Source organism: Hypomesus transpacificus, chromosome 17 (genome assembly GCF_021917145.1).
Source record: "Hypomesus transpacificus isolate Combined female chromosome 17, fHypTra1, whole genome shotgun sequence".
NCBI lineage: Eukaryota > Metazoa > Chordata > Actinopteri > Osmeriformes > Osmeridae > Hypomesus > Hypomesus transpacificus.
The window spans coordinates 3,143,420-3,269,270 of NC_061076.1; the positions used below are offsets into that span (position 1 = coordinate 3,143,420).

Consider the following 125,851-nt stretch of genomic DNA (forward strand, 5'->3'; position numbering starts at 1 on the left):
CTGAATGACGAAAACCTTCATCTCTCACACAAAGTATTTATGAAGCATTTGCTGAAGCACACTTGTGTATTACAGATACACAATTTATAGAACAGGGGAATTGTTTACTCCTAGTTCTAGTATATGTATACTCCTGTGGGATCATTACAGCAGCCTCAGCGATTCTATATTCACACTGGGTTATTGGGAGTTTTACAGCCAAATAGGACATGACGAATTGGCAGTGGGAGACCAGAGATCAGGTCAGATATAAGGAGAAGACATGTCTTCATCTTACACGACGGGGTGCCTGCCAGCTTCCTGTTACCTCAGCCATCCTGCGTGGGGCGTTGGTTGGACTGACAGACATTGCAGTGTTTATGAGGCCCATCTGCAGATCTGCCCCCTCAGGTCTCATTGCTTTATTTAGCATAAAGAATAACTATGTTGAACCGTCGTGTGGAAAAGGTCAGTATCCAGCGTCTGTTGTCGAGCCCTCAGCAGAATCCCTCTACAGTGCTGGGAAACTCCTCATGGAGGAAGATGTGTAAGAATAAGTGTTCTTACTGGCAGGGTCATCTCAGAGGGAGTGCCCATCAAGCCTGTCCTGCCAACTTTACTTTACTACTTGCTTGACCTGAGTTGACTCCCTGCATGTCCACAGCAACTAACATGAATAATCCTATAAACATTTAAAGAATTGGTCAACATTTTAAATAAAGATTTGTCAGTTGCAAATTTGTTGAGTTGAAAAAAGATACCACAAGACCTCAATTGTCCAACACACCCTAATCATTGACAATTTAAAGGTCCTCAAAGGTGCTCAAACACCCGACAGAAAAGGCACTAACATCTCGCCGCTTCATAGTACGCACACGTCAGGGTCAGCTCATGCCCCAATGTGAGGAGATTCTCCACTCTAGTGAGAGGATGTTAAAAGGCCGCTGTGACGCTATGATAGCATTTTGGCTGCATTTCACACTACCTCACAACTTTCCCTTGCAACGTGGGGAATGCACCAATCCCAGTGATGTGTCTTAGACGTTCAGCGCTGGATAATTGGTCACATCAAATGCTTCAGTATGAAGCCTTCCTTAGTTTGCATGTTTACCAGTCAACAGACAGTATCGATCATTGAAACATCCATGTACACATCATTCTCCCAGTGAACCTCCCCTGTTTCCCCCCTCCTCACCTGGTAGATGAGCACTTTGAAGTTGCGTCTCTTCAGGAGCTCGTTCTCGTTGCTCTCCAGCTTCTTGATCTGACCCGCCTGCTTCTCCAGGTTGTTCCTGACCGTCTTCACGTTGACGCTGACCTTGCGCACCTTGTCCAGCATCTTGTTGACGGTGTTGGCTGTGCCCGTGTGGCTTTTGGACAGCTTGGCCAGCTCGCCCTGGATGCCCGCCACCGACTTCTCCATGTCCTGCTGCCTCGCCTCCAGACCGTTCTGGGTCTGTTGGATCTGGTCCACCACACCGATGATCTTGTCCAGCAGGGTCAGGACCATGACTCCATTCACCTGGGCTTCTGTCTTGCTGCCGGACCCTTTCCCCAGCACCAGATCCACCTCCTCTGAGGGGTCGTCGTCCGTGTCTGGCTCTACGGCTGCGGCCACCAGGGACACCTCTTCGTCATCATCAGACACCTCAGTCAAAGCTACCTGCTCCATCTTCACGCCTAAATGCGCCATGGCTGCTCAATTCACACAAGCCGCTTGCACACTCACCCAGGACAAGAATACACTGCTGCAACACAGCCTGGCGTGCCCGCGCTGTCCAGAAGACAGGACTTGTTCCCTACTTTGACAAATGTCTCCTCTGCTTCTACACCACAGTTCCCTCAACACTTTCTACTCTACTTTCTGTCTCTCCCCTTCTTTCTCTCGCTCTCAGGTCACCTCTCTCTTCCTCTCTCTTTCTCTCTCTTTCTCTCTTTTCCTCTCTCGTTCTCTCTCGTTCTCTCTCGTTCTCTCTCGTTCTCTCTCTTTTCTCTCTGCGTTTGTCCTGGGATGTTGGCTAGCTAACGGAACGGAGTCTCTCACAGCTGAGGCATGTGTGCCCTGACTCAAATGCCTCGACTCCCTGTGAAACCACCTAGTCAAACTTTTCCTTTCCTACACCCTGGTCCCCGCCCCCCCCCCCCCCCCCCCCCCCCCGGCTTCCCTTGCCACCGGAGCTCCACCTCTTTCCATGCCCAGGCTGAGTCTATAAAAACCCCTCAAGTGCCAGTCTCCACCCCTGGTGACAGGAGAGACTCTGTCAGGATATGGCAGGGAGGGGGCGTTAGAGAGATCCAGAAAGGCACACACTGGTACTGGTAATGGGGAATGAGATTGGCTGTATTGTTTGTCAAGATCAAAGCATGTGTTGTACATTCATTACCTATTTTGTTAGAGATATACTGATTTCAGGGATCAACAGAAATGGGGACCCAATGAAAGTAAAAAGAGTGGATCACAAATAAGTCTGATTGAATCAATGCAGAAAGGTATCATAGATGACCGGTCAGGTGTTTGGACAGAGGGGCAAAAAGGGGTGTGGTAGGCTGTGGTTTTATATTTCTCCAGCAGATGGCATAGTGATCAATTCTGCCTCTAAGCAACATGCCAAGCACAGAACAATAGCCAATATCTTGAGAGGGTCACTCCTTGTTTTTCAATTACCGTGTCGTGTCCGTGACAGATTTTGAGCGTCCCATGCAGGTATTTCAACTTCGCATTCAATAAACAGTTTCTGAAAAATCCACACGTTTCGCCATCTTCATTTAATAGTAGGCCTATTAGTTTATTTGTAAATAGAGACACATACATTGATACTATGAACTGTTAAAATAAAGTACTTTTTAAATATGACAGTATTTTACATGTCAATGAGTATGCAGTTTACTGGTGCATGCAAAACCCAAACCAGATAATGTTATTTTTTTTAATGTTTTTACAAAATATTAAGTTACAAGTAAACCATAAGAAAAGTAATTTGTCATATCTTAATATATCCTATTAGAAAGCGAAGGAGTCAAAATATTTAATTTTTAACTAGATTGCGTCGGGTCCTGAAGCCTCCTCCTAGATCCAAGGAAGTTCTGTCTGAAGCCGATCAGCTGATTTCCTCGGTTACGCACAATACGCAGCTTTCTACCAAGTGACGATTATTGGGATTGTTCATTCTCATCGGAGACCAACAAGCTATTACAGTAAGACCCGAGTTTATTAGACAGCTGTCACGATTTGTTTTGCTTAATATTAAACTAAATGAGCATAGCCAGCTGTAGACAATATATACTACAGTAGTATGTCTTTATTAAAGTTTTAGTCCTAGCTCGGATTCTAGCGGTGGTATTACCAACCTGTGGTAATAGCTAGCCTATAGCTGGTTTAACTTAAACCTGAACGGGTATTTTCTGCTAAGGTCCTGTGTTGGTGACATTTAGTAAGCTAACTAGCCTAATGTAATGTAGCTATCTGAACTAGACTAGATAACTACACACAATTTAGCTACGTTAAGAATAGCTAACGCTAACGCTGTTGTTTGGTTAGCAGTGTACGTATAGCCATCTTGCTTAGCATTATGTGTGTGATTTAAGATGGGGCTGATGAACGAGGTACAGACAGGTAGCACTAGGTAAACAAAACAATTTATTTCGGCTTAGTCTACACTAGTCCCTAGAAACAGTGGATTGTATTCAATCGGTTCTGTAAATCTCCCGTATTTAGGTAACTTTAGCTCACTGTAGGTGCTCCTGACACTTCCACATGTATTTATTTTCTAATTTATCAAATATATTGAAAAACGATATTCATGTGTCATAGGTAGCAAGACTAGCCTAGACCTATCTGATTTATAGCTACTATTTTACAGCAGCATTTAAACTGTGAAAATCAATTCAACCTGTTTGACTACAAGTCACATGGACAAGATTAATCCTTAAGCTTGTTGGGGCGTTAAGCCAGGCATTTGCATTCTGCACTTTAAAACTGTCGAACTACCCACCTGAAAACATCTAATTTAGCATTCACATGAGCGTCTGAATGGCGTAGATAACAATCAACGGTGTTGCGTGCACACGATCAGCGTTCTTGAACTAGCTACCTAGCTTACATTCTTTCAGAAATTATTTTGTTTAACCAAATAACTAGAACGATCACGGGATCCGAATAAGATGACACATTTTTAGGTCAGTCACATGGTAGCATCTCAAGGTTGTGTAAACTATCACACCACCGATACAACCATCTTCATTACTGTGGTGTAATTAGGCTTCCTGTCTTCACCAGGTTAGAGGAATGTACGCCCACACCGTTATGACAGTGGCAAAACTGCCAGTGTCAACGGGTCACACCACAAGAGCTTATAAGAGAAAACCCCCCTTCATGTTCTGCAACAGCTTTAGGTGTTGTTTTTTTCTTGAGCTTAACCGATTCTGTTTCATTGCTCCTTTTCCAGGAGACTGATATTTGCAGGCGTGCTGAGCAGGCCCACCGTACCAAGCCACCATGGGGGAGCTTTTCCGAAGCGAGGAGATGACCCTGGCTCAGCTTTTCCTCCAGTCCGAGGCTGCCTACTGCTGTGTCAGCGAGCTGGGCGAGATCGGATTGGTGCAGTTTCGTGACGTGAGTCCCATGTGACGTGATGCACTCCGAGTGGCAAACGGTATCTGTAACCTCCTAACAGAGGATGCGGTATAGTGGCTTGTTGGTTGAGATAGGGCACACTGCCTGCTGTGCCGTTCTCGTCATGTGCTCCCAGCTGACCCCAGCAGACAGCCTGGGAAGCTGTTCTCACGACGGCCTCTTTGACAGCCCCATGGCGCAGAGAGGCATCTATAGACTGAGCCGAAACAAAGGACAACTCTTATTTCACTGCGTGACTTCTTTCTCTCGTAATATTCCCACAGTCACGGGGTCATTTTTTAAATGCCATTCTTGAATGTAGTATCAGGTCTGTATTCATGTAGATTGTAAAGTGTGACAACCGAATATAAATACTTTTGATGTTTTGTTTGCGTCACAGTTGAATCCAGATGTGAACGTGTTCCAACGCAAGTTCGTCAATGAAGTGCGTCGATGTGAGGAGATGGATCGCAAGCTGAGTAAGTGAGCTGTGGAGTGTAGGCTCGCTTCCCCTCTACCTTCTCAAAACGCTTCTCAATTCTCTGGCTCTCTGGCTCTCTGGCTCTCTGGCTCTCTGGCTCTCTGGCTCTCTGGCTCTCTCTCTCTGGCTCTCTCTCTCTCTCTCTCTCGCTCTCTCTCTCTCTCACATTCTCACTCTCTCACACACACACTCACGCACACTCTCTTTTGACTCTCTTCTCTGTGTCTTCATTGGTCAGGGTTTGTGGAGAAAGAGATCAAGAAAGCCAACCTCCCCATCGTGGACACGGGAGAGAACCCCGAGGTTCCTTTCCCCCGAGACATGATAGACCTGGAGGTGACCGTGCCCACCGCACACGCTCCCCTCACGCTCCCCTCCACTCCCATGGTCGAGTCTGACCACCGAAACCACCCAACAACTCTGGCCAGTACCCTCCAACTAACAGCCTGTCTACCCCGGTCTCCCTTAGGCCACCTTTGAAAAGCTGGAAAACGAACTGAAAGAGATCAACACCAACCAGGAAGCCCTTAAAAAGAACTTCCTGGAGCTGACTGAGCTGAAACACATCCTACGGCGTACCCAGCAGTTCTTTGATGAGGTCAGGTTTACCTTCCTTTCAGTCCTGCGTCCACCACAGCCCACCCCATAAACCATCACTTGGTCAGTGGCACAACAAAACGCCTATTTTTCCACTGACACACGGCCATGTTTCAGCTGTAGTAGTTGTGTAATGCGGTCTCATGACATAGTAATAGCGCTCATAGTAGTGACCTTTGATGTGAAAAGGATATTCCACTGTGCTGCATCCACAAGCAAAGCTGGGTTTACTTGGACTGCTATGACCTCTTTTACAAGTCTTTATGAGGTTGTATGGGAGTAAATCAGTCAGTTAAAAGTGTCTCTTCTGCAAATCATTTACACGTCACATGGGTTTTGTTAATCTGTAATCGGACGCGTATGTGTCATAAGTGTGTTGTCGTTACCTGGGTCCATTTCCTGACTTGCTGTCGTGACGCCCCACTTCTGGCAGATGGAGGACCCCAATCTGCTGGAGGAGTCGTCGACCCTGCTGGAACCCAACGAGGCAGGCAGGGCCGCTCCCCTGAGACTGGGGTGAGACCTCCCCCCATCCCCCCTGCCTCCTCCCCTCCCCCCATCCCCCCTGCCTCCTCCCCTCCCCCCATCCCCCCTGCCTCCTCCCCTCCCCCCATCCCCCCTGCCCCCTCCCCTCCCCCCATCCCCCCTGCCTCCTCCCCCTCCCCCCATCCCCCCTGCCTCCTCCCCCTCCCTCCATCCCCCCTGCCTCCTCCCCTCCCCCCATCCCCCCTGCCTCCTCCCCCTCCCTCCATCCCCCCTGCCTCCTCCCCCTCCCTCCATCCCCCCTGCCTCCTCCCCCTCCCTCCATCCCCCCTGCCTCCTCCCCCTCCCTCCATCCCCCCTGCCTCCTCCCCTCCCCCCATCCCCCCTGCCCCCTCCCCCCATCCCCCCTGCCTCCTCCCCCTCCCTCCATCCCCCCTGCCTCCTCCCCTCCCCCCATCCCCCCTGCCTCCTCCCCCTCCCTCCATCCCCCCTGCCTCCTCCCCTCCCCCCATCCCCCCTGCCTCCTCCCCTCCCCCCATCCCCCCTGCCTCCTCCCCTCCCCCCATCCCCCCTGCCTCCTCCCCTCCCCCCATCCCCCCTGCCTCCTCCCCCTCCCCCCATCCCCCCTGCCTCCTCCCCTCCCCCCATCCCCCCTGCCTCCTCCCCTCCCTCCATCCCCCCTGCCTCCTCCCCTCTGGGTCTGAACAGCGGAGCGTTACATAGAAGCTCAGTTAGTAGTAGCTTGGATAGTGTTCTGTTGGTCATCGAGGGGAGGACCATGTAGTCCAGGGTAGGGGCCAGTCATCTGCCCACTGTGATGCATGCTCTAGGTACATTCGATGTTTTTGGGTAGTGATCTCACGGCTGGCGTACAGACAAGTGAATCCACCGATGCTGTCGAACACCCGGACTAGGATACCTCTCATTTAGATCGTCTCCTGTCCCCAACCTGTTTCATGTTCAAACACTGTGAGACTGTGACCTGATGGAGATCTCCTTGTACAGCAGGGCTTGCTGCCGTGGGGGCTGCCAGCCAGCTTCCCCAGCTGGTTAACTGGAGCCAGTGTTTGTTTGCTCTGTTGTCCTGGCACAGGTTTGTTGCCGGGGTGATCAGCAGGGAGCGCATCCCCACCTTTGAGAGGATGCTGTGGAGGGTTTGCCGTGGCAACGTGTTCCTAAAGCAGGCGGATATTGAAGAGCCCCTGGAGGACCCAGCCTCGGTCAGTACTGACTGACTGACTCGCGGCTCATTCAGACCTGGCTCTGTGGACCTCTCCTCACTCCTCAATCTCCTTCTTGTGTTTGGCCTTCACAGGGCGACCAGGTCTACAAGTCTGTGTTCATCATATTCTTCCAGGGAGACCAGTTAAAGATTCGCGTCAGGAAGATCTGTGAGGGGTAAGGTCTCAATTGGGAGGCAAAACCAAAAGCCAATGATCCCTCTGTGGCAAGCATGTCTGTCCTCCAGTCTCTTCTCTCATACACAACTATGTGTGTGTGTGTCCCTCTGTGTGTCTCTCTGTGTGTGTGTGTATGTCTCACTGTGTGTGTCCCTCTGTGTGTGTGTCTCTCTCTGTGTGTGTGTGTTCAGATTCCGTGCGTCCCTGTACCCGTGTCCAGAGACCCCTCAGGAGAGGAAGGAGATGGCTGCAGGGGTCAACACTCGCATCGATGACCTCCAGATGGTACGCACCCACCTGCTTCTGACATCACACCTCGCCTGGATCCCGGGCCTGACCCGTGGACGCGGTTTGGACTCCCGACTTCTGTTCTTTCAATCCCGTTTCCCTCGGAAATGTCACTCCTTTCGGTCGGTAGCCCACAGCCCTCGGATAGAAAGAGCAGGAGGAACTAGCCAAATATATTAGATTAGATAAACCCTCAGTGCCGAGAGAGCTGCTGTAATGAATGGAGTTGATCTTTCCAATAAGATCTCAATGCCCTTAGATCAGATTAGGGGGGGGTTCTCAAATTGAGTTATCTTCTTGTTGCTTCCCTGCTTCTGATTATGCTGAGAGGGGGAGCTGACCGATGACCACAGCAGGCTGGGCGGGAGGCAGTCTGGACCAGACAGACTCTGCCAGCGTGGGCCAGGCCCCGGTGATGTCGGCCTCTACCTGCAGCCATCACACTGTGCAGGCAGGGCCGGTGGAGAAGGCCCCCTGCTCTGCTCCTGGAGACAACTCTGGGCTCTGTGACTCACCGGAGGTCAACAAGAGGCCCCGAGAAAGAAGAGAGAGATGTCCCGAACGCTCACACACGCACACATGCACTCGCCGTTCACCAACCGCTTGGCTCTCTCTCTTGTACATCAGATAATCCTTCCCCCTGACACCCTCGATGGTGCCAGGCACCATGCGAGGGACAGTGCCAGTGTCGCTGGCCACTGCAGCCTGTTGAGCCAGCAGGCCTGCAGTCTGGCTATGACTTGTTATGAAGCCACTCGCTCAGCATAAACAATCTCTAATGAGCCCCCCCCCCCCCCCCCCCCCAGGGTACTGCCTGAGGCCCAGGGCCATTTCTAAGGTGTGGGGATCCATTGGAGCGCTGCTTCCCTGATGGCACAGCTGAGAGGCATCCTCTCCTTCTTTGGCTGGGGAAACAGGAACCTTCAGCCATCTCTCATCACGGGAGCCAGCTGAATGGAAGGGGTGTTCTAAAGTGCGTTGCGTTACACATACGCATCCAGACCACCCACCTATACTCGCCCCCACAAATAAATACTGGGGTGAACGCGCCACACTCACTACTCTGGAATGAGCTTAGCTCAAATCCTCGGGGAGGGGAGTCACATGCCCCTTGAGCCAGTCATGTGTGTGCGAGCGTGCGCTTGTGTATTTGTGCAGCTTGTGTGTCTCAGGATTGGATACAGTTACATACCCTGTCTGGGCGGAGATGGAGAGAGAGGGGGTAGAGAGACATTGTCGGCCTTATGCCCGAGGCCCCCTGTCCACCAGAGACTCACGCCTGCAAGGGTTCCGGAATGCTCCGCTTGGCCATAGCGACGGGCATACTGTTATGCTTGTTGCTACGTGGGCAGCAGGGCTAGGGATAGTAGAGGAGGGTGGAGCACGGGGCCAGGCCTGCCCGTTTGGGAGGCAACAGATATGAGAGTGTGTGTGAGGGTCTGGGCCGGGTGGGTGTAGAGCAGACATAAAGTCCCTGTCATCCACTGATCATGAGACGTGCTCTTCTTGGGAGTCATTCTAGTACATTCCTGGGAATGTCCCCAGCGTAACTTACGGTAAACCGCCCAGCTCCCGTCCCAGCATGCACCAGGATCTGCCTCGGGTACGCATAGCTCCCAGTAAACACCCCTGTTTGTATGAAGCCCTCAGACACCACGGAAAATGTGATTCACGGTGTCTGCAGTTTTTTTGTGGCAAAAGGCCACTCTAATCCAATTCAGTCACTAGTCAACATCTCATGTTCCTGGGTGTTCCCGGGTGTATTGACCCCTGATCTATCTGCCCCGACCCCCCCCCCCCTCCCAGGTGCTGAACCAGACGGAGGACCACAGACAGAGAGTCCTGCAGGCCGCCGCCAAGACGGTGCGGGTGTGGTTCATCAAGGTGAGGAAGATGAAGGCCATCTACCACACCCTCAACCTGTGCAACATCGACGTCACCCAGAAGTGCCTGATCGCAGAGGTCTGGGGCCCCGTGTCCGACCTGGACTCCATCCAGTTCGCCCTGCGTAGGGGCACGGTGAGTGTCCCCCCCGTGCCCTCTCTCCCCCCGCTCTCCTCCCCCCCCCCCTGACCTGCTGGGGAGGGATGAGACCCCCACCCCACTCTCACACATTCCACCGTGTCTCCAGATCACGCGTCGGGTTCGGGATCTGAGCTCGGAGAACTGATCGTCCCTCCAGCTTTAGAGCAGTGGTTATCCACCCTGGTCCTCAAGTACCCCCTGTCCTGCACGTTTTAGATGTTCCCCTGCTCCGACACACCTGATTCAAATCAATGGTCGTTAGCAGGCTTCTGCATAACTAGATAACGACCCATTTGTTTGAATCAGGTGTGTTGGAGCAGGGAAACATCTAAAACGTGCAGGACAGGGGTGCCCTGAGGACCAGGGTTTAGAACCAGTGCTTTAGACCATCCAGTCTGAGTAGCCAGACGTTCCAGTGCTCCCTCAGTGACAGTGCTAACGGGGCGTGACACAGCGTTGCGTGACACGTGGACATGGTCATGGTTTTGCACCTATCAGGAGGCCAGGGGCCAGGCTGAGAAGAGTATGGTGGGAATCTCGTTCAGGAGGAGTTCGTGCGAGGTCTGGTGACCTGGTGTTCTGGTGAGGTCGGGTACAGCCAGAGTGTAACTATCACATGAATCTGCTGAGAGATTCCTATCAGCTTATCTCTCAACCCTGCTCCTGCCTCTCTCTCTCTGCCCCTGTCTCTCTCTCCTCTCCTGTCTCTCTCTTCTCTCCTGTCTCTCTGCTCCTGCCTCTCTCTCTCTGCCCCTGTCTCTCTCTCCTCTCCTGTCTCTCTGCTCCTGTCTCTCTCTCTCTGCGCTTGTCTCTCTGCTCCCAGTCATGGGAGAGCAGCTATACCCTATGTGAACACCCAGCCCAGAGCTAGCTCAGTAAGCCTGTTCTGTTCATGTCAGCCAAGGCTTAGTCCTCTCACGCACCACGCTCTCTCTCCCAAGCTGCTGAATATATCCCAGGGCTATTTTTAGCCCCCCTCCCCATGTCCTGTAGAGGAACACAAGGCCATGGTAGACCCCCCCCCCCCCCGCCCCTATTAATACACCCAAGATCCTACCTGGATCTGCCTGCTTCTATCTCCCTGTACCACAGCAGGGAAGGATGGGGTTCATTCAGGAAGCCCTGTCTCATTCAGACCATCTGTGCGGTAGATATTTGCTCAGCATGAATCACAGCAGCCAGTGACCCCGGCGTGATGACCTGTGAACGGCAGACAGCCCCACAGACAGACTAATGAGGAAAGCAGCAGAATTCCTCTCATTCCTCGACGTTGAGGAGAGTGCAGCTGACTAGCAGGACCTGCACATGATCCCATTGTGAGGGAGATTACTGCCACATTGAACTGATTTCCCCCCCCCCCCTTATTTCTCTTCCACTTTTTCTTTTTTGTCTTTTTTTGTCTTTTTTTATAACCCGAAGACTTTAGAGAGCTGTTTTTGCCAATAGCCTCGCTAAATACCGAACAGTAAAAGTGCGTTGTTGTATGATGTGGTCACAGTAGTTTGACCGTGGTCCTGCTCTGGTCGTCCTCAGGAGAAGAGTGGTTCGTCTGTCCCCTCCATCCTCAACAGGATGCAGACCAAGCAGACTCCGCCCACATTCAACAAGACCAACAAGTTCACCTCCGGCTTCCAGAACATTGTGGATGCGTACGGCATCGGCAACTACCGTGAGATCAACCCAGGTAAGCTTCCTCCTCCTCCTCCCCATTAGTCACGGCCCTCTTTCTCCATGCTGTCGTATTCCCTCTCTCATTTGGCCTTTCAGAATGCAAACAGCGTCTGTTGACCCAGCTGTGTGTGTGTGTATAATGTGTACGTTCTTCAGTAATGGTCCGCTTCATCCATGTGGTTGCATCCTGGGACGCAAACCTCTTTTGATATGGGTTTTTCCATATAACAAACAGCATCTATTTACCCAGATGCGTGCGTGCTTGTAAACCATAGGTGTGGACCGGCATATCCCTGTGTCACCACATCACTGTCGATCACACGGCATTGTGTGTATGTGTGCTGGTGCACTGTGTGTGTTGGTGCACTGTGTGTGTGCTGGTGCACTGTGTGAGTGTGCGTGTCACTGCCATCTGCTCATATTCTCCCCCCCCCCCCCCCTGCCTGCTTGTGGACCTTCCAGCTCCATACACCATCATCACCTTCCCCTTCCTGTTTGCCGTCATGTTTGGTGACGTGGGCCACGGCGTGCTCATGACCTGTGCCGCCCTCTACCTGGTCCTGAGAGAGAGCCGGCTGCTGGCGCAGAAGAACGACAACGAGGTACTGGGACCCCCCTCCCTCCCCCCCTCGCTCCCACAGTCATCCTCATCCTGGTCGACCCTGAGACCAACACCTTAGAACAGGGGTTCCCAACCCTGGTCCTCAGGGAACCCCTGTCCTGCATGTTTAAGATGTTTCCCTGCCCCAATACACCCGATTCTAATGAACGGGTCGTTATCCAGCTCTGCAGAAGCCTGCTTATGACCATTTAGTTGAATCGGGTGTGTTGGAGCAGGGAAACATCTAAAACATGCAGGACAGGGGTGCCCTGAGGACCAGGGTTGGGAACCCCTGTCTTAAATCACCATAGATAGACTTTTTGTACATCCACATATCCACTTTTGACAGTCTGACTGTGTCATCGGTATGTGTTAATCTGAACCCGAGACCAGGACCTGGTCACAGCTCTGGCTGTGTATAGCTCCCAAACCCCCCCCCCCCCCCCCCCCCCCCCCCCCCCCCCGGAGGTCAGGCAGTAACAGTGAGGCCTGTCTGCTCTGTCCACCCCCCCCCCCCCTCGTCGCTGTTGTAGATGTTCAGCATGGTGTTTGCGGGCCGCTACATCATCCTGCTGATGGGCATCTTCTCCATCTACACGGGCATCATCTACAACGACTGCTTCTCCAAGTCCCTCAACCTGTTTGGCTCGGGCTGGAGTGTCCGGCCCATGTTCGACTCCAAAGTAGGAGGGAACTGGACGTGAGTCTGCTCTTGCATGTGATGTGTGTGTGTGTGTGTGCTCTGTGCTGTGCCTCTTCAGGCAGTGTGTGCTATAAAAGGATGTCCAATGCCTTTCCAGTTTTACAGATGTGGAGAATAACAGAGTTTTGCAGTTGGATCCAGCTATAAGCGGAGTATTCAAAGGACCATACCCGATTGGCATCGACCCAGTGAGTACCCCCCCCCCCCCCCCCCGAAAGTCGCTTTGAGACATCAAGCTTCCTGACGTCTATGTCCGGTTTGACCTCACCGATCTGTCCGATGTGATCCGCAGATCTGGAATATCGCCGTCAACAAGCTGACGTTTCTCAACTCCTTCAAGATGAAGATGTCCATCATCCTCGGCGTCATCCACATGCTGTTTGGAGTCTCCCTGAGCCTGTTCAACCACCTGTATGTCTCTCTCTCTCTCTCTTTCTCTCTTTCTCTCTTTCTCTCTCTCTCTCTCTCTCTCTCTCTCTCTCTCTCTCCCCCCCCCTGTAGTCAGGTTTGGTATCTCCATGGAGGTTTCACGTCCCTGTGTTTCTCTCTCTCCAGATACTTCAAGAAACCCCTCAACATTTACCTGGGCTTCATCCCAGAGATTGTGTTCATGGCCAGCCTCTTTGGCTACCTGGCCCTGCTGGTCTTCTACAAGTGGCTGGCGTACGACGCCCGCACCTCCAGGGCCGCGCCCAGCCTGCTCATCGCCTTCATCAACATGTTCCTCTTCAACTACAGCGACCCCACTAACCAGCCCCTCTACAGGGGACAGGTGAGCCGCGGTCAGCTGTCCTGCTGTCCCATGAGAGTGCCGTATGAGGCATGTCGGACAAGCTCCTCTCTGGCCTCTCTCTCTCTCCCCAGATGGGATTGCAGTGTTTGCTGGTGGTGGTGGCGCTGGCCTGTGTTCCCTGTATGTTGATTGTGAAAACCCTGGTCCTTCGCCGACAGCACATCTGGAAGCAGAATCTGGTACAGTCTGCCTACCCCTCCACACGCTCACACGTTTCAATCAGTTGTGGATCCAGTTCAAATAAGAGCCCAAATAAAACCGCTGCACAAAGTTCTCACTTAACAGGTACATTTGAAAGGTCAGAGCAGCAAGGCAGGTTTGCAGGTCGTGGCGGTGACCCCAGTTTGACCCCAGTTTGACCCCGTCCTCTGTTGTGCTTCCCAGGGCACGCAGAGCTTTGGAGGGATCCGGGTGGGGAACGGACCCACGGAGGACGAGGCTGAGATCATCCAACACGACCAGCTGTCCCAGCACTCTGAGGAGGAGCCTGAGGTGAGGGACCCCCCCGGGACCCCCCCACCTCCCTGTCTCACTCTCCCCAGTCCTCCTCCTCCCTGTCTCACTCTCCCCAGTCCTCCTCCTCCCTGTCTCACTCTCCCCAGTCCTCCTCCTCCCTGTTTCACTCTCCCCAGTCCTCTACCCCACCTCCCTGTCTCACTCTCCCCAGTCCTCCACCTCCCTGTCTCACTCTCCCCAGTCCTCTACCCCTCCTCCCTGTCTCACTCTCCCCAGTCCTCCTCCTCCCTGTCTCACTCTCCCCAGTCCTCCACCTCCCTGTCTCACTCTCCCCAGTCCTCCACCTTCCTGTCTCACTCTCCCCAGTCCTCTTCCTCATTGTTTAACTCTCCCCTGTCCTCCTGCTCCCATTGCTATCCTGGGCTGCCCCTGCTTCCTGACCACAGCAGTCTCTCCACAGTAGGGAGGGGGAACAAAGCAAGGCCAGGCCAGGATACAATAACCCTGAATAATTGAAGACACCAGCCACACTGGAAACCTTGTTGAGAGCTCCCATTTCATTTCCACTGGCTCAGGAAGGCACAGAACAACATCCATATTGTAGGTGGAGGCTGTCTGGATATGTCACTCCAACATGGTTTGGAAACAGGAAGTCACGTTTCTTCAGGCCACCGTTCAACTGTTTTTCGATGGTTTCAGTCCTGTTTTAGCCTGTTCCCGTCTTCGACCGTCTTTTAAGGAACCTATAAAATGACACAGTGGCTTTTTCTGTCTGTGGTGACATTCAGCCCAGATCAGTGTAGTGTTGTCTCACCAGAGCCAGGTCGATCGTTTGAACAGGCTCCTCTGACAGCTGCGTAGACACAAAGGGCCTCAGATCCTCTTCAGGTCTCTGTTCTTCCTGGGTGACCTTCGAAAGTGAAGAGAAGTTTAATTTGATCAAACATTTATAAACATGTTAATGGCTAAACAAAGCCAGTGCCCTTTTAAACAGGCTGCCCATGAGACTCCTCTGTCGTGCTTCAGCTAACACTTGGACGTTAATGCTGTCAATATTAGTAGGCTATTCCCAGGCGCCTGTGTGTTACTCTGTCTCAAGTTAATAACCTGCTCTGCAGGTTTGGTCGTTGAATAGGCCTGCATGTGGCTGCATTTACAACAATGTCACATTTGAGTCTATTGCGTTTAGTTACTTGTGCACTGGCTAAACGGGGACCATGCTGGGTGTGAAAGGGTCCGTGTGGGTCGTCCCTCCTGGCGAGGCAGGTCGTGTTTGGTGCCCAGTCAGTAAACATGCCTCCTGAGCTTTAATAGAGAAGCTGGTGTTTTAACAGGCACCTCGTGCTCAACCCCTGTGCCTTTTTAAACCCCTACTAGTCAGCTGCTCACGTATTGCAAGTATGTCCATTGTTGCTGACCCCAGCCACGTTTATGAAGTAGGGTATTTGATTCAACAGAATACAGCCTAATAACTGGAACTTGACCCGACGGGGCTGGGGGATGTGATCCTAGCCCTCGCTGGCCTGGCCCACCTGTTGTGCCAGGCTAAGTGGGTCAGTGCATATCCAGCTCTTTTGCCTCTCACCGTCGCTGTATCCAACGGCAACCGGAGACACACACCATAACAGCATTCACAAGATGGCAAAGACCTGAGAATGCCCTTGTAGAATGTTGTCACTGAACACTGAACAGACCCGCTTCATAGCACCGACAGGTGAACCACTGCCGTGACAGGGCGTCACAAAGGCTAGCCAGAGAAGTTGAGGATGATGCTACGTAAACACCTCCAGTACATTACAATGTGTGTTTATTTCCCGTTTTTTTGGGTGTGTGTTGTGTTTTTTTCTCTCCCCCTCATGTCATTCCTGTCATCACTAACCCACCGTGTGTGTGTGTGTGTGTCACTAACTGGGACCTGACCTTTTGTCACCTCCTTTCAAGGCTACCGAGGAGGAAGTGGTAAGACAGGAGCTCCCCCTAGTGCATGTTTTACTAGTCTGTCTGTCTCCCCGTCTCTATCTGTCTGTCTCCCCGTCTCTATCTGTCTGTCTCCCCGTCTCTGTCTGTCTTTCTCCCTGTCTCTGTCTGTCTGTCCTAGTTACCTGCTTCTGTTTGTGTGTTGGTGTTCCTGATAGTCCTGTTGGCTGTGTGTCTCTGTGTTGTGTGTGTGTGTTTCTTGGTGGCTCTCTGGGTGATGGAGGGTGTAACAGACTCCGGGGCCCCAGGGCTGGGCAGCATCAGTAGAGTAGTGCTTCCTGTCGGGCCCTAATCAGGTGGCGGTGCAGGGCCCTGGCTGTGGGGTTCCTGGCTGTGGGGCTCCTGGCTGTGGGGCTCCTGGCTGTGGGGCTCCTGGCTGTGGGGTTCCAGGCTGTGGGGCTCCTGGCTGTGGGGCTCCTGGCTGTGGGGCTCCTGGCTGTGGGGCTCTTGGGGCCCCTGGCTGTGCAGGGCTCCTTATGGAGCAGAGGGGGCTTCATTGCAGCTTGGGATCTGACTCCACTCTGCTGGGGAGGCTGGGTTGGTAGCAGCTGTTAGGGTGGGCTCTTCTGAATGGCTTGCTGGATTGATACCTCCTGCATCTATGTGAACCTGCAGCACTGAGTCCTGCTCCCCCAGTCAGGTTATAGCCCAGGAGCTGGGGGATGTTGACGCCTGTATGTTTGCTCTCTCTCTTTCTTTCTCTCTCTCTCTCTCTCTCTCTCTCTCTCTCTCTCTCTCTCTCTCTCTCTCTCTCTCTCTGTCTCTCTCTTTCACTGTCTCTCTCTCCCTGTCTCGCTCTCCCTGTTTCTCTCTCTCTCCTCCACAGTTTAACTTTGGGGACATGGCAGTGCACCAGGCTATCCACACCATAGAGTACTGTCTGGGCTGCATCTCCAACACAGCCTCCTACCTACGACTGTGGGCCCTTAGTCTGGCACACGCACGTGAGTCTCTGCGCACACGCACACACACACACACACACAGACATACAGACAGGAGTCACCTGCTCACACCCACGGATACACACACACACACACACAGCCACTTCTCTCTCTCTGGGTAGTTTTGCCCTTAACCCTGTGTGTGTGTGTGTGTGTGTGTGTGTGTGTGTTGCCCAGAGTTGTCGGAGGTGCTGTGGACCATGGTGATGCACATCGGCCTGTCATCTCGAAGCTTCGCCGGCTGCCTGCTGCTGAGCATCATCTTTGGCGCCTTCGCCGTCCTCACCGTGTGCATCCTGCTCATTATGGAGGGCCTGTCGGCCTTCCTGCACGCGCTCAGACTGCACTGGTGAGGGTTTCACTTCCTCCCTCCTCGCTGGGGAGTCATTTGTTTTCTGTTGTTTCTCTCCCCCCCCCCCCCCCCCCCCCCCTCACACGTTACTGTCACCCTCCATGTCTTCTCTCGTCAGCAGTTTGCTGTGGGTGAGTGGTTTTGCGGCGGTTTGCAGCGTCTGTCCACTCTGGGGACTGTTCAGCAGGCTAGCTATGTCTGGCTCAGTTTGTTATTAAAGTCTGTGTTGAATCCCTGGAGAGGATCACCTGACTCTGACAAACTACAGCTGGCCAGATCCATCTTATTATAGCCACTCTCCGAGCCAAATAGATGTATTCTAGTTAAATCTTCTTTATCCCAATTATTTGGGATAAAGGGTGGACTATGAGACAGAATAATTGTAGCCAGTATAGCTAATAGTGTTTATTTTGTGTCTTTTTAATTGTTTTTATTATTATGGAAGAAAGGTCAATTCATTTGTCACTGTTGTCGTGGACAGTGGTCTGCAGCGCCCCCTGCTGGTGGCAGCAGATCTTATCTCAGTCAGGCTTCAGCTGACCGGTGATCCATGCGAGACCGAAGCGTGCCTCTCTGGCATGTGGTTTATGCTTTTAGAAGCTGATGTTCTCCCACACCTACTGTTTCCTGGCTTGGAGCCTCCAGTATGTTCAGAGCCAGCCAGGCAGCGTATAGTACATGTCGAATGCTAGGCCGGCCATCTGGCTCTGTCTCATGTTAAGGCGGTGCGTCATCCAGACTGCTGGGTTCTGTAGTTCTTCCAGGGCTCCCAGGAGGCTTTGCTGTCCATTTATCAGCCATGTGATGTGGCGTGGGCACGGGTCACAGCCTACAGGAATGGGCCTTGATAAGCCACTGGTGCAGTCACAGAGCAGGTGACTGACACCAGTGATCAGGGCTTCGTGTACCCATCCCAGGAATGCAGACGAACCAGCAGCCTGCAGCACTCCCTGTGAAGGGCCCTCGGGGACAAACGGGAGGCTCCGTGCTGGAGATCACCCGACCGAAAGCCCGCCTGGGCAGATCTGGTTTGATCAGGCCTCTGTTTTGGATGCCTATCAGCTGTGTTTGTGGTGCCCCCCCGCCCCCCCCTCCTCCAGATGGCCTCTGGAATGAGGGTGTGCGTGTGGGTGTATAAATAGCCCCGGGGGAGGGGGGGTTGGGTTCCAGGCTCCGGTGGTTGGGTTTCAGGGTGGAGGTGGGCTCTGTTACGAGCTGGTTTACAGAGAGAGACACTGGTATGGGGAGCAGGGTTCACCTCGCACCCCACCCCGATACTGGATTGCCTTTTACGTTTGGACCTTTGCAACTGACTTGGTGCTGGACTGTTACTGTACACCACTCCTGTTACCTCATTAATATCCTTGATTGGCAGGCTAACTGACAACCAAGCACCTTCGTTTATACCGTTCACTTCAATTTATATTGTTGTTTTTTTTTTTCCCAGGGTGGAATTCCAGAACAAGTTCTACACTGGGCAGGGCTTCAAGTTCCTTCCGTTCACCTTTGAAAGCATTCTGGACGGGAAGTTGGAAGATTGAAGAGGTCATTCCTCCTCCTCCTCCCGCCTCCTCCTCCTCCTCTCACACGCCTCACTGCACTCTTCTTCACTGGGGCGTTCAGGAGGGATTCTGATGTCGGCTAGACTCCACCCCCTGGTTGTTGCTTCAGGAACTATGCTATTGAATGACACTCCCTCAACCCCCCCCCCCCTCCCCCCAACTGTCAAAAACTGACAAAGATTTAGAGACAGATCAATCTGTTATATTTATCCGTAATCCCCATCTCTGTTAAACCATGCTACATATTAAACATGTTTCAAGCTCAGTGCTTTAGTTTCTCTGCCAGATCACCTTTTTCTGAAGATCCGTGACCTCATCGTAATTTGGGATTGGTTTCGATTATTTGATCAACTATTTATTCTCTGAAGGTCTTGTGGTAACATGTCCAGGTGAAGCCCTGTGTTTATCCGTCTACTGAAGACAGGAAATGCTTTTGGTTCAGTAGTTCCGTTCTGCAGATGTGTTGATTGACTCCGACCGGGTTCTGTCGGAGGTGAAGGATGACTGTCATCTGACTCACTCTGAGCTGCACCCATCGCCTGCCTCACCACCTTTAGGAAACTCCCAACAGCTCTAGCGTGTGTTCCATTGTTAAGTCAATCCCTCATCCACCCTCTTTATAGCTGCTCAGTGAGAATACACACACGCACACACACACACACACACACAATCTCAGGTTACACACACATAGCTCTACTGTGAGGCTCTAAGGGAATAACGCGTGACTACTTATTCGGATGATCATAGCATTGTCCTCAATATGCAGATGGGTTGATGTATTGTGTGTGTGTGTGTTGACTGTTCTGTTTCAGACATATCTGAATGCAGTGGACTGAGGGGAATCTGTCGTGTGTAGTCCCGTTAGCCAGAGATTATTTAACTGGTCTAAAATGTAGCCAGACTTTCAGTGATGATCCATGACAATTCGATTATCGGTCATTGTGTGTGTAATTGTCGTTCTTGTTGTTGTGCTTGTTTTTCCAGATGTGTTAACGTATTGATTTTCTGTGAATGTTTACAATCTGACTAGGGAATTTAGAGGACGGTGGGGAGAACAGAAGGATTTTGACAGACATCCGAACATTAAATGTTGTCCAGACCGAATAGGACGGGAGTAGCATTAAGTATCTGTGTATATGTTTGTCAATAAAGACAAAGAAAGGGGTTTCATGAGAATTGTGTTTTTTTTTCTAAGATGTGTGCCCACTCCCTACCCCCACCCTCCTTACTAGCATGGAGTGTTTATGAACGGGGATCGAAATCTTCTATTCTGAAGCCGCATCATGGATCAAGTGTGCCATCTGGTGGCTATAGAGTGTAATGCGGATACAGCGCTTCACATACTCTGAACAAAGTTATAAACGCAACACTTCACTGCAATATTTATGCTGTCTAATCGGTATCTTGATATGTCACAACTGTGAGGTGGATGGATTTTCTCGGCCAAAGAGAAGTGCTCACTAACACAGATTTTAATTGATTTGTGAACAATATGTGAGAGAAATAAGCCTTTTGTGTATGTAGAAAAAGTCTTAGATCTTTGAGTTCAGCTCAGGAAAAATGGGGGCAAAAACAAAAGTGTTACGTTTATGATTGTGTTCAGTGTAGTTCCTCAGGCCTCCTCATGGTGGCAGTGTTGCACTGGGATGAATGAAGCTCTTCTGGAGCAGTAGCTAATGTTCTCCTGGGTGTTGGTGCGTGAGGAGGGGAGGATCAAGGGAAGCTTGGCCAGGCTTTTGAGAGGTACTTTGGATGTCTCTCCAGACTGCTGTCACGGATGAATGCTCCTTCCTAAGTAAGTACAATATGAAATGACTAAAAATGTAAAAAATGTAAATGTAAATGAAATGTGTTCTTCAAAATGATTGGCTGTCACAACAGGAAACTAAAAGTACATTTAGTTAAGTTTACATGGAACATTTTCCTGGAAGTTCATTAAGACATATTCCTACCATGGTATCCTCATTGTCTTCAGGACAGATAAAGTGGGGTGACTTACCTGCATTAGAAGTGAATTTGAGAATGAAAGGTGATATCAGAGGCCTGTTCCAGCACAAATAAAACAGAATACTTTGCCACTTCACATACTGATATACAGTTATATGTTCTACACTATGGAATTTTTTCATAAGCACTTAATAGTCTGACGTTACAGTGACTGATCATGGCAAGGTACTATATGATACAACCACTCCAAACATGATTAAGTAGGCAGTTATTTCTGTTCCTGCACAGCGAGAGGTCACTCTGGCCTTTCTGAGGCGGTCAGAGTCAGCATGAAAATGGGAGGCCTTCCTTTCTCTCCCGTATTAAACCTGTTCTGGTTATCAAATGAAAGGATGACTATTCAGGGAGAGGGATGGAGGAGGGCTCGCTACCGTTGTGCAGGCTATTAGTGGTTGTTGGTTTGTGTCTGGGTTCAGCCTTTTTGATTGGTGTTCAGTCCTGGGACCGTTGCTAGGCGACCTCCATGAAAGACCTCAGGAGGAGAACTCGATGTTCTCCCCTAGGAGAATGTACATTCTATTAACAGTCCCTATCGGACACAACATCCTACGTAGTGACAATAGAAAGAGAATAGAGATTATATTTCCTAGGAGTCCCTCCAAAGCAGAAAAGTTCAATTCGTTTTCAGGTTGTTATTCTGCTGCCTGATTCAAGAGTATTGAAACTGAGTGGAAATGATTGATTTTCGGAAAGTTATGCCTTTTGAAGATAGTTCAGGAGAGAGGTGACAGTCATCTTAAATTGCAGCAGCCCTGGTGCTATGAACCAGAGGGTCCTGTTGCAGAGAGATGAGGACAAACACGATAGGTGACACCTGTTAAACGTGGCAGACTGGCCCAGCTCTGTGGTAGGTAACAAGATTAAAACCTCACCATGTATCCCACGTTTCATAAGACGTTTTGAAACTCAACCTATATTATAAGTTGAATAACAACATTTGGTTGGTGGTTGAGTGTGATAGATTTTCTATAGGCAGGTGGTATCCTTTTGAACAGGCTGTTCTTGCTTTGCTAAACTCGTTAGTCTGATTGGAATGCTGCTGCCATGTCTGTTCATCTCCCGGTCCCTTTTTTTCTTTCCGCATTCTGAGCCTCGGAATGTCACTGATCCTTTCCCTTTGGTCAGGAGACTTGGCAGTGGACATTGAATGTGACATTCCCTGTGACCAGGCCCGAAAGGTCATTCATCAGAATCAGAATCAGCATTATTGGAAGGAATTTTGACTCCATTCTATTGTTAGCGTCCTGAAAAAAGTCACTCGAGAGCATAGCTCTCTCTTTGGATCAGAAAACACAGAATGATTAATGACAGTGGGAACATGACGTAGCTATGTTCCCTCCTGCTCAAAGTATGACTGACATTCATGTTGATCTTTTTTTTCTTCCAAGGACCATGACATTTTATTCTGTCTTTAGCCAATCAACATGGATTTGACACTGCAAATGAATACACTGTTGACTTAAATGGTTAAAGACATATTTTGCTCATGTTTCTTGAGAATGCAAACTTCAGAGTTTAGAGAAGAAAATAAAGTCGTAGTTGAGTTACAGGACTTCCTCAGTACATTTCTTTGAAAGTTCTAGTCCTCTTTCCTCCCAGCATTGTGAGCAGCCTGTGGAACACAAAGCCATGTCATGCCTGAGAGTAAAAGTAATAGTCTAGAAACTGTCAGACAGATTGAAGGATTATCGAGAGTGCTTGAGGGTTCCTTGATTGACGAGTCCATTAGGTGTGTGGGGCATCCAGGTGAGGGGGGGTCATCGAAAGCTTCTCTTTACTCTGTGGGTTGGGCCTTTTCCTCACTGGCGTGTTATTACTGCCAGGTCTTCAGATAACATTGTTAGTGAAACAGTGTTTCAAGACCTGTCTGGCCTCGCCATTGTTTTCGGATTTCTTTTTCTTTTTTTTTTGCTCACTGATTTGGCCGATTACATCAGGAAACTTCACACAATATAAAAATCTGACACTAATGACGACATTACACACAGGCTTTCCCAAACACACACACACACCTCCGTGGGAGACAGTTACATAACAAAAAGAAGAAGGAGGTGGAGGAGGAGGAACGAAGTACCACGAGTGGTAGACACATAAAAGAAGGAATGGCTGCTTATTTCAGTCAATTAAAGTGTCCTGGACTCATGGCAACCTTGAAAGAATTCCTGATTTGTGGAAGCACCCAGAGTTCTTTTGCCTCAAGAGAAACCACAAGGTTTAAAGAAAGACTATCGCTGGACAGAACCAGTAAAGCCGGTCCATCATAGTACAGAGTACATCTCTGTCATCGATCTGCTTCCCACACCAACACAATGAGTGTAATGTCACCCGACCAGTATCTAATCTCTGATGAAACTATTTTGGCAACAACAACATAAAAACAGTTTATTTTTAGCTTTGATAACTGTATTGTCGGTCCCCATACTGCAGGTACATCGGATACAAGCTGTCTTCCCAAAGAGACACAGGCCATGTGTCCACATGAGAAAACATCTACAACAGTGGTTCTCAACCCTGGTCCTCAAGTACCCCCTGTCCTGCATGTTTTAGATGTTTCCCTGCTCCAACACACCTGATTCAAATGAATGGGTCGTTATCTAGTTATGCAGCAGCCTACTAACGACCATTCATTTGAATCAGGTGTGTTGGAGCAGGGAAATATCTAAAACGTGCAGGACAGGGGGTACTTGAGGACCAGGGTGGATAACCACTGATTTAGAAAGCCTGCAGAGACTGAAACTGAAGAAGGAGAGGAGGGAAAAACCTCCAGAGAGCCAAAAGTTTGCGGTGCCCCCTCTCTCTGAGCCCTGGGGTTGTGTGTTTGTGTGTGTGTGTGTGTGTGTGCTTGTGGGTTGTGGGGGGGTGGAGGTTGTCCGTTCCATAACCCCAGAGTTAGGGTAGAGGCAAGGCACTGTTTGTGTTGTGATTGGTTGGAAAGTTAAAGTTGAAGTCAGAGAACTCCCAAACCACCAGGATCTGCAGTTCCTCCCCATCCTGAAACACAGAGGTTCTTCCAGAATGTGTGTCTGCTGGTGAGTGAGATCTGTAGTCAAAACCTGAACCTGCAGTATTTTTGTTTCTGTTTGTGAGCTTACCCACACAGAAAAGCCAACGCTGTAAAGATTGAGTTAGCAGTGCCTGTTGTTTTGGTTGGGGCCTGTTCTAAAGTGTTGCCTCTCCCTGAGCTGAGTCTTAGAGGTGTTGTTTCCAGGGACAAAAAAAACTAAACAGCTGTGTCTAACCAAAGGCATTCAACTCTGAGCTAAGAAATGAGAAACACATTACCAGTGGTTAGGGCTGCTTTGCCCTCTTTGAAAACGTTTTTCTTTTGCTCTTCAAAGCGTGACCGGGACACGTGAAAGCAATGATTGAAAAATGTCTTCTTGATATGCACCTATTGGGGGGCAAATGATGGCATTGTTCAGTCTTTGAAGAGCCATGTTAGCTATTTGAAAGGAGTCAGGTGGCTGAGCGGTTAGGGAATCGGGCTAGTAATCCGAAGGTTGCCAGTTCGATTCCCGGCTGTGCCAAATTAGGGTTGTGTCCTTGGGCAAGGCACTTCACCCTACTTGCCTCCGGAGAATGTCCCTGTACTTAGTGTGAGTCACTCTGGATAAGAGCGTCTGCTAAATGTCATGTATATGAAACAAGACTGGGATGGGACTCAGGTTAAGGCTGAGACCGAGGATGAAGGGCTCTGTGAGGACTCCCTCTGATGACCTCCACTCCACTGGACTATCCCTTGACAGGTTTCCTCCCAAGCATTCATCACAATAAACTGCCTTTGTAGATAAGAGCATTTTTGTAGGGGGGAGGGCATTAACTTTCTGCATCCGGAGGTTTTACGTGATGCAGTGTGCACCTTGTAACTTGTTGCTAGAGGTCAAAGCTGGAATGTGACACTAGTTAACTAATTTGGCAAATCCTCCAAGGAGGCACATACCAGAAACACTCCAAGAATCACTCCAAGAAAAGTTCTGAGCTTTCCACATTTCACATTCCGCTAATGAAAAAAAAGAAAAAAGAATGGTAAACATACACTTGGAAATGACATAAGTTCTCAAAAGTGGAGATGGTCCTGAGAGGGGGAGAAGGTGGGTCGTGTGGAACCAGCGAAGCCTCCCGGCTCCCCAAAGATAAACTGCTTTCTAGATCCTTCTCTTGACTGCTCTGACATGACCGTGGCAGCAGAATAATGAGGCCATAACCAGGAACATAAGCCTTAAGGAATGTCCCCATTATGTAAGGTGTGTGGGAGCAGCTTCTATGAACACTGACAGACAAGGGAGATCTAGAGATAGGGAGATTGAAAGAGACAGAGCAGGGGAACAACACAGACGGGAGAAGGACAAACAGAGGAAAGTGAGGCAGGAAGACGAAGATGGAGGGAGAGGTATGGGTACAGTCATGTGTGGAACATTGTATTCCAGTCAAATCCAGGTGATACCAGGTTGAGTGTGCAAAGGAGGTGTGTCTTTCACGCAGACACTGCTAAAGATAAAACAGCCCTGATGATGTCATGTGCTCTTGTATCTGTCCTTCATTTGCACAGTTCCCAGAATACAAGGCCATGTATTATTCATGATTATAGACATGACACAGTAAACACCATCATTTCCCTAGTGTTTGCCCTATTCAAATCAGATAACCACCTTCAAGCCTTCCAGCCAGTTGACCAACACAATCTACCTTCCATTACGCAACATAAAGATAACCAGTAGGAACACTGGGAGAACCAGAGACTCCGTTGCCCCAACATGAGGTTATGATTCTCTGTTCTGGGTCTCCCGAAAGCTGCAGGGGTCAACGTCGGTAGGCTCCAGGTGCCGAGAGCCATGTCTCAGGTTTAGGATACCTGATTACTTTGGGATGAAACACTTGCTGGCTGATTTCAGCAGCCATCATTTACAGTCCTGGTGGTGTTGACATCTTCCACACGTGTTAGTGGCCAGCTGTTTTGTATCCCTTCTAGATACAAGAGATAATGCAAAGCCCTGGGATCTTTCCTAAATCCTTATATAATGAATACCTTTAACATCAAAAGTTACGTAAAGTTATCCAGAAGAATTGTTTCAAGGAAATGCTCATTAAATCACCCAGAGTTCATGCTAAGTCTCGAGTTAAGACTTATTGTTCATGGCATTCATGTGCTTGTGTGTATATGTTTGTATGACTGCCTGGGCCTGCATGTGGTGTTGGCCTAGAAGAAAATGGTGCGAGTCGCCAACCGCCCTGACAGTTCACCACCGTGCGACATAACACCACCTCCCTTTTCAGAGGACAAATGACACGAGGATGAGGAGGAAAGGGGGAAAAAAGGAAGGGAATGTAGAAACAAAATCTTTTGAAAAAATGTTTGATGTTCCTTTGTTTCAAAACAGCAGCATATCCCTGCTTGAGAGGAGCTGGATAGCGGGGGGCTCTGTAGCAGCTAGGCCCTGCAGGAGAGGAGCTGGATAGCGGGGGGCTCTGTAGCAGCTAGGCCCTGCAGGGTGCACCTTCTCTCCCCCCTCCCTGGAAGGAGCTGGACAGGGCCCGGTCCAGCCAGAGGAAGAGCACATTAAAGCAAGAATTCAAAACATGGCCAGGCCATTGTTCAGTTTTATTACTGAAGTAAATAAGAGAAAGGATGTGTGTGTGTGTGTGTGTGTGTGTGTGTGTAGGAGAGAGAGAGTTGTGTGTTTACTGAGGAGGAAAGTGTGTCTTCATGGGACACTGTCTGGACATTTCTGGATACTAGCTGGTTAGATGTGTTTTCCTCTTATTTTGAGAATCCATGGTTCCTCAAAACAAACTTCTTAGAAAAGATAGACAACACTTCTCTGAATGTGTATATACAAAATTAATCTACTGCAATCAAAAGTCAAAGGAAAGTCAATGAGTTTGATACAAAATGTATATTTATTCTCTCATTCAATACATTTTTCTAGGCATGCCAACAATATTTATTAATTTTAATGTAGTCCAAATGGACACAAGTGCAAACCTACCTGAAGTTCATTAGTAGAAAACAGGAATGGAAGACAAATAATTACAAAGACCATGTAAAAAAAAGAAATATACAGTACAATCTTTGTTTAACAGTTACGCTTCTTAAAAGAATAGAAAAAATATTTTAGAGATTAATCTTTAACACAACATACATTTCAGTACTTTTTAAAACAAGAATTTCTCAAAAAAAATTATCTTGTTTCTCTCCTACGTGGCGTTTTACAAAAAGCTGTCGGGCCTTACTAAGCTGGACCTCTGCAGGACAGAAAATAATTTAAGCCACCAATCAAGTCAAACATCAAACTGAACCGCTTGTGAAATCACCAGACTCCTCTCTTATGAACGCATCACTATGTTAAGCAGAAGGATATCCATGGCGATATATCGAATGGCAAATGAATGACAGTATACAGAAGGACAATTTGTGCAACAATAGCAAAATATTCTTACAAAAGTACAGGAAAACCATAAACAAATCACAATAGAGGCTACTGTGAGGCACGTGGTGGAGGAGTGATGCAACATGGAGTGGACTGAAACTATGTACATTTGTGTCATTTGTGAATGGAGTCAAAGTCACTTAACTCAACTGTGCTTTACATCTTATCAAGACTTTGGTTTCTTACCATATGTGAAGATCAACGACAGAAATTGTACAGAAAGTGCTCGAGATTGTCTTTTAAACTACAACATTGTGGGCATCCTGGTGACTTTGTATATTTGGGAGCCAAAAGTGGTCACACAAAAACACACATACATAAAACACGCATTTGACACTTGTGATTGGGTTCCGTGAGGTCACTTCCCTGACCTGGTGCTCTTTTGCTTTCTAAGCAGGGTCAGTCATCGTCCCCTCTGGATCCTTCATCCTGTAAATAACTGTCATCCAGGAAGGCACAGAGGAGGTCATCCTGGGAAGGAATCAAACTGGTCCTGCCACCAGTTCACAAGGACTGAAGTCATAGGAAAGATCAGAGCCCTGGTTCAAACAACAAGGGCTAACGCCCATGGCAACCTGGCGATGCCTACCCCCACCATGTCAGGAAGTCATTTGTCCCTCTGTCCAGCCACACAGGTCAGCGGCTGGGCTGCACATGCAGAGAGTGCACTTGTGTCACTTCAGACAAGCAGCTACCAGCATAGGGTACACACACACACACACACACACACTCGGGCATGAGTTTAAAGATGTCAAGAGACATCACACACCTACCGCAGCAGCAGCAGCATGCATGCATACAGTCACACAGACAGAGCAATAGCAGGGCCCAGTATCGGACCACACAGGCTCTCACTGTCCATCTCTTCAGTCAGTGGACGAGGCAGGAGTGGTCCACACCTCAGCATATGAGCTCCTGCTGGATCTCTGGCCGTGTGGGAAAGTGTGTCTCAGTGAAGGAGAAGGTGTCCCTGCCTGCCTTCAGCTCCCCCTGGCCCGGGCACGTCAGGTACGAGCCTCTGGTGTCCAGGTCTGGGCAGGGGGCGGGGCTCTCTGGCTCAGACTCTGATTGGCTCATTTCAGGCTCATCCAATGAGGACACGGGGCTGGGGAGGTGGTGGAGGTGGTTGTGGGAGGGGCCGTTTAGCCAGGGGTGACTGAGGCAGTCCATTGCAGTGGCTCTCTTCCTGTGGACAGAAACACGTCATTGATGAGTGGAGGTTCTTAAGACCAACAGTCTGGAGGGGGACATGTGGAACAGTACAAGGGGAGACTTCATCTCGCCATTCCTCCTCATTCCCCCTCCCCGTTCCCCCCAAAGCGCTCTCTTTCCAGCATTCATTTAGAGAAACCACAAAAGGGGATTGCTCTTCCAAAGATTTCCGCCTAAGGGATTACTCACACAGGAATTTTTCCACTTTTTTACGCCACTGATAATCTGCAGCAATCAAAGATGGAGATCATGGAGCCAAACAGAGAGGCTACTGCAAGGCCTTCTGTGCAGCAGCACTTTGTCACAAAGTGACAGGAATGACGTAAACAGCCAAGATGACAGATGTATTCCTTCTCCTTTTGCCAAAGAACGTCACTTATAACAAATGTGATGTGTAAATAAACCTTATTTTACAAGACTCTCTGTTTTCTCAGTCTATAAAGGATCGTTGCCACACACATGGGGCAAATATAGGAAAGAGGATGTGCAGGAAGTCTGGGTGCAATTCACTTCCTCTGTCACATTCCTCACATAAAAAACAAGCCCTGAGCATTGGGCCTGTAACCCGAGACTGAGATTTTGAGGTCCAAACACAAATCATCACAAATCCAACAGCTCTGGGACATTCTATTCCTTTTTTTTATTTTTATTTTTCAACCTTGGTCCAAAGCTCGGGTCCATATGTGTTTACGGTGCTGCAGAGAACATCAGTGAGAAAGATGAAACCAGTCCTCACCTGGGGTTCTTAATGAGGAGGGACTTGATGAATTCGATTGCCAGAGGGGAGACCCCCTCGAAGGTGTCCTGGGAGTAGTCCACGTTGACCTGGGAGACGTTCAGGAAGGTCTCCTGCTTGGTGTCTCCCAGAAAGGGAGACTCCCCCGTCAGCATGACGTACGTCAACACCCCGATACTCCTGAGAGGAGAGAGGGGCGGAGGAGAGACAAGAGGAGAGGAGGGAGGGGAGACGCAAAAGTTAAGACGACAGACTTCAACCCATATATTTATCGTTAAGCTAATTCTGAGAATGAAATGGCAGTTTGGTTTTGTCGTTTTTCCAAATAAACTCATGTGGAAGTCGGTAACACATGCACGTGGTCGTTTTCAGGTTGTTCCATTGTCCTAGATTCCATCTCTGCTCACACAGAAGTCATAAAAACACCAGAAGAACCACTGTGGGCTCAGTAAGGTGGTGGACCTTGTCCTCTTAGCTCAAACTCACCACATGTCTGTTGCTGTGCTGATGGGTTCATAGCTCAGGATCTCTGGAGCTGTAAAGGACAAACAAAACCCTTCATTAGTCAAGATGAACCACGGAGTGGTAATGTCAGACGAGGGGTCATCCTAGGCTCATGCCTGCCCTCCAGGGTCGTAGGGTAAACTCACCAACATACTCCGGGGTGCCCAGGATCTCCCTGACCTCTGTCACACTGTCCATGCGTCTGGACAGGCCAAAGTCCACGATGCGGATATCCCCCAGAGGCCTGGCGCTGGTCAGCAGGATATTCTGGGGCTGAAAGAGAACATGGAGAGATAAGACTGAATCCTACACAACTCATACAGCAGCAACATTTCTGCTTACGTGGTCAGTGTTGACTATCCGTTGGGATAAGACTTGAACTTTATACCCAAGGTAAACTCATTCAGCTCCAGACTAACAGCGAGGATTAGGTTTGGTGACGTCAATCCCATCGCTGGTCTTTCTCCTGAGCTCGACCCGTGCCCTCAACCTATAAGATCAGTCTGATTAAAGTTGGGACGCCTCTGATGAACAATTAGACGGGCCCCTGTAATAGGTCAGATGCTTCTAGTGGCTTAACCCAGGGTTGTGGCGGCTTCCTGCCTGACGGCTCTCACAGGGATGCATGATCTGCTGGCTGGGGGAGCGTGGCTAGGTCATCACATCCTGGGATATTTTTCAAACTACTGAAGGACAGTGAGGAAAGGGAGGAAGTCACCTACACGGTCCTCTTCCTCCCCTCTGAATGCCGTTTAAACTATCTAGATGAGGAACATCCCTTTGGAACATAAAACAGCATTTTATACCGATGCCTGACATACTCCAAAACTGTGTTTTCCTCCTAAACATCACTGATAAAGGCTGAGGGCTTTGATGTCTGTACGTCGACAGGCAGACCTATAGGACTGCAGTGTGCCGCTTTTGTTCCGTTTAAATCACGGAACACTCTGGAAACCAGACAGTGACAAGATTATTTTGTTAGAGTTCAGGGCTCCCACCAAGGTAAAATGCTTTCAGGACACGTAAAAGCCAACAGTTCCTAACAAGGCCTTCTTTATTGGCCAGAAATGTCACATCTATTAGAGTGGACAGTTATTGGTCTGCTACACTCCACTGAAGGGGTCTGCTTGCGTAAGAGGAGACATGTACTGCAGAAAGTCGACTCGTCCAGGAAGTCCTACAGGCATGTTCTACTGACCTTCAAGTCCAGGTGCACCACGTTGTTGCAGTGCAGAAAAGCCACACCATCCAAGATCTGCCTCGCCAGTCTGATGACGTCATTCTCTGTGAAGGCCTCGTCGTTGTCGGCAACACACTGGTTGAAGATCTCCCCGCCCGCAGCACTGAGGAGAGAGAGAAATTTGAGCATGACACTCCCAATTCCAAATGGTTTGATCGGTCATGATGAAGCACAATAAACTGTTCAGTACGTCCTGTCACAATAAATATGATATGTGCGGTAAGGAAGCAACCCAAAACAAGCTTCACTCTGACCCTAGTAACCCCACTGTATCACACTACACAGGTGAGTTCCTGCTCCTCTTCCAGTTGCCTAAGGAACCTCTCCTCATTACTGTACTCTGTGCTTGGGAACAGAGTCCATCCACATCCACAGCACGGCTCTTGTCCTGCTCATAAATCTGTATTAGGATCACCACCTCTCCCACTGGCCCCTGACCTGGGTTTTACAGCTGCAGTTATGAGGGCCCATACTGGCCTGTTCCAAGCCCAGATAAGACACATTCCATATCAGATAACTAGAAACAGGGGGAAGTCACAGGGCAGTATCTACAACCTATCCATTAAGCAAGATACTACTGTCCTAGGAGCTACTCTCCCGATAGGAATAGAACAGCAATTTACAAAGAAAAACCCAAGCTCTGATGCTTCGTAAGTGTAGATGGCATTTTAAACGTGGGCATTGACTTCTGAATACTTAAGGATAAAAGGGGATTACTGTATGGGGGTTTATGGAACACACAGAAGTGGAAAAGCCAATGATGAAATAAAAAAAAAGGTGGCTTGTTGTTTCATAGAGGAGAAATGATTGGATCCGTGGCTCGTCAGTCCTGTCATGCATGTGTAAGAATGCTTACATGCAGGAACATGTCGGATTTGTGTTAGGTGCCCCTCTGTCAGATGAAAGGCCCAAAGTGGACAGTCGCTTGCCCCCAAACCAAAGCCATGTGTGGGGGGGGATTTAGTCTGTACACACATGCTTTTTATCTTTCCAAGAGATCTGTGACCAGGCCCTAGGCATGTCTGTTGCATAACTACCCAACCTCCCCCCCCCCCCCCCCCCCCACACTCAACCAGTTGGCCCCCCCTCAGCTTCGCACTCTTTACTGTCCTCAGCTGTGAAAATAGGAACTGTGTTTTTCTGGATGTCACTAGCCCATATCATCTTCTACGCCTGGGGCGGCAAATACTTGAAGATGAACCTCCCTGCACCCCATAAACGATCCCGCCGCAAACCATGTCCACAGAGGTGCACGAGTGTGCTTCGAGGGACAGGTTGTCAAGAGTCTTATGCATGTTGAAAACGGATTTAATATATACACACACGTGTCTATTGCCCCTTTTAATTGACCCTATGAACTCAAATGTATCAATAAGTCCAATCTTCCCATCCACAATCTTTCCTGTTTGAGCAATTAAAGGGGGGGGGGGGGGGGGTGAAATAAAGAAGATGTCTTCATAATCCTTTATTTGAACTCAAATGAAACGGGAAGCGATTCAAAGCTTTTACATTTAATAAAAGCCATCTTGTGTAAACGCAGTGAAACCATTTGGACAGAGCTTAGGTAAGATGAGATACAGTACTTCACTCTTGTGTTTATTTGCTTTCCTCTCTCCTCTGTCGTGGTGGATTAGTGCATACTATATAAGCAGACGGACTGAGTGAAATGGAATGTTTCCGTTGCACTTCAGACAAAAAAAAATGAAAAGCAAAGAGAAGAGAAGGCTGCAAGCTGCTTGGAGGAGCTAAAGACAGATGGGCTAACGCTTCTAAATAAGTGGACTTTAGCAGTGTGTGTTTGTTTGTGTAGCCTGTAGCATCAGTTTAGCTCTCTAAGAACAGCAATGAGACTGTGGGCAGTTCTTGTTGGCAGACTCCCAAACTGGACGTCTACTGACGTCAAACCGAAGCCAATTACTGATCAACCCCTAGCCCTTACAGTAAGGCCCAGTCTCCTGGCAACCTCCAGTTTGAAAACGAACTTCCCTCTTACATTTTACTGTGCTGTGATAACAAGCCCTTCAATAAATGTATCAACCATAAACCAGGCATACAGGACAGACACCAAAAGATAAATCGAAATGGATCGGACGTGGGGGTTTTAATAGGTTACGAAAGATGTCAGAACTCCTCTGTCAAGAAGTCAGGAACAACGCCCAGAGGACGAACGCAAACAAAAGGAAAGGAATCACAGTTCGTTCTGTTCAATTAGAAAGAGCTGAGAAAAAACAAACTGGGACTCCAGCAGCGTTTTAACAGAGTTAACCTCAGGAATGATTCCGTCAGCATCGAAAGATCTAAACTAGTGAGAGTTCCACTAATCCACTTCCACAAGCTCCGAGGTTGCTCTGTGGTTTCGTTTGGCTGGACCGTCCAATGGTTTGGCTGTGATTCGGAAGCGGGCCGGAGAGCCTCTTATCTGAGGTTTCTGCAGAGTTTAGCCCAGGGTCATTGGTTCAGTGCAGTTCTAAGATGAATTTACATGGGGTTTTTAACACGTCGACTTAGTCCAGTCAGACAACTTGTACTCACTGGTTGCACGTATATCGAGGCACACAACCACAAAAAAAAAGGTGACCTCCAATTAATTTGATGTCCAGGTTATTCAAAATGGGTTGAGATGATGATTGTTTATTTCTCAATAAAGTGGCTGGTCTTGTAGACGGGTCATTATGTGTGGGTGATGACATGGTCTTGCGCTTCAACAGTCTAGATGGGAACTTTCAGAGATGGTGAGAATTCAACGTTTCTCTGCCGTTTCACAAACATGATAAAGGATGTGGTTTTGGCGGCGAGCAGTGTGTGTATGTGTGTGAGACTGGCTTGCAGCATACATGTGAACAGGCAGGAAATGGAAAACTGGTTAGCTGCGTAGCGAGTATCCACCCACGCTGAGGTCGATGCGCTGGCAGATCCAGCTCTTTGACAGCTCAAACGGCACCCTTTCAAACAGGTAGAAGGATTTTGAACTTAGCCGCTTCGAGACTTATTTTCATGCATAAGGTCATTGCTTTAAAAGAGCTCTTCAAGCTAACATTTGAAGCTCAGCTAAATCATGAACTGCGTTTACATTTCATCATCAACCTCAGCGCTCAGTGTCGCCCATGGCCCTGACCAGAGCGGTCTGACGGCCAGAGCGGAGCTGGGAAACGGTGTCTGACACGCTGACCTCCTGCTGTGCTTTCTCTGCAGGCATGCCGGGTTCAACTGCTGGTCCTGCATCCTCTTTCACACTTCAATCAGAGGTCAAATCCAGAACCCCCCTCCTCGTCACAGACCCCTTTGTTCTGTAGGAGCATTCCATGTCTGGGACAGGAACGGGTGTGGAAGGGGGTGTGGAGCTGGTTTATGACCAGGGTCAAAGGAGGACATGGTCTTGGAGTAATTGCCTCGTGTTGTCTGTCTGCGGGGGCAGAGGGGTGATTAGGACGCTAAAGACTTCCTCCAGGTCCTAATGAGAACACTCCTCATGCGAGGGGTCATGAGGGCATATAATGTCTGATGCGAGGCACATGACTACCTTGATATGACTGTCACCCTGTCTACCCAGTCTCAGCATGTAATAGTTGTCATAGTTGACTGATGCATCTGTGTATTGAAATATCATGGATAAATATTTAACTTGTCGTTCAATGTTCTCTTCACATCCGTTGAAGTGATGGCACAAAAATGAGCCCGTCAACAAACCACCCAGAGAGAACTTCCATATAAGGTTGTCAAGTTCATGCAGACATACATTACAGTAAGTGTGTGTGTGTGTGTGTACACATCTGCAACTGGTGTTGAGGTGAGAACGTCTGGGCTGGCACACTGCTGCGTACACAGCAGAAAGTGTACATCACAGAAGCCCAAAGTGAGCACATCAACCAGGAAGATGCTGGTATTCTAGAGAACTCGAATCTGACATTCGTCAGTCAACATCCTGTCTACGCAAGAACACAAAATGTTTTTTTGTTTCTCCCAAGAACCCCTTAGGTCTTTAACACACAACAGGGACAATCATATACTGAGTAAAGCAGTTCTGAGCCAGGTCTTTGCACCGGTTTAAAAGCTGAAAGTATGCAGAAAAAGACCTGCAGAGATGGAAAGATTTCTCAACCCCCTCCTCCCTCATTAAGAGTCTTATCATTTCATCCCACTTTCCTGGCAGCTCTGCATTGTGGCGGAGCATAAACACACCAGCAGAGTTACCAAGGTCCCCGAGATAACCATCACCCCATCCACCCTCTCTCCCCCCCAATCTCTGACGTGAAGGGGGGAGGAGGAGCACACGTGTGAAGGCCTTCTCTCTTCCTGTTGGGGTTTGGGGCTAGCCAGAGACTTACCACTCGAGGACGAGGATGATCTCCGAGCTGGTCTCGTACACCTCGTGCAGAGCCACCACGTAGCGGTTGGCCTTGGCTGACTCCAGGACAGCGATCTCGTTGATGATGTCCATGCGGCAGTCTCCGCCCTTCCGCCGCTTCCTCAGGAACTTGGCGGCGTGTTCCTTCCCCGTCGCCTTCTCAATGCACTTCTTCACCACGGCAAACTTTCCCCTGGGAAAGGAACAGAGGGTGGGGGGAGAGCGTGTTAACACGTTGAACTACATTTAGCACTGTTTACGATATCAATTAGTTACCAGAATTCAAAGCAAAAATGCAACCATGCTAAGTGGCACAGTAAACCATGTAGCACAAGGGGATCATGAAAAGCAAAGCTCGACAGATCACAGCATATGGGGTGGGCAGAGGAGACTACTAGGAGACCACAGAGGAACTTTGTAGGTGTGTTAAATACTTCGAAGACATAGTAAAGATGTGGGTGGCATCATTTGAATGAGGGAAACAGCTGGGTCTACTGTTGTCATGCTTCACCAGATAAACAAACTCTCCCCATGTCACTTGACAGTCGAGAAAGATATCTCCCTCCTGCACTGAGGAGAGCCCAACAGGCAGTAGATAAGACTGGCCTGAATGGCCAGGGGTGTGTGTGTGTGTGTGTGTGGCGGTGGTGGTGACGGGGGGGTGATAAGACTGATGGGACTCTAAAGGTCAACAAGACCTACAGTCTGAGGTCTGAATACATCAGTTGGGACGGTTTCTTTTCCATACAGACACCATGCCTTCAAATTAGGGAAGAAAAATTGTAGCACAACTAGCGTTCCAGAGGACCATGTGAGAATTCCAGCAGGTCTCCATTTGCTGCTGTACTTGATGGATTCAGGAGAGGTGTGGAGGGTCAGGCACGGGTGTGGGCAGGAAATCCGATGTGCAGAATCGCCCCTCTGTGTCCGACCCTCTACAAACACCAGCTGGCCCTCCCAGGGCGATAAAGGAGCCTTGTCCACTTTCCATTCTTACAGTTGACAGCAGCATGGACAAATGGCATTCTCCAACGCCTCCACCCAGACCTTTGGCAGGACCTTGTCTCTCCCCAGACAGCCACACAAAGGCCTGCACAGGCTGACCAGCAAACAGGGCAGGACCCTGGGCCAGGACCACCCACTTCACCAGGCCCAGAGAGGCTGAGCAGGGGGTCAGGTCATGGAGACTAACAGCCAGGATGGAGCCCTCGTAGCCCCTGAGAAACGTAAAGAAACGAAACCACAGGGTCACCCTGTTTACCAATGTCAACCTCCTTTCCAAGTGACAACAATCACTGGCACGCTATTGAACACAATGCCCTGACACTGCTTTAGAAGACAGACCCCAACAGCTAGTCAGGGCCGGCGGAAGTCAAGTATTGGGGCAGGCAGCGCAGGTAGACACACAATAGCCTCCCCATGGCTCCAGTGTTAAAAGCAGGGTCTGTACAGGGCAGAGTCTGAATGAAACAGCTAGCACACAGAACACATCAGCTTGGGGCCACACATTTTCCCACACAGCTTTACTCTCCTGCTCTGTGGACCAAAGCTCGCTTCTGCTCTGGGATCGGGAGGCTGGCACAGACAGAACACCCACCCCCCCCAGCAAGACTGGTCTTTCCTTGGGTCTACTTTCACAGGGTCCCAGTCCCGCTAAGGATTGTTCCAGCACATTATGCCAAGTGAAAAAGCAAGGCCGGTCAAAGTAAATGCTTTCTTTCATTAGCCATTTGTCGTTCAGAGCAGCGAGTTCAGTGCCCCTAGGTAATGTGGAGGATGAAGGAACAGCTCCAGGCAGAGGTGACAAGCAACAGGTGGTCTTTCAACACTGACAGGAGTTCAGAGCTCACTAGACGTGCTCCTGACCTGCTACCTTACCATCCAGTCTGGTTTGAATACCAGCATAGCAGACAATGAAGAGAGGATGTTTGCAGCTTCTCTCAAGAGCAAACTGGATCTGGGAGAACAGTTTAAACCAAAGTCTGTCAGACTCTAAAAAAGATGGAGGACATCTTGTGCAAGTCCCATATGACAAAACATCTATGCAGATCTCATTAACACCTCCTTTGAAGTGTGAGCATTTTCAGTATTGCATGTCATCATAAAACTTCAAACCCAGAAGAAAGCAGAACTGGAATTTTTCAGAATGAAGTGAACCAGTCACATACAGGCCCTGACAGAAAATTATGGCGATGATTTAATTCAGCTATTGGTTTTCCTGTGGGGTCTGTAGTCTGTCATTCTCAAAGCATTGAGTCATGTCTGAACAGCAAAGACAGCTGACTTCCATCAGCTGCTTCTCTCCCTCGCCCCCCCCCCCCTCCCCCTCCGCCCGCATCTCTTTCTGAACAGCCCAATCATGCCAAATCTTAATCTCTGAAATAGTTCCAGTGAAGAGTGATTTAACATATCAAACTTCTTGATCATGGTATGGCTTGTGCGGGGGTGCGTTTGTGTGTTGTTGGAGGAGGAGGAGGGGGGGGGGGGGTCAGGTTCCGTATTCATACTTGTTATTGAGGAAATGGGGGAACAGAAGGAGGGACCAGGAAGTGTGTGTGTGTGTGCGCGCGCGTGTGCATACTGACTTTCTAATCTTTACTATCTTGACTATTGGCATCAAGCTCAACTCACATTCCTGCTTCTAATGGGATTTATGAGGTCTGATCTAAAGATGGGCAAGGTAATGGTAGGTGGGGGCTTAGAGGAGCTGTCCACACACACAGCCCCTGACTCCCAGGTTTTTCAACAATACAGTATGCCAGTGGCCTGTTGTTTACATCTGTGGAAACAGAAACATTAGCAAAGCTGGCTTTTCAATCGAAATGTAACAACTGTGTGAATTGTACTGAAGATTCAACAGCCCTGGACTGTACAATAGTGCCTGAGTTCAACTGCATTGTGATGTGGGAACCCACTAGGAGCTGAAGGGAGGGGTTACAAATGTTAATTGGCACATTACTATTGCCTACCACCCTCACCCCCCAGGACAAAAGAGGCTGATTGGCAGGAATGTAACCTGCTGTACCAAATCCAAACAAACACCCCTGATGTGATTTTGCTCTGTAGACAGATTCTGGCTCTTGGACCACAGATTTAAAATAACAAGCCTTTGCTATGTTAACTTATCTTCCGGCCAAAGATTCTGTGATTTCATGTATGTAGGTGAAAGGAAGGAGGAGAGAGCATATTTCAAAACAGTGCAAGTCTTAACTACAGTTGTAGCAAATGCGTCGAACAAGTTAAGTCAGTCTCAGGAGATGCTGTGTCACTTTCTGGAAGACAAATCTCTTATCGTACTGGGCAATGAATACTGTGCCACACAGAGGAACAATCAGATAAGGACCCACTGCTTGAGGCAGTGATGGATTCCACAGAGAGGAACTGCAGGGCCATTAGAGCACAAAAAAAGAAAAACAGCCCGTGCGAATTTACCGAAAGTCTTTCGAGCCAAGACCAGCAGCGTTTCACCAATAAAGCACCAAAAACGTCTTCATATATCAACTCGTGTCTGCAGGCACTGTTAAATCCCAAACCTGTAAGGACGCACAGGTGCGGAACAACTAGAAGCTGTATGCAACATTTGGATCTTGATTCAATCAATTTACAAAGACCTGAGAAGTTACGTAGGACTCAGACTTAAGCGAAATAAATCACTCAAATATTCTAACAAATAAACAAACCTGCCAAAATATTCACACTGTATAAAGACCAATAGAACGCGATCTCGAGTTTCCCCAGTGGATTCCGATGGCAGTGCCAGCCCCGCTCATCCGATAATGTTCAATTAATACCCTTTCGCACGTGCAGTAATTTTCACTAATAAAGACAGATTTTGTCTAAATTGCCATTACATGCATGACATGCAGCAAGCGTATATGAACAGCAATGGCAATAGGTTCTCGGTTTCTTTATCCTTACCTGCCCAATTCTTTGCCAAGAAGCTCATAATTGCTTGTGAAAGATTCGGTCCTTATTCTGGTGTGGATTTTTGTCACCATGCCGTTCTTGTTCATCATGTTTCAATTTGGCAACGCAATCCGCTTGAAAATGATTTATTTCTAGTTATAGACGTTCAAGTCGATCTTATTTAAGATATCCAAGTCAATTGCATGATAATAGTACAGAGGAACCCTAAACTGGCACAGATCTTAGGACTTCCAAGTTATTCCTCAGAACTCTAAGCTCTCGCTATATCCAAACAATAATATCACAGAGGGTAGAAGCTCTCGGAAAAGAACAAGCGGCTGCTCAGACACATGAGGTGAATGTTTGTGCGATTTCAGACATTCCTGACAATAAACTACTCTATAGGCCAGCCCACTGACGCTGGGTCTGAAAGCCAATGGTAATTGAGACGCTGGGTATAAAAGCCAATGATAATTAAGTGTAGCTAAAAGAGGAGGGTTTAAAGAAGTGCTGAAGTTAACGTACAGTGTTCTTGATACTTTCCTCTCTTCTCCAAGAGCTACTGTCACAGACTTGTATGTTTGACCCACTGTACTTAGCCAAGGACTCCCTTGCACCCCCCCCCCCCCCCCCCTCTCTCTCTCTCTCTCTCTCTCTCTCTCTCTCTCTCTCTCTCTCTCTCTCTCTCTCTCTCTCTCTCTCTCTCTCTGTCTCTCTCTCTCTCTCACACGGCCTTTCACTCTCTTCCTCTACACACACAAAACCACTGAGGGCAAACGGTGGGGGTCAGCATCTAAATCAACCAGATTTAGATGCTCCCAATGGGTTGTCCAGAGCTATTCACGCTGGTGGCTGTTCCAACTGCTGTGGACAGTCCACATCAGAGGATGTCTATCCCACACATGGAGGGCAGCAGCACCTTCATCTGTGACATCGGACACGTGAACAGTAACATGTAAGACACACGTCCTGAGACATCACGGAATGAGACGGTGACGTCACGGACCTGCAGTACTAAGCACAACAACAACAAGCGAGGACAAAAATGGTCCGTGGTGATCGGACTTCCCTCTTAGCCTTTGTTCTTTTTAATAAGATAATGATGTGAATGATCTAAAATAAGAAAGCAGGAGCCAGCCAGGACAGCCACAGAGGCACAAATAAAGATGGCAAACTGGGGAGCCGTATCCTTGGCAGGAATCCAGGCATGCTCATTAAGTAATTGGTGTTTACGGCCTTCAGAGTTGGCCGGTGCACAGGCTTGGGCTCCCTGGGAAATGTGTCACCTAGGCACCAGTGACCTGCTGAAATCGTGGCTGTGTCTGGTGGAGGCGGGGGGGGGGGGGGGGGGCAAGGCCCTGGATGGTCCCAGGGAGGCAGAACTGCTCGTTCTTTTTGTCAGCAGCTCCCTTGCACAGCTGAGAGGCATGTCTGACAGCCAGGGTCTGGGGGCTGGGGGCCGGACACATGGGTCCTGACCTCAGTTCACACGCAGTAGAGAGTGGAAACGTCATGTGGGCAATGTGAGACACCTTGATGACATACCTTCCTGCGCCAGTCGACACCCGGATGTAACACAATGCAGTAAACGAAGCACTGCCGCTATCAATCAGTCTGATTATAATTGTAGGAAGCATTCATCTTTTGAGCAAGGGTGAGGTTTTGTTTTTGGACGTGGTGAGCCAACCGTGGTTCTCTGTGTGTATTGTCTGGGTGAGGTGGGGTACTAAAACCGTTCAGCAGGAAGGAACAAGAATGGATAAAGAATGTAGACAAATGAAATAACAAATACCCTGACAGAAAAAGCAGCCATCTATTTCTGGTGGTCATAAGGCAATCTGTGAACAGTAACAGGACTTCGTACTTTGCCTGCGGTGCCCAAGCCTGGCATGCATCATATGGACAAACGAGATTTGTCTAACAGTATTGCTAATTTATGTTTACACAACATAAACTGTCGAAAAAGAATCCTGTTGGGAGTAGACATTCCGTAGGCCTGGCAAAGACATTAGGGGTCCGGCGACTAGGTTACATAACCTTGTTATGCCTTTTCAAATTGTTACCTTCGGTCTGGGCGCGTTCCAGAGCCTTGACCCCCATCTCTGCCAGGTCTAGTAAAGAGAGAGGTCGGAGGTCACACAGGCCACATTAGCGAGGAGGCTCAACTCAGCCCCTGGGACCTAATGAAAACACATACCAGAGAATTAGCCTGCCAGCCTGCAGTTCAGCTCACATAAATATGAGAACTTCAACCGTGACCTGGTGGCTGTGAACACCTCCACCAGGACTGGAACCCACAGACCCAGTCCTCTGTTGGTCTAAAACACAACTCTCTGTTTCCAGTATTCACGTTGGGTGTACACTTTGGATCCTCGTCCGAGACACCCATGTAACGAAGTTCTGTTGGAATTGTAATAGATTTAGATATCTTGCAGAAAAAATCGAATTTACCCTGAGGAATGTTAACTCGTTAGAATGCCCTCGTCGTAGGACGAGGAGCATAACATTCTGCACGATTTTTTCTGCTCTTTGTGAGAGAAGACCGTGGTGTGTCGCCTATTGGAACAGTGTGTCGCTGTTACGGACCAGAACAAGTGTGACATCAAATGACACTCATGAGAGAGCAGTCTGAAGCAGTCCTTCCAGGGTAGGAGCACGTCAAGTCCGTTCTTCTTCAATAGTCTCACATCAAACTCCACCAACATTTTCACTTTCGCAGAGCAAGACAGGGGCAAGTGTGTGAGTGAGTGTGTTTATGTATGTGCGTGTGAAGAGTAGGGGGTAGACAGAATGACCATGGGGAATGTACACTGCTAAGCCATTAAGACTCCCTTAAGTCAATGAGTTTGTGAAAGAGTACTGTTTACTGTATCAAAGAATGTCCTCTCTTCTTTGTGGGCCAGGGGTTCATACATGGGCCTTGTTGTTTTCTGAGTGTTTTTCTTCAGAGACCCTGTGACATGCTTGGACAGGGGGGGGGGGGGGTCTGGTGTTATTCCTGAGGTGCAGTGAGGGGTCTAAGCTAGCTGGCGTTATTAAGAACTGACCTGCTACGATAACTTCCCTCCATGTTCTCTCAACACAGTCCCACGTGTTGTTTTGCTCTGCCGTGTTCTTTTTGGAGGGGGAGCGCTGAGTGACGTGGCGTGTCATGGGCTCTGGGCAGCGCACCAGCGAGCAGGCTGGAGGCCTGCCTGTCCTTATGGGGAGGGCGTGCCATCCGTGTGCACGCCAACCCTGTGTTATGAGGATGAGTAGACTCCGATTTCAAAGACGTTCCTGACTCACATTCTGCTCATGTCTGGATCTGGCAGCGTGATGAGGGCTCCGTGCCTCCTTGTGTATGTGTACACAAATTCTTTTTTGACATTTTTTTTTTTTACTCCTATACTGCTGACTTAACTGGAATTTCATGATGAAGTGGTTGAAACAAGTAAACATTTAGGCAGCCATATTTAGAAAGCATAAAGAGTGTTAGTTTAAATTTGCCTCTTAATGAGGGGTATACATTACAGTTGTGAAACTGCTAAAAGTTCAATCCCTCTACAGGATGATTGCCAGTTGTCTGCCTGTTGTGTTGACACTTAGATAGAAACCATTGTTTATGGAGTTTGGGATCTGGGTAATGAACAGGTTCATCTCAGACAGGCTTCTGGGTAATCTCAGTTCCATCCATCTTCCATTAGAGTTGTCTGCCTGTGTTTGTTTGGTTTGGCTTGTCTAGAGGTCATGTCTGAGATACAGTGTACATTGCACTAATGACTTGCTGCCAAGGTTTGACTAAAACATGGTAATACTGTCTTAATATTGGACATATCTTAACCTTTGGTGGCTCACAAACAAAAACATAGCTAAATGCTATGGGTCCAGTTGCATTACATTTAGTCATTTAGCAGACACTCTTATCCAGAGCGACTTACAGTAAGTTCAGGGACATTCCCCCCGAGGCAAGTAGGGTGAAGTGCCTTGCCCAAGGACACAACGTAATTTCGCACAGCCGGGAATCGAACCTGCAACCTTCGGATTACTAGCCCAATTCCCTAACCGCTCAGCCACCTGACTCCCCAGTTGACAGTGGGCCTTGGTAGATTCTGTCATGGTAGGTCTTGATGAGGGCCCGGGATGTCTCCAGTGCTGTGTGTCACTGTCGTAGTGATGTCATGATGCACCGGCCGGGTCACACAGCCATGTCATCATCCTGCAAGCGTTTGCTCTGACCTCAGTGTTAGAAGGTCCCACAGCGAGCAGAGAGGACTCACACCTCATAAAACCACACAGGCCAACGCTTCTGGTTGATTTAGATGCTGACCCCCACCGCCCACGACCCTCCCAAGCTTCTCGGTCATTGGTGGTGTTTGTGGTACAACCATTGTGGCAAACAAAAGGGGGACAAATATCCCCTCAGTCACCCTAAACGAGCGCTCTGAGCTGATTGCTGGCAAACTGCACAATGGCCCTGGGCGTCATTCCCCTGCACAGAGCTGAATGTGTCACACAGAGGTGACGGTCGGTAACAAGACAGACCCTCTAATCCAACTGGCAGCACACCACAGTGGGCAACAAACACATTCTCATGCTGAATGAGCACGTGATCTCACTCCCACCTGGGTCATCTGGGAAGCAAAGAGTGATTAGGCCTAGAAGGGATGGGGTTGTATTGTGTGATGCTGTTGGAAGACGCTCTGGATAAGAGCGTCTGCTAAATGACTAAATGTAAGTGTTCTGTCAAAGATAAACACTAATCACGAGCATTGACTAGATCATTTAAAATCATCTCATCAAGGATCTAGGATTGGTGATCTTGAGGTGTGGTTGAATGGTATACAATTAATCAAGGATAGGATTACTTTGCTTGATCACCTGTGTGATAAAACAAATTATAGTATTTATAACTAATAAATATTGAAAACACCACCAGTCACTGTGATAACCAGGCCAATGACCTCGATCTACTGTTTGATGTCTGTATTGAGGAAAGATGAAAAGCTCAACTGACAAAAGGATTGGAAAATGAAGTTGGTCCTACATTTGGAACCCATTAAAAACATTCATTTTACCCTTCTCAAACACACAGGCTACATGTAAATATACACAGCCAGTCCTTTTGGGGCCCAAACCAGCCCTAGCCCGAGGGAGCTCTCCATGTTTTGCTATTAAGTAAAGTAAGATCTTTCGACTGTTTTATGAATTGAATGCCAAATGGCTTTTCCAAGGTTTTCAAATGTAGTAAACTTTTCCAGGGTGACCTAAATGGGGCACCCGTTCTGCTATCAAAGTGGGCTACTGTTTCACCAATATCACTCTGAACCCCACACCCCCTGTGTTTAACTGGGGTGAACATATTTATTTTCTTCCACCCAGCCCAAATAGGACCTCATTTGTCAAGTCTCTCCCCCAGGCGTATATATACCTCTAATTGCTAGCATTGCTCTCCACTTGAAACCCAGCCAAAACTCACAGCCAACATTTGCCAGCCTGGACTCTTCATCCATAAAAGTGAGTAATGTTAGTCATTTCTCTGTGCCTTTACTTGTTATACCGAAGGGGAGACGCACATTTAAATCAAACTTGAACTGCTTGGTCAGAGTCTAATATGGGAATTGAATCCTACAGCCCGACAACCTTTAAATCTGAGAACTCTCCCTGAAGACAGACGCCGGAGTGAAAGACTATGAAGAAGCACACAGAGCAGCAGGAGTTCTGCTGCCTCCCTCTCACACTGCCTCTCTTTCACACTGCCTCTCTCTCACACTGCCTCTCTCTCACACTGCCTCTCTCACACTGCCTCCCTTTCACACTACCTCTCTCTCACTCTGCCTCTCTCTCACACTGCCTCTCTTTCACACTGTCTCTCTCTCACACTGCCTCCCTCTCACACTGCCTCCCTTTCACACTGCCTCCCTCTCACACTGCCTCACACTGCCTCCCTCTCACACTGCCTCACACTGCCTTCCTCTCACACGTCCCTGTACTTACTTCAAGTCGCTCTGGATAAGAGCGTCTGCTAAATGACTAAATGTGTTGTGGCGCTACAAAGCTCAGATATATTCATGAACAAGACAGTAGCGTTGTGGAAGGACAGTAGAGTAAATAAATAATAGCAGCCAACAGAGCTGAAATTAAATCTCTAAACTTAAGATCTACTCACACTTCTTTTTTTATAAAGGAGGCAGGAAGAGGTTTTCTTCACAAGTTCAAGCTGTGTGGGTTGATGCAAAGCAGACTGCAGCACAGGAAGAGAAGGGAGAAGAGACCGAGAAAAAGATTGAGCAAGAGAGAAGATGAAAGGTGTTTTCAGGTGAAGCACAGCCACATCCTGCCCCGTTCCCTCGTTCTGTCTGACCTCCCTGACAGGAAGAAGTCAGAACAAGAGAGCTGCTGCATGTCCCAGACACAGGCCTGCCTGGTGCCAAGATGCTCTGACTGCACAATCTCAATACAGATAGTCAGTATGTATATATACAATACATTTACATACAATACATTTACATACATACACTATGCACCCACACACAAGGCTCACATACATATATATATATATTTCTTGCCAATCTGTAGAGGAACTTATTTTGAACTATGAGGAAGACATTTGATCCACCCTGTTTTCATTGGTAAAGATCACAGCCACAACAGTCTGGACAAAAGAAATGGACACAAAGGGCAGTGTGCTACCAGGTATATCAACTTCACCAGGCTTTCTGAAAGACAGTTAAACACTTCTCTGCATCAGTCTGAGTTGTCTCCTTATGTGACACTGGCAACCCAATCAGCCAGCCAGCTAGTCAGACAGACAGACAGACAGACAGCTTTCTCAGCTGTTCCTGTGGGTTGCCAGTATCTCCATCCCCCATGACAACCACTGTATTGTCTTCCTTGATCCAAAACAGGCAACAGGGGACCTATCAAACCTGAAAGATCCTCTGCACATTCCTTACAGAGATTACATTAGATTTACTCTAAAGAGGACTCTAGCAAGGCCTCTCGTGTTCAAACGGTATGAAAAGTTGCCCAGACAAAAGGGTGTTATTGGGCAACAGCAATGTTGCACTATTGGTCATCCATCAGAAGCATGCCTGTGTCAGGTTTGGTTGGAAACAAAACAAGCCATTGCCATTGTCTGTATGTCTGGACGTCGAATGGCATGGAAAAACAAAGTCATCGCGTACAAGCAAAGACAGATGAGCTCCCGGAAGGAACGGCCAAGTCTTGGAACAAACTGTTTTCTCGTCAACAGAACATCTCTGTACATCACATAAGAGAAAGGTTTACTGTCACAGTAACAAACTGTGAGGCCTCTCGCGATATTCATGAAATATGTGTGAAAACAGCCTTACTGAAATGGCTCAACAAAGCGTAGACGGGAAAATAAAATGAGAACAGAATTGAGAGAGAACCCGAGGAGAGGAAGGTAACACACATTTACAAGGAGACGGAGGCCAGCTGAGATGCCTGACTCACGGTACACAAATGGCAATGTGTATTTGTATTGGCTACTGAGCAGTTAAGATTTAGCCAGGGGGTGAGGAGGTGTGCGTGTGTGTGTGTGTGTGGGGGGGGGGGGGGGGGGGATGTGGGGGGCGGGGGGCAGGGGGAGGGGGAGGGGGTAGTGACTGGTCTGGCAGCCGGAAATACCAAGGTCAGGAGAGAGAAAGGGAGTGAGGGAGCGATGGAGCGAGGGAGAAGGAGGGAGGGAGAGGGAGAGGGAGGGAGAGAATGAGAGAGAGCAGCTGTAGACAGAAAGCCAACGCCACTCATATCCCCCCCTTTAACTCAAACGGCACGCACACCCGCACTTGTTTCCCCAGACCTCCGTCTAAACAACAACGCAGTGTCAAGAATGAGTCGTCCTTTACCGGATGTTTACTGCGGTGTCCCCCCACCATGGGGTGTTTAAGAGGGGCACAACACCTCAGAGAGAAGCTCCTCTTCGCCACAGCTGTCAGGAATGCACAGCTGGCTCGTGCTGCGACACGTGGCAAACACTGACCCAACTGAAAGATTGCAGGGAGACAACGCTGTTGTCCATGCCATGGAGAAGCATTGACACAACAGGGGTGAAACCGCCATGTCCCCTGATGCGGAAACAGAAACGGGAATGGTCAACAAAGAGATGATAGAGGTCACTGACTTTAGTGACACCCTTCCTGAAAGGTGATTCGTGCGTGCATCGGTACTGACAGCAGGTGGACAGGCCCCGCTTCCATGTGTGTGTGTTGAGTCACAGTAGAGGTCAGAGGTCGGACCTCTCCCCTAATGATACATATGCACCAGACTCCTCCTCTCCTCCTCCCACTTTGTTTACGTAGTCCTGGAGACCAACTGAATGTTCAATTAGTGTACTCCACCCACCATCCAACCCCAGTGACTGTGTCACTCCCCCCCTCCCCTGCCACGCCTCCCAGCCTGGCCTCACCCAGTCCACCCTTAAACCAGCAACACCCAAATCCTCTCCAAGACTCTGCGTCCACAATGGAAGGGCATTCGTAAGAAAACAGCTGTCATTATCAGCTCTGGATGATCTTAACATCTACCCCGGGACACAGGTAAACAGTACTTAACATGAAACAACTGTTCAGGCAATGGGCAGTACACAAGACACACACAACTAGATTGTAGGATCACCACCAAGGAACGCTCCTACAACAGTCAGATTGCTTTCTAAATCAAATGAGGATTTTAAGAAGCCTTTTCTTCCCCAGATTATAAATGAGTTTGGGAGAGAAAGGTTTGCTTTTATCATCAGCAAAGGAGATCTTTCAGTGGCTGCCATGGGCGCTGTATCCATCCTACCACAGAAGCCAGCTGGGAGAGGTTTGTGGTCTGGGTAGGGGAGAATCTCTCAACTTCAAATGAAGTCAAAGTAGAAAAAAAATAGACTAATAGACTCATGAAATGAACAATAGTAAAACTTTGTGAGGCGTAGACCAACGTACAGCACCACAGGTCCAGTGAGTCAATCGCAAAACACCGACTTGATGAATGTCTCATTGCTGAAATATCGTACAGTACGTCTCATTTGCTTTCCCAACATGGGCTCTCATGTCGGAGTGTGTCAGAGTGTGTCTGCACTTGTCTGCGCCTGTGCTTAGGTTTCCATGCAATTAGCCTCTCTGGGTGCAGGAGGGAGGGGCGAGTCTTTCACCATGTGGCTCTTTGTGACTTTTGAGGGGGGGGTGGGGTGGAGGGTGAGGGTCACAGGTCAGTGGAGCTGGATAATCTTTCTCTTTTTCTCTACAACTGTCCCAAGAAGCATCCTTTTCTTCCTCTCTGTGGGGACAGGTGGCTCAATTCTCCGTGCCTCCAAGTTCTGTCTCTACTGCTCGATGTGGAAATACCCTGTGCTTCAGATGTATCTGTCTGCAGTGTTCAGTGTTTATAACATCTCATGGAAGCATCCAAGCTTCACTGACGCACCTCGTCCAGTTGAGTGCTCTCAACTGGTGTGATGACAGGGAGAGGCTTGACATGAGTGGGGTCAGAGGAAGAATGTCCTGTACAAATTAGAGCTTACTTTATTGTTTCCTATTGACACTTGTAACGCAACAAACCCTTGACACTCATCTGAAACTCAACTAAAAACGTTCCCATGATGATTGCCTTTTTTGGTTACCCTCTAACAGGATAAAGATGTGCCACTGATATATATATATATATATATATTTTGATGCTTGTGGTTGTGGTCAGCTTTTGTGTAGCCAGGGTTAGGGTTAGGAAAAAAAGAATCCAGCAAAAAAAATCTAACAAAAATGGTTGGATTTTTCTGTACATTCTGTTACAAATGTTCCTGATAGTGGGCTGTCTCAGACTCAAAAACAACAACAGACTCACTACAACAGACTCAGGGTGACAACCAGAGCACCTCCCCCTTCCCACCCCCCCACTGCAGGAACAAGCCTCAGAGTTCGACAGACTCGACATGACCACAATGTTTCCCAACCCGAACCCCCCCAGTGGAACAGTGGACTGGACCGCAGTTCCGATCGGAATTTCCTGGATTTCCTGGAGGTGCCTCAGGGTGGCTGGATGAAAAGGGGTCTTTGGACCGTGTCCAGCCCCTCTTGGCTCCTCAGCTTGGGGTTCCTGAGGGTGAGAGGGGAGGGGGGAAGGGGGGTGTTGGATGGAGCTACTGGGTGCTCCAAGCCTCTTAGGGGAGGCAACACTAGCACTCCATCACAACGACCAGAGAGGGAGCGCGGAGGGGGAGGAGAGAGAGGGGCACGACTCAATTCAATTCGACTCTCTCCGCGCTCCTCTTCAGTGATACAGCATGAGTTTGCAAGACTCCTCGTGTGGGGAAGTCATTAAGGCTTGTTCTACACAGTGTTCTACACTGGCACGGGCCCAGTGGCTTGCTTCTGCTTCCTGTGTTTTTGTCCACAGCCAAACACACAACCCCCCCGCCCGTAAATCCTCTGCCCAGAGGGAGCTCCAGGAACCCCCCAACGAGGGTGAGACGCTCCATTCACTCCCCAAATCCCACACTCTCGCTCTGTTGTGTTTTGGTCCCCTTGCCTGCAGAAGGACCCCCCATGGCGACAGCACGGCCAGAGAGGGTGTCAGTGTTTCCTCCGTAGCTCTGAGTTGTAGCACGTTAGCAGTCAGTCATTCGTGTGTCTCTCTGTGAGAAAGCTGCCTTCCTTAAGGCTGTCTTCCGCCGTAAACAGACCAGACTAATCCCACTTCTCATCCCCCCCTGCAGCTCCCCCCCCCCCCACTACCACCACCACCATCAACCAGACTTTCCACAACACACCAACGCCAACTTTCAGATGACCTTCTTTTTCACAAGAAGAATTTACACAAGCTGCCTTTCACAGAAGCTTGCTGCATTTTACAGTACTTCTGAGGTTTAAACAGAGGTATAAAGTTAACGTTGATGGTGAAAGATGAAGCTGAAGTGAAATATGGTCCCCCCCATAATAGTGTATGAACTCACAGTGTGTCAGATTTTTTATTGGTCTGGTTTCTCCCCCTTGCTAGAGCCTTTCTCTGTGGGACAATCCCAGGACTGTGAGGCCTTTAACCACCCTGGCAATGAGTCAACGCTCACTGCTCCCCTCTCTCTATGTTCCTGTCTCTCTCTCCATCCCCCTCTATATATCCCTGTCTCTCTTTCTCTCTCTCTCTCTCTCTCTCCATCCCCCTTTCTTTATCCCTGTCTGTCTCTCTCCATCCCCCCTCTGTATATCCCTGTCTCTCTCTCTCTCTCTCTATCTCTCTCTCTCTCTCTCCATCCCCCTCTCTTTATCCCTGTCTGTCTCTCTCTCTCTCTCCATCCCCCTCTCTGTATCCCTGTCTGTCTCTCTCTCTCTCTCCATCCCCCCTCTGTATATCCCTGTCTCTCTCTCCATCCCCCCTCTCGATATCCCTGTTTCTCTCTCTCTCTCTCTCTCTCTCCATCCCCCCTCTCTATATCCCTGTCTCTCTCTCTCTCCATCCCCCCTCTCTATGTTCCTGTCTCTCTCTCTCTCCCTGCCCCCCTCTTTCTGTGCATGTGTCCCTCCCTCTGTCCCCTACTCTCTACCCCTCCTCTCTGTTCCAGCACAGTCAGAGGGAGTGCCATCTCTTTGATGAGGGTCCCACCCCAGACAAGCCTCTCTTTGCCGGAGGGAGGAGAGACACACCTCCGTCCCAAAACTCCAACAAAAGGGGTGAGAGGTCAAAAGCCATCTGCTGTCGTTGCCACAATCCGACTCTCCATAATCAATACCTGGGATCAGGGTGACTGTGATGAGTGTAACGTTTTGTGGAGGGCGGGGTTGGGCTGGTGGATGGTCTCCTGATGCATTTCCACCCCCAAATAAAATCCACGTCCTGACGCTGTGTGTTTTGACGTTCAGATTCTTATACATTTAGCCATTTATCAGACGCTCTTATCCAGAGCGACTTGCAGTTAGTACAGGGACATTCCCCCGAGGCAAGTAGGGTGAAGCGCCTTGCCCAAGGACACAACGTCATTGGCACAGCCGGGAATCGAACCGGTAACCTTCTGATTACCAGCCCAAATCCCTAAGCGCTCAGCCACCTGACTCCCTACTCATCAGATGTCCTCTCTCATCCCACACAGCCCAGCATCACGTCAATGGGCTCTGGTGCTTGGAGACGTTGAATCACACCATTGTCCCGTTTCCTCCGTCAGAGGAGGGGTGTCTGGGGCTCGGAGGGGACGGGAGGGATGGGGGACAGCTGATGAAGAGGCAGCACTCTCTCTGTGGGCTGCCGTTATTTGGTTGTGTGCCAACCCCTCGCCTCCAGCCCATAACTCTGACCTCAGCGTGCGTTTTTCTCACACCCCCCTCCTCTCAGCTGTGGAAGAGGGTCCGCCCGGGTCTCTGGATGCGGCAGTCTGACAATTTGCAACGCGTGGGGACGGGGAGGAATGCGGCACACAGACGGAAGGCCTGGAGGAATCCCCCCCCCCCCGACTGACGCAAAGCCCAGCCCCAGGAATCTGCTGCCCCAGCCCCGCTGGAGCTGATGCAGACCTCAGGCTGGACGGCCAGGCCTGGACCCAGACACAGCAACCCAGATTCTCACGTCGAGGAACGCGAGGGTCACAAAACACATGCTGTTCCAATCTGTGCAGTATGCATGAGCCCAATCTCCATCTCCTACTCTGCGGTGGAAAACAATGCTTCGATCTTTGAAGTCTTCAAATCAAAGCCTGCCTGTCACCCCAAAGAGAGGACCAATCAAAGCACAGATCACAGGGATGAGTCGAGTCAAACCAAGACGATCATCCCTTTGATGCTGCCCCCTCTCTTGATCGGAGGATAGGACCATCTGCCCTGTGTGGAGTGCCATACAAGCCGCTGATCAAAGGACCAGGGACAGAGCAGTTGTGTGATCTTAATAGGCCACCCTGGGTTAAATGTGAATATCCAAGACCATTCCGGAGAAATCAAGTCCAGACAAGTGTCTCTGGGCTGCTTTAACACAATGTTCTTTTAAGCCTGGGGTTGGGAGTGTTGATGAGAACCTTTCACAAGAAGACAGGAAACGGGTTCAGCTATTTAAGAGGCATTAGTCAGAGACTGGTGACATTTGTGAAAATCCAACATTTCACATTAATATTACAACATTGGCTCATTTCTTGTAATTATGCACACAAACATGAACGAAGGTTCCTGAGATAAGGATGTCAGTTGAGAGGGTGAGGGCCGAAATGTGTTGACAGGGTGAAGCTGACATCCTAATGAGCAGATGTGAACTTATTAAACTTCGATCCATCACTCAGCCTGGTCCAGTATCGGGGTGAAGGTGGCATTCCTAAGATTTCTCTAAGGAAAGTTCACCCCAGCTCTGCTCAGGGTCTAGGAATGGGACTAGGGTTGGGATGAGTTCATCAGAGGAGGACATGCCATCACTATAACCTGCCTCTGATACATAATCATCATACATAATCATCTCACTCATCTTACACAACCATGACAGCTTCAAGTATACTCACAACGATTCTTATGTTATCAGAGTGTTCAAGTATGACAAATCACTGACAAAAGCTTACAGATTATCGTCGAGTGTAATTGAAAAAGCGCTCTTGCCAGAAACTTTCCCAAGTGGTGGAAGATATGCAACAGAACACGTTCACCAGAGACAGACATTGACCTTTGCCACGTTATCTCAGATCCACACAAGATAGAGCCTTCCCACAACAAGTTTCCCCGTCCATTTATGAATATGTGATCCACAACCTCACATAACTATTATCTGTCTGCAATTGCCTCCATCCCTACACCTGCAACACAACAAAGCCCATAGTCACAACGCACAACAAACAGTTCCACCGATTAACATGTTTGTCGGAAAATAGGTTAGGATGTGCAGTACGCACGTACAACCTTTTGAAAACACTTAGACCATGCAAAAGTTGACTTCCCTCCCCCCCCCCTCCCCCCCCCCCCCCCCCCCCCCCCATTTTGTGTGGAGGAAGTGATGCTGAGGCACGATAAGACCCAGATGTGCTTTTGGAATGTCCCTGAATGTGCATCCTCACACAGCGGGATGGAGGGGGACATGGTGCAGAACAAATGAATGCACTTAATTCCTGGGATGGTTGGAAAGAGGCCACCAAGTCATAACTCAGTGGCAGTTATTTGCTCTCAGCATGCTTGTGAAGGAGCCAACAATATGTCTTGGGAAGACTTTGAGAGGTATGCTACTCTAATCCTGCTTTGTCCTTTTTAGAAGTGTTGATTTGAATCTATGCTTTATGGGACGTAAATGTACTTTCGACTCATGGACATTGGAGATTAATGTCTATGGACAACTAAGAGAGGAAAACCTTTCTAATGTTTCTCCCCCCCTTCTCTCTCTCTCTCTCTCAATTCCCTTTTTCCATTTTAAAGTGAATATTATGTGATTTAAGCTATGACATACCAGAATGACACACCAGAATAATATGCAGACTTCAATGGCGTCCCACACAGAGAGAGAGCCTGTGTAGGTGGTGCCTCACCAGTGGAAACAAAAACAGCCCTAGAGCCCTGAATACAAGTCACAACCATGGGTCTGTCTTTCACATGACCTCATGCTGCACAGTTTAAGAAGATGAATTAATTTAGACATTAAGCAGTCTACTGTGCCACTACCAGAAGAGAAGATGCATTGGTCCACCTGCAACCCCGTGTTTTGGTCATCTGAGATCTGGGAGTCTAATGCAGAAGTAGCTCCTCCCTTCCTATTTAGGCTAAAATGCTGGCCTGCAGACACAGCACCTTCAGCTCTCACCATTGAGGGAACATTCAGACACCAGTTAAAGTCAAAACAATGACCAACCTCAATTGGCATCTTAAGAACGAAGACAAGCGACATTCTGCACCATTCAGCTCATGGAACAGTTTATGTAATAACATGGATTAGCTGTTAGAGGTGGGAACACAGCAGTACAGGGACAAGGTGACAATGCCTTTTCTGGATGTGGAATCCTCTTTAAGAACCAGTTAGAGAAAGCGAAAGAACACGCTTTCAGATGACGTCCATTGTCCATACCTGGGGTGTAAAATTGTCAAGACTGTGAACTGTGAGTTCAAAGTCACGATGGTATCTGGGGAATTAGTTGACAGATACTACAGAACAAAATGACTCAACTGACGAAACCTGTTTATGTACAGTACATGTTAGGTTGCTCAGGTAACAACACTTAACCACCCACAATTAGTGTATGTCACTTTCCCACAACAAGCTAATAGCTGTAGGCGGGGCTTCTAGAAAAACACCTGAACATGCCACGTAATGCCAATCGTGGCAAACCCATTTAAAAATGTCAACCCTTTGTTCAATAAAAGCATTGTGAACTGGTGAGCTGTTGTTTTCAGTTCTTTGTGTGCTGTGTAGATGTCAATGTCTGTGACCATGGTGTTTTCACTCACTGAGAAACACAGCAAAAAGTCATTCCAAGGCAGAGACACGTGTCCCTACAAAAACGTGCTAAACGAACAGGGTGGGTGTGTTTGCACCAATATAAAAGGATAATTTATAGCTCTCAAAACTCTCCATACACCTTCACACTGTTTGAGTCACCCACTCCAACACCACCACCATCCCCACCGCTTCACCCACGCTGTCCTTTAGAGACAGCTGTACAAAGACAGAGAGGGACGGGGGGGGGGGAGATGAGGGAGAGAACTCACCCGCCCTCAGAACAGCCCCTCAGTCATATGACAGAGCACAAGCTCTCAACCACCAGCTGTACTTTGACACCGATGCTGTGGATGGAGGCATGAGCAGATAAGAGAAGGCGGGATGAATAACCCATTTGAGGCAGGGACGAGTAGATGTGTACGATCATAGACACGACCACAGAGAATGGTCGGAGAGTGTTTAAGGGGAAAGGGGAACTGAACGATACAGAAGAAGGGGGGGAGGGGAGCTGCACCTTAAGTCACGGAGCGTGAGAATGTCTGTGAGTGCAGTCAAGTGGAAATGTCTCCGCTTCGACTGGGGGAGAATTGTCAGACGAGCCACATACCAGTGGTGTTGAATCACCTGCCATGCATTCCCTCGCCCTGTCACATCATCCAACCACTTCCCAGGTGGGCAAGCCCCTGCCTTGCATCTTTGCTCTGCCTCGCCTCTCTGCCCACACCTCAGGCAAGGCACCTGAGACAAGGAGGGAGAAGTGGAATTTACCCTGATGCCAAATATGTTGGCAAATATTTTCATTTAGCTTTGCATGTGAAGCAAGGATTATCTGCCTTTATGGAAGCTCTTTTCCATAACTGATATCACAGATGACATAAATAATTCCATGGTGATCATATAAGAGCATGCATGCGAGCTTGAAGCTGCCAAATATTGCGGTGGACATATTATTTCACCTTGCAATAATTGAATTTGATGCAGGGGATGATGATTTATATTCTGTATGTCAGAATCCTTTACATAAAACGCAATTTTCATAGAAAATTTTATTTATTATGCCGTTCAAATTGACTCATGAGAAAAGCCCACAATGTTGCAGCTGCAAAGACGGGTCACACATCTCCACAAGCCCTGCCAGACCAAGACCTTGGTCCCCCCCAGTCCTCCCAAGGCTCTACAGTAGTTCAGCACTGAAAGACAGAGAAGAAACAGGATGTCCCCAGTATTTCAGGGTAAAGAATGCGTGGCCAAGCGGTCATCTATTCAAGGGTAAGGAAGGGACATTTCCCACGACACAAACTCCAGCATTTCCTGGAATGCTGGGACTTTTGTACACAAACTGGACCTGAGGAATGTCAAACTGCCGAGTCCAGTGAGTTCTGGCTGACGCAGATTCTGTCCTCCTGCAGAGACTGGACCCTGAGTCCCAGGCAGCATCCATACATCATCCTGCCTGCCTGCACCATGGCTCTCTGGGAAAATCTACATTCATGAAATATCAGCATTGACAGAGGCTGGGCGACCTATGACTTTACCCCGAGGTGGATGTTTCACCACCAGTCTTCCTCTCTGGGGTCTCCCGCCAAGTTTTTCAAACTGACTGTTGAATATGTTTGAACCCTATAGGCTTGCTGCTGTACACATTTTTCGTTGTGTTTGAAATCACACAGCAATGAGATGACTTGAATTCTACACTGAAAACTAGTCTAGAAATGTGCTGATTGAGCTTCAGTGAGAGTCTGTTAAAAACAGACCATTCTTTCCACACTCCTTCTTCTGTTTCGGTCTTGATGACTTTACCAGGCAGGAGTGAAAGCTGCTCCTTCAGTGTCAGTTTGGCAAAAATGCAACCTGCATTTCTCAACCATCTCTCTCTGTGTCATCTCCTCCCAGTGTTGCCAGAACGGAACTGTTTCTCCTCTCATCTGCGTGTGGTTTCATAAGCAGATAAGGAAAGTTATGAACCGTTTGTTTCAGGTTTTTACCAGTCTAGATTCAATTCTCGAGAAGGGGGAATTCTTTCAGTCTCTCACCCCAGTCCCAGTCATCCTGTATGGCTGATTGGTTTTACAGAACAGGGAAATTCCTTCTATTTTTACCTCACATCCCTCTACCATTGACTCCAAAAACCTCCCTGCATCAGATGGATAGACATGTCTTCATATACTTAATACTCGCGATCAGTCTTGTAGTTGCGATAATTGTATAGCTGTACTGTTTAAGGAGTACAAGTTCTCTTTCATAAAAGACAGAACCAGCCACAAAGCCTGACTACATAAAGTAAAATTCCGAAAGAAAATCCGGATGGAACCCAGACAGACACAGAATTTAATCAGCCAGGAGGGAGACAGAAAAAGGTCACAGATACTGGGGCAGCAACTCAATCCCCCATGCCCCCACAGAGCTAGACGCTACGTCTGAGAGATCGGATTCACCAGGTCCACACCAGAACACAGGAGCAGGGCTCCAACACAGGCAACCCAAACCAGGACGAGGAGAAAAAGAGGAATCTACGGATCACAGCTGTGAAGCTTGAGAGGAATGTTGAAGTCATACACATGTCATCTCACTTGCTTGCCTATTACTAAAGCACATGGTTACTTTGAGACTCTCATGGGTCTTCTAATAGTGCGATGACACAGGTGACGGAAGCAGGGTTCTGATGGTTACAAGTCCTCTCGAACCAAAAGTAGTAACTGGCGATGGTCTAAAAATACTCTCTATTCATCCTGACCCTGTATTTGATCTTGAACTTGTGGTGTGGTACTGCCAGCATCTCCATTGTTTAGGAAAGATTGGGTTCCAGATAGAATCACATGCATGCATGTGATCCACCAGAGTTAACAGAGCCCTTATTTGAAAGGAGAAGCCCTCACCAAACAAGCCCCCATCTCCTTCCTCCTTCCCAGGCCTCAAGGGCAAACACAAACAAACAAACAAACAGCTACCTCCTTTCACCCTTTCACAATGACATGAACCATAAATGGTCACTTAGTCACCATCTGAGTGGGTGTGAAGACTATGTCTTCCATCTATCGAATTCTATCAAACAGTGTTGTTGAAAGGGTTTGCTTGGGGTTACTTTTGGTGCCGCTGGAAGTAGTTTAAATCTTGTCATCTAAGATGTCCAGACTGCACATGCACTACACACATCATGTATTTGAAAGGTCTTGCTACGTAATCTTCTTCGAATCTGGACCAGCTTTGAGCCTGTGAATGTCTTTTCTGAAGCTTTGCAGTGTCCTCACATGCTCCTTCACAGAATGCGACAACAAAAAGCTCTGCGTGCGAACTCATGGCCGCACCAGGTACATTGTGCCATTTCAGTTTCACCACATTAACCAGCACACGCTTGCAGCCGTTTCATTTCTGCTCATCACTCTCACATAGGACATCCTGCTGTGCTTCTGCAAGGTTACTGACTAGAACCAGTCAGTGACTCATTTTGAATGCAGTGCATTCAGGCAGTCAGATACTGGCAGTGAGACCACAGTGTCAGATGTTCTGACCATACTATTCTGGTTTTTCAAGGAAGTTGTGCATTTTTCAATGACATCCCCCTATGACTTAACCAAACCCCTATGACTTAACCAAAACCTAAACTGCCCAAAAGCTTACCTAGAAGCTCACATACGTAACAGACACCTGCTCCATATTTGGTCCCGGCAGCATCCGACTGCTCCTGCTCTTTTTAAGGTGTGCTCAGAACACAGCGTGACTCCTCAGAAGCTTCAACAGGACACAAGGCCTGCCTGTTGTCTCTGAAGCATCCAGGAACATTTCTGGTGCTGCAGGTCTCACACACAAGTAGGACTCCATCCCTCATCTCTTTCTCTCTCCCTCTTTCTCGCCCTCTCTTTCTCTCCACGTATTTGGCTTTGAAAGGATCCGTTTTTTTATGGTATGTGTCATGCCTCCCCCCCATCTTTCTCCTCCACCTCTACGCTACAATATTGGGGCCTGTGCAGACCTGGTCCTGTGTGGACCTGGTCCTGTGTGGACCTGGTCCTGTGTAGACCTGGTCCTGTGTGGACCTGGTCCTGTGTTGACCTGGTCCTGTGTAGACCTGGTCCTGTGTGGACCTGAGCCTGTGTAGACCTGGTCCTGTGTAGACCTGGGCCTGTGTAAACCTGGGCCTGTGTTGACCTGGGCCTGTGTAGACCTGGTCCTGTGTAGACCTGGGCCTGTGTAAACCTGGGCCTGTGTTGACCTGGGCCTGTGCAGACCTGGTCCTGTGTGGACCTGGTCCTGTGTGGACCTGAGCCTGTGTAGACCTGGTCCTGTGTAGACCTGGGCCTGTGTAAACCTGGGCCTGTGTTGACCTGGGCCTGTGCAGACCTGGTCCTGTGTGGACCTGGTCCTGTGTGGACCTGAGCCTGTGTAGACCTGGTCCTGTGTAGACCTGGGCCTGTGTTGACCTGGGCCTGTGTAGACCTGGTCCTGTGTTGACCTGGTCCTGTGTGGACCTGAGCCTGTGTAGACCTGGTCCTGTGTAGACCTGGGCCTGTGTTGACCTGGTCCTGTGTAGACCTGGTCCTGTGTAGACCTGGGCCTGTGTTGACCTGGGCCTGTGTTGACCTGGTCCTGTGTTGACCTGGGCCTGTGTAGACCTGGGCCTGTGTAGACCTGGTCCTGTGTAGACCTGGGCCTGTATAGACCTGGGCCTGTGTTGACCTGGTCCTGTGTAGACCTGGTCCTGTGTAGACCTGGGCCTGTGTAAACCTGGGCCTGTGTCGACCTGGGCCTGTGTAGACCTGGTCCTGTGTTGACCTGGTCCTGTGTTGACCTGGTCCTGTGTAGACCTGGGCCTGTGTAGACCTGGGCCTGTGTTGACCTGGGCCTGTGTTGACCTGGTCCTGTGTTGACCTGGGCCTGTGTAGACCTGGGCCTGTGTAAACCTGGTCCTGTGTAGACCTGGGCCTGTGTAGACCTGGTCCTGTGTAGACCTGGTTCACTGGTGTTTGGTGTGAAGGAGAAAACACATACATCTCAGGAGATGTGATGAGTGTACCAGATGAACACCAGCTAACTACATGCACACATCCTCTCATGTTTACACAACCAGTACACACAGTACATAGACAGGCACTCAGTCATGATAAACCTCAACACATACATACATTCACCTGATCATGCAACACATCCGAATATTTTATACTCATGACCACTATCTGCAAAAAGATACATCCTCATTCGAATAGTCTGTGGTCTAAGAGTTAGTTAGTTACTGATTGTGATAATTATGTGGACATTCTGCACAACAGTTGTTGAACCTGGCGGTAGTACAGTTGTGGTCCATTATAGAGCTGCTGAAGGACTGCTCTTATCTGTCCCATGGAGCTGCAGCCAACAGCCATGCTGATGGGATCTCAAGGGGAGGAACACAACAAAATTACAGGAAATTCCCTCTTGGTTGGCTCCCACCAACACAAAGAATGCCTTTTTAAAATCAGGCTATTTCCACATTGTTACATTGCATAAGAGAAGGAGAGAGGGAGAGAAAGAGAGAGAGAGAGAGATAAGGAGAGGGAGAGAGAAAGAGAGAGAGAGAGAGATAAGGAGAGGGAGAGAGGGAGAGAGAGAGAGAAAGCCAAACTGGCTTGTGAGGGCAAGCTAAATTACGTGGTGATGTGAATTATCACGGCAATGTTGAACTGAGTGTGTTATGATGGACAGCGCTGAGACATCTACTATCTCCAAATCTCAGACATCGCCGAAAGATTAGTGAACTAGTGTTTTATTGCCACCTAGTGGATATGGTATGAACAGAGATAGAGAGATACAGAAAAAGAGATAGAGAGAGACAGAGAGAGAGAGAGACAGAGACAGAGAGAGAGAGAGAGAGAGACAGAGAGAGAGAGACACAGAGAGAAAGACAGAGAGAGAGAGAGAGAGAGAGAGAGTTGGGAATGATGGAGAGAGGGCATGGTGTAGAGTTGAAGGCTAAATAAACCGACTAATCTTCCCGGTGGCTCATCTTCCTGCTGCTTCTGAGTAGTGATGTGTCACCTATGCAGGGCTAGCACGTCTCACGTGATAGGAGGAACCGGCAGCTACACACACGTTCTAGGAACGCACTGTGCTTCGAACAGCCGGACCATTTGGGGTAAACAGAAGATTTCGAATATGTTATGACTTCAAACATGATTTCAACATGAGTTCTCAAAATTGTCTTTCACAGTAAACACAAACATTTACATACATCCAAGTTCTTCGCCAGAGGAAGAGTCTTATCCGTTATGGGATCATCTTTAGCTTTGTGTCATTGCTTTTCGTTTGGATCTCCGGCCCATCTTTCTGACATGATGAGAGCAGTCATTGAATGCCATGATATGTTCCCATCTCCACAGTGGACTTTCCAAATGCAGACTGTTGCACTTCTGTGAACCATAGACTGTTGCTTCATGACGTTTGCTCTCCTTTCCTCAATCCAAAACATAGATGTGTTCTTCATGGTGGTTTCCAAATGTCTCTGTTCCAGCGGGCAGTATTGCTTTTACGGAGCGGTGGGTTTTTAATCAGTACTTTTGACCGTTTGACCGAGGTTTGGCTGTGTGATACTGGTGGAGGGCCCACTTGACAGAACTCCTAGATTCCACATGTAGACATTTCTTTGCTACTAGGGAATACTGCCCTCTGTCTTCCGGCCAAATAATGACAGGCTGCTTGAGAAGTTGCAATGTCTCAGTGCACCGAGACCAGACATCTGTTTCGTCGTATCAAAGAAAGGCTCTGAGAACATCCATGGTGCTGGTGTAAAGGGGAGTATAGCGAGGAGAGAGGGGGGAGCAGGAATAGGGTGATGGCCATGTCACACCAGAGCACCTGGTCTGGAGGAAGTAGTCGAGGCTCCACTATAGGCTGGGAAAGAATCCTGTTTACATCCAAGGGACCTTGTGATAGTGGAGGAAACGATAACAAGACAATCACAAAAGCAGAACCTCTTCCCAGGCTCATCTTCTCATTCCATCCTCTCCTGAGCTGCTCTGCCCGTCTCCAGGTTTTGGGTCCCCCTTCTCTCCGTGACAGTACCAGACCCAGCTGAACCCAGGACCGTGCGGTCGACTCATGACCCAGACAGTGGTGCTGATCACAGGCTGTTCCTCAGGGATAGGCCTCAGCCTTGCTGTGCGACTGGCCTCCGATGCTAGCAAGACCTACAAAGGTAAAGTTATGATAGGCTCTTGCCTATCACTTTAAGTACAATGCGTTTGTTTGGACAAAACAAGCGTGGGTACATCTCAACCCGATGAGATGTAGACAGTATGACATGCTGATGATTGACTGATTTTGGCCTTTACCCGTTATTGTACATCCAAACGTTAACTGCATTATCTTAAACTGGTGTAATTTGTATGTAGCCCGATGCAAATGACAGTGTTATCTGCAGACCTACAGTACACAGACGTGTCATGTCTATGTTGTGTCAAACATGTCCTTGACCAATGAGATACGGTTGCTTAGTCTACGCCACCATGAGGAACCTGTCCAAGAAGGAGCGTCTGCTGGAGTGTGTGAAGGGTCTGCACAAGGACACCCTGGATGTGCTGCAGATGGACGTGACAGACAAACAGTCCATCCTGTCTGCCAGGGACCGGGTCAGGGAGAAGAGGATCGACATACTGGGTACTGTCCTGTCTACCAGCACAGAAACACTGTGATGATACTGTGTTTGGTGAAACACAGTCTGTGTGTCTGTGTGTGTGGAGAGGGGAGGGGAAAGAGGGGGCATGTTTAACTAAGGATAGTAAACAAAAACAAAAAAGACCTTGTGGGGACATTTGCTTGGTTCGTACAACGTAGGGTTTAGAGTTAGGGGGAACATGGAATTGAATTGTCAGTCCTTGCTAGAATGGTTAAACGAATCTGTGTGTGTGTGTGTGTGTGTTTGTTTTTTGTTTGTGTGTCGGCCTGTCTGTTTGTGGTGCCCTCAGTTTGTAACGCTGGAGTGGGTCTCATGGGGCCTGTGGAGGTGCAGTCTCTGGACACCATGAGGCAGATCCTGGAGGTGAACCTGCTGGGCACCATCAGCACCATCCAGGCCTTCCTGCCAGGGATGAAGGCCCAGAGCCAGGGACGCATCCTGGTCACAGGCAGCATCGGAGGCCTGCAGGGTGAGAGAGGACAGTGCTGTGTGTGGCTTAACGTGGTGCATAACATGAGAAAAACTAACCCTAATTGTCAAAGTTATCTTTTTGGTGCCAAAGGACTGCCCTTTAATGAGGTTTACTGCGCAAGCAAGTTTGCTGTAGAGGGTATGTGTGAGAGTCTGGCCATTCTGCTGCAGCACTTCAACATCCAGTGAGTTCAAAGGTCTTCTTCTGCATTCTTTGTACATTTGTGTTTGGTAGCATCGTCTCTTCGGGTGTTTTAATGAGTAGATAGGAAGAGGGCAAAGAAATGTGAAGACTTTGTGTCCCATCATGCAGTGTGAGCCTTATTGAGTGTGGCCCCGTCAACACGGACTTCCTGAGCAACCTGCAGATGGCGGAGCCAGGCGACTCTGCCCTTCAGCAGGTGGACAGCCACACGCGGAGCCTCTATGACACCTACCTGCAGCACTGTGGGGCCGTGTTCCAGAACGCAGCGCAGGACACTGAGGACATAGTCAAGGTACAGTCTGGGACCAACAGTGTTTCTAATGAAGTTGAGTTCCAGTTCTTTGTTTTGAAATGACACTCGATGGGACATCATACCTCCAGAATGGGGCACTTGCCTACCATAAATGTTGTTAAAGGTAAGATGATCCCCTTGTTACGGTACACTGTACTCCTTCCAGGAATGGCGGGTTATCTGATGCTCATACACACTGGTGGGAGATTAACTATCTGGTTATCTGGTATTCATCCCTGGCTAATGCACTCAGCTCCGTGAGAGAGTGATGTCATCTGGAACACTTCCACTGTTCTTCTGCCCCTGGAGTCCTTTGCCAACACATTAAACCAAAGTTATTTAGGAGCTCTGTGTGACAGTGTAATGAGCAGTGTGGTGTAAACCTGAACTTTCTGTCGGTCCATAGATCTTCATGGATGCAATACAGTCAGACAGCCCTGCCTTCAGATACTACACCAACAGTGCCCTCCTACCCCTGACCAGCCTCAAGGTCACTGCCCCAGATGGGTCCCAGTACATCAGAGAAATGAGCCAGCACATCTTCTCAGCTGGCAGCACAGAGGAACCATGATGGGCTTTTAACTGGACAGCAACTTTAGAGAGACGAAGGGAGGGGGTGGGATATCTTGGTTCGAAATCCTTTTTAACTAAAGCCAAAATCGCTAGTTTTGCTTAATGTACCAATCCTGCCTTTAATTCATATGTAATCATCTTAATTGAGGTATGTTAAAGGGCCTATGTTAACGTTTATGACGTACAATGCCTACTACAATGTAAGTCTGCTAGAGTGTCGCTTTGAAATACTTTCTATCTTCATGAAAACGAAATAAAACTTTTTTGCAAAGCTTTATTTCTTCCTAATTTTAATGGGATAGGTTGTTAGTTGCAGAATTGCAGTTCAGTTTACTTTCAGTTGTACTGCCACTTAGGGCAGAGTTTCAGTACTATGAGAAAGTTCTCATGGAGATGGCAGGGCTGTGGAAATATTGTCCAAAGATAGCGCTACTATCTAAACCTGTTTATCAAGGGTTTATTCCACACATATATTCACTTTCATGACCACCACACCACACAGATGAGATATAAATAAAGATTATTTTTAAGAATGATCTATAGTTCAGTAAACTTTCTTTTAAGGAATTACCATCATGTATGCTGAGAAAAACGATGCTGAGGAAACCAGATGTTAAGTCTCTTTCAGAAACATCATTGGGCCAGCTGTATATCTGCTTGTCCACAAGGCGGCTTCTATCCTGATGTAAGATCTTTTTTTAGATCAAAATCACTAATTTGATTTATAGTAGAGTCAATTGAAGGAAATTGGAATAGACATGCCACTTGTTGTTGACATGCCACAGTGTAATTTCTCCCTGAAATTACACTGTTAATAATTATTTAAATTAACCAGAAGTAAAGTGTTAATGCAGGTTGGCAAACTGATAATAGAATGACACAGGGAAGGTTTGTCGTTGGTCATTTCGTTGGAAAAAAAATTAAATACATCAAAGGTCATCTACATTTTAAGTAAAGTGAAGAAATGTACAGAGGAGTGTCTAGCATCACAAAATATTTTGATGAATAGATTAAACTGTATCTCCAGTATAACCACATCACCATAGATTAGGACAACTCGTTGGAGAGTGCTCATAGGTTATATAAACGATCTGATGTTCTCAAGTCTAAAGAGAGAAGACACACACCAGGATAAGCTGAAGAACAGGATGATCTCAGTTACATGTACAGTAAGGATCCTGTTCATTCCCTAATTGGGATGCTGCCCTACTTCTGACCCCTTAATGGGCTCTAATACCTTCAGTTCTGGCTGTGCTAGCCTTACTACATAACCACTTAATGCAGGACAGCCCACAGATCATGGTGATGCAGTTTTAGTTAATGACCTCTTCTCTTGCCACTCAATCATCCCTGTGACAATAATGAATGGATACATCAAATTAAGTGAATATATCGAGTTATTTAGCTGTTTTTTTCCAAGCGACATGGAAGTTAGATTTTATGTCATTAATGATTAAACAGAGCCCTGCCATGTGAACCTGCTTATTTGCAGGAAACGTCTTCCCGGGTTGGTTTGATAGTGCCAGGTACCAAAGTCCAGGTGAGTCACGGGTACAGGCAGTGCATCACAGTGTGCCTACATGTTGACCTTTTGCTTCATTCATAATTACAATCGACTGGGCTTTGGCTTTTGTCACAGTCATCTGTGGTGAGATATCATCTTTCTGTGCGTGTGTGTGTGTGAGAGAGTTCTGATATTGAGTGTTAAATTAGTGTTCTTTTAGTAGCCTACACCATATTATACCTTCCTTACCACTGAACAGAAAGATAATCAGCACAGCTGCTTATGTTGGGTACGGAACCATAATGATCAAATTAATTTAAGCAGTCCATAGGTTCCTCCCATTTTCTCTACGTCATTCCTCAAGGCTCCGTCTTTTATAAGGAAACAGCTTGAGTGACACATCAGTTCGCACCACTGCTAGGTGATATCGGAATCGACCTGGGAAAGCCGGCCGGTTACCGGAGGGAACAAGATCATCTCATTCAACTTTTATAATAGAATAAATAAAATAAAATGGCAAACAAAACTACACTACTTTTCCGGGCGCTTGTTGAGATGTCTGAGATGCACTCTACGAAACTTGCTCGAGGACTTACAAACAAAGCAAATACCAGGTAAGCGTTACTGTAGTTAGCTACGATACAGTAGAATCCACCGGCATTTTATTAGTTAGTTGGTCAAACAGACGGTTAACATTTGGTTGTTGGGAATATTCTATATAAGATATTTGTTTTTAGCTTACCCAGAAATAAATATGTATAATTATATATATATTTTGATATGGACTATCAGATATATTTCCACGTATTCGTATTTGAGATTAGAATGAAGAGTTTGAGGTGAGCTGAAAAGTGCGGTGGAATGTCACAACTCAAAAGAACGTCAGTCGCCTGGGGCAACAGCTAGCTACACATGGGCAGAAAACGTGCTAAACCACAGATGCCAGTTTCAGTTAAAACATTTTCATACAGCACAACCTAGTTAGGAATCATCCATTATGATATTGTAAACCTACAGTGGGCTGCACTGATGTCTAACTGGGTTGGTTCATTTTGAATAATGCAGTCTTTCAATTGGTAGGGCAGTTTGTCTGAACGTTGTTGAGAGAAATTCATGTGAAGACAAACAGAAATCAAATAGTAACTAAAATCTCTTCCTCTTTATCCTCCCAGACACCTAAGCTCCTGTGGGGTCCTGGCTGCCCGGCGGGCCACCTTGCCCCTGTCCCCAGCCTGTCCCATGACCACACCTTCTCGCAGCTTCATCAACCTAGCTGCCGCCATCACTGCACGCAAGATGGACTACTCTGAGTGTCGGACACTAGGGTAGGTCTCTCAACCAAACCAGCGTGTACACTCACTCACTCCCAGTTTTCCCTAAAACACCCTTTTGTAAGATCATGGTGAGAAGCAATCAGCTTGACGTGCAGTCTGTGTCTTCTGTTTCTGATGCAGGTTTACTCCAGAACAGATGTACAGTGTTGTGGCCAGTGTGGACCAGTACCGGCACTTTGTCCCCTGGTGTAAGAAGTCTCGTGTCGTGAAAGGCACGAACGGCGATGTCCGGGCTCATCTAGAGATCGGGTTCCCCCCCATTGTGGAGCGCTACACTTCAGAGGTCACAGTTGTCCCCAACCACCAAGTCAGGGTGAGTGTCCAACCCTAACTTTGTCACACTCATAAGAACTTAAGATAAAGTATCCGTGTTTTAACTTCCTCACAAGAGTTGCAAAGGTTAACAGTGGTGAAGAAAAAGTAGCCAGACAATGATAAGGCATGAGATCTGCTAGATGATGATTTAGGAAGTGATCAGCTATTCCAAGGTGACCAATCACCTGTTTGACCTGCTGCTGACATTGTACACCTTCTCTCGAGGGCTTCTTGAGGCTTTGTCTGGCTCTGCAGTCAAGGCTAAAGTGTCGTGTCATGTGTCCTCAGGCCGTGTGCACAGACGGATCACTGTTCAGCCATCTAGAGACGTTGTGGAGGTTTGCCCCTGCGGCCAAGGACCAGCCAGGCTCCTGCAAGGTGGACTTCTATGTAAGTGAATACAAGGATCCTCTTCCCTCTCTGACACTAGATGTCAAATGAATCCTCGTATGAACACATTGAAATCAGGCTAGTGGTTGGTTGGTCATATCAACAAATGTTACAGCGCCTTTTAGCAAGGGCTCTTTGCTCAAGTACAATGAGTTGACAGCTAGAGTTTGGGCCTTGAGATCAAATAGCATGCGATGCCTACTGCCATCTTGTTCTTTTCATATTGGATTTATTATTGGAGGGGGAAGTGTTCAGCAAAGCCTATTAGGTTCTATGTATAAACCCTGAACCCATGAGCCCAGTCATGGATCCCTCTTAAAATAGTCTACCTAAGAGGGCCACTGGCGGGAACGTTGTGACCTCGGTGTCTCAGATTGTTGCCAGGGCAACTAGGCTGGGGATTAGAAGGGCAACCCACTGGTGCCTGTGAAAAAATGGCCGTAGAATGACTTGGCAGATTAGTAGTTGTATGAATAGACGGTGTGCGGAGGTTCAAGTACGTTTGGTCCACCTCAATTGGGCCTTCAGCACTGGTTTTTAAATGCAAAGTGATCAGCTTTTTTGTCTTCACTCAAACAAACTCACGTCCATCTTTCCTCCTCCCTGCAGGTGTCCTTTGAGTTCAAATCCCTGCTGCACTCTCAGCTTGCAAACGTTTTCTTTGACGAGGTGGTCAAGCAGATGGTGAATGCCTTTGAGAAGCGGGCGGCCAGTCTGTACGGTGGTGCCCCTGCTCCTCCCCACATCCCAGGGAGGAGGAGGTCTGTGTGAGACCCCCCCCCCCCCTTTCCACCACCCTCAGCCTCCGCAAAGACTGATGATAGACTGCACCTTTGTTCCCATTCGACATACCATGTCTTGGAGCGCCACCTAGTTCTGAATCATCCGTGGTGATATTGTAGAGCTGGTGTGTCTGAGCGAGAATACACTTTCCCAACCAACGTCACAACTTCCCAACACACCCCACGCACTCATGGTTATGTGTCATGAAAGAGACTTCTTGTGTTTCTTTCTAATTGTCTTAAGGATTCTATTTTTGTATTTGAATTCCCTTTGGTTATGAGCCACAAGACTACAACATGTCTATTTATTTATTTAACATAAAACTACAATTTATTCACTTGAATGTACATAGACCCTTTTTATTTGGGGGGGATAAAAGTTAATGAGTTTTGTAGAACGTTTAAGGGACTTTTTCTTATGTTTTGGAATGTGGTGTGACCAATTGATTCCCCTGCAATGTTCAAAACACATTAGAGGGTAGCTTTTTCTTGTCCTACACTAAATTGTTTTATTTAGTGTCAAAATGATGGAAAATTAAAAAGCCTATTTTTGTTAACCCATTGCTTCATGTTTTTTCATTTGGCTTGCTTGTGTTTTATGTACTTGTGTCTTCTTCCTTGTGACTGGAATTGTTACCACTGACCTACATTTGAATGTTGCATATGTATACAGTAATCACTGGTTGGACAAACCTTAAAATACAGGCTTCATGTACAAGCTGTCACAAATACTGTGCTAACCTAACCTCTGGATGCCTACGCAATGTTCTGTTTGAGCAGGACAGTTCAAGGAAATCACATGACTTTATAATCAGTTTGGAAATAACGGACTACAGAGGATGGCTTCTCCCTCCCTCCTCCCCCTTGCTTAACCACAGCCCGTCACCACTTCAACACATTAACAAGAAAGAGTTCAGCTCCCTTTATTCAGCTCCAGAGGAGGATCCGGACTGTCTTTTGGCACCTGATTTGTTTTCATACAGAAAAAGCTCTCCCGTCCGAAGGGCATATTAGTGTGTTAATGCTGTGGTCGATTTTCAGGAACATTGAGTGCAGACATTGAGGATTGCTGAAAGCACCCCAGAACAAACATTCAGTCCCTTAAGTAATTTTCAACTATCCATTCAGACAACTGAACAACCATGCTTTCACAATCTTGTGACTGAGGACGAACACTCTAGACACAGTTATGGAAGGCTTATTATGTCGTCATATGGGAATGTTTTGCTACACATGCTTTTCTGTCAAGTTCTTACCCGCCACCATATGGTCTGTCCCCTCTTCAGCCGGACTTGTCAAACTAGCGTAGTCAGTGGATACTAATGAGCTGCACGTGACTCTGGAATGCCTAGTGCCTTCCTACCTTACAGTTATTTCTGCTCCCACTGGGCTGGCAGAAACAGTAATACTCATCACACAGAGATGCTGTAGCCAGCTGCTCTGGCCTAGCAGCGCCCTCACAACACTCCTCACTGCCATATCTCGTGCTGCACGTGTTCTGTGTGGTCATCGCTATTCCACAGGCTAGCTTCTCAGCATATTTTTTATGCTGACCTGAATGGCAGATTCCCCGTGTGAAATACCTCACATGAAATATTAGTCTGTGAAGCTGTAAAGGAGCAGATGAGGGTTGTATGTCTGAAACACATGACTGGTTTTATTTGACCTGACCCTAAGCCCTTTAGCTGCAATACAATATGTCCACACTGATGCTTAAGGTAACATTCAATATTGCTATTGCCACACACACCCATCACAATGGCTGGTACTGTTAGGGTAGAAAGTTGCCCTATCCATTTTTCCCTGTGTGACTAGCTAAAACTAGACGAACATTTGTGCATTTATTAAGTTAATAATCACAGGTGCACAGTTTTGACAGTATTTCAATAAATATTGTAATGCAGAGGAATGGTCTGCACAACAAGCCCCCTCATCTAATTTTCCCTTCCTCCTCTGCCAGGATACGTGATGGATAGTTTGCTTCCTGACATTTCCCATAATCCCACATTGCACAAATTGTAAGTGTGCTTTGTTGATAAAGGGAGGTTCTTCAGAGGTTGAACACTAAACCAGACTACAGGCTGTTTCAGAAGACACACAAGTTACAGAATGAAGGGGATAACATTCCTATTGCTGGCACTTAGCTGCAGTTTGATCCAGGCTCAGATGGGACAGCATAACTATCCTGACAACTGCAATCTGATAAAAGACCTGGCAGCTACAGTTGAGAAACTGTCCACCGTGACGGAGAAGATGGGGCAGATGGAGACCAGGCTGCAGACGACGGAAAGAGAGTTGGAGGAGCTGAAGAAAGTGACTTTGAAGTGAGTCACTTTTCTGTTATGAAGAATGACAAATCCTAGACGGAGCTTCCGTTGTGATATTTTGAGACAGAACAAAATAATTGAGATACTCTTCTTCCCTCCTGTATTTGTCAGGCAAGCCTCAGATAGCTTTCTCAGCCACACTCAGGGAATCAGGCAGTGGTAACACTGGACCCTTCAATGTTGACAAACCTCTGCAGTACAAGAATGTCTACTCAAACGTGGGCAACAGCTACAACCCTGCTACAGGTGCTTTGTTATGTTCTAGATTCACACATGAGTGTATACGTGTTTAAGTGCAGGTGTGACACCTCTGTTATGTTTGAAGGTATCTTCACAGCCAGTGTGAAGGGGATGTACTACTTCCGGTTTTCCATGATGAACAACCTGAGTGCCACGCCTAACTCTGTGGTGTCCCTGATGAAAAATGACCAGAGGCTGGCATCTGTGTGGGACACCTCAGGGACTGATGCCAATGATATTGGCAGCAACGCAGCAGTCATTCCTCTGGAGGTGGGGGACAATGTTTACATCAAACTGGTCGCCAACAGACTCATCTATGATGATGTTATGAACTACAACACCTTCAGTGGCTTCCTGCTCTTTAATATGTAAGGCAAACACTGAAAAATAGTTCAACTGAATGAATGACTTTCTTACACATCAAGTTAGTAGTCAGTAATGTGTGCAGTTTACAACACAGTGATGTTATACCTACTGTGATCCAACTGAATTTGAGTCATTCTTAACAACACCATCTCCATTATCCAAATAAAACACACAAACACAGATTTCTGGCAGAAACACATGATCAAAAAGCATTTAGTTCTGGTTGAACAACATTATGTCTGTAACAAAATGAAAATGTACACCATTATCAACCTTTTTAATAAATGCCATGCACAAAAATGGTGGGATTGTTAATTGCATTTGTTTGTGGCAGAGCAGAAATATGCAAAAGAACAATACACTTTTTGAAGCAATGTTTAGAAAGTTATTCCATTGCATGGTATTAAAACATTCACAGTTCCCACCACACTACACTTTCACTATGAGTTTGGCTGAGCATAGCGCCTCCCCCTGGTCATTAGTGGCTCTGCAGGTGTAGATGTCAATCTTCTGGCACCACCTGGAGGAAGACTAATGTACAGTCGCCATGGACATCCTCCTCGTATTTTATTTTCACGTGGGACAACTCCTCTAACGGCTCCTCACCCCTCAGCCACACCACTGCAGGGTCAGGGTACCCTGGGAGGGGGGGGGGACAGGAGAGAGAGAGAGCGCGAAAGAGAGAGCGTAAGAGAACATGAAGATATATTAATAGGCTCCTGTTCAGCTGAAAACAGCACACATGAGCTGTGCAAGTCTGACTTCTAAAATGTTTTGTAACATACCACACAAGTGCATGTAGGCAGACTCCTACAGAACATCAGAGATCATAATGAATCTTTGGGCTCACCTTTCAGCTCCATGTCGACCTCTTTAGACTCCGGGCTGGGCTCGCTCACTCCTACCCTGTTATAAGCTCTCACACGGAAGCAGTACTGCGTCTGGGGCTGCAGGCCGGAGCGTACCCTGTACGAGGTGCTCTTCCACTGGGCTGTAAGCTCACTCCAATCCCCAGGCTCTGTCGGGCCTTTTGTCCTCACTTCCACCACGTAGCCCAGGACAGCGCTGCCTCCGTCGTAGCAGGGCCCAGACCAGGACAGAACCAGACTGCTGGCAGAGAGGAGGGAGACCACTGGGCTGGAGGATTGGGGTGAATGCAGGACACACCTCAGTGTTCTGATGGGGTTTAACGTTGTGTAGGTACCTGCGTTTGCAGGGAAAGATGTGCGTGTGTATATTTTCTCCTCTCTCCTGTTAGACAGCCCTTATTCATCTGGATGGTGTATCAACTGTAAATACAAGCAGGATTTCTTTACAAAACACACATGAACTACAGTACAGCATGAGGATTCAACTGTTAAAACGTTCCCCTGCAAATGCCTACACAACATGATGCAGCTCATTCCCTGCTCCAGCAGCACACCATCTGATAAACTGTAAGTTACAAAACACATATGGACTATTGCGAATATAAAGAGATCCTTTGACGTGCAGTTTCATAGATGTTCAACAAATATCAGCTTACCCAACATTTCCCTTTCAACACAAAGAAACATGCAAACACACACACACAAACCAGACAAGTCACATTCTCTTAACTATGAAATTCAATTACAGAATTAGATAACCCCATTTATGAGCACAAGTCAGAGGCACAGGTCCATATTCAAATACCGCAGTTATGGAGGTCCTCATATGGGAATCTTTAGCTACAAATGCCTTTCTGGCAAGTTCTTACCCGCCACATAGTCTGCCCCTCTCAGGGGTCATTGATTGCAGAACCGAATCCACCTTTTTTGGCTCTGGTCTGTAGGCTACCTTTGTCACACCCCAACATTTGCTGTGCGCTGCTCTGTGTTCTTCCACGGAATTACAAAGAAGAACGTTTTTCAAGGATATTGAAAATGAACCACAGTCGTAAATGCAGTGATCCAGCCTGTACAGGGAATGCTGGCACTTTTTAGAGTCTTCCCAAGGCACTCGACGGGCTGTGATGTTTGTCTATGAGAAGATCCCTGTGCAGTTCGACCCTCAATTACACATTTAACTTTATTTCATGTTCCTGACTGTGTTTCATTCAGATAAATAACCCGTGTTGTCATGTAAATTTACAATTCAAGATGCATGTTCGTACAGATCTATTTTTCAGCAAGATGGCTAGAGCTAACTGAAGCTGAGTTGAATCACGACAGTTTATTTGCTAAGCTGTAGTAGTGTTAACGTTACCCACCTAAGTCGATCCTGTTTGCTTCGATAACAGAAGTGGAAATAACTAACGTAATCATTTCAAATGATATCTAGTCAATCTGAAAACAGTATTTTGTAGACACAAGATATGTATTTGTGTCACCTTCATGTTTTAGTGAGTGTTGGCCGTGTTGTGTCTTTGCTCCGCAGCCTTGTGTTGTAGACCAACCAATCAGTGCGCAGCTCATCTATACATTCATGAGCATACCGTAAAAGCAGAAAACCTAGCGTTTTTTTCCCAGGACAAATTCACTGGAAGCGTCCGGGGGCATAGAACAGCACCCAACCATTTTCAGCCCAACCAATGTTGCATAATCTATTCGGAGACCTTAAGGAACAGTGTGAAATACCCCAAAACTTGTCAAAATAGCGTAGTCAGTGGATACTAATGAGCTGCACGTGACTCTGGAATGCCTAGTGCCTTCCTACCTTACAGTTATTTCTGCTCCCACTGGGCTGGCAGAAACAGTAATACTCATCACACAGAGATGCTGTAGCCAGCTGCTCTGGCCTAGCAGCGCCCTCACAACACTCCTCACTGCCATATCTCGTGCTGCACGTGTTCTGTGTGGTTATCGCTATTCCACAGGCTAGCTTCTCAGCATATTTTTATGCTGACCTGAACGGCAGATTCCCAGTGTGAAATACATCATATGAAACATTAGTCTTTGAAGCTGTAAAGTAGCACATGAGGGTTGTATGTCTGAAACACACAACTGGTTTCATTTGACCTGACAAAAAAAAAACACAAAAACCTTCATATGAATTATGTAATCAAATGATTCAGTAAATTATAATTTATATTCTGCCACTGTAATTGTAAACGTACCTCTCTAACAAACAGAGGGCACATAGACCATGTGCCGTAGAGAAGTGGTCATGGTGGTGGCCTAACAGTGGCATAACAGTACCAGCCATTGTGATGTATAATAAGGTGTGGGCGATACCAACATTGAATGTTAACTTTCTAATCAGCAAATGTTGAATGTTACCAATATTGAATGTTAACTTTCTCATTAGCAAACAGAGGGCACATGGACCACATGCCCTCTGTTTGCTAGACACTTACATTTAAATTGATCTAAACCCTTTGTCTAATTTGCCTAAGCTCTTTATCTGCAATGCAATGTGTCCAGACTGATGCTTAAGGTAACATTCAATATTTGTATAGACACACACAACCTATTATACATCACAACGGCTGGTACTGTTAGGGTAGAAAGTTGCCATATCCATTTTTCCCTGTCTGACTAACTGAAACTAGCTTTTATCCTAAGTGACATAAAAAATCACAGGTGCACAGTACTGACAGTATTACTGCCAGGGTAGGTGACTGAAGTGAGACCAAAACACATGTTGACCTGAAGAAGTTCGCCTGGGGGGTATTCCAGAAAGCGGGTTCAACAAACTGTGAACCTAACCCTGAACTTTGAGTTGATTTACTCTAAAATGGGAAACTCCGACTCTCGGTTCCAGAAAAGCTGATTTGAATTTGTTAAATCAACTCGGAGTACGTCCACTTAAGCGCGGGTATGAGAACTATTGAAAGCCAACATCAATGGCGCTCCGATACTAGTATTCACCATGGCACCCTGGCGACAAAAAAACGTTGTCTTACTTCACCACACTTCAGATAGAAGTGTTTATACATGTTTATGGTGAATCTGACTGAGCACATATTCCGGAAAAAAAGCAAAACGGCTGTAGCAGCTTATGGCGTGGGAGACAATTACTGGCCGAGTCAATGCATACATTTGAATGCAGTAGCCAGTCCATACATTGAACATGAACCACACTGTCCGTTAATATTACAGGTGAAAAAGTGGTGGACTTAATATAATAGCATGTTCAATGTTATATTTAATATAAAAACATATTACCAACAGGTAGCATATTTAGCTTTGGCCTACAAGTTAGTGATTGTAGCCTATACGTAACCTTGGTTTTAATCATATTCGACATGATACAAAGTAAAAATCAGTTGGTGCCTATTTCAACTTGTCGTCGCAGTAACCCCCAACAGAATGCTTTTCATCACAGGATGATGAGGATTAAGATGATGAAGAGACGTTGACTGCTGCCGCAGAAATGGATGCAGAGAAGCCTATGTACGAAGCTACTGGTAGGCTAGTTCTCTCCCCATGTAAGCCTACTTTTATTTACAGGCTTTTGTGTAATTGTCAGTTACACTGACAATAGAAATGAATTGAAAAACGATTAGCACATTCTGATCCTGTTGAACAGAGCACGGATGCTGTACGCAGTGAGATGTTTACTTAATGGCAAGTGAATTCTGCATGTGGAATTTAATGTAATCTCTATTCCCAGTTACCAGTAAATGAGTCGTACAAACTGCATCTTATGAAGCAAACTGACTTCATGTTCCAACCGAGGGGGGCTGTCGCTGTCTGGTGTGTGGGGCTGCATCAAATACCCTTATAGCTCTGTTAAATTGCTGCACTACTTGACCAGTGGCGGATTTGGTGATTTGGGGGCGCCAGGCGAAGACAGGCATGGGGCCCCCTTAACTCCTATTCTATATATATATATTAATAATGAGTATATGGATTGAAAAGAGTAAGAATAGGAGTTAATTATATATATATATATATATATATATATATATATATATATAATATTGATAAGCTATAGCAGCCTCAGTTGAAAAGTTGGATCAAATGAAGATATTGGGCAATGCGGTGAAAACGGTCCTAACCTCTATGACTTTATGTCACCTATTACCCTTCTAGGGATATTTTCAAGCATTTAGCCTACTCATATGCATTAATTCATCAAGAGCCCCCTTTGAAACAAGCTATTGTAACAACATTGTCACCGGCAGTATTTCAGATGGAATGGCAATTCAAACAGTACAGTAGTTACCATCTGTTAACTGAAAATAGGCCATAATAAATACTGAAAAACGTACAAAAGCTTGACAATTATTCCGCTTGAGGAGTTTCGTTACATTTAGCAAATTGGTTTTTGCATTCACTTCACTCTTCTACTGTCTCACATTAACCAACTGATATGAAAAACGTACATAAGCTTGACAATTATTCCGCTTGAGGAGTTTCGTTACATTTAGCAAATTGTTTTTTGCATTCACTTCACTCTTCTACTGTCTCACATTAACCAACTGATATGACGTGCTTTGCTGAGCAGTTGCTGCAATTGATGGAATAGTCCACAGAAGTATCGGGTGGGAGGGGAAGCCTTGTTACATCTCTTTCTGGAACGGAAAACCCAGAGTTTGCCTCATTTTAGGGTAACCCAACTCAGGGTTTTCACTAAACCTGCTTTCTGGAATACCCCCCTGGAATAAACCCAGCTCACATAGGTTACCCTTTTCGATTTGAAGCTTTGTCAAATGAATTCTGCCTGCACGTCCTTTCACACGAGTTTCATAGCCCTGCCTAGAGACAATGGATACAGCTCCTGACCTTTCCGATAATCCCACATTGCTAAATGTAGGATGTGTGTGTAGCCGGTGTCTATCGGTTAAACTCACTCCTCAAGTAGGCCGATGTAACAAGCCACCTGCGTCAACGAATAGCTAGCTTGTTGTTAGCGTAGCTGGTAGTGGTCGCGTAGAGGTGGCAGGTTCGTTACACGTCTACAGGCCACGTCTGTTATAATCACGCACCAATAAAAACTCGCTTGGATCATGACTAAATTAGAATGCTGATTTTGGCTTCGGTTCAAATTGTATTGCGTCTGGGTCTGGATCCGGTCCGCGGATGTGTGCATAGTTGCACAATGTAGGATGTGTGCATAGTTGCACAATGTAGGATGTGTGCATTATAAAGGGAGGCTCTTCAGAGGTTGATCACTAAACCAGACTACAGGCTGTTTCAGAGCTCACAAGTTACAGAATGAATGGGATAACATTCCTGCTGCTGGCACTTAGCTGCCGTTTGACCCAGGCTGAGGTGGGACACCCAGCTACCTATCCTGACAACTGCAATCTGATAAAAGACCTGGCAGCTACAGTTGAGAAACTGTCCACCATGACGGAGAAGATGGGGCTGATGGAGACCAGGCTGCAGACGACGGAAAGAGAGTTGGAGGAGCTGAAGAAAGTGACTTCGGGTGAGACAATGACCACTTTTCTGTTATGAAGAATGACAAATCCTAGACTGAGCTTTGGTTGTGATATTTTGAGACAGAACAAAATCATCGAGATGCTATTCTTCCCTCCTGTGTTTGTCAGGCAAGCCTCAGGTAGCTTTCTCAGCCACACTCAGAGAATCAGGCAATGGTAACACTGGACCCTTCAATGTTGACACACCTCTGCAGTACAAGAATGTCTACTCAAACGTGGGCAACTGCTACAACCCTGCTACAGGTGCTTTGTTATGTTCTAGATTCACACATGAGTGTATACGTGTTTAAGTGCAGGTGTGACATCTCTGTTATGTTTGAAGGTATCTTCACAGCCAGTGTGAAGGGGATGTACTACTTCCGGTTTTCCATGATGAACAACCTGAGTCCGACGCCTAACTCTGTGGTGTCCCTGATGAAAAATGACCAGAGGCTGGCATCTGTGTGGGACACCACAGGGTCTGATTCCAATGATATTGGCAGCAACGCAGCAGTCATTCCTCTGGAGGTGGGGGACAATGTTTTCATCAGACTGGTCGCCAACAGACTCATCTATGATGATGCTATGAACTACAACACCTTCAGTGGCTTCCTGCTCTTTAACATGTAAAGCAAACACTGAAACATTGTTCAACTGAATTAATGACTTTAGTACACATCAAGTTAGTAGTCAGTAATGTGTGCAGCTCACTGCACAGTGATGTTATACCTACAGTGATCCAACTGAATTTTAGTTGTTCTTAACATTACCAAAAGAAAACACACAACAAACACAGATATTTTGAATTTTAGTTCTGGTTGAACAACATTATTTGTCTGTAATAAAATGAAACTGTACAATTATATTAACCTTATTAATAAATGCCATGCAAAACATGTGTGGGATTACCATTCAGTTTGTGCCAGAGCAGAAATGTGCAACAGAACAATAAAGACACTTTTTGATGGAATGTTTAGAAAGTTATTAGATCAAATGGTTTTAAAACACATTCACAGTTCCCTCCACATTACTCTTTCACTATGAGTTTAGCTGAGCATAGCGCCTCCCCCTGGTCATTAGTGGCTCTGCAGGTGTAGATGTCAGAATCTTCAGGCACCACCTGGAGGAGGACTAATGTACAGTCGCCATGGCCATCCTCCTCGTACTCTATTTTCACACGGGACGACTCCTCTAACGGCTCCTCGCCCCTCAGCCACACCACTGCAGGGTCAGGGTACCCTGGGAGGGGGGGACAGGAGAGAGAGAGTGAGAACATGAAGACACGTTCATAGATAAGACATTCAGTCATCCCGGAGACCTGAGGACCGACTTACGATCTGACAGCCCCTGTGTGTGCCTGAAGTACCTGTGAGGTGGCAGGAGAGGCGGGCGGTTGAGCCTGTTGCTGTCGTCTGGTCCTTCAGGGGCCGGGAGAACCGTGGAGGCCCCTGTAGCTTCACATCTAGAGATTGCAGGGCCTGCTCAGCCTCTGGGCTCATGGGCGACTCTGGGACGAGAGGACAGTCAGAGAGGCGGGTAGCACGATCAGTCATGTGAGTTGTCCTACTGAGAGGGAGAGGGAAAGTTTATCAAGAGGGTCTTACCTTCCGCTGGGCTAGTGGGAGAGCCAGGTACATCTCCTTTAGACCGTAGAGCCATCCTCTTCAGAGCCAGCAGGGCTTTCCCTGCCTTCTGCAAGTCAAAGACAAAACACACACCTGGGTCAGTGTCAAGAGTCATCCACTGACCGTCCCATAGCAGAGTGTCTCCGGTGAGGATCCTAGCATGATCCTTCAGTTCTGCTACCTTCCACTTCTGCCTGGCCAGGAACCTCTTCATCTTCTCCTTGGACAGGCTCTTGGTGGTGCTGGGATCTGCTGAGGCAGCCATCCAGGAGTGGGCCAGGGCTTCCTCACAGGACATCCTCCGTCTGGGGGACAGGGGGGGGGACAGGGGGACAGGGGGACAGAGAGGGTTAGGAGTGGGGGTGAAGGGGATGCTCAGTCACAGAGAGAAGTCCAGTTTCCTAGGGTTTAATACTGAGTGGTGGAGAATGACCTGGGGTCTTTATTCAGCAGGGAACTGATGAAGTTTTTGGCCTGGTCGGTGATCTCCTCAAAGCTCTCCTCGTCAAACTCCCACTGTGCAGCTGTCACCAGGGCCAGAGTCTCCGCATCACTGTTGCCTTGGAACGGAGACTCACCACTCAGTCTGAAAAAACACACACCATTAGCCATGCACATTCTGTAGCAGCAATAGCAATGTACAACCACTAGATGGTGTGAGTGTTCACAGGTCTCTCCTGTACAGAGCACCGTTTCACAATGCGAGAGTGAGCTTCAGTCCTCACAATATGTAGCAGATTACGCCGATGCTCCACATGTCCGTTGCCAAGCCGACTGCTTCATAGCTGATCACCTCCGGAGCCACAAACTCTGGAGTCCCATGCATCACCTTCAGAGGAGTGGTGGGATCTGCCACACACACACACACGCACACACAATAACATGCTCAAACGTTCATCCAGGGAGGACTTCCTGCATTTACAATCCTTTCTGACACGCACCCAGTTTGCTGGCCAGACCAAAGTCTATGATCTTGATGAGTGTGCAGTTGTGGTTCACACACACGATGTTCTCAGGTTTGAGGTCCAGGTGGACGATGTCCTGTTTGTGCATGTAGCCCATCCCCTCGCAGATCTGCTGCATGTAGAGGACACTGGCCGCCTCTGTGTGCTCAAAGTTGTCATCCACGATCCGCTCAAACAACTCGCCGCCCGCAATACTGCAGACACACATCCACCACGACAGCTGTGATGCCTTTTAACCTCTTTAAAGCCTCATGTTAAATTGCATCACATGACGCGAGGTTCTCTTCCCTAAGCTCAAGCAGTAATAAACAAATGTCACGGTGTCTGTATGGTGGAGCCAATACCCACAATTCCATGACCATGACCATCTCTTGCTTGTTGTCGTAGGCTCCCAGGCACTGGACCAGTTTGGGGTGATGCAGGTAGTTCATCAGCTCGATCTCTTTGCGTGCTGCCTCCCTTTCCTTGGCCCTCCGGCCCTTGTAGAACTTCCCGGCGTACACTCGACCCGTCTCCTTGTGGCTCAGCTTGAACACCTGGCCAAACTTTCCCCTGAAGGAGGAAGGACACGGTCAGCAAGAGAAGAGGTCAATAACAGCATGCAACCCTCACAAAACACAGATGATAAAGATGTTGTCCTTTAGCCGTTTGAGAGTGGATGCATATTTTGTTGAACATCTCCAGATGCACAGTATTGACAACTGTTCGACATTCAAGAGAGGAATCGTGGTTAAACAGGAGCGTAATCCTGGTCACTGGCCTGAACCAAAGGAAGGACTGAGGCTCTTTATCATTTGAATCTGAACACTGCAGCCCCTGCCCTGGCATCTCAGCAGAGAAACGGGTATCTGCTGAGCAGATATGAGGTGGTTTCTGTCCCTACATGTTATACAAGCTTGAACTGTAAAAAATAAACAAGAGGGTACGTATACATTTATATGTGTGTGTGTCAGGACATGTCCTTCTGTACTCACACGCCCAGCTTTTCCATTACAGTGTAGTGTTCGCTGACTTTGTGGGTGGAGTCAATGGTGACGTCCTGATATGTCACAGTAGGCTCCTCCTCCTGTTCAGCTGAAAACAGCACACACGAGCTGTACACGTCTGACTTCTAACATTTTCTGTAATATACCACACAAGTGCATGTAGGCAGACTCCTACAGAACATCAGGGATCATAATGAATCTTTGGGCTCACCTTTCAGCTCCATGTCGACCTCTTTAGACTCCGGGCTGGGCTCGCTCACTCCTACCCTGTTATAGGCTCTCACACGGAAGCAGTACTGCGTCTGGGGCTGCAGGCCGGAGCGTACCCTGTACGAGGTGCTCTTGCACTGGGCTGTAAGCTCACTCCAATCCCCAGGCTCTGTCGGGCCTTTTGTCCTCACTTCCACCACGTAGCCCAGGACAGCGCTGCCTCCGTCGTAGCAGGGCCCAGACCAGGACAGAACCAGACTGCTGGCAGAGAGGAGGGAGACCACTGGGCTGGAGGATGGGGGCTGCGGCCGATCTGGAGGGCAGAGAAACAAACACACACACTTCATAGTTTTATACGTTTGTATGACAGCAGTTCACAGGGAGCAGTGAGGAGAGAAAGGATGAAGTTCTCACCAACAACAGAGATAGTGACGGTGTGCTCTGCAGAGCTTCTGCGGTCCTTGACCACAACAGTATAACGTCCTGCGTAATCTGGCTGAGCCTGGGCTATCACTAGCGTGGTGCTCTGATCACTGCTCTCCACCCACAGCTCAGTTCCATCCACCACCTGGCATGAGAAAGAGAAAGGAGCGCTCAGAAGACTACTAAAGGTGTATGACAAGAGGACTGTGTAGAGGTACTCTTACAGACCTGTGGTTGGGGTCGGGGCCTGTGTGTTTACCTGGTCTTTGTTTCTAATCCAGCAGGACACTGCGGGAGAACTGCCGCTGAACGCACACGTCACACGGACGGATTCTCCAACCTGCGCCTCCACCTGGTTTGGAGGGTCTTCGAACTGCACTGCAGGAACTGTGGGGTGAATGCAGGACACACCTCAGGGATCTGATGGGGTTTAACGTCGTGTAGGTACCTGCGTTTGCAGGGAAAGATGTGCGTGTGTATGTTTTCTCCTCTATCCTGTTAGACAGCCCTTATTCATGGGGCTGGTGTATTATACTGTAAATACAAGCAGGATTTCTTTACAAAACACACGTGAACTACAGTACAGCAAGAGGATTCAACTGTTTAAACTCCCCCCCGCAAACGCCTACACAACACGACGTGGCTCATTTCCTGCTCCAGCTGCACACCAGCTGATAAACTGTAAGTTACCAAACACATATGGACTACTGCGAATATAAAGAGATCCTTTGACGTGCAGTTTCAAAGATGGTCAACAAATATCAGCTTACCCAACATTTCCCTTTCAACACAAAGAAACATGCAAACACACACGCACAAACCAGACAAGTCACATCCTCTTAACTATGAAATTCAATTACAGAATTAGATAACCCGGTTTATGAGCACAAGTCAGAGGCACAGGTCCCTATTCAAATGGCTACAGAAGGGTGCATTTGACTTTGGCAAGATAAGAGTGCACTTTAAATTGGTCTCACAAAGGACTCCTCTTTGGAGAAGGAGAGCTGTCATCATAATCTTTGATCCGATGCTGCATGCCATCAATTTATTTTAATGCACATTACATTCCAACCAATTCAATTACATTTCCCACTTCACGCAAACAACTATAGCTTGATACCGTCTTTCTCCTTAGCAATCATGATATTTCCATTCAACCAACTCAAGCAAAACAAGTAGCTGAAGAGAAATAACAACAGATATTTTAAAACGTACCTGTTTACTTTGAAATAACCATTAAGTGAGCTATTCAACCTGTAACCTGTTCAGCTGGTAACACCCACTTCAGTGCACAATTGATCCTGGCTTTGGACAAAGTCAGTTAGCGAGCTGTCACACAATTCTAAGGTACAAAGGCAACAATTAAATTGACAGTACAAAGGCAAGGCAATAGCATATAGCTGCAGGGCATCTAGAGACAGTATTGTGGTAAGACAGATACAAGTCAGAAGACAATGCAGAACTGGAAAACTGCACTTTGACTTCTAACAGGGATGAAAACAGAAGCTCTGTGAGACTGTGGATGTGGCAGGTGCAGGAAGAGAGGAGAGGAGAGGGGAGAGGTGAATCTGTGTCCTACCTGTCGCTGAGTTGGCTCTCTTCTTTGGAATGACTTCTGTGGAACGTTTGGACACAGGTTAGCAAGCTGGCAGGTTAATTGCATGGGTGTCTCCTTTTGGTGTGAGAGGGAGGGGCTAAGCTTTGACTGTGGCTATCAGAGATCAGTGGGTAGAGCTGAGGCAGAGTACCATAGCTTCCCTTACAAGGTGACAAAGCTGCCTGTTCAAAGAGCTCATTCACAGTTTGAATATAATATAAGTATATTACCTTTGTGAGGTACCCCTGGGCTCTGGGTGGGAGAGCTTGTGGAGGGGCTGAACACCCGGGGGGCATCATCAGGTGACATGGGTGGTTTCGAGTCCCCGTTCTTAGTAATAATCCTGGAGGGCGGAGGGGGGAGCTGGGGAGAGCCGTTCCACACTTCACAGATAGTCTCGAGGTCTGGTTTGGGTTAGGAGACAGCATGAAAAAGAGGGGGCAGGCCATTGTAAAACCGAAACTTTCTGTGGTAAATACTTTGTGAAACTAGACATGAAAACAATAACTTCCTGTTAAGTTCATGTCAGCTTTCGGTGGGGAGGACAGAGAGGACGTTTTAAACTCACTGTATATGCTATGCCGTCCATCTTTTGAAACTCATTTTTCAATATAATGAAGTGCAGCATTCAGTGTGAACAGTTGAGGCCTTCTCTGGGACCAGTACACTCAGACAAAGTCTGCGGTTACATTTAGCAGACGCTCTTATCTAGAGCGACTTGCAGTAAGTACAGGGACATTTCCCCTGAGGCAAATAGGGTGAAGTGCCTTGCCCAAGGACACAACGTCATTTTGCACAGCCAAGAATCGAACCAGCAACCTTCAGATTACTAGCCCGATTCCCTAACCGCTCAGCCACCTGACTCCCCAGGTTGCAAGTGAGTGTCAGCTCACCTTTTACACACACAGCTGCACTGCTGGACGTCTTGCCTGCGGGGTTCTCTGCTAGGCAGGTATAGGCACCAGCATCCTCTGGGAGGCAATCCCTCACAACCAGTTTGGCCTCATGGCCATCAAAGACGGCCTGCCCGAAACATACCACCTCACCTGCCCACAAGAGCACACCCATCAAACACACACACATCAAACACACTCTCTCGCCCAGAAATGTCTTGGACTACAAAGCAACTGGCTCCAGCTCACCATTGTGTAGCCAGGACACATTTATGGGCGCACTTCCTGTAACATGACCACGCAGAATGATGTCACCCCCTTCGTCCACTGAGCTGTCCTCTAATGGCTCTGTGAAGAGAGGTGGATCCACATTTCTAAGGCGGGAGGAGCAGCCGGACCCTGGAGGAGGGGAAAGGTCAGGGGTCAGGGGTCAGGTAAAGAGACATCAAAGGAAAAGGGTTTGAAGAAATGGGCATGACAGAATTCATCAAGCTCCAAGTTTTTGTTTGTGTCCGAACCACAGTGGTTCGGACCAATCGGTGTCCTATCAGACAAACTACTGGCAGCTAAGGGAAAGTTTGAAGTTAGCCCCTGAGACACACTCAATACTGCCAAGTGTTATTTTTTCATATATGCAATTTTCCAATCAGTTTCAAGAAGGACGACTTCCCAGATGGTTATGTGTCACAAACCAACTGGCAAGTCAGGTTAGAAAAACAGCACAGTGAAACACATCTGAAAGTAATAGCAGGTCATGTCCCTCGAGGGGCTTTTATAAGAACCTGTTCTTCCATATACTGTATTCTACATTATAACCACACACACTGTAGACTTGGTGAACTTCAACAACGCAGATCAACAGTAGCCTACTCAACAGAGCCTCAGGGTTTTCATTAACCGCTAAGAGAAGAAAACAACACACTCTGTTGGGCCCGTATTTCCTTAATGACTCCACGACTCAATCCTCCATTTCTGTCTCTACTCTGAGCTCAAGTGGCACAGCAGTTGGTGTGTGTAGAGGGCTGGGTCTGACAGGCCCAGTCCTCCACGCTCTCTGCCGCACACACACTTCAGCAGCACGTGCAGAGCTCTCAGGTAAACGTGGACACAACAACAACTAGACCCGTTCAGTTGAATAATATCTAGATCATAAACTTCCATTTTGGCATTCGTACTCCTCCACTGGGCTCCACAGTATAATCCTGACTGCTCCTTCACTGTTGGAATTTAAGGCGTGGCATGGTTCCATGACCCACAACAACCAGCATCGCCCACGCAGCCTCCCATTTCTGGTAATACAAGGAAAACTTCAATGAAATACAGTATGTTCATACCAGAAAGGTGAAACAGTTCAGTAAGTTACACACAGAGCTGGGCTGTGTTCAGGACCACAGCAGAAGCACTGGCCCTGTTAGGAGGGGTCCGGACGAGGGGGGGGGGGGGGGGGGGGGGGCTCTGTTCCCAGAGCTGTCTCAGGTCTATCTGCTCCATATGTGTGACCTCAGGTAGAATCCCCTGTACTGTAAAAACATTAACCCTTTATTGGCAGATGATGAAACAGGGGCAGAAGACATGGTGAGCGCGAGGCAACAACACAGTGGATCCCAACTGTTTTTCAGCAACAATTTTCCCCTGAGGCATTTTCTGCTAGCCTGTAATTCCCTTGATGCTTCCAACCATAGTTTCTACAAGAAAAACTGCAAATGCTTGTTTATTTTACTTAACAACATGTGGTAAACAAGCTTGGACGATGAATCCAAAGCTAACTGTAGGTTCAAACAAATGTCGATTTTTTCATTGACATTCTTAACAGCATTTAATCATTTGATGTTCTCACATGTTTGGTGCCAGGGTGTTGTGTGTGGTTTCACACTAATCTTAAAAGCATGCTACAACAGAGGAAAGACAGAGGAACTGGCTTGTATGGTTTTTCTTATTTCGTCTCCCCCAACCAACTCTGCTCGTCTGCACACAAACAAACAGGAGTGGATTTTCACACCACCCTCCTTGTCTTTCTCATCTTTTACACTTTTACAGAACTTCCTCCACGGGAACAAGGAACCAGGAATCAAATCTTAAGAAACATGCATTGAGAAAACTAAGATAATTTATATATGAACATTCAAGAATTGCCTGTCATGATTAATACGTTAAAAAAAAAACCCTGTTCCTTGTTGCAATACCAAAGATAGAAACAATCAGACCTGGAAATTATCAGCTCAACTTCATTGTTAAATCCCCTTCAGTTAACAGGCTAATTAACACTAGTATTCATACACTATTTGGTATTGGAAGAAAATACACTGTCATGGTGTGCGGTTTGTCAATAACACTGTTGAGCTGAACAAGCATCATCACTTAAAATATATTTTTCCACCCACACACCCATACACACACATGGTCACCACAAATAAACACACACACACACAGCCTTACCTGAGCCTGAGACTTTCCCTGTCCCATTCTTAGAAACAGTGTTTTTGGTATCCAGGACATTTCCTTGTGCTGGGGAAGCAGTGGCGGGTTTGAGGTATATCCTGAAGGTCGATATATAGTGTGTCTTTTCGCTGTCATTGCTCATGGCGAAGGATATTCAAGCCTGCAAAAACAATAAAATAACTTAAACAGTCATTTCCTCGGTTGCTTATCAAACTTCCTCTCCTCTCTTGTCTCTGTCACTGCATAAGCATTTCACGCTTCTCTTTCTTTCTCTCGCAACGCTCACATGCTGTCTTACTCCCCCTTCTCTGGAACTCACTGCCAAGTCATATTATCTGTCCCCTAAGCTTCTTCCAGCAGCCTACACAAGCTTTTCTGTCTGCATGCCCACCTGTCAGTCTATCTGTCTCCCTCTCTCTTTCTCGCTCAAACGCATTCTGTCCCTTATCTAACTCCACCTCCAGAGTCTCCCAATCTCTCCCTTTCACTTAGATCCTATCCCCTAACAGCACACACACACGCACACACACTTATCAATCAGCCAGCCCTGCCCTGCCCTGCCCTGAGAGAGACAGAGAAACACGCAGAAAGGGACAGAGAGAAACTGGGGCCTTTCTATCTACACAGCCAAAGGTCACATTTGACCCTGTTTGTTTAAACCTGCTCTCACTGAACAGCTGTACTGTTAGACAGTCTTCTTGTCAATAAGTTGATTGAGCCTTGGATATGTGTGAAATAACTTGAGGCACAGGTCATTTCCCAACTGTAATCGAAAACAACATACAGGTGAAACCCACTGTGAAGTGAGGACAAGAGAAAGCTATTGTAAATCCCTGCACACCGTGTGTCCAGGGCAACAAGGGCACGCCAACAAATTCAACTGCTGCTACGGTAACCAGGAACTCCCTTGAAACGCTTCTCTCAGGTGGTTGGTGCAGCCCTGTGCTAGCAGTGCTCACTGCTAACAGCCATGGGCGTATCTAGCCCTATTTGGGGGGGGGGGGGGGGGCTGGAGCCACCCCAAACGTTTCATTAGTCCCGTTTCATTAGTAAAAAAAAAGAAAAAAAAAAGAACATATACATATATTTTTTTTCTTCTTCATATTTTAAATCTAAATGTGTTAATTTCTCTTCCTAAAACCAACTAGAGGACACTTTTTTAAAATATATTTTCAAATATTTCTTCTGGGGGAACCCCCAGACCCCCCTAGTTTTCCTGGGTCACAGGAAAAATAATAGGTTTTATCTAGGGGCTTAGCCCCCCAAAAAGTGGGAACTTAGATTCGCCCTTGCTAACAGCTATCACCTGTATGAAAGTATGAATTAGCTTGTGCTAACTACTACAGTGATGTCATGGATGGTGCTAGATGTCAGAGTGTTTTTATTTAGTCTCATAGTCTCACGGCTGGCTAGTTTAGTTTGATTAATGCACTTGGTTTGAGTGTTGTGCCTTTGATGTACTAATTGCTTTGTAATTGATGTCATTTTTGTAACTTTTTCGTAACGTTCAAACATGGAACTATTTGTGAAAACTTTCAGTGGGATCCTCAGTGTCTTGTGGACCTCAGTCCTGGTTTTTCCTAAGCTTGTGTTCCTTGAACAATCTTCCCTAATCAGGGTCTCATTCATTAGGGACATGTCAGACATGTACAGCAACCAAGTATCCTGCATCTCCTTCACACATGAATACCCTATCATCTAGCATCCCTTCCACACACAATTGTTCTGAATTCCACTGTCACTAACATTGAATACTGTTCCACTCAGAAACTGTAAATCATTAAATCAATTTCACTCCACTTCCCTTCCACAACCCCCCTTTTCCCTGCCTTCCTAAATTCCACATCACTGATCACACAGAATACAATGTTCAAGGTCTCCAAAGACTTGTTTTGGTATCTTTTGGAAAAGGGATAAGAATTCCAAAGCAAATTGATTTAATTCCACGCTGCACCGACAGAGAGACAGCTTTTTAGCGATCTATTGTGTTGTCATGAATGTTGTGTTGTAAATACATTCCTGCCACATTACACTCTGACCCAGCACAATAAAAGTTGCACAAGAGTTTGGGTTGTTACCACACATTGTAGAGCAGTTCCGTTGGTGGACTAAGATCTGTTAACCGCCACATTATCCTGATCCTTGTTTCTCTGATCTATCCTGATTCTTGTTTCTCACTGGCCTAGCAACTGAAGCACTTTGAATTACCTTGTTGTTGAAATGTGCTCTACAAATAAACTTGCCTTGCCTTGCCTTGCATCCGTGGGAATTAGCAGCCCTGGTGATTGGCACAGGCAGGATAGAATCCTGATGGACTGACAGGATTTTCACTTAAAAGGCAGAAGAGAGGAAAAAACAAACAGGGGCTATTACTTACCAATCATACGAGCCAGAGGTAAGGAGAGAAAAACCTTGCTATTTTTGTTCACAGGGAAATAGTACGAGGTATATAGAGAGGAGAGAGGCCAGCCCCTCATGCCTCATCTTCAGCAACAGAGACGGGGATGACCTGGAGCTGTCTGAACATGTACACACCCACAGTAGACAAGAAAAAGATTGTGATCTAACATGCTTTACCCAGCAATACACTTGTACAATTCCGAATTTGGAATTTCAAATGGCAAAGGTCCAAGAAAGAGAAAGAAAGAGAGTATAAAGATATGACGCCATGGCTGTGATTTTGTGACCGACAAAGGCCTACGCAGACAGCCTAGTCAGGCCATGCGTCATGAGTATAAGGCCCCGTTTACACGGAAGAAAAACGCATATATTTTCATGCGGTTTGGCCTTTCATTTACACGAAAACGGAAGTTTTATCACGGAAAACGATCATTTCTAAAAACTCCGGCCAAAGTGGAGATTTCTGAAAACTCCGTTTTTGTGTTTGCGTGTGCACTAGCTTAAACAGAGTTTTGGGTTCTCAAAGCTCACAGTATGGGACTAAAAAAGCATCACGTCATGAAAGCGTCCTGTTTACAGTAACACGTGCGTTCGACTTCATGCAGCGCTGGCGTCGCCTGCAGCCCGGCTGAGTTGAAGCAGCTAATGGCTTTCTCAGCTTCAACGCAGCCGGCTGTCGGCACCGCCGGTGGTTCATGAATTCGAACACAACTAGCATAAGGGTCATTTATTTGTGAATTGCGTTACATTTCTGAATCACGAAATACATTTGTGCATCGCATTTGTGAATCATTCAAACAAATGAACCTTGCGCCTGAAAGGTAAAGGAAGTCGGTCGTGTTATTCGTAGTTGTTGATTTTGAAAATTGTGATTGGTTTGCATGGCTTTATCCTTCACATTACACTGCCGCCTACAGGTTTGGCATAGTTATGATGGCGCTCGGGGGCGTATATGCGGGTTCATGTAAACAGAAACATTTTTGAAAACGTACTTGTGTGTACGACGTTATTTTAGAAAACGGAGGGGCAGAAATATTCGTTTCTGTAAATACCCAGCTATGTGTAAACGTGGCCTAAGAGGCTAGGGCAGTGGTTCCCAACCCTGGTCCTCGGGACCCCCTGTCCTGCATGTTTCAGATGTTTCCCTGCTCAACACACCTGATTCAAATGAATGGGTCGTTATCTAGCTCTGCAGAAGCCTATTAACGACCATTCATTTGAATCAGGTGTGTTGGAGCAGGGAAACATCTAAAACATGCAGGACAGGGGGTCCCGAGGACCAGGGTTGGGAACCATTGGGCTAGGGACTATGGGCCAGCCAGTACTGTCCCATCTGAACATGGGGAGGGAGGCGGGGGGGGAGCTGTCTGACCTGTCTGTCTGAGAGGGAGGCAGGATGATAATGCTCCATTCACCCTGGGAGCCTCTGCGTAATCGAGGGGGGGGGGGGGGGGGCCGAGGCGAGCCACACAGAGCCGAGCCACTTTCACCATACAAAGGAGAGAAATAAGCAGACACAATGACCTGCACCCTTTGCTGCACACAGTCTCCATAGCTTGAATCACAGACAACCGGTTAGGTAGTGGTCTATCTCTTCATGGTCACGCTGATAAACAGTCTGGTTTAAAGAATGTTGTCTTTTATGTTGTTTCTTTGTGTCTTCTCAGACTCTACATGACCTAGATGGGGATTGAGATACACACAGCTGGGAAAGAACTGCCCCGTTAGTCACTCATTAGTTTGAAATGCTGGTAAAGGAGAACATCTAATTTGGAAAGGGTGACAGAATGGTATATTAAGAACTGAGAAAACAAAATGAAACTAACACAAGAGGTGACTGCCGGACATCATGCCTTGGGCTTGACAAGGGCCACCACTTGAAACTAGAACATAAAATGGGAAAAATTACCGGTCAGGAAATGGACAAACAGAAGCTAAACATAGGAAGCCAAAAACAATGGTTTGGCTTCTTTTCAGATCACTGCCTGATTGGTGAGAAACAAATCAACACAAGCGTCTTCCTCTTGTGGAATACCCCACTAAATTGCTTCAGATTCCAGGTACTAGGCTGTATAGTGCATGCATAACCATGACTACCGAATTATGAAATATATTAAATAGGCCACTATGACTGGAACTGTTTTGAAGAAGGGCTCAAGACTGCTTATTGTTACCAACTTACAAGGCGATTAACACCCAAGACAATGCTAGAACAAATTTGATTCCGTAACAATAGTCAGACTTCTTACTGAAAACGACTTTACTTTAGAGGACGTTAATGTGTTGAACGTGAAGCATAATATGCCTAATATATTATATTGAAGAGAGAAAACACTGGCTCCACCTAGAGGAAAAGCCTTGGAACAGCATGGGCATTCAAGCTCCTGCAGATCTACACTAGGGGGCACACTTGACATAGTGTGAAAGCACCCTTCCAGTATAAAAAGGAGTAATAGAAAGAAAAAACTAGCTCTATTCTGAACATCTGGTTTCAAAGAAGAACAGGCCCCTCGGGCCAATCATGTAGTTTGAGTAATGCAGATTTTTTAATAGTAACGAGTAGACGTAGCTTTACATGCACGCACACAGAACCATTTTCCAAAGAGTTCACTGATACACTGCGACTTAATCATCTTCTAAATGAAAGCCAGACCAGAGAAAGCTAATGTTCTCTCAGTCAGTTTGTGTGTGTGTGTGTGTGTGTTTGTGCATGCTCACGGTTAAACATGACACAGAGGCTGTTTCAAACAGGAGTAGGTGGACCAGGACTGATCCTTATCTGTCTAGCTTGGTCCAGTCCCCCAAACTTTTGAACCCTGCTCCAGAAACCGGTGTTGTCCGTGAGCGAATCCCAAAAGTGTGAGCAAGCCCAGCTGGAGAGGTCCATCGGGAGGAGCAGTCTTGGCTCTGAGGCCAGAGTCCTCAGAGACTCAGACCAAGCCTGACCAAGACGTAGGGGGTCTTGATCTGTCTTGTCATGAGACACTGGAAATAAAGCCTTGCATGCAAACATAAGAAGACATCTGGACATCATCACAATCAGGAGATGAGGGGAAACTGAGGGGAAAACAACTTTTCCCTGACCCCGCAATACATTTGTCATTGTCTTACTATTCTGTCCAGAGTCAAGCCTGCTGGCTTAACAATAGAAGGAAGGTTAGACCATTAGACTGTAGTAAATCTTCTCCATATTTCACAAATACTCATAAAATGAAGTGTCTATACAGTTGTCCTGCCTATAGGGCCCTTTTAAACTAGAGTTTAGGAAAAATACCTACAAAATTTACTAGACAAAGGTTAAAGTTCAACAAGTGTTTGATTTACTGCAGAACGACACTCCCCTGATGTTTGTCAGCTGGTTCCAGGGCTGACCGCAGACTCTGTGGCCCATGAAAGGCAGACATGAGCAGTTCATGAGACGCAGGGCATAGACAGGAGACAGATGCCTGTGTGAAGTGTTGGTGCCACTGTGCTGGAGCTCATGTTGTCCCTGTCCCCTAGGGATGTGTGCTGGTCATCAAAGAGTACCTGATAAGGAAAGTGGTGCCCCTGGGGGCCGCCTGCCTGGTGGCTGCATTTCTCTGCACTGTCAAAGCCACTTGCTATGTCTTATTTCACATGCAACTGAACATGTGACAAAAAAATAATATTGCACATAGTACAGATGCGTTGTAGTGTTAACAGGAGGAAAAGTGACTGTTATTGGGATGGTTCCTTAGTGAGTGTTAGGATTATTTATAAGCTACTCCTTTAAAACATCTAGAGAAGAAGTGCTTCAGAGAAAAAACAGTTTTTTTATGTTATAAAAATCCTCAAATGTCATACTTCTGTAATTTAGCAGGGAAAGCAACGGAATTGAATCATTTTAGCATTTCAAACTCACACAGTGTACTGTTTTTATTAGTCATGTTTAAAACAACTGTCTGCATTGTTTTATTCGGCCATTTTCCCAGAAAGGGAGGCTTGGCACCTGCCACACAGTCCCTCATGTTCTGCAGGAAAGATTTGAAGTGGATGCGCCTGTTGCTTCTGGGTGGCTTCATTAGTTAGTGTGAACATTTGCTCCCCTGACCACCAGGGAACTCAGAGGAAGGGTTTAAGTTGGAGGATATTCAAACAGCTGGGATACGCTAGGCAGACCTCTGCTATCTGCCCACATCCCCCCTCCATCTCCTCCACTTCCTACAGAGCTATGGTCTAAGGACAGCCTGACAGTTTATTCTACATGTATATGGTTTCTCATACAGCACCTCGCTCTCTCGGTTAGTACATCCTGCTGTATTGAAGATCAGCCCCCCCAAAATATTATGTTGTTCTAATAATGACCTCTGACCTCTCCTCTCTCTGTGTTGCAGGGGAAGCTGGCCCGTATATACAACCTCTGCATGTAGTGGAGATCCGGAGACATGCAGGAGAGGGGCCCTATGTGCTCTTAGCCTGGTCAGGAAATTGGAAAGTGTCCCAGAATGTCCTTGTTTGTGAAGTATGCTACCTGTTTGTGACTTACACTGCCTGTTTATGAAATATTCTGCCTGGGTATGATGGCTATCAGCTGAAATTGGCCTCACACATGCAGCTATGGCGGAAACCCATTAAAATAAACAAATTGGGTCTAACTTAATGTCTCTGGACTGCTGGTTGCTCTGTGATTCTGAATCCCGCAGCGCATGGTACATTTTGTATGTTTATGTAGTTAGTGTCAAGCTAGGCAGAGAACAGTGGGGGGCGGGGGGGGGGGGGGGGGGGGCTCACTCACCACACAAACGCCTAAGTAAACTAAGTAACACTGTAATGTTGGTCAAGGGGCAGGGGGTCCGTTAAGATACTTGTTGCTATTCGCTAATCGCTATCATCGTGAAATATTCTGAAAAAATGTTTATTTCAAATGTAAGATATTTAAGAATGTTGTTGGATAGAATCTCCAACTTTTTTTTCTTTAGTCTTCTCTTTTGTTGGCCACACAGACACTTTCTTTCACAAAGGGATGTGACCTCACGATATGAGGAGGATGCGTGCGTTAGAGAGCTGGACTGATCCTCTTAGCTGATGGGTGGGGGAGTATGTTGTTTTTGTGGTCTATTAGTTCCACACGTTGACCGTGACCGTCTGGAGTGCTTGTCCCCAAGGACTTCCTAGACACAACTAAACATGTGCAGCTCCAGCAGCCACCCGAGGGGAAACACAACATCAGGACTGGAGGAAGGAAATAAGAAAATGTGGTTGTATGCCGTTGCCATAACCACACAGCTACGATTTGTTCAGTTAATTTATACTGTTGTTACTCAGTTCAGATTCAGAAAAGTGATTTTTTTTTTCTTTATGATCTCTCGGAGAACAGTATAATAGAGAAATGAAGAAAGATTGGGAGAGAGGAAGATGTTGGCCAGTACTATTTTCTAGGTATTTCAAAGAAATGCAATCACAAGCATGAGCATGAGAGAGTGAGTGGGATAATTGTGGCGTATTCATTTGTATTCACTTGTAACTGTGCTGTTGTCTCGGTCATTCTCATCATATTATTTGTGTTACCGTGTAACTGAGATATGTGTGCCTGTTTAACTCTCCTCCTCAGTGAGGCCCCTCCAATGTCTCTGTCTGGGCAGGGCCCACATGGAAGTGATTATCCTGCGCGGGGAGGGAGAAATTACAGAGCAAACCTACAGGCTCCAGCCCTTTTATGATCACTCACTCATTCACTCACACACACACACACCACACACACGCGCAGCAAACTCACAAGAGCACTGCCGCCACCTTGCCTCCAGTGGTACATTTCCACTGCTGGCTGTGTCAGGACAATCCTCCAGTGTGCCTTCCTCCTGGTGGAGTGAGTGGTGCAGGACCAGGGTTGTAAATTCCTCTAAAAGAGTTGTTAAGAGTTAAGAAGGGCCCCATTAAAACACGGGTCTTGGTGTTCGCCAGAGAGGAGCCAGCGTAATGAGTCATCACCTGGAGCCTGAAGGGGAGTGGAGGCTCATGGGAGGGGAAAGGTAGAATATAATGGATGGAACCCCTTTCAAAGACATCTGAAATGTACACCATATGTGCCTCAAAATCCCATTATAACAACCAGCCTCGGGAGTGAAATAAGGTTGAGACTAAAACATTTACTGTAGAGCTAATTCGAGTATTTAGGTACGTCTAATAAATGGCTACTCCTAAGTGGACGTCCAAGGTCTGTCTCTCACCCAGCTCTCGCCCTGTTAAGCTGAGCCCCTGAAAGACCCAGTGGCTCTATTTTCCTCAGTAGCCACAGAGACGAACAGCTACTAACCACAGGCACATCAGCCAGGAGTTTCAAGGTACTGAGGTGGAACAGTAAGTGCTTTCACCCCTCTCTTTAACTTCCTAAGTGACCGCTGGTGTTTGTGTTTGTCTTAGGCTTCTGAATGTCCTCTGTGCTAGACACCAACCATTCAACTTGGATTCCACAACCACCGACACAGACAGACGGTTCTGACAGTATGCAGGAGGTGGGCTCAGCCAGGGAGATGCTTTGATTGTCCGATAATTCCAATAAAATGTGAAGACGTTGAAATGCAGCCAAAGTTGCCCTTTTGCACTGTTTGCATTGTCATCACCACTTATGCCATCATCAGCCCAATAGTTTATAAGAGTGGCATAGCTGTGTACACAATGTGGCGTCTGGCTATGCATCAACCCCCCCCTCCCCCCTCGCTCCTCCAAATGAAGACCATCATTATCCCCGGCTTGCTTCAGGCTCCCAAAATATCCTTAACGCAGCTGTCGGCACCTTTCTGTGTAGCAGCTGGAGCAGATCTGGGCGCACCCACCCTCTGTCTCTCTGTCTGTCTGTCTGTCTGTCTGTCTGTCTGTCTGTCTGTCTGTCTGTCTGTCTGTCTGTCTGTCTGTCTGTCTGTCTGTCTCTCTCTATCTCTCTCTCTCTGTCTCTCTCTCTCTCTCTCTCTCTCTCTCTCTCTGTTTCACCATACTCATCCAAGGGGTTGGGCCCAGGTCGGCATACTCCAACTACATTACAGCAGAGGAAGATTCCAATTTTGTATTATTATTATTATTATTATTACAAACGTCTGTGTGTGTGTGTTTGCTTACTCCAAGCCTCATCCACCCATCTTGCCGAAACCAGCCTTGAGTGGCCTGTGTGCGCAGCAGGCAATAAAAGCCCAGACAAATGGTGTGCTTGAGGCGTGAGACTGAACCTTGGAGGGGGAGGAGGTGGACTCAGGCCACTCCACAGCTGTTTGCTTCTGTTCTCCTCCTGTTGCTGTTCAAACCCCTCTGATCGACGCAAATGGTTCAAAGAGGGACAGGGGCGGTAGGATAGCTCGGCAGAAATGTGAATGGAAAAATGTGTCAATGGAAAACGGTCCATTTGTACATTTGATGAATGCTAGTCCCCCCGAATGTCTCAAACAAACCGTTTCAGTGAAATCAGCTTTAGAGAGTGGATTTAAGATGGGTTTTTTTGTCCTTCACTGGTGTCCATCCAAGGAATCGGTAATCTTTGATCTTGATTTGTTATGGCAACCAGGCCGGGGGGGTGGGCGTCTGTATCAAAGGATATGGACATGTGGATTTTAGCCGCCTCTCTCCTGCCAAGTCTTCCTGTTCTTGAGGCAGGTATGAGGAAAGGGAACACATAGGATGTCTGTGGCTGTAAGATTTCAAGGATGGTGAGATTCAGAGGTGGTGTGTGCTCTGGACAAACTCAACTGCCTTTCATTTCGTAAAACGAATATGTGTACGTGAGCAGAAGCGCTCAAAGCATGATCTGATCTTGTCTTTGAGACTCCACCAGGGCGTGATCACTAACAGATTTAGGTCGATCTTTCTTTCTTTCTCCATCTGTTCCTTTGATCCAGTACTTTTCTTATCCGCAAAACATTTTTGCAGTCCTTGATTTTCCATTGAGACATAAAGCAACAATGTTTTTTTAACTAAAATCAACATTTGTGTTTGAAACTTTGGACCTCACAGCCTCTCCATAGGTATGAACAATAGGTCCTCACAAACAGCCTGGAACAGTAAAAAAAACACGAGCCATCTTCTTGACACTCTCCGAGGGCCTGTTACCATCAAGGTGAGATCACATTGTCAACATGCTGAAGAGCATTCTTCCTGCCTCCTTCTCTGCCTGTCCCTTCTTGCCCTCGAGGAGAAAACGAGGGTGCATGTTACACTTAAACCTGAGATCAGCATAGAGAAGGAAATCAAAACTGCTTTCGTTCTCAGGCTGTGTTGGAAAACTCAGTCAGTGGCGTTGACAAGCTGTAAGTGTCTGACCCACATAGATAGTCCTCCTGTTGGTCATGTAATCTGCTCAGAGTGATACCTTTGTTGTCTCAGCTTGATAGGTTGTAAAAGAGTGTGGGATGGTGAATTGAAGGCTTTTGACATTCCTCTACATATTAAGCCTGTCAGGGGTAAATCCATTGTAAAGCTTATGCAGTTTTCCTGCTGGGTCACACAAGTCAGGCTTCAACTTCCTGACCAGAGGATATCAAGTGAAAACGGCTTTGCTGGTTACATTTAAAACACTGAAAAGTGAATCTGAGCATCTGGTACAATTTAGTTTTCAGGGTCTGAAAGCCAAGGGTTTTGTGTTAGGATTCAAAGTATGGCAGCAACATCTTTCCTCGTCCTGATTCTCCTTTTCTTTTCTTCTTTTTGTTTTTCTTGGGAGAAAGAACGAAGCACACCAATTAAACAGAATTTTCCAAAACACCTCCCAAACCCCTTCCTACCTCTATAACAATCTCCCCACCATGAGCACCCCACCCACATCCCCCTTCCTTTCCCTCTCCTTGCTCACTCGCCTCCCCGTGCTTCGGTGAAAGACCAAACAAGTCAGCCATTAAGTTGAGTGAAGCGCAGGAAGCGGGCCTTCAGGGCAGGCGGCCCTGTTTATAAGGAGCTAGTCAGGTTTCAGCGGCCCTTTGAAGGGAGCAGCACATAGGAGACTGTCTGTCACTGGGCCAAAGCCCGGCACTGCTCCACTGACTCACTGCATTCCCCCCATTCATTTGAGCGGAGAGGGGAAGAGAGGTGGATCAGGGTAGAGAAAGAGAGATGGGGGTGTGTGTGTGTGTGGGGGGGTAAAGGCACAGGAGGTACAGAGGGGTAGGCTAGAAGAAGGGCAGGTTAATGTATGCCCTTTCACGCCAACTTCTTGAGAAAAGAAAGAAAGCTCTTGGTTTCTTCATGAAATCCTAAATCTGAGTTGTCTCTTGTTGCAACCTATCTCCTTAGCTAGCCCCCATCAACACACAAATAATAACTTTCCTATCTTTTCTCTTCGGGCAATAGATTTGTGGTTCACCTTCTGCACCAAGGTAAAGTCAAGCCTCTCCTAAGAATATGATTAATGAGCAATTTCTTGCACAGTTTAAACCACTTGTAGTGGAGCAGCAGTGCATTACTGTGTGCTTGTGAAGTATGACCTGCAGAACTGGAGGTGTTAAAGACCTAGGGAGTATCACATTCTCCAACACCACATTTATTTCATTACATCATCTTAGAGGTGGTTCACTTTCAGTCATTCAGTCACTGGGGGGCATCCAGTGTCATACAGTGCAGTCTTTACTTTGGAAAGATAAAATACTAACTTTGTGTGTTTTACCTCACTGTTTATGTAGGGATGAATAACCTCCCATAAGAACTCGGAGACACAAAAAACCAAGTCTCATCATTTCTTTCATGGTGGCTTGAAAGTTAATATGCCTTCTAAGGGTCTATCGTTCCTGCTATCCATGTTAGCTCATGCCCAGAGCTATGGGTAACACATTTCCATGGCAGTCGCCTCCCAGTCTGAAAGCTAACAGATGTTAAGGTATGACTCAAATGTCAACACATTGGCATGGTTAACAGGACTGTGAACCGGACCATCAGACAGGAAAGATACAGGCTGATAGGGCCAGATTGAGAAAGTGCATGGGCAGAACCAAGTTAGACATAGATAACCAGCCAGGGCAAACGACAAAACATTTCAGGTACAGCCTAAGCATTGTGAAACAAGGCCTATTGCAGCACCGGATCATAACTGAATTACTTGAGACTAGAGGATATTATATTGTAGCAAGACAAAGAAACAACATGCCTTTAGGATGTATTTTGGGGAAATATGACACCTCCCTTAGCAGAGCCAGAATTATGCTTATAAGGCAGAGTTTTTGGTTTATGTTTCTAAAGGAGCCATTGTTAGTCTAAACCACAAAAAGCACATTTTATCAGACTTCCATTTAAGCACATGACATTTGACATCCTACAGGCATTAACAGTATAATGTACTACAGAAAAGCATTCCTACATGCCTTTAGAACTCCAAAGGTGTGTTTTTGAAGAACTTGAGGGTTCAACTTGATTACAAAACTATGAAAAAATGACTGCTAAAACAAGACAGCAAAGAAACAAGTCAAAGGAAACACGGTAAAAAAAAAATGAAATCATAAGGAGTTTATTGTTTCATCGCCCCTCTGTCCTCTCTTTCCATAATGTGAAATGCATTTGATCATTAAATGACTGCAAGACTCACAACATTTACGTGCAGTATTCAACCAATTCGGTTATTGAATCAATTTGGCTATCTAATGTTCCAGTCATGGGGTGCCATCTCTAGTAAGATTAAGAAACATAAGTTTCCCACTACCTAGAAAGGACACATAGTACAAATGTTTAAGCCTCTCATCCAAGATCCGGCACTTTCCATGTCTCTTTAAGGCACTTTGTGTGGGGTAAGAGAGAGAGAGAGAGAGAGTAGGATAGAGGCAGAGTAGAGAAAGTGTACATCCTACGAGTCTCCGATTTGATACATCAGAGGGTAAATGCTGTTACAGGACCAACTTCAAAAGCTTTAGGCTATGCCACAGTGTCAGACGGGACAATGTGTGCAATGCTCCATTCATAGGTAATAGAATGACAAACGGAGCACAGCTGACAGTACGCAAAAGCATTTCATTCATTAAATACAAATATATACTTTCATATATTTACAAATACTATATACAGTTGCATTTAATTACATCTGACATGTTTACAGAGAAAAAGATGAAGTCCTAGAATGGCTGTTTTTTCAGGCTCCTTCCCCCGCTCCCTGTATTCCCAGCTGGTTGCTCATTCTCACGGGAGAGTTTTATGGCTGGTAACTTTAAAAAAAGACTGGTGAGCACAGTGGGGGAGGAGAGCCTGTCAGCACATGGCACTCGGTAACCATGCTTGTTGTTTGCTCAGGAACTCATGTTCAGTCATTTAAAGATCAACAGTACGTTCTTGTGTCAAGCTCACCACACTTTTCAATGATTTGGTGATTTTATTCATAACTGTACAAAATCTGTGGAAATGTCTTAGAAAAATACTGGTGGCAATCTGATTACTGTATAAAAGTAGCACTCTGACAGAAAGTAGAAAAGTGGAAAAAAATGTATTATAGAATGCATTAGAACTAATTAAAAAAAATAGTCCCACATGCTTCTTCTACACAGTGGTCTCTCCGTGCTTACTGTTAGTCAGCCTGGTGTAGAATTTGCGCCATGACTGGAGGGTCTTGCCTGACCAGATCCAGAAGCCAGACGTGATTCCCACAATTAGGGTCATCAGGTACTTGATCATGTAGACGGTAAAATCTGGGGTCATGCGGGGGCGGTTCTGCATGGGGCAAGGGATGGCCAGGCCCTTGCAATTATGGCTGACCCAGCTCATCTCCCAGTGGTGACGGAAAGCCTGCTCGTAGAAGAAGCAGGCGATGACAATGGTGGCAGGCACCGTGTAGAGCACGCTGAACACGCCGATCCTCACCATGAGGCGCTCCAGCTTCTCCGTCTTGGTGCCGTCGTGTTTCATGATGGTGCGGATGCGGAACAGGGACACAAAGCCGGCCAGCAGGAAAGAAGTTCCGATGAAGAGGTAGATGAATAGGGGGGCCAGGACAAAACCTCTTAGTGGGTCTAGACTGTTGAGGCCCACAAAGCAGACCCCGCTGAGAACATCCCCCTCGATCTGCCCCATGGCCAGGATGCTAATGGTCTTCACTGCAGGGACTGCCCATGCTGCCAGATGGAAGTACTGGGAGTTGGCCTCAATGGCCTCGTGGCCCCATTTCATACCAGCTGCTAGGAACCAGGTGAGCGACAGGATGACCCACCAGATGGAGCTGGCCATACTGAAGAAATACAGCATCATGAAGAGAATGGTACAGCCCTCTTTTTTGGTGCCTTGTACAATGGTCTTATAACCCTCAGGGCTGAAACTGTCATTGCACACCACCTTGTCCCCCAGGAAGTAGCCAGCTATGTATGCTATAGAGACCATGGTATAGCAGCCAGACAGGAAAATGATAGGCCTCTCTGGGTATTTGAAACGCTGCATGTCCACCAAGTATGTGGTCACCGTGAATAGGGTGGATGCACAGCAGAGGGAAGACCAGATGAGGATCCAAATACGAGCAAACTGTATTTCTTTATCATTGAAAAACATATAGCCTCCACTGCTTCTAGAATGTTCACATGGTGCAGCACAATCCAGCTCATCCATAAATTTATAATTAAGATAGGATGGAACTTTGAGAACGGCTGGACAACGGAAAGGCCTATCAGGTGTGGAGTAGACATGGACTCCTGGAGTTCCAGGGACTGGCATGAGAACGGGTGGAACAGTTGCAGTTGATTCATTCTGACCAACACAAATGTGACCGTCGCCAAGCACGGGGAAATTCTCGCACCGTAGACGCTCAGGCCACTGGAAACCAAACTTGTTCATGAGCGCCTCACAGCCATGCTTGGCCCTCTCGCAGATTGAGCGGCACGGTGGAATGGCTTTCTCCAATACTGTACATACGGGAGCATACATTGAGCAAAGAAAAAATTTGAGCTCCGGTGAACACTGTACCTTAACTAAGGGATAAAACTGATGCACCTCCAGACCAGCGTCCTCTTGATTGTAATGTCCAAGAAGGTTTGGCATAATGGTTTGATTGTAGGCTATGTCCGTACATAGTGGTATGGAAATAGGCTGACAAAATCCGTGGTCAGGAACTGCTATTCCATTATCTCCTTGATGCTGTCCTGAGATCAAAGAGGGCAGTAGAAATGCGAGAGTAACGAAACTCCTATGGATAATCATTTTGGTTTTAACTCAACTCCTGTTTGGGTTATTGGTTCCAGATAAGCTCATGCAATGTAAATCTATTTGTATTCCGCAGCATTAGGAAGTTTGTGATACTTTTAGGTAGCTAAATATCGCAGTTACAAAAGAGAAAAGTGAGCTCACTTTTTATCCCTTCGCCTCGCTTGCAGTCAGTGGGCTGCCTGCAGCTGCTTGACTTTTCCTTTGTGCGACTTGCATGGTCCAATCAGACCGTTTCAAGTTCCCCTAGAACTTTGTGTAATTGGGAGTATGGGAGGAGGGATCTGGGGGCCTTGAAACCGATTTCCACCCGGGTTATGTTCGCCCCGTGTACGCTTTATAGGCCTGTTTATTTATTTGTACGTTTGATAGTCTATCCAGTCATAATTTGTATCATCATTTTCTCTGTGTCCATGCAAGTCGCATAGCGATCTCTTGTGAAGTTGTGATCAAATCAATAAACAACATGATGTTTCTGAAGTTATTTGTTAGTAGTAAGGGGAAAAACTATAACGATGAGCATTCTATTGAGATTGAGGTGTTTATAAAATCCATTCTCTTAAAACTGTTGCTATGCCTTTTGGATGTTCCCCTCCCCCATTGATCATTCATTGGCTGGAGGGTCTAACGGGCCAATAACATGGTAGACAGCAGTAAGATTGTTACTGGAGGACGTTGATTTGATGATAGTGACCATACAGTCAGTGATAGTGACGAGCGGACACAGTAGCAACCAACAAGTGGGCCACTAGAAATCATTTATAAAAAGCTAGCTGACAGCGACAAAAAATCGTATCTAGTGACCAGCAACACATCCAGTGACTTTCCGCTACTTTGGCTATCTCCGTTTTTGTTGTTGACCCATAGAATTATATTAAGTTGAGCAGCAGCAAAAACTGCTAATTGTGCTTCCGTGTTGTCATAGCCGCCAATCATGTTAACTACGCCCCCCCCCCCTCAACACTGCTAGCTCGAGCTGGACGCTCGAGATCGCATACCCTAGTCTTACCTCACGTCATCCCAATAAATCGGTTTTAGTCAGCACCTCTAGTGAGAAGTCAATAATGAAATGGTGAATATTTACCTGTACGAATCAATTATTTAATAGTTCATCAACCTGGACCGGTCAATTATGGAGGTAAGCAGGCTTAAGTGTTAATATATAACCTTAGTCTTAATCTAACTTCTAGGGAGTGAAGCATTCCGTATATGGTCGTGCTAGCCAATTACTATAGTAGCTAGCTAGCTGGGAAAGTTTGTTAAACTTTTGGTTTCCCACTACAAATTGTGAATGGTTCTAATGAAAATGTATCCAAATAGGAGAAGATAACTAGCATTATCAATACACTGCCATTATTTCAGTCCTAGCTTCCCCAATGCTAGCCTACACAACCCGGTAAGGGATGTAGATACATATTACTACATATTTGTGTTATAGAGAAAGGAGGCAGGAGGTGGGGAGTACTGAACGGCTTTACTTTTAGTGAAAACACGCTTTTCTTCTACAACATCTCTTCTCCTACGCACCTGCACGTCCTATTGGATGGCACAACTGCCATAGTACATTACTGCTTAGTAACAGCATATTAACTTATATCTAGTTAAATACTAAGTATATTATAAATGCTAGATTCGGTAATCCTAATGATAATTTTTCTAATAATAATTTTCCCGATTGATTCTGATGAAATGATCTTCTTAGGCCAATGATAGTGTGAAAGGTAGAATCGCTGGAAGTACAAGAGGAGTCAGAATGGCATTTGATCGATTTCAAGGCACCTCTTTCGGATCAGACTCTCTCTTTTCAACCAACAAACAACAGGTCGGCCATCTTAATACTCCCTCTTTGATTTGTCCCCAGGTATACATTTCTATGCATGAGCTGAATTAAGAAAACATTACTGGACCCCCAGTTCTGTCTTTGCTGAAGCCATAAGTACACATTTCAGTGCCCAACAGGTCCACTCTAGTCTTTGCAGTCTTTGCAAATGCGGCCTTTTTGCACTGTGAAGAGGGGAAGCAAAGATTGTGTTGAATGACAGGTTGTTTCATTCTAAATAGATTTGGGGTTTAAAATGAAATCAAGCCTTTATTTGAGAGTTTAGAGAAGTTGGGTCCTTTTTGACTCTTATGAAAAGAGGAAGATACAGAATATTAAGACTACACAAGGGTTAACTGGTGTATAGTTGAGCTTTATAATTATATTAAGTATAACAAAATTTGTATTACAGGCTTGCGGAACTGGAGACAATGGGAGTCTGTTTCCACCATTCCTACCTTTATCCAATTTCTCTCTCCCAGACGAACCTGGGATGTCCTATACTCCATGGTCTGTTCATGATGATCCATACCAACTCATTGAATGTGCGCAGAACAATAAAAGCAGGTACATTAATGGACTAAAAGTTTCACACAATATAAATCCAATTTTTTTATGAATTATTATTTAATGAGAGGGCTATAGTTATGAAAATCAAATAATTTAACACAATACATTTAATGTAGTCATCATTATAGATTTAAATTATTAAATAAATACCCACAATCTAGAATAGGCTAAAACAAACAAAGGTATTTCATTGAGTGATATTTTAATATCAGGCAGTTTGAACTGTGTATGATGTATAACGAGTAATCTTACGTTTCTTTATTCAAGAAATCTTACTGATGGAAATGATCGTGGAAGTGAAGCTGATCTGTATGGGTTGGTGTCAGATATCTTGGGAGAAGCTGATAAAATAGACAGTTATTACAGTGAGGAGTAAGTATCTTGTGTCCTGTGGAGGGGCGGGGTTCGGAATAGGATTTTACTGCTGTTGACAAGCTCGCCCTGGAAATGTATGTTAATAAAGGCATTGTCTGATGGTAACATTTAGTCATTTTAGTCATTTAGCAGACGCTCTTATCCAGAGCTCTTATCCATATAACTATGTTTGCATAAAGTAAACATTTATCGCAGTGTACAATTAGCTAAGCTATCTCAAATCTAACTTTTAAGAACTTAACTTTTCTTTCAGGACATTACCCAATCCAAATTCTGTCTGGTCTCCAAAGTGCATGAGGGAGGATTACCAGCAATATCTCCAGCCAGAGTCAAAATTCCATCTCACACCACCCTTTCTGCCAAGCCATGCCTACCATGAGCCTTTGAATAAAACACTAGATCAGTCAATAAACAGGGATTCAGAGGAGATGTACCAGCGATTCACCAGCTTAGATTCCAGTGAACAGTGGCTTTTCTCTTCCTGCCTCGAAGACATGAACAGCTACGTTCCCCAGAATCAAGAGTTTCAGAAACCACCAGGGCTACAGTTGCCTACTGTGGGGAACTCCTGCCTGTCTAAGATGAGACAGAGTAAGCATGAGTACAGTACGTCTGATGTTGAAGAAACGTGTGGGTCAGTGCATTCTCTCTCTGATCACATGGAAGCATTTCAACCCCAAAACAAGATAAATAGCCATGGCTTTGATCACTATTATGAAGATTACGCTGGTCTAAACAGCGTCATGCCCAGAAGATTCAAGCAGTATGCAATGCAAGATGTCAATAAACTGGCCTGTAATATGCAATCCCTAATGGTTGGTGAGCAAGACAACTCATGTGCCAGGGAAACACAGAGCCGCCAGACAGCACAGATGCAATACGAAGCCAGCATGGCTGAACAGAGGAAATTCACCAGCCCCAGAATGCAGGCACACAATACTCCAACCATGCAGTATCATAAAGAACTGGGAGGGGATTTTGGGGCAGTGCAGCAGGAGACTGATGGAGGAGGGAGAAAGCTGCCTTTGCAGAGTGACTTTATGTCCAAAGATGTATCTGAATTTGGTCCCCAACTTGTTGAGTACTTCCAGAAACCAAAAGCACTGTCTACAGCTTCCAATCCTGCAAACATGTATCAGAGTAAGATAAACGGCCACAAAGGAAACAACTCACTCTCCATGAACCCAAATCTTAACCCGTTCTTCTCACATCCCAGCCAGCAGAACCAGCTACAGAATAAGCCCAAGCTAATCAGGAGCAACTGTGTGCCGTCTGGGTCCAACAATATGCTCTCTCACTCTGTGTCTGAGTTTGTGCCTCAACACCCACAACAAACACAGAGAGGTTTACTTTGCATTCAAGATTTCAGTCAGGGAGATGGACCAGTGCTCCACAACCGGGAAGGACAGACCCAACTAGGACTGGCCATGGATGGACTGAGAAGGGGAGGAGACACAGACTTTCAGCCGAATAAGAAAAGAATGCCCACGGCTGGCTTGGTGGGTGAGGCCTACCCTGGACAGTGCATGGACGGAAAGACAACCAAGGCTCATACAGGCAGTCACATGGGAGAGGGAGAAAAGAAGGGGCTTCTGCATAACCCCTACCTGGACAACCAGGGAAGCATGTACGGCTCTCAGAGATTTTCAGGGGGACTGAGCAACCTCAGTATGGGGAAGACTTCACCCTTTCCGTCCTACATGTACCCTGTGAGCAACCCCAGACAGAGCAACTGCCACATGCCCACCATGACTTCATCCGGTTTCAACTCCAGGTCCTCTCTCCCTTATGGAAGCTGTGTCCCGCTCACTGACTTGTGTGATTTGCTGCCAGACAGTGAGTTTGCAGCTTTCAGCCCCTTTGACCTACTGGGGTCCAGTGTAGAGGGCCTGTATCCTGGGATGTCATTTGACCCGAGGTCCCCAAGGATGATGAGGAACCGTGGTGGACCAATGAGCCAGCTGCACTGCCACCTGGAAGAGAGCTATGAGCAATGGAGGTTCTTGGAGAAGGAGAGAAAAAAGGTGAACAAAGACAAGGGTTTTGAATAAAATATGAATCTCTCAATTTAGATGTTTATTAAAAGCCATCTTCTGTTTTGTGTTTCAGACTGAGGTGATTCTTACCAAGACTTATCCTGGGAGGCAGATTTCAGCTGTTAGCTGCAGTGCCCTCCCAAAAGTCCCTCCTAATCCCTCCAAAGTCGACCGTCTGATCGTGGACCAGATTCGAGAGCTGGCCAAGGTAAGACATAAAAAATAACGCAACAAAAACAAGTCTCACCCATATCACTCATACCCGTTTTCTAACCATACTCAATAATAGTCTTATTGCTACAGAATTGTCTTCAGACACAATACAGTACGTATATGTGGCTTTTGGAAAGACAAGATCAAATGTTGTGGTCAGTGTTCATCCATTTGAATATCTCAGGTGGTGAGTCTTCTTGGTAAGATGGAACGCCTACGCAGCATCCCACTCCATGCCAATATCAGTTCAACGCTGGACAGACATCAAGAAGCTATTTACATCACCCAGGCCAGACGCAAGGAGGAATTCATCAACACGTCCTGCCGGCAGAGGCAAGGAGGGGGCCATATCAGAGAGGACAGAGGTAATACCTCCAATAAGCTTTATACAGAATTCGTGGCCCCTATCTGCATTGTCCTTTCTAAACAAGGAGTCTCAAAATGGGAAATCTTTGCTCTTGAATAAGCTGCTTGATTACATCTGAGGTCCTTTCCTTCTCCCAGACATCCTGCTGCTGGCCACAGCACTAAGGGACCTCTGTGTCACCACCAGAAAGGCCCGCACTGCCCTGTGGTGTGCTCTCCAGATGACACTGCCCAAGACCTCCACTGACAAGCTGGAGGAGGAGGGTGACAGCCAGGAGAGCAGCCCAGGGAGGAGACTGAGACCTGGGCTGTTCTGAAGCCTCCACCACACTGTGGCCTCCACACATCACATCACACAATGTCACAGACCTCTGAGGATGACATTGGTGTGCATGGATGAAATGTTTAAAGCACCACTATATATTACGAGTTCACTTGTCGTACATAAAGCTCAGTTTGGGCAAATTTAAGTTATAAATATTCAGTTGGATATTTTCAGTCTTGAAATCAAAATCTGTGTTTTTGTGATCTGTGTAAGAACAATGTAAGGCAAGAGTTTGTTTAAATTACTTTGAAATGGCAGTTCAACTCTATTATAACTCTAGGGTCCATATTCTTATCAGTGGTGTTTTATCAGCCATGTGGTGATCTCTGTAAAATGATATACAGTACCATATTCACTAGTTATAATGAAGGAAATTATCCTTGTACTTGTTACAAAGATAATGGGTTTCATGTAGCTTTGTTAGGGATCACTAGTTTTGATAAAACATAATTAATAGTTGTTCTTGCAGATAGGAGTCAGTAGTATGAAATGTAATTAATCCTGTATAATGTAATTAGAGACATGAATTAGTGTCATAGCTGAGATTAATGGATATAATCTTGAAAATCTAAATTTTTGTTATTTATTAAAATGTCAGTTGGCATCCAGTTCATAGGATGCTTTTACATATTTTTTAAAAATTTGTCAATCACTAGTGAAAATTACACTTGTTAAGTGAGCTTGGTAATGGAATACACTTTTCCATATATTTTCCATGTTCACATACTAATCAGTCGACAACTTTTGAAAATTTGTGTGTCCTGATAACCTGAAATAGTTGGTGCATTTTTTAATTTACCCTCAAACAATAAAGTATGAGAACAAGCAACATGTTCACATCCCTTAAATTCCTGTTCAAGTTCAAAATGAATGTTTCACAAAGATTTTCTGTATGAAGTTATTTCATCACATATACTAAGAAAAAACAGACAAAAACGTATCTTTCAATAAATTTGAACTTTTGTTAAAAGGCTGTTTGCAGATCTTTGCTTGTTCAGTGAATATAATACAGGTATTGAGGTAAAGAAGAAACAATTTGTTAAAACCTCCATAAATGAGTGTTAACTGAATTGAAATTATCCCTTGGTGTTGCAGCTAAATAATAGTTGTGTTAGCCTCTATACTTAAAAGTAGACATAAGGCATTTTCAAAAGTGGCACATTGCACACAACAGCATCTTAGGCATGAGCAAGAAACAAACAAGTGGTGTATTTACTCAATGTAAATAGTTGCTAGATATTTCTTATAGAAGGTGTACTCATTCTTCATAAGTAGAAACTTAAACCGTTTAAAGAAAAATCTGCATCAAGTTAGCTCATTTTAAGAGAGACAGGTAACATGTTTGTGGAGTCCATGATCAAACATCAGTTGTTTCTTCAACTAGAGTTGAGTTAATTTATTGACCCAGTTCATGTGGAAAACGAGCTGCAAATTATCTGCCTTCTAAACACTTTAAATATCTCTAAATACTTTAGAGAACATTTGGTAGAATCTTAGACGTATAGCAGTGTATGAAAATTTAACAAAGAACGAAAAGTTAAATCATCGAAGCTCAACAGGAAGTCACGTTCAGATGCGTTAACGATGGGCTAGTCCGCTTACAAAACCCTGTCACTCTCAAGATTTATCTTTTTCGTTCCCCTTTCTGCGTTCGTTTCTTTTCCTTGTCTTTCCTTTCCTGCTTGGACAGCTTTTCCTTCTCTCGCTGCATCTTGTCCTGTTCCTTCTTCTTCTGGGAGTCGTCTCTTGCCTGGTCGCGCTGCTGCTTCTTCCGGTTCAGGACCTCCTCCACGTTGGTGTTCTTGAACAGGGCTGAGGTTCTCGGTCAAGGAGACTCGCGTCTAAACCCCGCCACACGTCCGACAACGAACAGGAACCATGACACACTTTTTCTATTCAGCTACGTTCAGCCATATTCTAGTTTCCAGGTAGGATACACAATTACGAAGGACATGAGTCGGAACTCACATTCTGATGAGTCAGAGTACAAAGAAGGAATGGGAAAGGATACATTTATCACCACTTGGTACACAAGCTCCACCTGTTTCCTCTTCTTCAGCTTCAGTGGTCTTGTTAAGGAAATTGACACTGGTTCTCAAGAAGATTACACAACAAGATGTTGAGTTAACTGTAAAATACCTGTAAGTAAGGTTAAAACAACAGCCTTTGATTAATAGGCTGGCACAGCATTGTCAGTGTGCCACAAGTAATGTATCAGTCGAGAATAAGACATTCCGCATACCAAATGTAATGTTATCAATTAAAACAGATTAACCAAACAAAGGATATTCTTCGTTGTCTGTAATATTGGCATATTGAGCCAATAGGGCCTCCTTCCTCTTCTTGGACTCCTCAGACACCTCCTTCTGTTTCACAACAATCTGGGCCTGTTTCTCTATCATGCTGGCGATGGCCTGTACCTCAACTACAAATTCAGATTCAGAATTAGTGGTGGGGAAGGCCTGAAAGAGCTGAACTGTATGTATGTACTTTGTGTATTTATCTTCTTGATTACATTTACTATAGCTAATAAGTGATGCATTCCAAAGGTGTTCTTTAAAAACAATGAAACAGTTTCTTTTATACAGCATCATACCATCTACATTGCTTTTGGAGGTAGATCGGGCACAGCTCTCGGTCCACTGTCTAATGATCTCTCCACAGACGTTATCTAGTGAATCCTCGTCCTGTGGATGAGAGACAACCAACCTTATTTGAAACTTTTTTTAAACAACAGAAATTATATCCCCAAGAGAACAATTCCTAGTTTGCGTGTCTGTAATGACTGAGCAGAAACATTCGTCTAGTACTGACTACTGTCTAAAATTAGAAAGTGTACTAACAGAACGCAGACTATAGACTGGAGAAGCTAGCAGTCAGCTTCCCAGAGGAGCGCTAAGTTTAGTTTTATACGGTGTCATTAACATGAATAGATTGTAGTAGCTACAAAGACGCTGTATAACGAAGTTATTTAGATAACTTTACACGTGTTCGTAACAGTAAGTTACTGGCTAACTCATTTTAGCCAACATGTTATGGTGGTGAGAGATCGAGTGAGCATGGTGCCATGCCGATAGCGTATTCACCAAAAACGCAGATAGGATTCCTTGTAATGCATCTCCCTTCTCCTCATCAGTTTCATCTTCTTGCAAGACCCCTAAAATATACGCTCCATACACCTCGCGATCCACCTCCAACGAATCTAGTCGATCATTTAGCCAGCTTTCAAACTCCCCGGCGTCTGTCACGGGCGCAGCCATGATGGCCCTGTTGGGTCCTAAAGACACCACGAGACTGTCGCGAACATTGCCTGCTACACTTCCTAGTTATCGTCAGAGAATGTATAATAAACAGGCTCTGTTATCGTCACTTATTTTGTGCCAGCTGGTTGCACATTTTTTTTATGTATCCCGAATTCCGTTGAAGACTTCTCAATTAACGCAAAAATAATGTTAGAAGTATGAAATAAAACACACTTTGTATGTGTTGCGTGAAGGGCCGTTGCATTTCCACATACTGCACAATTCAGCGACAGTTGCTTGCCGCACGAGGGAGCCAGACTTCCAGGACTCAGCAATTTATGAAAACATTGATCCTTTACTGGAACTCTTCTCTAAATTGTGTCTTTGCATCAGAATATATTCAGTATATATTTATACTATGAATTGTAAACAAAAATAAAGCCCACGTGAAGTCTTTTAATAGTGCTAAAGCTCGGATTTCTTAATGAAGAAATTAGCAACGGCAAAAGTGTTGTAATTTCTGTTTTGCATATCCCAGCATATACAGAAAAAATTAATTCATATTTCAAATTTTAAAAGGTAAATTCAAAACCAACAAATTCGGTGGTGTTTAAATGTCAATTTTAAGTATTTACTGTCACACCTTTTAAAATCATGCCACAAAACATTATGTCACTGATTTGCTTCCATACCAGAGTAGGTTTAATGCATGTATTGATTCTTGCACGATTCTTACTGTACATTGAGGGGAGTGGTATGAGTAACCAGAGTAAGTTTCATGCATATGGCACTTTCCTAGTCAGAGTTAGCAAGGGGTGCATTTCCTGGGGTCAAAGTTTTTTGGGTCGAATTTTGGGGATCTGAATTCATGCAGAATACAAACCTCCACTTAATGATCATCTTTCATTGCAGACGTCATATCCTATATTCTATCCCATTCGGTACCACTTGGTGGGGTCAGAAGACACAACTTTAACTTGAGATAAGCTCACTATGAGTTTATAACCGGAACCACAGTCTTAGTAACTTTGTTCTCATAACAAATACTTAGATGTGTTTATTTCACGAGTCTGAATGCTGAAATAAGCGTTTATATGTGGTAGATATGGTCCTTTTTCTCATCTGGTTGAATAATAAAGGAGCTGGATTTCCGACTGACTGGCCTCCTGCAATGAGAGAGCACTCAGTATGTTTGGGGTATCACTTCTCCTCTCTCTCCCTGCTCCTGTGTAATGGCTTCACACATCGCTGGCACCGCAGTAATGAAGTGTGAAGCCCCTCTGATGCCATAGGGAAGTTGCCGTGTGTAACCGGTAAGCTATATTTTGGTGTACTGCTCCGTCACCGACGAGTCCAGAGCCCATATGTTATAACACTGAGATAAGTCATATTGTATTATTAGAAATATTACAATAAAATAATAAGTCGTATTGAGATACTAAGTCATATTGAGATCCTAAGTCATTATTTTGAGATACGCCATGATACTGAGTCATAATATTGAGGTCCTAAGTCTCGTATTGAGTTATTTGTTGCTATAGATAGAGATACATTTGTTATCTTAACATTTATTTAATACATTATATGATCATAACTGAATTAATATATGTGTAATTCATAGTTATAATTTATTTTATTGTGATAATAAGTCATTAAATTGAGATAACAACTCATTAATTTGAGATAAGTCTTTGCATTTAGATTATTTAATATATTGAGATAAGTAATTAGATTGACATAAGATGTTATTTTGAAATAAACCCTGACACATAGAGCTAGCTGAGGTACAACATACAAGAACCAAGTGTACCATGTTTAACAACAAACTGAGCATGGTTTTTACAGGTAGGTAAAAACACAGTTTTAACACAAAAAACACAGTTTTTAACTGTGTACACTCTGTACACTCTGTGTTTCCTGCTGTGGCTTTAGCGGTGTTGTACAGTTGCGTGTGTCCCTGGCCTCTGAAGAGCAGGAGGAGAGGGAAGGTTAAGTAGGACAGGACAGAGACAGAGAGGGGGGAAGAGCACTGGGTGTCAGTGTCAGATTGGCATGACGATAGACTGCCACAGCTTCAGTCATGTCTCAAGTAGAGAAGTCCAGACCCAGGGGAGCCCCAGAACGCTGCCTCCTCTCTCACAGTTGCGTATTGCTGTAGGACGGCTGTCCTATTTTTATCGCCGAGGCTGCGGATTGATGCAAAGTGACGAGAGGGCCGCCAGGCCACTGAGTGGGTGGGTGCCCACATGCTCTGCTCCACAGGCATCCCTCCCCACACACACACACACGCACACACACACACATGTAAGCACACACACACACATGTAAGCACACACACGCACACACTCCTGTTTTCGGCTTAAAAAGAAGCCCTACGGTCGCAATGTGCAATGTCCTCTCTGTCAACATCTCCTGTGCTCCAGCGTCAATGTGACAGCACACACCAACCCCTGGAAGAACCACCAGTCAATTTACAATATTTAAAACAACACAAAAAATAGGCAAGCCCCCCGCACACACACACACACACGCGCGCACTCTTGCAGTGCTTAATGTAACATGCAAAAAACAAGACATTGGAATAGGCGTTGGACAGGACTAAGCAAGGAGCCGTCTGTGACATCACACTCCGGGGTGTTGGGAGCTGCCTGTCGTCCGTCCTGCGGCTCGGTGGCCTTCAGGTTGCTACGGTGACTGTTGGGCGGAGAACAGTTCACCGGAACAGAGCTGAGGGTGGATTGGTGATGAGGGCCGTTCTTGGTTGTTGGCACGGAGGATGTGAGGTTAAAACTGGTGGCGGAGTTCTCCCCCGGAGAGACATGGCTGTGGCTCCCTCCTGCCAGCTCTTTAGACAGAACCACAAAAACACCACCACATGAGCATGGAAAGAGGTAATGAATATGCAGTGAAACCCAGCGTCGTCCGGGGAGACCACTGTTCGAGTTCTGAGGTTTCCTTTCTCTAAATCACCGGGAAGCACAAAGACCAGTTGACAGCGTTTTTTTTTCTCCCGTTTGGTGCGTTTGACTCCCCTAACTGTGGCCCGGAGGTTTTCAAAATGCAAAAGCTATTCTTTCCAGGTTAGTGAACTTTCATGACCTCCTACTGTGAGGAGAAACTTTTTGGGCATTGGTCTGGCAGCCTGCCTGGCTCTCTGTGCCAGCTCCTGCCCATCTTGGTGGACGAGGTGGCTGAACACGTCTAGACAGCCAAGTGGAGGAGGGCAAATATTTAGCTCTACCACTTTAGGAGGGATTCCAGAACTGGTCCCAGTGCCAGGCCGTGCTTCCAGGCCAGGGATCAGGCCAGGTCCCTGTGCCTCTCTTCCGGCTGTTTCCTCACTCTGTATTCAGGGTCACGGATCTCATTTCTGGGATAATATTTCAAGCGGGCCACAGATGGGGAATTAAATTGAAGACCTGGCTTGGTGTGGGGCATTAGAGATGGGGGGGGGGGGGGTGTCGGCTCTGAAAGAAAGAGGGGAAGGAAAGCTAAAAGGTCGTTGTGATTCTCTGAGGTTTAAGGGTTGTTTTGTCGGGATTTGTGATGAAATGTCTCTGTCTCCAGTGCTCAGCAAAGTATTTCCTCATGAAAAGGCCCTATCTGATTGACAGGGTCGTGCTGACTCCTCACAGCCAACGTGGTTGTTTACATGCAAGCTCAAATATTTACCCAAATGGGTTGCAAATGAAAGCTCGCCTCAGGGACTGTCTCTGCCAAAAGGTTCTTTGCCTCATGTCATTTAAGAAAGAGAGATTGCGAACAAGATAACCTATCCGAAAAAGGGTTAGACAAATCAGTAGTCAACATTATTTGACTTCAAACCCAGCTCTCAGCAGATGACCATGGTGGTTCGGCATTGAAATTCAGCACAAGTCCGTAACTTCTGGTCTATACCCCCTACCCTCCTTCGGTCTGACAGCATCGGAGGAACAAGGTCGGAGAGGGAGGGGCATCTGGGATTTTCCCATGGTTCCACAGTGTGAGAGTTGGCGTGGGCGCAGGTTTTGGGGTCTGAGTTGTCACGTCTGCTCCTGGGCTCAGCCAGCCCTGCTCGACTGGTGGCCGTCACTCAGGCGCTCACAGACAGCGCAGCGCCGTCTCATGCCACCTGTGCTCTCCTCGTGTTTGATTGGAGCTGATTGATGTGGACGGCCTCCACCACTGTGCCTGACCTCTCTTCAGAGAGCCAAATAGTTTTACTTGCCAGGCTGTGGAGGTACCACTGTTTTGAACTTCAGTGGCTGCATTATCTCCAGGTGGAATTTTCCTAACACAAATTGGCCTTTTGTCGTTTTTTGGGGGGTTGGATTTGTTTGGTTGGAGAGGGAATGTGTGTGGATGAGTGTGTGTTTTCACCTTAATGAAGAGGGACATTGATGTCTCTCTTATTCAATCTGTGAGGGCTTTCGAATTCTGTTTAGCAGTAGCTGTTTGAGAGTGCCATTATTGACTGGGATGACACAGTCTTCTCAATTACTGCTTATTAGTTCCAAAAGCAGCCATGACAACATTTATCAGGGGAAGCATCTTACATTTACTCTCCCACCTCATCCTAATTGTCCCCCTCAGGACAGGCGTAGCGGGTGTCAGTAGGACCGCTATCGACAGCTCAGCAGTCATATACTTCACACTCGACCTGAGGAGCGGAGAGTTCAGGGCACATGTCCACATGGATTGACTAATTTGATCTGAGCTGAGCGACATGGCGGTCGGAGACGCAGTGGTATTTATAGTGTGGGTGAGGCTGTGCAGAATGGACCGGTAGGTTTGGTGGAGCACATTCAGAGCCGGGGGAGGGTAGGGGTGGCTGAGGAAGGCTTGGCAGTTGGGCATAGCAGGAGGAGTGACAGGGGTGAGGTGTGTGGGCGGTGGGGGCCAGGGGGAGGGTGGGTAGTTATAGCCTCTTTGCATCCCAGCGTGAGGGGGAGATATGCCTCTGTGCATCTCAGCCTGGCCTTTGAGTGAATGACAGAGTCACAGGTCACTACTGGCTGTCTGGAGATGTTGTCTGTCCACAATGGACTCTCGTCACATAGAGATATACGCTGCCTGTCTGTCACTTTTACTCCCTGATATTTCCCCTCCTTTGTCTGCATGTCCGATACTGTGTATGGCCCAGTTTCTCACTCGACCGTGTGTGAGAGAGTCTAGTAAGTGGGTGTCTGGGAGTGTTTCCAGTGTGTGTGTGTGTGTGTGTGTGTGTGTGTGTGTGTGTGTGTGCGTGTGTGTGTGCGTGTGTGAGTGAGTGAGAGTGAATGTGCTGCGAGATAGTAATCTCCTGACGAAGCCGGCTGTTGCCCCTCCATCTCAATGAGACCTCCCCTGCCTCCTGCCTGCCCCCCCCAGAGACAGACAGATTCAGATCTGAGCCCTCCCTCCACTCAGCCCCCCCCCACCTGCTGCTCCAAGCAGCGCTCTTTTAAAGTTAAGAGTTTAGAGGCTTTGCCTCTAAACTCCCTCCCACCCCTCTGCCTCTCCCACTGCTACGACTGCGCACCCTAGCAATTTGCCTGAAGTGTCCACAGCTTTGTTCCTCTCATCCCCACACAGGAGTCTCCCGGCCCTTCGTTTTTCACATGGCGTCAGCCATCACAACACATATTAATCATGCTTTTTCCAATCGTTTCGGCCGCACAAACCCAACTTTTCTTCCCAGCCAATTAAATCCTATGATGAATCTCCGTGGAGTGCTCCGCCCCCAAACTCCAGCTGCAGCGAGGATGAGTCATGTCAATTGGCTGAAGAAAATCAGCTGCACTCACACAAATAAGGGAGAGAGAAATAAAAAGGGTTACAAAAAAAAATGAAAACAAAAAGGGCGAGAGGAGGATTAGCATCCATCCTGCCTGTTGGGCAACCGGGGAAGGCGGGGGAATTATCTTGGCGTCGACACTAATGTGGTGACGGTTGTTGTTTCCTAAACTGATTTCCTTAATCCGCCGCTTGCTCCACGCCCTGTAAACACAGGGCCTTGTTTTGGTAATGTGGGAGGTCTTTTCTGCCTCTCTCCCCCCCTCCCCTTCCCCACCACCACCACTACTTCCAATCAACCACATGCACACCCATACAACCACACACCCCACACCCACACACCCACACACCCACACAACCACACAACCACACACCCACGCATCCGGTTAACACCTCATCCCTCTAACCCTCTCCTAGTCAGCCAGCGCCCTAATTAGTCTGAATTAAGACGAATGCCTGGGCCTCCCACGATCAATTGGTATCGAACGGACCTTCGCCCGCCCCTGCCCAGGGGGTTCTCTTAGCCGGCAGATCATTTATATCAATCGCTTTTGTTTTTCTTTTCCTCCACCCTTCTCAAGCCTCCATCCTTTATTCCACCCTTGCAAACAAGGGAGAGGTTGTGGGGAAGGTTGGCAGGAGAGAACCTGGCAGAACGGTAGCTTCTGGTGTGATATTGATGTTACCAGGCCCCAAGTCGTTGGGGTCTGGAACATTCTGAGAGCAATGCATGCACATCTGATGAGTGTGTGTGTGTGTGTGTGATGCTGCGTGCTTGTGTGAGTGTTTATGCAGTCTATGTGTGTGCCGGGTCACTTTTCGATATAGTCTCCGCTGAACTAACAAGCTCACCCTTTACAAACTGCCCTTTCATCCTCCCCAAGACCTTCACTGAAACATTGCCCTCTTGATCTCTCTCTCTCTCTCTCTCTCTTTATTTTAACCTTTATTAACTTCTCTCTCTCTTTACCTCTTTGTTTGTGTATGTGAGACAAGGCTTTATGAGTTCCATGTTTTTTATTGATTCAGCCCTTCTGGATGGATCTGATATTGACGTTATGGCGTTCTCTCTCCTGAGCCCTCCTCTTCGTCTCTTCATCTGTGACTCAAAAACCCCACAACACATGGCATGAAATGATCCAGAACAGGTTTTAAGATTATTTTAAACTTGAGTTTCATAATAAAATATAATATGGCGTCACATAATTACAATGTAACAGAAAAGGAAGAATTGAAACGTGTTTTGGGGTTGTGCTAGTGTGTCCTCTCTGTGCCTTTGTCCTGCGTGGTGTGCTGTGGTGGGAGAGAGCAGCTCTGCTAGCCTGGAGGCAAGCTTAGGGATCGCTAGGTCGCTGCCTCATCATGCCACACTTCATGCACAGCTGAGAAGGATTTATCACGTTGGCGCCAGTTTGAGACTCCAGAGAGACGGAGAATGCTACGCCAAACTCAGCCGTGTTGGCATGATTGTGTTGGACGGGCTGGGTTTGATTGGAGACTGGGACATGGTTATCAAAAAAAGAGGGGAACAGATTTACACAGGTAGGGCAGACCTGATGCATTAGCCACACTTTGTCTAGCTATGCCACACTGCTAAAGACTGACCCCCAGGCTACCGTTTACACTCATGCTTGTCAGTTAGGGCAGGACCAGATGGGTTCTCTGTGAATGCAGTTGTGAGTGCATTTGTGTGTGTTACCTTATCTGGTCTTGTGTTTGTTTGTGAGTGCTCCCTGCTCTTATCTTTCAGCCTTGTTTGTCCCTCAGGCTCAGTAGTCCTGCTGTTGTCCCCCCCCCCCCCCTTCCCTTCCCTCCGTCTCTCTGTCTCACTGTTTTGGTGCCCCCTACTCTTTAGTGGTAAAACCTCCAATCGCTCCATTTCTCCCTCCTCCCCTTCTCCATCTCTCTCTCCTCTCTCCTCTCTCCTCCCTGCTCAATCCCTTCTTGACCCTCCCTCCCTCCTTCCCTCCCCTGCTCCATTGCCTAAAATAGAGAATTGGGAAGCTATGAGAGCAGTTTTTAAAACAATGCATCATGGATGGGCCCGTTTGACTACCCAAGAGTTCCTTCCTCTCTCACTTTCCTCCATAGTGTACCGTATTAATGTGACAAAGTGCCAAGCTAATATAAGCCAGTGTGTGTGAAAGATTTTGCCCATTCACTGATTTTCTTCTCATTTTCCACTTTAATGAGTCTCAGAGGAGACACACATGGTCTCCTTGTATACAGAATCCCACAAGCCAGGGTGTGTGTGTGTGTGTGCATGTGTACCTGTTTGTCTATGTGTGTGTATTTGTGTGTGTCAGTGAGTGTGTTTGAATGCGTGCCTTCAAGCGTGCATGTCACACATATATGTTTTACACGGTATGATAGCACACAGTGCTCGAAGTTTCAACTGGGAATGTGTGAATGGCCTGAATGTTGTTTTGTTTTGCTCTCTGCATCCCTGCTGTGGTAGCAGCAGTGTAACATTCAGCCCATGAGTGGTCAGAGAGGTGTCTGGGGAGGGGGGACTGCAGGAGCCTGCCACGCTCAGCTGATGAACACATGGGGGAGCGATGAAGCAGGAGCTGGTGCCTGGTGGAGGGAGACTGATGCCAACATTGGCCCTCAGAAACAGCTCGGGGGGTCGCCTCAGTCCCAGCCCCCGCCTCAGTCCCAGCCCCTGCCTCAGTCCCAGCCCCTGCTTAAGTCCCAGCCCCTGCCTCAGCCCCCGCCCCTGCCTCAGTCCCAGCCCCTGCCTCAGTCCCAGCCCCTGCCTCAGTCCCAGCCCCTGCCTCAGTCCCAGCCTCAGCCCCCACCTCAGCCCCCGCTTAAGCCCCAGCCTCAGCCTCAAACCCTGCCCCCGCCCCAGTCCCAGTCCCCGCCTCAGTCCCAGCCCCTGTCTTAGTCCCAGCCCTATAGCCCCAGCCTCAGCCCCTGCCTCAGTCCCAGCCCTATAGCCCCAGCCTCAGCCCCAGCCTCAGCCCCTGCCTCAGCCCCAGCCTCAGCCCCTGCCCCAGTCCCAGCCTTAGCCCCAGTCCCAGCCCTAGCCCTAGCCCTGGCAGAGAAAGTAACGCTAAAACAAGAAAGTAGGGTATGATGGTGGGGTGTAGAGGACAGATAATATATGAACATATATTTTCAGACATTAGATTCATGGTCATTTGTGTCAATGAGTGGTCACACCATAGAAACGTATAAGGTAATATTATGACATACTAATGACCAGGTCACTAGGTCATGTGACCCTACTACTCCACAGGCCCCTAAGCCGTGTGGACAGGATCAGACAGGGACATCACTGGCCATCGTGCAGAGCACAGGGAACACCCTGGGGCACTCCACAGAGGTCACTCACAGACACACAAGCAGTGTTTACGGTTCACTTTTCATTTCAATTCTGCTAAAATGCTGTGCAGGTCAGACGGATGAAATAAGATCGAGAAAAAAGTAGCCTTTAAGTCGATCAATCTACATTTTTTTTTGGGGGGGGGGGGTGAACATGTAAAAGCATTTTAATGAGAGCCCTTCAGCTCATGCTCAGAGGAATGTAGTATTGATGATGTGCTCCTGTGTTCGGGTCTGAGCTCTCAATCCGCCCTCTCACAGACGCAGACGGGCTAATTCCTGAATAATCATTTGTTGTCACGACTTTCAGCACGCAGGCAGGGCCAGGGAGAGGTCCCCGGGGGCCCTGGCTGAAGCCGGGGCTGATGGGTAGGCAGCAGCGGGTGGGTGGTGGCTGTGTGGCATCGTGTCAGGAGATTTGTGTGGCTGGGGGTATAGTGAGTGGGGAAAGTGTCAGGGCAATACCCTTGACGCTGATGTGATTGAGTAGACAAGCGCGACCCTCTCTTCCCTTCACCCCCGCCTCCACCCCCCCTTCAGCCCCGCCTCCACCCCCCCTTCAGCCCCGCCTCCACCCCCCCTTCAGCCCCGCCTCCACCCCCCCTTCAGCCCCGCCTCCACCCCCCCTTCAGCCCCGCCTCCACCCCCCACTTCAGCCCCGCCTCCACCCCCCACTTCACCCTCAACTCGCATGGCAGAGGCCCGAGTGAGCGATCGTTTAAAAAGGGGGTTGGTTTTTATAGGTAAGCACATCCCCCCCGTAATTTATGCGTGATTGCCTGGCGATTTGAGGGTACTTTATCTTCCTCCTTCCTATCTTTCTTTTTTTAATCTGCTGGTGTTTTGTTCATCTGGAGTTTAATCTATAGGGCTATTAGGAGGAACCGTGTAATAACGGCCCCTGCACAGGTGACAGTGTGACATTACCCTGGGAGTCAGACTGGGACTGTGGATGGGGTTGGGGCTGGGGCTGAGGCTGGGGCTGGGGCTGGGGCTGGGGCTGGGGCTGGGGCTGGGGCAGGGGCTGGGGCTGGGGCTGGGGCTGGGGCTGGGGCTGGGGCTGGGGCTGGGGCTGAGGCTGAGGCTGGGGCTGGGGCTGAGGCTGGGGCTGGGGCTGGGGCTGGGGCTGGGGCTGGGGCTGGGGCAGGGGCTGGGGCTGTTGTGTTGGTTTGGTACAATAGAAAAGCTTGTGTCAGCTAATTGGAAGCTGTGTGTTTGTGTTTCTGTTTACAAGGTCACTGTGTTCTATTTATATCATTAGCCATCGTCAGTGAGTGTGTCTGCCTGTTACAAGAACATCCTTATATTTCTAGCCATCACCTTAAATTGGAGTGTACATGTTTGCCTTGGAGGGTGACCTCCAGTATTTCAGACACTCTCAGGGAAGAACACTGGAATACAGAAAAAAAATATAGAAAATCGTTTCAGCAGCAGACTAGAGCAGAACAGACTAGACTACAACAGACTAGAACATACTAGAACAGACTAGAACAGACTAGAGCAGAGAGAAGCAGACTAGAGCAGACTAGAGCAGAGGTAAGCAGAGGCGGCTGACCAGGTGCTCCCCTGACTGGGAGAGTTATCCATCTGTGACCGGGAGCTATGTCTAATGGATGCAGACCGTCCTCCATGTTCTCTATCTGTTCCATTCAGCACAGATCAGCCAAAGAATGCATCTGGATTCACCCAGTGGCCCTCTCCCTCACCCCACCTCCACAGTATGATAGAAGAGTGCTCTGTGGACACACGCATCTCGGTATCCAAGCGAGGATGGCCAGGGGTGAAACAAGGTCCTAGTTACAGAGCCATATCTGTGACACAGACAGCAGTTCCTTCTTTGTAGGTTTTTCTGTTTTCTATAAAGAGATACAGTCTCTGTTTTTATGTATATGCAGTATCAATATACACACATGCATATACTGTATATCTTTTCATTTTTGATTTGAGGGAACTGCAGCATATTACATTTTCCCTCATGCCATGCCTACCTCCTCCAGATAATCTTTTTACTGTATCATGATATTTTGCCCTGCTCTTCCATTTCTCTATCTCTTCTCCTGTATTGGTCTGGGTTGCTGTGAGGGTCATGTTAGCCAGACGTGCAGCTGGTGAGGGGGCCGTGAACAATGAGTCACAACTTTATAGATGCCACTGTCACATGTTCGGATTTGCCCCTTGGTTGACTAGACTATATGGCCATAGGAACAGATGCCGTTTCCCAAAACGTTTGAGTCTAGATTCTTTAAGTGATTAGTTCATTCTTTTCGTGCTCCTGGTAAAATGTCCTACGGTTGAGATGAACAAACAATGGCAGTACGTAATGAAGTAATCTGTCTGAACTGCACCCTGTTGTTTGGTTTCTCTACCAACTTCATTGTGTGTGTGTGTGTGCATGTGTGAGATAGCTTTTGTGAGTATGAGAGAGTGTGGGTATGTTCGGCTCGCATCCCCTAACATTCCCTTGACGCTCACAGCATCAGTCAGTGCATTGATTTCCCATTGGTCGATGTCAGTTGAGGTTACAGAACGCGACGCAGACTTCAAATGTCTTCTTTCTCCGCGTGTGTCAGTAGTGACCGTGCCATTGTCAGCTTTCTCTCTCTCTATCAGAGGATGAAGTCAAAGACTCACTACGTGGTGGTATCCAAAAAGATTTGCTGGCCACGCTGGCCACTGTCACTACAAGACAACCAAGACAAGATGGCAAAGTGTCTGGTTGTCAGGGTCTGGGATGCAGTGTCCAGCTAGGCTGGTCCAGCAAAGGTGCCCGGGGGACTCCAGAGGGCTGGAGGCTTGCAGGGTGTTGTAGGATAGGACCATGCGGACTGCCCCAAGCCAGGGCTCATCTATGGGGCCCAGTGTTGTTGTTGTTTTTCTCCATCTTCTCCCACAGTGCAGGGGGCTTGCTGGCAATGCATGCATGCCTGGGAGATAGTCCCCTGACAGCCTGATATGACACTCTCTTTCATCTTTCCCTTTCTTCTCCGGTCTTTCATCACACACACTCTCTCCCCTGAACCCAGCGGTCACCACTTGGGGGCTTCAAACTTAAGACAAGACAGATCGAGAAAAAGACAGAGAGACAGAGAGAGCGGCCGACAGACAGAAACCACGTGGAGTGCTGCAGTCCAGAACTCTTGCAGAATGTGGGATTTTTATACTTTCTGCCCGGAGCCCTGAGTTTCGAGGTTGCTGTCGCTGACGCGCTTCTCGAGAATTGACACCATCTCTCAGCCCCTCGTGACATGGAGATCCCATTCCTCCTCTCCACAGCCTCTCCCTCTCTCCTCGAAGAGGTGGAAGAATAGGCCAGCGCCTGACAGCTGTGTTTAGGCTTTGATAGAAGACAGATAGAGGCTGGGCGGGCAGGGAGACATGCTGTAATCAGGCAGAGGAAGGGATGATGTCAGTCACAGCGAGGCTTGTCTCCTTAGCAGAGGTAGGGCTGAGGGAAGCCAGGACAGAGGGATCCAACATGTCTGACCAGTAGAATCAATCTCTCGTCCGTAACCGCCCCCTACCTCTCTTCCTCCCTCTCTTCCTCCCTCTTGTCCTGCTGATGTCATCAGTCATTCAGGTTTATCTTCCTCTCTGTCCACTTTGACCTCTTCCTCGCTTCATCATTGTCACAGCCTTGTCTGGAAAGTGGGCAACAATAACCAGGAAGTTACCGAAGAGATCGGATGTAATGGGTGTTTAATGCCACTCTGAAAGTGTCAGTAGTGAAAAGAATGACAAAGAAATCACATGACGTATTTAACCAAAACTTATACTAGCGACTCAACGCAATAGTGCAAGGTTGTTTAAATAGGTCTGGAATTCAATGGTGGTATCAATGGTGTGACGCTCACTTTACACCGAGCTCAGTGCCTCTGCCTTGTGTTTGTGGCAGGCGATGACGCCCCTCATCAGTGTCTGCTTCTGAAAGGGAGTGTGGTTTCAGACAGGTGTTCTACTCGTGGGCCTTACGGGGGCCTCTACTGACGCTGCCACTTCAAGGCCCCCAGTGAAGAGAGACGTGGATCATCAGCGCCTCACATCACACGAGGTGGAGCTGTCAGCATCCACTCCCCGCTGGTATGTCAACCAGCTTCAAGCTCTTAACTGTTTACTTATTGATCCATATCTGTTTGTTTGCATATTTCATATTGCCTACTTTTCTTCGTTTTGGGTTTCTGACAACATTCAGAGCAGATGTACGTTTTTTTCTTTAGACTTGGAAAGGGGTATTGACTGAAACTAAGATACATTTTTTTCTACACAGACGACCTTAAAGGTTGTGCATATTTTTTCTGTCCTAATTCTCTGCATAATTACGGTTTGGATTTGTGGGCTGACTGGACGTGTCTCTGGTGTTAAAAAGTCCTGGTTTAGCTCGCCCTTGTTGACTTTGCGGCACAGTTAATCATTGGAACCCTTCCCAAAGGATAACGATAAAAATTCAGGCGTTCATTTATTTCTGTCCAGAGAATGGCGACAATCGCGAGAGATCATTTATCAGTTCAAGGTGCGTCCTGTTCACATCTGTCAATACTTTCACTCCTACTTTCCAAGAACAATATACAAACGGAGGGTTGACAGATTTGTTCTTTTTCTACCTCTCACCTACTTTTCAAACTCCTCGCATTCCCTCTCTTTCACTTTCTCTCCTTTCCCCTTTCCACACATCAAAAGAGCTTGACGGTCTGACAGGAGGGGCTCCAGAAACTTCCCTCCTCCCACCAGACCCTCCTAAGTCCCGGCTCCCTCATTGAACTGCTATCTGCCCCATTTCTGGGCTTTTCCATGGCAACAAGCGAGTCGGCAAACTTGTACGAGTCAGTGTGCAAATGTACGGAGCAGGGTCTCCTGTGGAACCAGCATCTCATCTCAGACAGCTGTCTACTAGAAGACAGACGGGGGGGGAAAAAAATGAATCTAAAAAGTTTGGTGCAGTTGTTCTTCTGTGTTTGTAAGGAGAGCATTTATACACAGTTGATGCATTTTGTTGTGTATCGATCCAGAGTATGATCACAGAGAACCTTGACCGTGCGTGTAGCAGAGACTTGACTGCTCGAACAAGAACCGTGCACCCCAAGGTCTCTCCGAATCAGAGAAAAGAAACAACGTGTCGGACCTGAGAGGCGTGCAATCTGATTTTCTCTGGAGGTGCAACACAACCTGCTGGCTAGAAGCTGAACCACTGAGTGACAGACTGCCAAATCCTATCCGTCCACATTTGAGAGGACCCCTCAGTGGAAGTAACCCAAATCTCACTCTATTTTAAGGTTAATGTCATGCATACGGCCGTGGGGAGACACTCTTCTCGGTCTCCTCTCAGTCTCCTCAACACGTATCAAGCCTTCCTAGACCTAGACCCACGAAAAGCCGAGAAGCACCATTATATTCCTCCCGGTTGCAATGTCTTCATACTCCTTAGTGTCCCATTCAGAGGTTCCTCACTTGGCTGCAGAGTGACAAGGGGACTTTAAAGTTGGGTTACATTTGTGTTTTCAGCTGGATTACTCTAGTATCCCTATGGTTTAAACCAGTCACACTCTACGACACCAAGCAAGACACTTTCGTTTGCAACGTTTATTAAAGGAGCTCTGGAGACTGTGGTGACAAGTCAAGCGTTTTGAAGAAACAGAACGAGGGAGAGAGAGAGGAGAAGAGAGGAGCGATTGGGGTTCTCTTTTTAAAAGTTTCAATCCGAGGGCTTTCAGAGAGTCTTTGTCAGTCCGTTTATAAAGAAGTTGCAAACATGGC

At 47.0% G+C, this 125,851-nt stretch overlaps 11 protein-coding genes across 16 annotated transcripts in view; 6 read left to right on the forward strand and 5 right to left on the reverse strand.

Annotated features, from left to right (window-relative positions):
* cavin1a (caveolae associated protein 1a) overlaps positions 1–2,083 on the reverse strand; it is a 15,606-nt gene extending 13,523 nt beyond the window's left edge. Inside the window, exon 1 of the mRNA XM_047037822.1 lies at positions 1,175–2,083. Coding sequence (XP_046893778.1) covers positions 1,175–1,672 — 498 coding nt within the window. The 5' untranslated portion in view covers positions 1,673–2,083. The remainder of the gene's footprint in view (positions 1–1,174) is intronic.
* Positions 2,084–3,070: 987 nt separating this feature from the next.
* Positions 3,071–20,086, forward strand: atp6v0a1a (ATPase H+ transporting V0 subunit a1a). Of its 2 annotated transcripts, XM_047037803.1 has the most exons (22): positions 3,071–3,174; positions 4,425–4,591; positions 4,992–5,070; positions 5,311–5,408; positions 5,542–5,670; positions 6,103–6,185; positions 7,246–7,372; positions 7,468–7,550; positions 7,744–7,837; positions 9,647–9,859; positions 11,399–11,549; positions 11,999–12,138; positions 12,671–12,837; positions 12,938–13,028; positions 13,133–13,251; positions 13,396–13,612; positions 13,705–13,812; positions 14,018–14,125; positions 16,031–16,048; positions 16,893–17,010; positions 17,185–17,356; positions 18,807–20,086. In XM_047037803.1, exons 2-22 carry the CDS (start codon positions 4,475–4,477, stop codon positions 18,898–18,900), a joined length of 2,526 nt encoding a protein of 841 aa, XP_046893759.1. In that variant the 5' UTR covers positions 3,071–3,174; positions 4,425–4,474; the 3' UTR covers positions 18,901–20,086. The 2 variants fall into 2 exon arrangements, with proteins under 2 accessions (XP_046893759.1, XP_046893760.1); XM_047037804.1 differs by lacking the exon at positions 16,031–16,048.
* Positions 20,087–26,807: 6,721 nt separating this feature from the next.
* stk17al (serine/threonine kinase 17a like) lies at positions 26,808–39,674 on the reverse strand. Its single transcript, XM_047037823.1, has 7 exons — positions 39,312–39,674; positions 35,374–35,586; positions 31,007–31,151; positions 29,955–30,081; positions 29,791–29,839; positions 29,305–29,484; positions 26,808–28,542 (listed from the first exon to the last, which is right to left on the reverse strand). Exons 1-7 carry the CDS (start codon positions 39,407–39,409, stop codon positions 28,257–28,259), a joined length of 1,098 nt encoding a protein of 365 aa, XP_046893779.1. The 5' UTR covers positions 39,410–39,674; the 3' UTR covers positions 26,808–28,256.
* Positions 39,675–61,178: 21,504 nt separating this feature from the next.
* hsd17b1 (hydroxysteroid (17-beta) dehydrogenase 1) lies at positions 61,179–64,054 on the forward strand. The gene is made up of 6 exons (XM_047037825.1): positions 61,179–61,827; positions 62,127–62,288; positions 62,597–62,776; positions 62,870–62,963; positions 63,092–63,275; positions 63,682–64,054. Exons 1-6 carry the CDS (start codon positions 61,731–61,733, stop codon positions 63,844–63,846), a joined length of 882 nt encoding a protein of 293 aa, XP_046893781.1. The 5' UTR covers positions 61,179–61,730; the 3' UTR covers positions 63,847–64,054.
* A 1,692-nt stretch (positions 64,055–65,746) lies between these two features.
* On the forward strand, positions 65,747–68,730 carry si:ch73-141c7.1 (coenzyme Q-binding protein COQ10 homolog, mitochondrial). The gene is made up of 5 exons (XM_047037830.1): positions 65,747–65,966; positions 66,525–66,677; positions 66,807–66,999; positions 67,290–67,391; positions 68,001–68,730. Exons 1-5 carry the CDS (start codon positions 65,866–65,868, stop codon positions 68,160–68,162), a joined length of 711 nt encoding a protein of 236 aa, XP_046893786.1. The 5' UTR covers positions 65,747–65,865; the 3' UTR covers positions 68,163–68,730.
* A 1,469-nt stretch (positions 68,731–70,199) lies between these two features.
* On the forward strand, positions 70,200–71,380 carry LOC124479216 (complement C1q-like protein 3). The gene is made up of 3 exons (XM_047037835.1): positions 70,200–70,492; positions 70,608–70,746; positions 70,826–71,380. Exons 1-3 carry the CDS (start codon positions 70,283–70,285, stop codon positions 71,110–71,112), a joined length of 636 nt encoding a protein of 211 aa, XP_046893791.1. The 5' UTR covers positions 70,200–70,282; the 3' UTR covers positions 71,113–71,380.
* Positions 71,381–71,566: 186 nt separating this feature from the next.
* mylk5 (myosin, light chain kinase 5) lies at positions 71,567–89,057 on the reverse strand. Of its 5 annotated transcripts, none has more exons than XM_047037797.1 (18): positions 88,953–89,057; positions 86,573–86,735; positions 84,386–84,535; positions 84,137–84,289; positions 83,474–83,647; positions 83,226–83,261; positions 81,906–82,033; positions 81,638–81,791; positions 81,225–81,536; positions 81,002–81,101; positions 80,376–80,579; positions 80,004–80,221; positions 79,788–79,911; positions 79,496–79,648; positions 79,244–79,367; positions 79,042–79,129; positions 78,804–78,944; positions 78,229–78,676 (listed from the first exon to the last, which is right to left on the reverse strand). In XM_047037797.1, exons 2-18 carry the CDS (start codon positions 86,715–86,717, stop codon positions 78,465–78,467), a joined length of 2,616 nt encoding a protein of 871 aa, XP_046893753.1. In that variant the 5' UTR covers positions 86,718–86,735; positions 88,953–89,057; the 3' UTR covers positions 78,229–78,464. The 5 variants fall into 5 exon arrangements, with proteins under 5 accessions (XP_046893757.1, XP_046893753.1, XP_046893756.1 ...); XM_047037800.1 differs by lacking the exon at positions 88,953–89,057 and adding an exon at positions 86,967–87,072; XM_047037798.1 differs by lacking the exon at positions 88,953–89,057 and adding an exon at positions 86,862–87,060.
* On the forward strand, positions 77,187–78,333 carry LOC124479214 (complement C1q-like protein 4). The gene is made up of 3 exons (XM_047037833.1): positions 77,187–77,445; positions 77,567–77,701; positions 77,781–78,333. Exons 1-3 carry the CDS (start codon positions 77,229–77,231, stop codon positions 78,065–78,067), a joined length of 639 nt encoding a protein of 212 aa, XP_046893789.1. The 5' UTR covers positions 77,187–77,228; the 3' UTR covers positions 78,068–78,333.
* A 10,326-nt stretch (positions 89,058–99,383) lies between the features above and the next one.
* Positions 99,384–102,289, reverse strand: fzd2 (frizzled class receptor 2). The gene has a single exon (XM_047037816.1). It carries the CDS (start codon positions 102,068–102,070, stop codon positions 100,427–100,429), a length of 1,644 nt encoding a protein of 547 aa, XP_046893772.1. The 5' UTR covers positions 102,071–102,289; the 3' UTR covers positions 99,384–100,426.
* A 2,096-nt stretch (positions 102,290–104,385) lies between these two features.
* On the forward strand, positions 104,386–107,769 carry moto (minamoto). The gene is made up of 7 exons (XM_047038181.1): positions 104,386–104,459; positions 104,730–104,834; positions 105,091–105,438; positions 105,682–106,861; positions 106,947–107,081; positions 107,271–107,451; positions 107,591–107,769. The coding sequence occupies exons 1-7, from the start codon at positions 104,386–104,388 to the stop codon at positions 107,767–107,769; spliced, it is 2,202 nt and encodes a 733-aa protein (XP_046894137.1).
* Positions 107,770–108,719: 950 nt separating this feature from the next.
* On the reverse strand, positions 108,720–111,084 carry ccdc43 (coiled-coil domain containing 43). Its single transcript, XM_047037831.1, has 5 exons — positions 110,864–111,084; positions 110,374–110,464; positions 110,067–110,202; positions 109,789–109,841; positions 108,720–109,589 (listed from the first exon to the last, which is right to left on the reverse strand). Exons 1-5 carry the CDS (start codon positions 111,035–111,037, stop codon positions 109,402–109,404), a joined length of 642 nt encoding a protein of 213 aa, XP_046893787.1. The 5' UTR covers positions 111,038–111,084; the 3' UTR covers positions 108,720–109,401.
* Positions 111,085–125,851: the final 14,767 nt, after the last annotated feature.

Coding starts and splice junctions, on each gene's coding strand:
- atp6v0a1a (XM_047037803.1), top strand. CDS start 4,475: ATGGGGGAGCTTTTCCGAAGCGAGGAGATGACCCTGGCTCAGCTTTTC. Junction 4,592..4,991: donor GATTGGTGCAGTTTCGTGAC/GTGAGTCCCATG, acceptor TTTGCGTCACAG/TTGAATCCAGATGTGAACGT. Junction 5,409..5,541: donor GAGACATGATAGACCTGGAG/GTGACCGTGCCC, acceptor GGTCTCCCTTAG/GCCACCTTTGAAAAGCTGGA.
- stk17al (XM_047037823.1), bottom strand. CDS start 39,409: ATGATGAACAAGAACGGCATGGTGACAAAAATCCACACCAGAATAAGG. Junction 31,152..35,373: donor ATCATCCTCGTCCTCGAGTG/GTAAGTCTCTGG, acceptor CTCTCTCCTCAG/TGCTGCGGGCGGGGAGATCT. Junction 28,543..29,304: donor CTCCTCATTAAGAACCCCAG/GTGAGGACTGGT, acceptor TTCTGTCCACAG/GAAGAGAGCCACTGCAATGG.
- hsd17b1 (XM_047037825.1), top strand. CDS start 61,731: ATGACCCAGACAGTGGTGCTGATCACAGGCTGTTCCTCAGGGATAGGC. Junction 62,289..62,596: donor GAAGAGGATCGACATACTGG/GTACTGTCCTGT, acceptor TGGTGCCCTCAG/TTTGTAACGCTGGAGTGGGT. Junction 62,964..63,091: donor CTGCAGCACTTCAACATCCA/GTGAGTTCAAAG, acceptor CCCATCATGCAG/TGTGAGCCTTATTGAGTGTG.
- si:ch73-141c7.1 (XM_047037830.1), top strand. CDS start 65,866: ATGGCAAACAAAACTACACTACTTTTCCGGGCGCTTGTTGAGATGTCT. Junction 65,967..66,524: donor ACAAACAAAGCAAATACCAG/GTAAGCGTTACT, acceptor TTATCCTCCCAG/ACACCTAAGCTCCTGTGGGG. Junction 67,000..67,289: donor TCCCCAACCACCAAGTCAGG/GTGAGTGTCCAA, acceptor ATGTGTCCTCAG/GCCGTGTGCACAGACGGATC.
- LOC124479216 (XM_047037835.1), top strand. CDS start 70,283: ATGAAGGGGATAACATTCCTATTGCTGGCACTTAGCTGCAGTTTGATC. Junction 70,493..70,607: donor AGGAGCTGAAGAAAGTGACT/TTGAAGTGAGTC, acceptor CTCCTGTATTTG/TCAGGCAAGCCTCAGATAGC. Junction 70,747..70,825: donor CAGCTACAACCCTGCTACAG/GTGCTTTGTTAT, acceptor TTATGTTTGAAG/GTATCTTCACAGCCAGTGTG.
- LOC124479214 (XM_047037833.1), top strand. CDS start 77,229: ATGAATGGGATAACATTCCTGCTGCTGGCACTTAGCTGCCGTTTGACC. Junction 77,446..77,566: donor GCTGAAGAAAGTGACTTCGG/GTGAGACAATGA, acceptor TGTGTTTGTCAG/GCAAGCCTCAGGTAGCTTTC. Junction 77,702..77,780: donor CTGCTACAACCCTGCTACAG/GTGCTTTGTTAT, acceptor TTATGTTTGAAG/GTATCTTCACAGCCAGTGTG.
- mylk5 (XM_047037797.1), bottom strand. CDS start 86,717: ATGAGCAATGACAGCGAAAAGACACACTATATATCGACCTTCAGGATA. Junction 79,912..80,003: donor TGGTCTGGCCAGCAAACTGG/GTGCGTGTCAGA, acceptor TGTGTGTGGCAG/ATCCCACCACTCCTCTGAAG. Junction 79,649..79,787: donor GGCGTAATCTGCTACATATT/GTGAGGACTGAA, acceptor GTGTTTTTTCAG/ACTGAGTGGTGAGTCTCCGT.
- fzd2 (XM_047037816.1), bottom strand. CDS start 102,070: ATGATTATCCATAGGAGTTTCGTTACTCTCGCATTTCTACTGCCCTCT.
- moto (XM_047038181.1), top strand. CDS start 104,386: ATGTCCTATACTCCATGGTCTGTTCATGATGATCCATACCAACTCATT. Junction 104,460..104,729: donor GCGCAGAACAATAAAAGCAG/GTACATTAATGG, acceptor TCTTTATTCAAG/AAATCTTACTGATGGAAATG. Junction 106,862..106,946: donor TGGAGAAGGAGAGAAAAAAG/GTGAACAAAGAC, acceptor TTTGTGTTTCAG/ACTGAGGTGATTCTTACCAA.
- ccdc43 (XM_047037831.1), bottom strand. CDS start 111,037: ATGGCTGCGCCCGTGACAGACGCCGGGGAGTTTGAAAGCTGGCTAAAT. Junction 110,203..110,373: donor CTCCAAAAGCAATGTAGATG/GTATGATGCTGT, acceptor CTGAATTTGTAG/TTGAGGTACAGGCCATCGCC. Junction 109,842..110,066: donor AATATTACAGACAACGAAGA/ATATCCTTTGTT, acceptor TAACAAGACCAC/TGAAGCTGAAGAAGAGGAAA.